This window comes from Cololabis saira, chromosome 6 (assembly GCF_033807715.1).
Source record: "Cololabis saira isolate AMF1-May2022 chromosome 6, fColSai1.1, whole genome shotgun sequence".
In the NCBI taxonomy this organism is placed as follows: Eukaryota; Metazoa; Chordata; class Actinopteri; order Beloniformes; family Belonidae; genus Cololabis; species Cololabis saira.
In genome coordinates, this window is record NC_084592.1 from 13,617,905 (window position 1) to 13,739,800 (window position 121,896).

At 40.0% G+C, this 121,896-nt stretch overlaps 6 protein-coding genes across 11 annotated transcripts; 5 read left to right on the forward strand and 1 right to left on the reverse strand.

Annotated features, from left to right (window-relative positions):
- The first annotated feature begins 15,354 nt into the window (after positions 1–15,354).
- hao2 (hydroxyacid oxidase 2 (long chain)) lies at positions 15,355–33,670 on the forward strand. Of its 3 annotated transcripts, none has more exons than XM_061723315.1 (9): positions 15,355–15,482; positions 19,122–19,187; positions 23,135–23,287; positions 27,774–27,925; positions 28,912–29,201; positions 30,052–30,273; positions 31,897–32,055; positions 33,053–33,122; positions 33,223–33,670. In XM_061723315.1, exons 2-9 carry the CDS (start codon positions 19,171–19,173, stop codon positions 33,276–33,278), a joined length of 1,119 nt encoding a protein of 372 aa, XP_061579299.1. In that variant the 5' UTR covers positions 15,355–15,482; positions 19,122–19,170; the 3' UTR covers positions 33,279–33,670. The 3 variants fall into 3 exon arrangements, with proteins under 3 accessions (XP_061579299.1, XP_061579300.1, XP_061579301.1); XM_061723316.1 differs by having other exon boundaries at positions 30,055–30,273; XM_061723317.1 differs by lacking the exons at positions 15,355–15,482; positions 19,122–19,187 and adding an exon at positions 22,660–22,798.
- Positions 33,650–50,537, forward strand: si:rp71-68n21.9 (kelch-like protein 9). The gene is made up of 12 exons (XM_061722882.1): positions 33,650–33,661; positions 34,243–34,313; positions 35,666–35,719; positions 36,294–36,406; positions 37,553–37,731; positions 38,993–39,125; positions 39,549–39,745; positions 39,908–39,983; positions 40,752–41,309; positions 42,376–42,555; positions 43,201–43,314; positions 49,699–50,537. Exons 1-12 carry the CDS (start codon positions 33,650–33,652, stop codon positions 50,193–50,195), a joined length of 2,184 nt encoding a protein of 727 aa, XP_061578866.1. The 3' UTR covers positions 50,196–50,537.
- Positions 50,538–52,865: 2,328 nt separating this feature from the next.
- hsd3b1 (hydroxy-delta-5-steroid dehydrogenase, 3 beta- and steroid delta-isomerase 1) lies at positions 52,866–57,744 on the forward strand. Of its 2 annotated transcripts, XM_061724409.1 has the most exons (4): positions 52,866–52,917; positions 53,271–53,444; positions 54,272–54,436; positions 56,272–57,744. In XM_061724409.1, the coding sequence occupies exons 2-4, from the start codon at positions 53,294–53,296 to the stop codon at positions 57,078–57,080; spliced, it is 1,125 nt and encodes a 374-aa protein (XP_061580393.1). In that variant the 5' UTR covers positions 52,866–52,917; positions 53,271–53,293; the 3' UTR covers positions 57,081–57,744. The 2 variants fall into 2 exon arrangements, with proteins under 2 accessions (XP_061580393.1, XP_061580392.1); XM_061724408.1 differs by having other exon boundaries at positions 52,867–53,444.
- Positions 57,745–61,056: 3,312 nt separating this feature from the next.
- pla1a (phospholipase A1 member A) lies at positions 61,057–82,563 on the forward strand. Of its 2 annotated transcripts, none has more exons than XM_061723318.1 (11): positions 61,057–61,485; positions 64,252–64,468; positions 67,129–67,306; positions 68,878–68,986; positions 69,894–69,995; positions 70,628–70,720; positions 70,826–71,008; positions 73,759–73,848; positions 74,990–75,095; positions 79,694–79,849; positions 82,151–82,563. In XM_061723318.1, exons 1-11 carry the CDS (start codon positions 61,419–61,421, stop codon positions 82,239–82,241), a joined length of 1,392 nt encoding a protein of 463 aa, XP_061579302.1. In that variant the 5' UTR covers positions 61,057–61,418; the 3' UTR covers positions 82,242–82,563. The 2 variants fall into 2 exon arrangements, with proteins under 2 accessions (XP_061579302.1, XP_061579303.1); XM_061723319.1 differs by having other exon boundaries at positions 70,844–71,008.
- Positions 82,564–85,712: 3,149 nt separating this feature from the next.
- popdc2 (popeye domain containing 2) lies at positions 85,713–99,866 on the reverse strand. 2 transcript variants are annotated; one of them, XM_061723325.1, is made up of 4 exons: positions 99,038–99,866; positions 97,438–97,546; positions 94,437–94,872; positions 85,713–87,139 (listed from the first exon to the last, which is right to left on the reverse strand). In XM_061723325.1, exons 1-4 carry the CDS (start codon positions 99,529–99,531, stop codon positions 87,060–87,062), a joined length of 1,119 nt encoding a protein of 372 aa, XP_061579309.1. In that variant the 5' UTR covers positions 99,532–99,866; the 3' UTR covers positions 85,713–87,059. The 2 variants fall into 2 exon arrangements, with proteins under 2 accessions (XP_061579309.1, XP_061579308.1); XM_061723324.1 differs by having other exon boundaries at positions 94,296–94,872; positions 99,038–99,865.
- Positions 99,867–107,457: 7,591 nt separating this feature from the next.
- On the forward strand, positions 107,458–120,847 carry hcn5 (hyperpolarization activated cyclic nucleotide-gated potassium channel 5). Its single transcript, XM_061723320.1, has 10 exons — positions 107,458–107,808; positions 108,778–108,964; positions 109,888–109,992; positions 110,097–110,234; positions 113,890–114,051; positions 114,138–114,231; positions 114,825–114,952; positions 115,166–115,312; positions 116,566–116,803; positions 118,472–120,847. The coding sequence occupies exons 1-10, from the start codon at positions 107,624–107,626 to the stop codon at positions 118,639–118,641; spliced, it is 1,554 nt and encodes a 517-aa protein (XP_061579304.1). The 5' UTR covers positions 107,458–107,623; the 3' UTR covers positions 118,642–120,847.
- Positions 120,848–121,896: the final 1,049 nt, after the last annotated feature.

Consider the following 121,896-nt stretch of genomic DNA (forward strand, 5'->3'; position numbering starts at 1 on the left):
AGAATAAAATGCAGTTGATAACCAAAACCCAGATTCAGAGGGAATAAAGCAGATTATTTCCTCATCATGGAACGCTGGACCGGATCTGTTCTGTCACTACAGTCCTAGAGTGGGAATTGGAGTTTATCCAAACATCCCAGATGTCTTTGTGGACTTGTAAAACACTTTTAATCGTGTCCCTTAAGGAACCCTCTGGAGGGAGCTTCAGGAGTATGAGGTACCGCATCTGTTGTTGAGCAGTCTATAAATGAAGCTAGAGTTTAGTCTGAATGGCCAGTAGGAAGTTCATGTTCAGAATTGTCATGGGTATATATTCTTGCTGCACCCAAGGGCAGGGAGGTCCAGTTTGGTGACCTCAATATTACATCTCTACCTTTTTAGAGGATGTGGTCCCACTGGGTTCTCTAAGTCACGAGCTTGCAGTGACGTGGTTAACAGCTGAGTGTGAAGTGACAGGGATGAGAATCAGCACACACAAATCTTAGGTCATGATTCACAGTCGAAACAAGGGTGCAAAGTCCTCTTTAAATTTGGGAGGAGGTGTTGCCTCAAGTGGAGGAATATGAACTGTGGGTAGTTACAGAAAGAATGAGATCAAGAGTTGTGTCCCCTGGGTAGTTGGACTCTTCCTTAGATAGAATGAAAAGTTCCACCATTCAGGAGAAGCTTGGAGTTAAGGCTGAGTTATGGTTCTGCGTCAAAACGACGCCGTGCCTACGGCGTAGGGTACGCGTTGACACGTACCCTACGCCGTGACCCAAAGTCGGGACCCAAAGCAAATCTCGCGGGAGCGGGCGGTTTGAACTTTGCTGCGGGTGGGAACGGGCGGTAAAAAAACCCACTGTGTGTTCCTGATGTAGTCTAGCAACAAGATGGAAATCAATGACGTTGAAAAGAACAAGGTCTTTACAAAACAAAGACAAAGCAAGGCAAGTCAGATATTTGCAGAAACTGCGTTTAGTGTCTGTGGAACATCTTGGAAGAGAGACGGGGGATTGGGACCTCAGTCGGTCAGCAGCATTCTCTTCCTCCACAGCAATGCAATGGCCAAGCAATTCATTTGTTAAATTAATTCGTTAACTTTGTTTATTTTATGTTATTTATTAGTGTTATTTGAGCCACTCACAGCCTAGTCTCGTTATAACCTCAATCACATAATTGATGCGTGCACGAAAGGTGAAATAGCTTGTGCGATGATGACAATGATGGATTTGCATCTAACTTTAGGTCAGGTGACCTATGAACTGTCAATTATCCATCAAGCTCCACAATTATCATGTTAACATTAAATCAGATAGATTTGTCTGGGACATTTCTCTTGCGGGACGGCAGAAGACACTAAAACAATGTATCTCTATAATTGTGCGGCATGAATTCTCAGAGTTTTGCGGATGTGGGCAAGAGCGGGTTGAAGAAAACAGTCCCGCGCAGGGCTCTACTTGGAGTAGCATCACTCAGAGGCGATTCTAGGGTCTGTTGGGGCCCTAGGCAAAAATTTCTAGGGGGGCCCCCTCAAACCAGCATTCATCACCGTTATGTTATAATAAACTGACACCAACGAAAACTTTATGAAATTTTGTTTTTTATTCCAAATGTTTTTCTTTACCTTCGGCTGAGCTGAATCGGCTCCATTTAAAACTTCCAGAATGAACGTTAAATTCTGTGCACACGACACTGTGTATAGTTTTTTATTTTTGACACTGTGTACAGGTGGAGGATCCGTGATCATGGGAATGACGACATGGGGCCCTTGAGGGAGGTTTCTTACTGGCTACTGAGATGTCATTGATAAATGCCTTATGTTTGTTTAAGGAGGAGGATGTGGTCATTGCGGTTACCACATTTTGAGATCTGTGGAGTAAAAACAGCCTTCAAAATACTTTTTTAGTCCTCAATACCCCTGACAGGAAACACCTTTGTTTATAGTAATAATTAAAAAAAAAAAAAAATTTTTTTTTTTTTTTTTGGGGCCTCATGGGCCCCCCAACAACTCGGGGCCCCAAGCAGTTGCCTGCCTTGCCTGTTCACAAGCTGCGCCCCTGGCATCACTGCTCCTCCACAACAAGAGGATCACCAGAGGTGGTTAAGGAATCTGATTAGGATGCCCCCTAAACATCTCCTCAGAGAACTGTTTTCAGGCATGGTCAACTGGTGGAGATCCTGGGGCAGACACAGGGCACGCAGCAGGGACTACATCACTCAGCTGGTTTGGGAGTATCTTGGTATTTCCCAGGAAGGGTTAGAGGAGGTGGCAGGGGAGAGGGAGGTCTGGGCCTCTACTTAGGAGTCTAGCCGCCGACCTAAACATCCACCCATCCATCCATCTGCATGGATGAGTGGATGGATAAAATAATACAACTTTTAGTGCTAGTGCAATCTAAACATAATGAAACAAGCTACAATGTCCTCTTTTCATCTATCCCTCCTTTACCTTACTGTACATGCAGGGGTGGGGCTTCAGGGCGGTACTCCCCCGGCCCGGGGCCCAATGGGGCCCCTGAGGCAGCAGGACCCGCCCGCCAGATTTAAAAAAAATTTTGTTGGCCACACTTGGTTCATATTAGGTATAAAGCATTGTATAATATGTTGTGCTGAGATTTTAAAACAAAAATAGCAAGTGAATCTCCAAATGTTTTTTGGGTAAAATCGTTCGTCATCGTGATTCTGTGCATGGATATTGACCAGGCAACAATAAACTGTCCCCTGATCAGGTATGTACATACGAATTGTGCATATTTGAATAATGCAGTTTGCTGCAAATTCAAATATGTTGTCTCCTGCAGTATAATTCTGTTTTCTCTCAGCAGCCCGAGCTCTGACCAGCGTCCAGCATACCTGGCTGCAAGTGTTAAACAGCCTATTGCAAGATTGTTCCAGGGGATCCTCGGAGCCAGGCTGACACAGATAAATTGCTTTCAACACGTCCGTGCTCATTTTCTAGGCCACGGCAAGTAACGCTGACATTTTTTCTTTTTATTTTATCTTTTTGGGGGGGGGGAGGAAAAAGAGAAGTGGACTGAGGAGAGGTGGAGGGCAGCGTTCCCTCTTTCCATTAGCGATGTGGAGACGAGAACTCTGCCAGCAGCAGAGCTTTGAAAGTGAAACGTAAGAGTGGCAGATCACAGAGGCCAAAGAAAAATGATATTCTCCTCGTTACAACTCCCTCAGCCAGGGCCTTTGTTGTGGGGGCTTCTGCTTTTAAGTGGAAACAGGTTCTGTGTTTCTTTGGTGTCTCACACACGCACACACACACACACACACGCACAGTGTAGATATGCTTGGGTGTACAGTATGCTCAAGCACACTCACACATTCAAAGGCTCAATCATTTCTCCATTTCCTGAAGCATAGTGACAGCTTGTTAAACCTGATGCTATGTGCAAAGCCTTGCTCTCTGCAGGACGGTTGTCCTCAGCTGCAAGCGAAGACACCAGGTGGCCAGGTGGAGCTGTCTTACTGTAGCTGGCAGGTGGAATCCACGGACCATCCTGCACATGTACAATGCAGCGCTGAAGGAGAGGAGCCTACAACATCCCTCCTGAGCATATAAATCTGTCATCACAGCCCTGTTCTCAGTTTCTTTCTCCTACCGAAAACTATTTCACAACCTGAGATCTGAGAGCATCTGAAGTGGTCGCTGTGCTGGTTATTTCTGAATTATCTCATCAGGTATTTTTGGTTAAAATCAAAGGGAGCAGAAGTCAAATCTCAGCTCAGTTATTTACTATTAAACCCCCCACCACGAGATGAAAGTTATGATAAGAGATGTCATTATACTACTGGCACAGGACCATTCTTTAACTTTAGTCCACTAAAAGCAGGTACAGAAACTTTATTTTTCTTAAAAAAAACATTTGCAGAGAGCTGTTTTGCATTGATTGCAGTTTTCTGCTTCTTAAAAATGGATGCATTTTGATTTTCTACTTAAGCACAGAAGAAAGAATAAACACCTCACTTCGTGTTTCAAAGACTACCAAAACATACAATCTTAAAACACTTATGGTTTCCATTTGCTATCTGATATGCCGCACATTTGTGGATTTAGTGTTTTGTTGAATCAAACTGAAAAAGTGTAATGTTAATGTGGCGCCACTTTCCATTTGGTAAATATGCCTTTTTGTGCCTGTAATCTTGGTTCCATATTTTGGGTGAAGAGGAAACCAGCAGGCTTCAGAGATTGTGCCAAAGCCTGTGGGCAAAGGGGGGGGTAGTTTTAGCATGGGAGTGCTCATCTTTTTGGAATTATAAAAGAAGTTGATTGACAAGTTTTAGTAATGGCTGGAGGGGAAATTTGGAGACCTTATTTTGTCTGGTTCACATACACACATGCATGGGTACACACAAAAACATATGCATGCACATGCCTATGCTTTTAAAGACAGCTGGTCCTCAGAAAAGCCTACAATTTGTCTAGTTTTCATCAGAGTAGGAAACTGAAAGTTTAGCATTAAGGCTGTAATGCATGACAAATCTGCAGCTCCTCCTGCTTAACCATGCAATGAAAAGTCCAGATCTGACCAAAACAACTATAAATTTTTGTCATAAAACCAAGTTATTTGGGGATGAATGATTTGGAGTCCGTTCATACAAGATCCTCATGTGCAACCTTTAGCCTTCTTAATTCCAACTTGAAAGTCATATTGGCATTGACACAGTCAGTCAGTCAGTCAGTAAAGCGGTTCTCATGCCTCTCTCGCCTCTGCCTCATTCCACATCTGCTGCAATTCATTAAATGGAAAAATCCTGTAAAAATATTTACTCTCTGGCCAGTTCTTTGAGCTAAAAATACGTTTCTGGTTGTCAACAGATTGATTGGGCTCTTGGAAATGGTGATAGGAGTTTTTTTATGTGCAGCTGCCAAAAATCAGGTGCATGTTTCTTATCAGCTGGGTTCATCCTGCGGCACAATAGCAGAAGAGCAAGGCAAAAGCATGATGCGGAATTAAGGTCCTCTACCTGCAAAAACACACACAGTTCTGAGCATTTCATTTTAAGAAATAAAATAAGGAAAAGGTCAGAGCAGAGGTGTGCAGAAAAAAAACATGTTATACGTATCAGACAACAGCTTCTTAAGAAATGGCTGCAGAGAATGAACAAAGGAAGTTATATCACCAAACTGCTTTTCTTTTCTTTATTTAGAAAGGTCTGACATTTGGGCTCCATGACACACCGGGGTAGGTAACAAAAGCAAGCATGCTGCTAACATCATGATGTTATAAATAAGCCTCCTACAAAGGATTTACCCTCAGATACCTTGTAAGTGAAGTAATCAACCAGTCGTGCTTTCATTAAAAACATGCGTCTCCTCTGGCTCCCAAAAGTTGCACAGCTTCAGCTAGTTTTTAAATTGCAGAGCATTAATGAGAAAGGGAATTGGACCGTTTGTGAAGAGCAAAGCTGAAATGTAGGTGAGCTCCAGATAGGCTTAGAGAATAAGATTTATGTTAAACTGTAGGGTCAAACACTCATGCAGCAGTTGTTATACGACCATACGTGCACGAAACAGGAGTCACACAAAGTGTGGATTTATTTTGTGAAGAGTACACACCAGACCATAGAGGCTAAAGGTCTAAACTCCAGTTCAAGGATTAAGTCAACATTTTATAAAGTGATCTTGTGCAGTGCGACACAGTTTATTTATTTCATATCACTGCTAATTTGAACGTTATTCCACACATCCAACCATTTGCTGTTGTTCTTATTACAATCCCTGTTTCTGCACCATCATAATCCACACTCAGATTACTTTTCTTCACTGAGATGTTGAAAAGGATTCAGATGAGTTTTTATTGCCCCCCAGGGGCATCTGCGGTTATAACAGTAGTCTGCACAACTGCATGATGACATCACATAATCAGTAACAAGGAAATAAAGCCTATACATTTAGCACATATGTTTCCCTGTTTCCCTGGGTGTACTCAGCATAAAGGGTTCACAAAGTAGCTTTATGTTTATTATTTCATATGTAAGGGATTATGGTCATGATATTAACGGCCGCAGTATTTATTTTGCTTTTGCTTTTATATCAACAGATACTTAACAGCATTCAAACACTGTAGTTTAGGTTTAGAACAGATGTGCGCTGAGCTGGAACTCATAATCCCAGTTGAATGCAACTGAGAGTGAAAGTGTAGAAGAAATTACAAAAGCACAACAAAGTACAAATAACCACAATCCATTACAATTCAAACCAAGCACTATCTGAACTTTACAAAACATGCTACTGAAATTCAGATCAACGGGTTTCCGTAAGTATCATTTTCTGTGCGGGTTTGATTTTTATTTCAGTGCTTCAGGAAAGGTAAGTGTCCCGTCAAGGTTTATCAGAATTTTCTTTTTTTTTCTTCCCTTTTCCTTTCCTTTTTAATTTCGACATTTCGACTTTTTTCTCGAAATTGTACTTCAACATTAATCTCGACATTTCGACTTTTTTCTTGACATTTCGACTTTTTACTCGAAATTTTTACTATTTCCTCGATATTTCAACTTTTTTCTCGAAATTTTGACTTTTTTCTCGACATTTCGACTTTTTTCTCGACATTTCGCCTTTCACCATTTGCCTTCATTCTAAGGCTTATACAAGACTTTTCATTTTTTGCGGCTCCAGACATAATTGTTTTTTGTGTTTTGGTCCAATATGGCTCTTTCAACATTTTGGGTTGCCGACCCCTGCTCTAACACCTTCTGTCGGGGTATTCCCACCTCTGAGTTGGAGCATTATTTGAAGTTTGGTGGAGTTAGAGCGGTGGGGATGGATAATTCCACTCAGATCTGGGTCTGTGGTGCCACTGTACTTACAAATCTGTGCAGTTCACTCATTAACATATTCTCAGATATCAAGGGCCCCGTGCAGCGTGACATGGCTCCGTTATGTCTGGGTTGTTGAGTTACGGAGTCACCTGAGACACCAAACTACATGCTCTCCAGCACAGAAAAGTGTGTCTTTTTTAATATGTCCCTTTAATACACCCCAAGTATAGCGGGGTACACACATAAGGATTTGTTTACATGTGAAGGGATTTTTTTCTCCTGAGAGACCCCACATGTGAAGATAGAAAAATCTGGCATTTATCGCACTGTGTGGTGTGTTCTGATAATCTCATCACAGCACACCACACACACAACGATACCGCCCCGCAGCCGGTCAAGAATCTCATCCTCCGAGCCAGAAAACTGGCGTGATCAAAGAAAAATGAAAAAGAAGAAGAAACAAAGAATCAGCCATTGGTACACTTGATACACTTGAAACACAACACGATGGAAGACGACATACAAGACGAAGAAATGATGGTGGTCTTGGGATGGTTGTAAAAGACTATGGAGAAAATCCTGGAAACGGCGAGAACACGGACTTTATAGTCTACTGATGGAGCTTGAGGTGAGTTGTTGTCAAATTCGCTAATGGCAGGTGCCGTTAGCCTGAAACAAAAGAGGCAACGTCAAGACAAACACGTTCAGTTGTGGGTCGTTCCCAGTACTCGAGTTGTAAAAAAAAAATCAGGGGGGGATGGTGGATTTTATCATATGGGGACAGATGATTTGTGCTGATTACAAATAATATAATATATTACAAATAATAGCAGTGACCAAAACACCTGCAGAAATACTGCAGGAATGACATAGCAGCAGTTAAATGCAGCCTTCTGTAAGCTTTAAATATCCACTGGGCTTACATCAAATACATCAAAACACAACAATAAAAAACACTTTTCTGAACTTATCAATATGACTCTGTCCTTCACAGGATAAGCAAAATGGATCACTGAAAAAACTCAAAATCTTAACAAGAATATTGGTCTTATTTCTAGTTAAAATGTCTCATTTTAGTAAAAAAAATCTCATTACACTTAAAACAAGACTCATCACTGGAAAAAACAACAATTTTCACCTGTTTCAAGTAGATTTTCACTTGAAATAAGTAGAAAAATCTGCCAGTGGAACAAGATTTTTTTGCTTGTAAAGAGAAGATAAATCTTGTCCCACTGGCAGATTTTCCTACTTATTTCAAGTGAAAATGTACTTGAAACAGGTGAACATTGTCAAATAAGTAATTTTTCTGGTGATGACTCTAAATGTTGCTATAGCAGTAAAATCACATTCATTGATGAAATGACATAAGGGATTGAAAGGAGGGATGGCAGTTTTACAGGGGGGATGATTTGGACCGTTTTTATTTCAGGGGGGATGCCATCCCCCCTTATCCCCCCTCAACTACAGTACTGGTCGTTCCCCAGCCAGCTCACTTGATCGGCTCCATTCGGTCCCACGTCTCAATCACTGTAGACTGTTCCCACATACATATTTATTGTAAATATTAAGTTAAATACTTGCGATTGTCAGCCCCGACCCACTTCAGAGCTGATTATCAGGACAAATTAATTCTTTACACACCTCAGACCGCAGGATAATCTGACAGGATGATCTTATAAAACTTAATCAGGAGTAGGTCAGGAAGCAGCCTGACAATCTTTATGTGTACCCCGCTTAAGCAGGTGTAAACATGAAAAATAACTTGAATACTGGTAAGGTAGTTTATTTTTTATATCCTTTATATATATATTTTTATTCTATTGTATTGTTTTAAACAAGCTATATCCAGACATTATACAGCAAACCTTCCCAGTCCTGCCACCTGCCCAATAACTCTGAGCATTCATTTTTACAAACATGATACCAGTTTACTCTTTTTTTGGGGTGTTTTATAACAATATTGACATAAGTTATTAGTCACAAAATTCAGAAACATAATATACACATGAGTGTAGTTTATTAACCAAAAGGGTCACAGGTGGACAACACACACTCTTCCAGGGCCTTTCCCTGAGCTTTTCAGCATGTAGGCACAGCATGTCTTTTTTCATGTGTTTTAAGGGATAACCATCTGGAACAAGACCAAGAATAAAGATTTCTGGAAACACTGGAATGGCTCGAGAAGTCTTAGATATGGTTACACATTAAGATATAGTTAAAAAACCACTCACCGGCCACTTTATTAGGTATACCAGTTGTACCAAATAAAGTAGCTGGTGGGTCTAAGGTTCCTTTCTCTGTTTAATTAGTGTTGTTGTGCTACATCATTTAGTTTAATAAAGCATGCATTCTGTGACCTCTTCCTACACTCAAATAAAAAAAAGCTGCAGGAATGAGTAAAATTGATGCGAACTGGATTGATTAGAGTACTGTGATTTGCATAAGTTGTAAAAGAAATGGTTGGAAAGTCCCTGAGAGAGCTGATTAGAGATGCCACAGTGAATTTACATTTCAGCAACAACTGATGGGGCATGAAGCTTTCCAAATGAGCCTCAAGGTCATACGAAATGTATTCAGATGATGAGCAGGAAGGAAAGGAAAAAAAGATGGGGCCAAGATGGAGAGTAGCATCCCCATCTTTATTTCATAGAGGCAGTACATTGAAGCCTTTTCTTTTTAATGGTCAGAAATAATTACTGAAAAAATATTATAACTCAAATGGATAACAGTTGTATGTGCTCTCTATAATTTATTTATCTATGATAGGGCTCCATGGTGTTATGTGTTAGTAAAACATTCCAATGAGTAGAGTTCAGACAGCGAGGCATGAGGGAAAATGCTTCCACAAGGTTATGAGACAAGTTCAACTTTTGCTCCTCAAACTTTTCCTTTCTCTTTTATTGTGGAGCAATATTTCCTCTGGTGTCGAGTGTCCACTTTCTTGCTGTCCGGCTGAAAGAAACAATAACAGCACACGCTAATCGTCACTGAAGCTATACACTGCAAACAACACAAGACTCAGTTATAGCTCTTACACCATTTTTGTAGTTATCTGGCATTTATGTGCACTTCTAAATGAAGGCAGGACACATGTGAGGTCACTAGGAAAGGTAAACGGATCACAAAAACCTAAACTTGACTCAGTTTTACACAGATTATTAAAGCAATTGCATCAACCCGGATTAAAAGGTAAACATATTGAGTAGAGATGTGTATCTGTCCCTTATTAGAAACATTCATATGTGCTTATATACGGGTAAGATGTGACAGAATAGTTCAGCTGTGTTCACTGTGCATTTATTTAAATTAAAAATTTGAATTGTGAACAAATGTGTATTTGTTAAGGATCACAGACTTGCTAAATCCAACTTGAAATATTCCAAATCTCAAATACATTTACTGTATATTACAGAAGATTTCATGTGATAGTTCTTGTTTGACTGTAAAGTCTGGCACAAATGTATCAGTAAAATGGCTGTGATTCACGTATCAGCCACCAACACTGTCAGATGTGGCATCGACTAACTTTGAGTGGTTTTAAATCAGATTTCTGGTTTGGATTTTTGGATTTTGACATAATAAATCTCCTCTATGCAATTTTATTGTTTAAGCAGCAAGAACAAAATTAAATATACCATTAACTTGTGTTTTGAACATTACATTTTTTTATGCGCTTTAAAGGGTTTACTTGTTTTGTTCCATTAAGTGTATTAAGTTGTAACTTATTTCTTGTTTTAAGAATATGCACTCATTTTCTCAAAACAATATTTAGTAAGGAAGGGAGGTGAAACACAACCTCTTCACGTGAAAGCTGCAGAAAAATTCACTTGTGAGGCAGAGAATAATGTTTCCAAAATCCTCACTGAGGAGGCGGATTACTAGGACTAGCTGTAGCTGTGAAGCATCTCTGGAGCCTCATGTACACACATCCCTCAGGTCACTGCTGTATGTCCAACATCACCTTTCAGAGTAGCTACACATAACAAAAGCCGGATTGATCCTCAACAAGAGATGTTGGTAACCTCTTACAACCCAGGATCAGCTTCAAAAACAAAAAGACCTGTTAACGTTTCAATCCCCTTGGGTAATTAGCCATGTGATCATGAAATGGCTGGTACCTATTTGTACAGGACTTCCATTTCACTCAGAGGAGCCATTTACTCTACAGTATGTTTGTATAATCACACTCACAGATCATTAATTCACTAATATATACCGGTTTAGCTTTAGATGCAGTATACTGTACATCACTTCCTTAATGTTAATGTGGCACTACAACTTTTACAATGTACATTCTGTTAAACCAAAAAACTATTAAGTTGTCCTTTCTGCACAGCTAATCACTGCCAACAATTTGTTTGTCCATCATGTGGAACAATACAACAATAAAAGTAAATCATCTCCAGCTCCAGTTGTTTTTGTCTATTAAGTTAGGACATAAGACCACAAAAGTAGCATTTCATTGGTAGCATTGCTGTCTTCATGATAAACTTGAAATCACATTGCCTGATAAATATATATATATGTGTGCATGGGGAATTTATATTTTAACACGCCCCGACGGCACCTTGTGGAAAGGACTTTGCTCACCACTGAAGCAGCTCAAGTTTAGCCACATGAACGCAAAGCACCCGGTCGCGAGCGAAGCAAACACTTAACATTAGCAGCAACGATGTTGCCACAGCAACGATGTTACCACAGCAACGATGTTACCACAGCAACGCTCTTCCCCCAACTGCATCTGTTCAAGTCTTTTTACGTCTAATTAAATAACTTTATATAGCCAAATTTTTTGTTGCTTTATAAAGTTATTGTTGCCACAATAATGTAATGAATTTAAAGAAAAACACCTAAAGTTGAGGGCTTTTCTCAGCAATTTTTAGGTGATATTAAAAATGTATTTGATTAATTCATTACAGATCTTAATTAATTAATTTCAATTTTTTTATTACATGACATTGCTTGACAGCATATATACACACACACACATATATACAGTATATATATATATATATATATATATATATATATATATATATATATATATATATATATATATATATATATATATATATATATATATATATATATACAGTATATGACATGACAGAAGCAGCAATAGTAGAGTGTCCCGTGTTTGATTGCATGAACATGACCCTTCAAGAACGAATCATGTTCAAAGAAGAATAAATGAGGAAAATAATTAAAGTTCCCCAGCCCAGCCCTGAAATCATGTTCAATAAAATATAGGCAGTGTGTTTCTTAGTCCAAGATTGTATAACTGGTGAAATATGTTTCTACGATGAATCCATTGAGTTTACCTTTCACTTGCAAAGAAAAAAAAAACTACTTTTGGACGCCATTTACACACAAAGATTGAAACAGAACCAAATATCTGACTGCTACCACAGAGTGACTTCACAAAAAAGTTACAAAAAAGCCAGCCAGCAATCAGGAATGTCATTTTACTGAGATCTGAGATCTTTCTTTACATGAACAAACAAAATTACTCTAATTACAAGTGGAACAATAAGTATCATGAATAAAACATGTTTGTTTATGACACCGGCCAACTATTTTGTTTTTTCAGTTTGAAGAAAAGTCCCATTATAGACACAAACCCAGCTCACGTCCGTGATGAGTTTTGAGTTGAGGCTATCGCATGACAGTAGTGTTGTCAAGACATATAAGTGAAATAAAACTGGAGTAAGAGGTCTCCGCTCATGACAATGCTCTCAGTATTTGTTTTCATCAAGCTATTTTACTTGCTTTTTTATGTCAAGGCCAACTAACCTTTTGTTGGGAACTACTGATTTGTGCTTTACTTGTGTATGAATCAGGCATTTGTGTTCTGGATTACATTTTTGTGGGGGATTATTTCCAAATAAAGAGAGCAATCTGGCATTTGCAGCAACAGGGTCAAAGTTAAATACATGGCAAAACACAAATATATATGGGGACATTGCAAGTAAAGCCGAAGTGAAAGTTAAAGTTTAGGGACCCGCAGAGGAGTTGACAGCAGTCCCATTCAAGCTGTCTTAGCTCGGAGCAGAATTCAGAGAAAAAAGTGAGTCCTTCACAGAAAAGCCCTAACATTTACCACCCTCATTTAGGACGAAAACCGAGCACGAAAACACAGCCCGTTCACGCAACGCCACGACCCCTCTGGAGATGTGAGCGATTCGTCCACTGGCCGTGAGTATGGATTGAATCATACGAGTCTGAAATGGCGTGACTGCCGACTGTGAGTTATGCTCAGATCTCTTCCAGACATCAAATGCTCAGGACATACATCACTCATTCACTACATGACATTTACAGGCTCTGATGTGTTCACTGCTTTGCCTTTTGCTTTGGCACTCAGTGTTTGCACTGACACATTGAAATACTCACAGAAAAAAAGGGATTTTTTAAAAAGTTACAAAAATATTTAGCATCTAAATGAGTCTTTACAACTCTGTCTGATATAAAAGAAAATACAAAACTCGTGTTCACGTTCAAAGCAATTTAAAAGTTAATTCTTGTTGAACACTGGATTTTATGTGAGTAAAAATGTAATTATTATAAACTGAGAACTGATATTTAATTACAATTGACAATAGTTCCAACAGAATTATTCAAAAAAGATCATTAAACTCTTACAAATTTTTCAGTTACTTTTGTAGTTTATGATTTAAATAGTGTGTTATTTCTTCTCTTTAAAGATTTTTGTTCCTTTTTGTTCACACGGAGTAAGTAGCCTAATTATAAGATTTGTGGCTCATTGTATTTGGGGAAAAACATCAAATGAAAATGAAATGAGGCGTAGAAACGTAAAAAAGCTTAAATTTATGAAAGCGTGCAAGTACAACGTAGAACCTCACACCCACCAGAAATCTGTTCCACTTTTTTCAAAAGGTTTAAAGTCTTACTTACTTGGGATTTAAAGCTGTAAAGTTGAGCCATTTTAAGCAGTCATAATATTTATCTTAGAAAGCCATATTGCTACTACAATATTTCATCAACTGATTTTACTCATTTAGCTTATTGAATTATATACTGTACATAACATACTTCATTAATTCCCTAACCTTGGCTCTTTTTTTTTAAATTACTCCTTCATCATACTTCTGCAAAAATTGCTTTTAATAAATATTGACCACAAAAGATATATTTTCTTATATATTTTCTTTTAGCATGACTTTTCATAGGTGGTTTAAAAAAAAAAAAGAAAGAGAAAACGTTTGTCCGCCAGTCCGTTAAAGGTGAAAGCCTTGCTGCCGAGTCAAATGCAAAGCTTTGTGGATTCTATTGTATTTAGTCTGATAATAACCGCGGGAGAGACAGAGGTGGAGAAGCACAGAGCCTCACCAGGGTATGATAACACCTTGACAATTCAACACACATGTGGCGCGATGTGCTGGCCTGCAGCCTCGGGGCAGCGCCTCAGCCAGCATGTGGAACAGGTTTTCCACTCAGCTGAATGTCCAGTACCCCCAATGTGATGGCCCTGGAGCCACATCTGACTTTATGCTATTAAGCGTCACGGCCAGCTGTGGATTAACACAATTTGCACCTTCTCTCTGCGCAGGTAACACTCACGCCCCACTATGGAGGTCCAAGTCGTCAGGTTGGACCGCGGTGCACACAGATTAAACAAAAACCCGGAGACGTACTGTACAAAGAAGGACAACATCTCTCAGGAAACCAGGTTTTGTTACCAACGATATTACATTTACAATGAGTAAATTAAATTCAAATGCCATAATGTAATAAGAATGAGAGAATCTAATTTAAATCCACTGCTCTCCATTGCTGTTTTAAAATGCTTGAACAACTTCTTGAGGCATTTTGTTTCCCCCTGAGTGAACTGAGACAGTGTGGCATTCATAGCATATTCTCTCACATCCTGCCATCGATCCATCGCGTACGGATGGAGACCCTGTAACAACAAGCTCATGATATCAAAGCTCGGGACATCTGTGTTTTATATGTCAAGATGCCCAAAATGCCTGTCAAAGTCTTCACCACAACTGGCACATCCAGGGCGGGTGCTGGCATCCCCAAAAAAGGGTTATCTCATGAAAAGCTTCTGTTTCTTTTATTTAAAAAAAAAGGCTGTTGCTCACCCAGATTTGTTAATAAAGTGATCTGTGAGGGCGTGTGCACCAAAAAAATGTACAAAAGAGTTTAAGAGTCATTAACGCAAAGGCCGGGTCCGAGGCAGCTGTTTTCCATCGCTTCTGCGATGAATTATGCAATTCATTTACCCGTGGTAAGATCATTTCTTAAACTAACAAAATAAAAAAAATGACACAATTAGATTATTATTAAAAGGATGGGGGAGAGGAAATGAGAGGTATAAAAGAGAAGGGAAAGGGGAAAGAGGATAGAGAAAAGGAGGGGAGAGTAGTTCAAGTCAGGGACCAAAAGAAATGGTGCTCGTGGGAAAGCATAGAATTAAAGAAAGGAGAAAGGATGGGAAAAAGAGCGGAGTTAGGAAATAATGAATAAAGTATAGTACAAGAAGGTTAAAAGGTGCTGCAAAATATTTGACCCAACTAAGCTTTTGGTGTTTTTGTGGCACAAAGAGAGACCTGAGCCGAGAGTGCTGACGAGCGGCTTCACAGTGGGCGGAGCAACGCCCTGTAAGGGCCGGGGGGTTGACGGGGCTGGACTGACCTCTGACATGACCCTGCCACAGGAGAAGTGAGCCAACACGTACTGTAGGCCCGCTATCCGCTCAACTTAAGGTAAGGCACAGATTTTCTCCACTTCATTGCCTGTCATTGCTTAGACTGTAAACATTTTTCCTACATTCTCCTTCTACATTTGTACTTTTACCTCGAATCTAGACGAGTCGTGATTTTCCCACCAGCTAAAGAAATGATCTACAAATCATATCAGGATTAGTTTGAATTTGAGGGGATGAGCAGCTCAATGAAGTGCGAGGCATATCTAAGCCCGTGTTGTGGACACAAGTCTGGGTTTATTGGCGTACACCAAATACCAAACACGGGCTTTTCTAGAAGTTCACCTGAACAATGTGCTCTCCGCAGCCATTCAGCTGCTATAAATGACTGACACCTTTCACACAGGACACAAGCTCCCCATAATCATTCACCTTCACTGAAAACAGAATATAAAACTACATTTAAAAGATAAGACTCCTCTAAAGGAAGTTAAAATTCAGCAGTGCTGTATGGAGGGAAATAAATGACTGAAAAAGAAAAATGACCAACTCCACTTGTAACCTTTTTTCACAAACATCAAATGGAGCTTATAAAACAGACTTTTACTCAGGTTTATACTGCCCTCAAGTGTTTCTAGATAGACGCTACTTCCAGAGGATTTGAGCTTGAATACAGTGTACTTTACGCAATCATTTCCAGTCACCAAAAAATAAACGATAAACTTTTCTTAATTTTGTTATAAATTAATAAAGATATTTTATATTTGATTCACAGAATACAAGACTGTCTTTAAGGCTAGGGGAAAATGTCAAACAGTTGCTTCTCTGAAATATTGGTCATTGCTTGAATTATTATTATTGTTGTTTGCAACTTCATCATTTGTTGTTAATATAGTTATTACTTTTATTATTTTTTTTGTAATTAATATTTGTTGACAGTGATTAATGAAAACCTTGAAAGGCAAAAATTTGGTCAAAATGAGAAAACTGAGTAACATGTGAAATGATTTCTGGAAAGTTTAGAATAAAAGATGAAACATTATTTAATTTCCACACTTTCAGTAAAATAAGTATCTTAATTTTGTTTTGCACAATTTCATGTTTAGACTGAGATTTGTTGTCAAATATCACCAGACTGTAATTAGCTGACGAGGCCGATGGCTCATCGTTCTTTGAAAAGACCAAGTGATGCAACTTTCAGAGCTTTAGAAACGCTGAAACCCGCCAGGCTTTGTCCAAACCGCCTGGACACCTGCACAAGCAGCTGGCTGACTCCATGAAACAATAGAAAGAAATGAAGTTGATGCCCTCAAAGCAGAAAAGGACGATAAGAAGAAATAATAGCTGATTGTTCAGTTCGTAATGTAATTAGAGGATCTTGAATTCTCGCTTTCTGAATATGGAGTTGAATACTATATTTCTGTCGAAGACCAAGGTGTCTCTGAGGCAAAACCAATATTTCCTTTAGAGCTGATACTCTGACTTATCAGATGTCCCCAGCAGGAAGTAGAAAATGTTATTCTGGAGATTTAGCGTATCATCAAAGACATTTCCAAAATATCGTTTTCAATAAAATCTTTGAATCTTCAATCTTTGAATCTTTGAAAAACATGGGTTGGAGAGCCAGTTTTCTTTTTCTGATGGGTCATCCTTGGGGCCCGGTGGGCAGGTTTGCTGTTGTGGGGGGTTGTAGCAGGCGTGCTTGGGTGGCTCTTGCTGACGTGATACCTGGCGTCCCGGGGGATCCAGATGTGGTGACCCCTACAGCTGGGGGCTGGTGTGGGAGATTCTGGACTCTGCCCTGTGGGTCCAGCTCCTGGTCCTGGGGGGTACAGGCAGTGCCCCTCATGGGCCAGCAGGCAGGGGTTGGGACTGGTGGCCCTCCCTCCCCACCCATGGCTGGTGTGTGTGTGTCTATTGCGAACACGAGTTGTTGCTGAACTGTTGTTGGAGATCAACATCACAGCTTTATGTATCCCATTCAGCTACAAAACATCATACACTTATTTACACACATCACACCACACTATACACACACCAATGCATTATTAATAACACACAACATCCACCACTCATGTCTTTGTCTGTCTTTCAGTACATCACTATCTGTGATTTTAGTCCTCTTTAACAGAATCTGTCTCAGGTCCTAATAAAGTCTGTTAGATTAGACTGGTAGGACGGCTGGTGGAGCTTCACTCTCCTTTGCCAACCTCAGCACTGACCCGCCATATACTGTATGCAGACATTTGGGGGGAAAAGGTTATAAAGGCTCATTAAAGCCCTGTTTAAATGCCTTCAGGAGGGTTCAACAGTCAGTTGTACGATGCACAACATAGCCTGATGTTGGAAAAAAACACACAAATGCTAAAGATGAACAAGGAACAGCTTCTACAACAGGATAACAATCCTACACATGGCTTCAAAAATTAAAAATGGACCACCACAAGAGGTACGAGCTGAAGGTTTTGGTGTGGTCCCTCCACGCTGGAATCTGTGGACAGACCTCAAAAGATCATAAAAGTAATTCTTAATTTTACACCATTTTATTATTCTGTTTTTTACTCACTTACTGTTCAAAGTAACAGAATATTTTTAGCAAATCTTTGCATGCCACTATACATGAATTGTGAAAGATGAAAGAAAGAGATTAAAGGAATAAAGGCAGCAGTAGAGTTAATTGTAGCAGAGCTGAATATTTTTGTGTTAAGAACCGGGCCTCATTTATAAAATAGTGCGTAAGATTATTACTAAAAGTGTGCGTGTGCTCAAAAGCCGAAAATGGCGTGCACAAGAAACAATCCTGATTTAGAAAACTGTGTGCACGCACACCTGCACACAATGTTCACTTTATAAATCACAGTCCAGCTGGAAGGTTGCGCACGTGAATTCGCCTCATACCCCGCCGAGGTGTCCTACCTCGGCAGAAAATACTACCATACGATCCTCGTTTCTTTTATCTCAGTTTCTTTTTTTTCAAAGGCTTTTTCATGCAAATAGACTATTTAACAGCAGGAAGTCAGAATGTGCTTTGGAGGAAGAAAAAAAAAGTAAAATCACGCTTCCACATAGATATTGGCAGGTAGGATGATTTGACAGATGAAAATACCCCGTCAGATCACGCTTCCACATAGACATCAACATGTATCTATGTGGAAGCGTGAAGTATATCATTTCATCCTACGGGTAGGACGATTCGCAGAGGTAGGACAACTCGGCAGAACACCTGACTGGGTGTACATGGATCTATAAGTCTGATATGTGATGACATTAAAAGTATGACATGAATCTGGCTTCATTTCACCACCTCACCGCCTGCGTCGCCAGTTCCCCAAATCTTCAAAATGTTCCTACGGGAGGGTCAGGGTTGGCGTAAAGATACACACATTTTTCCGTTAGTTTTTTTTTTTAAACCCAACCTTTGCGTAGAAGGTGGCGTGCGCATCTTTCAAGCCCTGTTTTGTGCGCACGCAAGCTTTATAAATGCGGCCCCAGAAGCGTAGTCGAGCTTAGATATCAGAGCCATCATCTGTAGTTGTGGTACCCATAGCATTAATGCAAATGTCTAATGTTGGCATGTTAATGTGGGGGTTGTTATGGAAGTAGCACCAACATACAGCATCATTAGCTCTGTTAATAACAACACTCCTGGTCATCAGAAGCTGATAGATCTGATTGTGCTTTCTGTTTCTGCTGTTGGCAGTTTACAGGTACTGATTCTGGCAACAGTGAAGACGTTCTGCTGAGAGACAATGGGGAGCTGTAACCGGTGAGTACACTGTAAAAGCTGAGCAGACATCATCTGCTCGCTCTCTGACTGTCTGTATGCTCAGAGAAAAGACTTTATGAAGTCTTGGCAGGGCAAGAAATTGAGTTTACAGACATGTAGAACAAGAGAAAGCTAATAGGTTTTAGGTATCAACACATAAATAATATGTACCTTACAGTGTCTTAAATCTATATGCAACATTTGGTGAACAATACTATAAATATTAGAGCATGTCATTATTTCTCAAGTAAAACTAAACAAAATTGTAGACGCAGTGCCTGACCTAAGGACACCGTTTCTGCTTTCTGTGTGCACACATAAAATTTGACAAGTAATCTCTGTCACAGCGCTATTCAGGGGACGGGCTATTTGTACCGGAATATTTATATAAAGTATATATCGGCTCAAATTCATTTAACAGCACAACTGAGCATTAAAATGATGACAGCAGTGATGGCTAAGATTAGTCTGGCCAGTCATACTTATTATTTTCTCTTGAATTATGAGAATGTCACACAAAATGATGTGTATAGGTGAAGAAGCAACATTTACATTCATGGGATATTGTCTCTTCCTTGACAAGAAAGAAAATAAAACAAGTGGTGGTAGAAGTAGTAGCAGTAGCAGTAGTAATAGTAGTAATAGTAGTAATAGTAGTAGTAAAAAACATGTGCACCTGCGCAAAAATCAATAAACAGAGAAATTGGAGGCAAGTAGAAGTGACTCGTATGACGCAAGCTTTGCGGAAAAGTTGCGGAGAGCTAGTTACAACGGAGCCACATAAACGGCATCACAAAATGTTTCCACTCAAACTTCAAAAATGATTGTTTACAGACAAAATAAGCTATGGTAGCTTATTTTGTTGTTCTTTATAATGTGTGCAAGCAGATGTTGAACAGAAGAGGTCCCAGGATGGAACCTCCTCAACATCTCCAGGTTGAGGAGGTTGTGCCTCACTGCCTCCTCAACCTGGGCCTTGACCTCCCAGGATAACGCTGCACCACACGAGGGAGGAAGGGTGACCTGGGGAGGAGGAGTGTCTGCGAACTAATGGGACAGGGAGTCGTTTTTTTGATTCTTAGAACCGGGTCTGTAAGACAAAGTAAATCTAAATCCGTTAAAGAAATGATACCATCGAGCTTTTGTCGGGGATGGAGCTGCTTTGCCAACTGCAGATAGGCGAGATTGTGATGATCGGTCCAGATCAGCAAGGGCACCCCGGTCCATTCCAACCAATGTCACCAGTGCTCCAAAGCCAACTTGACCACCAATACGTCACGGTCTCCCACACGGCCATTTAGTTCGCTGGAGTCAGACGCCGAGAATAGAATGCATCCTTGTGGATGTAGGTGTTGGGTTTCAGTGCCTTGCTGGGACAATACTGCCCCTACTCCTGTGTCAGAGGCTTCAACCTCAACCATGAATTAACGAGCGGGATCAAGATGTAGAGGGACTGGAGCGTTGTGGACAGGTCTTTCAGATGTGTGAAGGCTGCGACTGCTTCCGGTGACCAACAAAGGGGACAGACGGGGAGGTTAGACTGGTCTAAGGAGAAGCAATGCGGCTATTTCCAGGAACTAACCGACAGTAGAGGTTCATTAATCCCAGGGAGCGTTGGAGCTGTTTTAATAGTTGTGGGTACAGGCCACTCCGACAGCTTTGACTTTGTTAGGGTCTCCATCAACCTGACCACTCGAATATGTATCAGAGGAAGATGGAACTCTTGTGGAAATCACATTTTTCAGCTCTCTCTCTCTCTATACAGGACTGTCTCAGAAAATTAGAATATTGTGATAAAGTTCTTTATTTTCTGTAATGCAATTAAAAAAACAAAAATGTCATACATTCTGGATTCATTACAAATCAACTGAAATATTGCAAGCCTTTTATTATTTTAATATTGCTGATTATGGCTTACAGTTTAAGATTAAGATTCCCAGAATATTCTAATTTTTTTAGATAGTATATTTGAGTTTTCTTAAGCTGGAAACCATGATCAGCAATATTAAAATAATAAAAGGCTTGCAATATTTCAGTTGATTTGTAATGAATCCAGAATGTATGACAGTTTTGTTTTTGTGTTTTGTATGCATTACAGAAAATCACAATATTCTAATTTTCTGAGACAGTCCTGTATATATAAAAAGCTGGAAACTATATTTGATTACTCGATTGACCGGCTATATTCAGTGCTAACAAACATTTCGAAATTTACAAAAAGCATTTTCATTACACTTTTATGAATAACCGGGTTATCAAATCGCCCGAGAAAACAGATAGATAGATAGATAGATAGACAGACAGACAGACAGACAGACAGACAGATAGATGAGTTTATGCTCTGGCTAGCCTCACGTTGAACGTGACAATAACGCGTCCTGTGATTGGATATCGATACTTACTGCTTTGAGCGACGGCAGTGGGCGGGTCGGGGAGACAGCCGTTTTGGTGAGCGCAAACATTTGAATGATTTTATAGTATTTCGTTCGTATCAAATCCAAAATAACGAACTAAAATAACAAATATTCTGAAAATGGAACTGAAAACTCTTGCCCTTGTGCAGTGTATGTAAATAATCTGCGCATTTGTCGCAGCTGTGGTTGTTGTACTCAAACAACAGGTCGCAGAGAGCCGTGACGTCACGTTTTGACAAAAAAAGTTTTTCACAAGAGACTTGTTTATTTTGTCGCTGTCGCCAAAGTATGGCCGTCTTGTTAGTGTCTTTCTAATATTACACTGCGATTTTGCAATTTACTGTACACTGTATATTCTTTGTGGACTCATTTAATAAAACCTTTTGGAAAGTTAACTAACTAACTAACCCAAGTGGCTCTTAAAAGGAAAGAAGATCCGCAAAAGAATGTAGATGTATACCGAGCCCTGAAGTTCAAAATAGGTCCTTGTAAGAAATTGTGATCTTACTTAATTTTCAAAAGTCTTTGGATTTTTAATGCAATGCAAGTATGATATTTTTAGGGTTTTTTCTGCTGTCTATTATTGTTGTGAATACATCCTGCAGCTCTATATAGTCCTAAAATGACCTTGTTATTTATCCAATAACCAGTACAACACAAACATAATTTTAAACCAAAAATGAATATTAAAATAATTTGAAAATGAATATTCCCATGGAAGCAGTCTCGGTATGCCAACCAGTATAATCGTATGTACTCATGTAAATATATTACATGTGGACCACAGAGCACTGTTCCAGGCGCCTCTTGTCCTCATTATAGTCGGAGTCGCCATCAGCACATTTTCAGCTTATGTAAAAACAACAAAAGCATGGGGTCAACCTCAGGACACATATACTGTCAGTGGCTAGTGGTCTGAAGTTTGATTCTGATTAAGTCGAAAGCACCACAGTGGACATGAGGAATGACGTTGGCACATTGACAACACTGGGAAGCTAAAAGTAAATCAGTTGGCTTTTCTGCTCACATGCCAAGTGTGGAAGCCTGGCTGGTGAGTTACTTATTGATTGACCTCCATTTGCTGGTAGAAGGTAAAGTCTCCACTGTGTTGAGCCTTCAGAGCAGCCTCAGACCTCCATAGGTGTCGTGCCTTTGAGTGGCAGAGATTGTTTTTAATAGAAACTTCAGTCATTTGTGGTAAGTCATAGAACTTTTCTTGATTGTGTACTCCTTTTACTCCAAGAGGGAAGCGGCAAAATGTTTTACCTGATTAAGCGAGCTCAGGCTGGTTTTGGCAAGGAAGGGGAACAAACAGTGTCATCATACGATTTGAATAAACATAAATTTAGCAATTAAGATTCCGTTTAAAATCTTATTGGCCAGGATACATGGTGAAATGCTCTAATTTTCTGTTACGTTTATCTAACCGGAAATGCAAGTAAAGAAAGATGGTTATCAACTTGTTTCTCTGGTGTTTTATTGTTTCTGTGAATATCATAACACTGAAACCAGTTACATTCTTCTCCAATACAGGGAGAAAGTTCAGTGTGCAGAGATGGCTATGGTATGCCTCACAGACTATGAGGAGTATGCGAAGGCTAATCTCTCAAAGGCCACATGGGATTATTATGCAGCCGGCGCAGATGAGTGCTGCACCAGGGATGACAATCTACTGGCTTACAAAAGGTACGACGGGAAAAATAAAGTGCACCCAATCATTCATGGAAATTGTATATATCCACATGTGAAGTGTTTCATTGTGCTGTACCACTTATGACAGATTTAAGGATAAACTTTAAACAAATATTCCATCCACAGACATTGCAACAGTAGTGCTAAAATGTAAAAGGAAAAGAAAAGGACAACATTTGTAGCCCAGCAATCTAGACGTACTGCTGGCACATTTAAAGGGGACCTATTTTGAAAACAGGTTTTCTCATGCCTTAACATATATAAATTGGTCTCCCCTCAGCCTTCCAACTCAGAGAAGGAGGAATGCAGCCAAATTCTGCAGTGTCTGTACAGCCGCCCGGATGAGCCGTCCAGTGTGATGTGACTTCTACAAGCCGTTCAGATTCGGTGCATTTTCGTTACGATACCAAAATGCAAACCACGCCCACAACTATAAAACCGTGTAACTGCATGCGAGCGTCCGTCTATCGCGTAGCACTGCGTGACATCGGACGCTCTCTGTCCATCTCCCTCCAGCAGCTGCTACTTTATTGAGGTTTTTGTAGTGAATGAGGAGGAATCATAGAGATAACTTCTCATTTCAACTAACTGGATCAGCCGTTCCTCATCCATGACTGTTTCCTACAGCGCTTTCAACCGGCTTTCAACACGAGCGACAGGAAGAAAATAGAAGCAGGGCGTCCGACAAATGTTCTGCTGCGTCACTGCATCGCTGCGTCGCTGTGTCGCTGTGGCCAGTTAGGACAGTCCAATAGAAAATAAAGCAATGGAATCGCCCATAATTCAGGCTTAACTCCGCCGGCCGGAGCTTCCGCCATTTTTTCGTAGCGGTGTATCGCATCATTCAGGCAGCCAATCAGCACAGAGCCTCATTATCATAGCCCCGCCCACTCAGAATCCTGCATAGAGAAGGAGGTTAGAGACTGGGAAGATAAAGACTTGGTTTAGAGGCTGAATTTCTAATTTATTTAGCAAAATCAATCAAAAGCTTGTTTTTAAGACATTCAAGGCCTGTTTAAAATAGGGATTAGATGCCATAATAGGTCCCCTTTAAATTTGTTTTGCAGGTTCATCCAGTTTCTATCTACTGGACTTCATTAAATATGCCCAAAGGTCACGGTGAGCCAATCAATTTGTAGAGAGAGTATCTTTACACAGGGACGATAAAGTGGGGACGTAATCTGAATGTAAACAGTGTAGATGGCTGCAGCAGGGGATCAATGGCCTTTTGAATCCAACACCAACAGTTAAAGATTCAGACCTTCTCCTCTGAAACTGAACAAAAGACAGCACTCAAATCCTTCCTTAGCAAGGGAGATGTATTTTCTATTTGCTGACAGGCTTCTACAAAAGTTTAGTTTACTCCTCTACACAACAATCTCCCGTTGACTCATTTCCATCGCTCTGAATCGTAGACTGTTTACAACAAAGGATGAAGCATTAGATCACGAGATCCATCGGTTCCTGAAGACCAGTTTTGAAGGCTCTTTTTCTTTGTGCAGGGCTCAGCCATGTTGCTGGAGAACCCGATGGGGATACACAGTATGTCAATCAAAGTTAGATTTGCTCCCAGCTCCTTCAGCCCAACCCCGCCGAAAACATCTGCAGAGCTGCCGTCAGAAATTAGCAATATATAAGCAAAAATGAAGTTGCATTTAGACAATGCTGGGTGCTTCGCTAAATGCCGTAGGAAGTGATAACGACTAGCCATTGGCTGAGCTGACTGTCAATCAATCATAGAAATAAATTTTATGCTTTATATAAATTCTCCTGCCGTGGTACAAATTCACCCCCCTCAGAGTTGTCATGGATGTGAAATCAAACGATTGGGACCAAAACAGTTTTTTGAAGCAGGCTGTAAATATGTTTATTTCTTCACTAAAGTTGGATATTTTAACTCAAGAGTCAATGGAGACCAACACTCTTTTGCAGCCAGCCTCTATCGGTCAGTCGAGGAACTGCAACCAATCTTAGTTCTGCATGAGCGTCAATTCGGACGTAAGATGGTTGGTGCTTGCTCTGAATATGTCACCTTGTTTATTGCTGTTGTTGGTCGCAGCATTAACCAACAGCGTCCAAAGGCAGTTTGATAAACAACCGTTGGTAACTCTCCCTGGATGGGTAGGCCCGACGGATCGTTTTCAGACCCTACATCTTTCTATAACATCAGGCTACAACATTTCATAAAAATAGCAATACAATATCAACATAATTAGCACAAAGAAAGCAAACAATATTCACAAAAAGCAATCACTAAAGCATTTCAATCTGTCAAACGGTTTTTGCCCATTTTTTTTCTTTTGTAATGTCCTGTTTTCTGAACTATTCTGTTTGAAATGTTGTATGACCTGTTTTGCAGCTGTTTCCTTGCTATTGTTGTGTTTCATTGTTGGCGCTGTGAGATCATGGTGAGTCTTGGTCCACAAGAACAAAATGAAAAGACGGTAATTTAGTTGGCACTGTGCTGACAAACATGCATTACCATTGTTTTTTAGAGTTTCACATTGGTTTTTAAGTTCAACTATGAAATCAGGATTGACAGAATATGGTTTTAATGCTCTTTGTGTCCTTATTTGATCTGCGGAGCTGCATGTCAAATGAGGACAGAGCCTTTGTGGACTTTGCAGGGCTGTAAATGATCGTTGTTGTTGTTTTGTGTGCAGTCACGTGTGTCATTGTGATGGCCTAAATCACTAACAGGCGGCTAAATTTTATCCAGCATCTGTGCCCTACGGTTCCTCTACCCCTCCATCATAACAAGGAAACTTCTTTTGAAAGTTGCATCACTGCTGGGATAAAGGGTCATGAATGTCTGTCTCTATTAGCAGTTTTTCTCCTTTCTCCGGTCATGCATTCTAGCTGGGAGGGAATTCATGAAAATCGTGCACTTGGTGACAAGTTTTTGATATTTGGCATGGTGTTAGGTATGGACATAAGGCTTTCAAAAACCACTGCAAACAAATCGGGACGCCCCCCTAGTGGCCGGTTTGCAGAAAATTAAAAATGAATCAATAAGCGAGGCGATAGAGGCGGCCTTGTAGGTTTTAGTGAGTTTTAAATATGCACAGCTGATGTTTTTTGTGTGTTATTTGAATAGAATCCTATTCTTTCACTGTGACTTAGTTTATGTTCATCTTAAGCCTGAATGAAGGCCACTGTTCTCACCAAATGAGATTGACACTACAGCGATAGTGACCTGTCCAATAAACATAAAATTGCATTCCTTGGGGGGGAAAATAGGGGTCTAGAGCCCTATACAATATTTCTATGCGACTTAATTCATAGAGATAGAGTTTTTTGGGCAAGAAATGACCTTGAAAATTAAATTTGACCTTCAACATGACCTTGAAATAGGACATTTATCTCAGAATTGAATTCCTAGCACCAAAAAAGTTGTGAAAGTGACAATATACAACAATCTAGGACTAAGAGAAGCTGAAATACGACCTTTGGTCTTTTCGGCGGGTGACATTTAGAATATTTCTGCAAACCGGCCACTAGGGGGACGTCCCAATTTGTTTGCGGTGGTTTTTGAAAACCTTATGTCCATAGTACAGTACATAAGGTTACTACTAAGGTTAGTACATTACTAGGTACTATTAGTACCTAACACCATGCCATTGCCAAATATCAAAAACTTGTCACCAAGTGCACGATTTTCATGATTGTTGACATATTCCCTCCCAGCTATTCCTCTCAGCTTTTCTGATGTCTCCATAAAGACGGATGGCTTGCTGTATCTCATACTCTTGGTCACTCACTGCGTATGCTTTTAACTATGATTTTTTTTTTTTTTTTTTTGATGTGATTGTGTTAGGTAAAACAATTGTCAAGTCCTGGAAAGCAACCACTGTTTTCTCTACTTGCCAGTGGCTGATTTTATTCTATAATGGGAAACATTTTACAAGATTTAGCTGCTGTTGTGTTTTGTAATTTTTGCTTGGGATTTACAAATTACAGAGGCTGAAATGAAATGTTGTAGGAGTTCAATAAATAAATAAATAGAAAAGAGAAAGTTCAGTGACATAATGTTGCTTGTGGATCTAAAAAAAAAAACCTCTTAAATACGTAAAATAAAAGTTGAAGTGATAAAATTAAAAAAAAAAAGGAAAGGCTGTGTTTTATCTGGACATAAACTACTCGTCATAATACGATGGGCATCGCCTCGGCATCTTTTGGTGTATGTTTTAACGAGAACCTTTTTTATATTTGATTTCTAGATCATTATGAGAACATAGTCATGTCAAGCATTTCATTTGTGACATTTTATTTGCACGTTATCAGTTGATTTACAAGTAATTATGCACATACTGACATACTTTAAGAAAAATGCATACTTGGTGCTAGAACGCCTGCACAAATAAATTGCTTTTTTTCTTTCAGCCCTAATTCAAATTTTCATAAAATGACTTCATTAAATCTATTTTCTGACCCCCATTGCATCTTTTTCCTGTTACTCTTTACATCCCTACTTCCCTAGGATCCGTCTGCGGCCTCGTATCCTTCGGGACGTGTCAATGAGTGACACCCGCACCACAGTTCTGGGGACAGAAATCAGCTCTCCTGTTGGGATCGCTCCCACGGCCTTTCACTGCCTGGCCTGGCATGAAGGAGAGGTGGCCACAGCTCGGGGTGAGGACTGTCTGCACATCTGGGTGAACATCTGTTAAGGCAGATGTGAATCAGAGGGAGATGTCCGCTGCAGTTTCCTATCATTCTGTTTTCTTTTCCTATCTCTGGGTTTCTTTCTTAGTAACTAAATGTATGCTTGAATTTAATGTATTTTTTTAGACTATATTAAGATAATAATGTAGGCAACACATACGTCATTTCATTTAAAGTAAAATACGTGTGTAAAAGCATTGGTGGTAGTACTCATAGTAGCCGCTAGATGGGAGTGTAGAGCTTTACAATACTTTACATTCTTTTACAGGGGTCGTCAGTTGTTATCCTTATACAGGACTGTCTCAGAAAATTAGAATATTGTGATAAAGTTCTTTATTTTCTTAATGCCATTTAAAAAAACAAAAATGTCATACATTCTGGATTCATTACAAATCAACTGAAATATTGCAAGCCTTTTATTATTTTAATATTGCTGATTATGGTTTACAGTTTAAGATTAAGATTCCCAGAATATTCAAATTTTTTGAGATAGGATATTTGAGTTTTCAATATTAAAATAATAAAAGGCTTGCAATATTACAGTTGATTTGTAATGAATCCAGAATGTATGACATTTTTGTTTTTTTAATTGCATTACAGAAAATCACAATATTCAAATTTTCTGAGACAGTCCTGTAAATGATGCCTCAAATCTAAATTAATCCTTACCTAATTAGCTTATTATTTAAAGTGTAGTCCAATTAGCTACGGAGATAAAGGCACCAGACCCTTGTTTACACTCTGATTCCTGTCAATTTATTTGATGTTGACTGTCTGGAGAATGCAAAAAAAAAAATAATAATAATAATAATAATAATAATAATAATAATAATAATAATAATAATAATAATAATAATAATAACCACAGCTGGATGAAATAGGTATTGAAGCATGCAAAAAAGGGGGGGGAAAAATCTACATTTAGTGTTGACAGTAATAACTTTGCCACACAGCCGCCGAGTCCCTCAACACCTGCTACATCACCAGCACGTACTCCACCTGCTCTGTGGAGGAGATCGCTGCAGCAGCGCCCAACGGTTACCGCTGGTTCCAGCTCTACGTGTACCGGGACAGGAAGCTGTCGGAGCAGATCGTGCAGCGAGTGGAGGCGCTGGGCTACAAGGCCCTGGTCCTCACCGTCGACGTGCCCTACACGGGGAAGCGCCGCAATGACATCCGCAACCAGTTCAAGCTGCCGCCGCACCTCAAGGTCAAGAACTTTGATGGCGTATTCCTGGTAACGGTAAGAGCATATTTTCCTAAATATATAACGGTAGAAAAGGAGAAAAAAATTCAAAAATGAGACTTAACAAATTAAAAATAAGGAGCAGATTGCTTTTCTAATTTGGTGAAACTTTAGAGAGAAAAATTTATACGAAGTAGCTACATTATTTTCGCCAGAAATTATGTTTGAGTGGTGAAACAGTCACTTATATAGTCTAAAAAATCTATTTGAACTACCGTATTTTCCGCACTATAAGGCGCACCTAAAAGCCTTTAATTTTCTCAAAAACCGGCAGTGCGCCTTATAATGCAGTGCGCCTTATATATGATCATTACGGTAATTTCTGTTACTGTAGTCAGGGGGATTGTGGGTAATGTAGTTGGTGTCGCCGAAGTAATGGTGCTAAAAACGTCAGGAATCGTCACAGACGTTCAAGACAACTGCAGCGACGCTGACTCGCATAATGGCGACTGTGACGAGACGGAGCAAAGCTGGTTTTTATTTTGTTAATAAAGTTTGACATACGGTACTTTTCTTGCTTTTTTTTTTTTGCATTTGCTGTAGGATTTTGTAGCATTTCCTGCAGCGCAGCTCCATCAGGTAGATACATAACTCAACCCCTGCCACTATAGTACGGTATTTTACCATATATTTAGTGCGCCTTATAATGCGGTGCGCCTTTTATATATGGAAAAAAGTTTTTAAATACGTCATTCATTGAAGGTGCACCTTATAATGCAGTGCGCCTTATAGTGCGGAAAATATGATAACCCTCAGAGCTGCCCCATTACAGTAATGATTATCCAAATGTCAGACGGACGACATGTCGTAGCTAATAGGAGCTGCACTTGCACCACATGCACCCAAGCAGGAGACCAGCGACCCGGAGCAGTACGGGATACCGGCCAACACCTTGGACCCGTCTATCAGCTGGAAGGACATCTACTGGCTGCAGTCCATCACACGCCTCCCCATTATCATCAAGGGCATCCTGACCAAGGAGGATGCGGAGCTGGCCGTGGAGCACGGCGTGCAGGGCATCGTCGTGTCCAACCATGGGGGCAGACAGCTCGACGGGGGCCCGGCCTCGGTAATGGAAGCCTTCATGGTTCATTACTTTACACCTGACTGACAGCAGTGACAAGGTCAGGTTTTAATATAAATAAAATAGGTTCTGAAGCGGGTGGTTGTAGAATAGTGTCTGGATTTCATACAGTGATGAGCTGCCAAAGCAGCTGTAGCAGAATTACAGTGATTTAACATGGGGTTTGGAGAGTACACCTACTAAAACTACCATTATTGTAGTTACTAAAGCAGCAGAATTACACAGGCTGAAATGAAATGTTGCAGGAGTTCAATAAATAAATCAATACAAAAAGAAAGTTCAGTGACATAATGTTGCTTGTGGATCTAAAACAAAACCTCTTAAATACGTAAGATAAAAGTAGAAAACAGAAACAAAGCACACCCAAAGAAACAAAGAACAATAAAAATAATGTAGTGCATCTTATATATTTTGAAGTGATAAAATAAAAACAATTAGGAGAGGCTGTGTTTTATCTGGACATAAACTACTCGTCATAATACGATGGGCATCGCCTCGGCATCTTTTGGGGGATGTTTTAAATCAACGAGAACATTTTTATATTTGATTTCTGGATCATTATGAGAACATAGTCAAGTCAAGCATTTCATTTGTGACATTTTATTTGCACGTTATCAGTTGATTTACAAGATATTATGCACATTCTGACATACTGTAAGAAAAATGTATACTTGGTGCTAGAACGCCTGCACCTAATTGCTTTTTTTCTTTCAGCCCTAATTCAAATTTTCATGAAATGACTTCATTAAATCAGAAAACAGAAACAAAGCACAGCCAAAGAAAAAAAGAACAATAAAAATAATGTAGTGCATCTTATATATTTTGAAGTGATAAAATAAAAACAATTATCTGGACATAAGCTAGTCGTCATAATACGATGGGCATTGTCTTGGCATCTTTTTAAATAAAATAGGTTCTGAAGCTGGTGGTTGTAGAATAGTGTCTGGATTTCATACAGTGATGAGCTGCCAAAGCAGCTGTAGCAGAATTAGAGTGATTTAGCTTGGGGTTTTGAGAGTTCACCTACTAAAACTACCATTATTGTAGTTACTAAAGCAGCAGAATTAGTACCAGGGACAGTAATGTGAAGCGAAACATGATCATACTATCTAAAATGAAATGGGTCTTCTTAGGTGTTACTTTTCACATCCTCTTTACAGCACTTTTTCTTCAAAACAAGAAAAGTTAAACTTCAGGGCTCCTAGATGCTTAACAACTTAATGAGGTCATTTTGCCTTGTATTAAAAGCTATGGTAAAAAAGTAACAGTGAAGGATGTTGGTCAGGATAAATCCCTCCTCTCCTCTCTGTGAGTTAAAACTTCATGTTTTGCACACTGATATGAGAGTCCAGTCTACTTATAAAAACTACTGTTTAAACTTGTATAACTAAAAGCAGCTTCTGCCTTTAACCTTAAGAGTTGCATTAGTGTTCTCTTCTTGTTAGGAAGGAACACTGACCTCATTATTTCTTCAGTCTCACCAGCATTGACAGTAGCACTCCGGGGGACATGAAAGGTTTTTTTTTAGGCTGTAATTTCTTTAAACAGATACGAGACGGACCAGTCTGGCACTGTAAGTTATGTGATCTTTACATTGATGGCTAACAGATTGACGCCCTGGCGGAGATCGTGGACACGGTGCGGGGCAGAATCGAGGTGTATGTGGATGGAGGCATCAGAACAGGAAGTGATGTGCTGAAGGCTCTGGCCCTGGGAGCCAAGTCCGTGTTCATTGGCCGCCCAGTCGTGTGGGGCCTTGCACACAAGGTATGACAACAAAGCTGATCCCTGAGTGGTGCTTTAAGTGTGAGTGCTTGCAATGAAAATATAAATATAACATATTTAAATCTGTGATATTAACAATTAAAAATGAAGTTTGTTGCTTTACATGAATACATCTAGTTTTGAACTTAATCTGCATTTGTTCAAAAAACAAGACATTGTGCATTTTTTCCTTACCAAGCAGTATTTCTGTAATCCCAGGCAATCTTTTCATTTACACACAAACAACAAGCAATGATCTTGTTCTATTTACTTTTCCTTTAACAATTTTAATCTATTGGGCAGATTGACCAGCGTTTAGATGAAACATGCTTTATTTGTTTTATGTACAACACAACAATAAAAAATATCTTGCTTGATCTACTTCTACTAAATTATGCAACTTTTTCGCATGAGATTTTTATGTAGATCAAGAAAGACTAGTCTTTGTATAAACTACTTAATTTTTAGTATGTACAAAATTCATTTTGCAAGTAAAGTCAACTAATTTTGATAAATAAAGTAAACTTAACACAATTAAGTTGACTGTACTTGCAAAATGTATTATTTAAATACATAAAATAAAGTAGTTTATACAAAGACTAGTCTTTCTTGATCTACATAATAATCTCATGCAAAAAGTTGACTTATTTTTTTTAAGTAGATCAAGCACAATATTTGTATCAGTGTGAGACGGATTGTAACATGTTTAAAGTTTCCCTTAATGAATGATTAATAATAATTTAGATGCCGTTGCTGAAAGCTGTCTAGGGATCTCAACAGTTTCCTCTTCATCGGTCCTCTGCAGCTTGCTGAAGCAATAATCTTGGTGTTAACATTGTAAACTGTCCTTGAATCAACTGTAACGAAAGCTTGATGGCCCATGTGTGAGATCTAGAGTGAGATTAATCAGTTTATGTGTAGCTGGAGTATCCTTGTGATTATTTAATAGTGAGATTACAGCGTTACATATACAGAAGTTATATTCTGTGTGATCTCTCAGGGAGAGGAAGGAGTGAGGGACGTGCTCCAGATCTTAAACGATGAGTTCCGTCTGTCCATGACTTTATCAGGTGAGTCCTGGACGTGAGAGAGTCTGTGAAAGCTCCTAAAACCTAAAACTGTTCAATGTGACCATATTTTTTGGACATTGTGTTTTATTTATCTGACCAGGTTGCAGGAATATAGCTGAAATCAACAGGAACCTCATTCAGTTCTCCAAACTGTGACGTGCCAGCAGAGGGCAGCGCTGAGGACGACGACGGCACCAATTTAACTGGACTTGCTACCAAACTCAAACTGCTGGTGTTAAACTTGATCCTGAGATTTTACTATGGTGAAAGAATCAGTGTTTACTTCAGGGGCAGGAAATCACGGGATGTGCCAGCCACTTTCACACTGTACGAGGGACAGGATGATGTAAGAAAGCTGAGGGCTGGCTGCAGATTTAGGAAGTAATGAGTAAAGTGTTGATTTTTTTCTTGTCATTTAAGGAAAATGGATCAAAACATCTAATCATGATTCCTTTCAGTTTTTTAATAATAAATACAACTGGTTATGCTAATCTGCACTATGTTTTAAAGCGGTGCTTGTTGAATAAATGCCTGTTCAGGTGACAGAATTTGGGGAATTTATTCTCTTTTCAGTTTAAAACAGATGTAAATGTCTTTTTTATTATAATTTTGTTGTTTTTATGCTTGAGTACAATTCAGGTGCAGTATTCATCAGTACTCAAGAGTCTTTACATTTCAAAAGGTTTTATGAAACAAAGGCTAGTCCGTTTCAGCCGCAGTTGTGAAACCCACCAGTAACAGCCAAAGTATAAAATCCATCTTAAAAACTTTAGTTTTATCTGTTTCTTCTTTGCTGTAACAATTAAATCATATTAATGATAAAGTAGGTGATAAATGTAGGCGGTTTATTCCTCCGTTTGAGGTATTGTGTTTGCGAGCTTTCAAAGGCGTTTTAGAGTTTAGAGTTCTTTACTTAAAAACAATTTGTGAAGTTAGTGCAAATGTGACACGGCTTTGTAGAGAACATCAAGATGCGGAAAAGATGCAGACTGAGAAAGAGAAGTAGCACAGGAAGTGAGTGAGGTCTCGGTTAAGTTAAAGTGGTGGTGACAGCGCGCTCAGGCACTTGTCAACCAGCTGGTGCAGCAGCAGACATCTTCTGCTCAGTTTTCCCCTCTAGGTACGGGTTGGTTCCACTGACAGGCTGGAGGGAGGCCTGGGCTCCGGACTGCTGAGGAGACTTTCTTCCAGGTATGCACCCACATTCACTTGTACTTGTCTCAGATCAGGCTCAGCGTGAAGCACCTGCAAGCACAACCCATAAAAAATGACCTTTATTACATATGTGCAACATGACGGTGTTCTGCTTCAAGTCAAAGTTAGGCTTCATATTGAAGTTCACCTCAGTGCAGTCATTTCTACTATCTACCACGTGAGACTGAACTGGTGTGTCAGCTAAACTTGGTCACAATGTTTTATACACGATAGCATAAAAGATAGATTAAAAATAGTGTCTTACAAGCTCAAGTCACCTTGTGATTGTAAAACATGTATGCAAACATTTAAAATATTGATCAGCTGTAGGAGATGAACGCAGACGGCGTGAAAATGACAGTCAAAGGGAGTCAAATGTTTTTCTTCAGCATTACTAGTATAAATTATAACATCAATTGCAACTGTGCAACAATACACCCTGTCCTCTTTAATTAAAAATAAACTATTTTATTTATAACTTAACTACTTTATCTCTGGCTTGAAGCACATGACAGATTACAATCACATCTCTGTCAGTACTGTAAATTAGATCTTTGAACGCAACAGCAAACTTCATGCATGGTTTTGCAAAAGTAATTTAAAATAACTTGCTCTAAATGCCAAATGTGTAATTCTTTGTGTCAAAGAGGGTGTTTGTCTCAGGTTGGCATCTGTGTTGTAATTCTGACGTGACTAATGGCTTTATGTATAATCTCAGTTTTCTTCACACTTCACACCTACATTTAAAACATCAGCAAAAACTTAAATCGTTGTTTGTAGTCAAAGTTTCAAACTCTAATTTATGGATAGGATTGAGTAAATATGGACAAAAAAATGGATAAATAAACGGGCCAGTGTGGAACAGATAAACGCAGATATTAAATACAAAACAACAAGTAAACACACAAAACTCACTAATGCAGAATACTTGGGTGAAATACCTTTCACAGTTTTTCAAAGGAAAGATAGGAAACAACGTTGTGTAACGTACAAAACAAAATAAAATCCAAAGAAAAGCGCAACCAAAACCACAGCGCAAGACAAAAAAGGAACAGAATACTTGTACTTCTGCAGCTTCTGATTGTACTTTTGACGTTTAGTATCTTTGCTGTTGCTGTTTATAGAATTTCAAGTAAATTACACAGAATGACTTACATTCTCTATATGAGGAGGTTTCATACCAACACACACTTGTGTTTGTATTACATGTGTACAATGGATAAATAGATGGATAGAGCTATTGATAAAGTTAAATGTCTGGTAGACTTTTCACACAGCACACTTTTATCTTGTCAAAATTTCCTGTCAAGAAATATATTTGCGTCCACTGAAGTTCTATTTTAATACAGGAAATCTCACCAGCGCAACAACAGCCCTCAACCCCCAGGTGCCAATGAAATGGGGTAAGACACTATTTATGTTTCAACACTCAACTATAACAACTATATAGTATGGTATCAAACAAAACTATACATACTCTATATACAGTAATATATTGGATTCCTACTAATATATATATTTGCATCCAAGCAGTTTATAGTTGCTAAATAGATTTGTGTTAAATTTGAAATCTTCGTTTTTCTTCCTTGTGTCCTGATATCTTACAGCAATAGATGATTTCAAAAGAAGAACTGATGCACTTAGAATTGCTCCACGGATATCTCATTTTTGGCTTCATGGTGTGCAAACTGTGCCACAATGCAACAAAACAGATGAAAGGAGTTGCTTTAAGCTGCATTGTGGGAGTTGCAGGGTCCACTGATCAAATTGTTCAGATATGAGATCCAAAAGTTGGCATTATAGAGACATTTGCTCACAATAGAAGGAGCTGAGAGACAAAAGAACTAGAATAAACGTGCAGTATTTAACTCTCCAAATAAGTCCACTGGTGTAGTTAAATGTAGTTATTGGGAAAGGATTGTCATAGTAATCCATAAGCAGACATGGTAAAGCCTCCCCTGCTCTTCTCCTCTGCAGGGGGAATGGAGATGAGGGCGGCTCCAGCAGGCTGAGCCGTAGGCTGTCTCGCCTGAGCGGCAGGCATCAGAACCGGGATCCTCCAAGACCTCCTGCTGCCCCTGTCCAGCAAGGTGAGGCCTCGAAATGCTCTGTGAACAGATATGTGTGAACAAATGCAGCAGCTAGTTTGTATCCAGTACCCGTCATGACTGGGACCAGTCTGCAGTTACTTTCAGGTTCAGATTTCACATGAAAATTGTGCCATCTTTTATTTACACAAGCTTTAAACTGATACTTTTGTGTAGAATAACTTGTGATTAAATTGTCTATTCTTTAGGTGAGCAATCATCATTATTGTTTAGACATAAACTATTAGTCCGTGGGCTAGACCAGATATCAGTACCACTCAAGGTGACCAAACTTGCTTATAATTTTTGAAAATATCCATGTCTGTAGATGATATTTTGGTATGATAACCTTCCTGAGTGGCAGCTGGATCATAGTTATCCGCTCATGAAGTTACCCAGCCCCTTCAGCAAATTACATTTTAGATGCTTGTTTATAAAACTAAGCTGGTTCCTCATCTCATTGTGGTTCCTTTATTTCCTGTATTTGATGATAAAGACCAGTTTGTGACATTAGCCCAGTGGCTGTTATAGTTTCATAGGAGCCTAATGATGCTCTTCTAGTTTAAGGCTCACAATGACCTGAAACAACAATATAGTAGGAGTATATTATACATTTCCTGAATCCTTATGGTCCTGTGAGTATTCCAGTTTTTGTATTTTGTGACTCTGTTGTTCCTAGTTGACACAGGGATAAAAGATAGTATATCATTTAGGCGAAAATTGTGTAAAAATGTGTGTTGTTTATAGTTTAAAGAGCTGCAGTGACCTCTATGTTGGTGAGAAAGATTCACATCTTAGCTTGAATGAATGCTTAATATGTCTCCTTTAAAATGATACCAAAGACAATATTATGTAACATTGACAGATTTCCTGTACATGAGTCTAAACCAGGATATGCAGCAGCATCTAAAATGTAATTTTCTGAAGGGGGTGGGTAACTTCATGAGCTGATAACTATGATCCAGCTGCCACTCAGGAAGGGTTATTTTACCAAAATATCATCTATAGACATGGATCTTTTCAAAATGTATAAGTAAGATTGGTCACCTTGAGTGGTACTGACAAGTGAAATGTTGGGCTGTGGCCCATGGACTATATGGTTTTCTTTATCTCAAAGTATTCACCCTTCAAGTTCTATGTGGATTACAGATGACAGGCCCCCACCGGCTCAGCCCGCAGCTCTACCTGTCCCTCCAGCCCCGGCTCCTCTACCCCCTCCCATGGAAATGCCACCTAAACGCCCCGACAAAGCCACGAAGCCCAAGCTTCCTCCTCGCCCGCTGTCCAGGGTGTTCAGCAGCGGAGACCACGGAGCAGCTGTGCTGCAGGTAAACTGCTGACTGAACGCTGTGAGCAGTTCACTCACATTCAGAGTATGCATGCATACAGTATGTGATACACGTGTGAATTTGAAGTACATTTCATTTACTTTCAAGTCATTTGTTTCATTATGAACATCACTTATCAAACATCTAATAGCTTGCAAGTGCAAAAAAAACAACAAAATCAAATCAAATCTATACATAATGATAGAAAACAGCAGGGTTAGAAAAGGAAATGGCTATAAACACATTTAAAAAAGCAACGCCGAAAAAGCAGAGTCAGTATTTTGTACAAAAGAGGAGCATTGAAAAAATAAAAGTTCCTCTCATTCTAGTCCTAGAAATACGTGGGACCAACGAGTAATTCTGTGCTCAAAAAGCAAAGACGCCTGACGTCTCGATGGAAAACAGTGAGCACTTTCAGATGGGGAGGGGCTCTGCTGTTTACACCATGTTTCATTCTGTTTTTTAAATACGGTTGTACATTTTAGGGTGAGAGAATGCAGAGTATTACAGGAGAAATTTGAACTCTCTTTTCTGCCACAGTTTTGTGATTCAACAGAAAGGATTTCTGGAAAATGTAGTTTGAACACCCAGTTAAAATATCTGGACAGTCGTTCAGCTTTGATGGGTGACATGCATGGATTCTCAGTGTCACTTTGAGATATAATCCTTCTGATTTTGGTAATTTAACATAGATTGAAGAAGGCCATTCAAGGGAGAAAAATCAAAAATAACTGATCAAAAATAACTCCAAGGTTCCTGACAGGTTTAAAACTGGATGTTGTCAGTATCAAAATGGACGTACGTCATGTTTCTTGAATATCTTGCCCAAACCAAACATATGTGGAGTGAACAGAATTGGTCCCAGTCAAGGACCATGTGAAACACCATAACTCACTCTTCATGTTTATGAACAAGGTGGAATCTATCAGAACAGCGTTCTTGTGCTTCGCTGTTGCACCAATGCAATTTCTCCACTTTGGGACAAATAGATGTAATAAATAGTTTTCTCCTCCTCCTTCCTCTTCCCCTTCTCCTTCTTTTTCTTTACCTTCTTCTCCTTCTTCGTCTCCTCCTTCTTCTTCTACTACTTCTTCTTCTTCTGTAAATCACACCAGATAAACCAACCTTATCCCCACCGTAAAGAGGCCGAGGAAGCGTCAAAGCCCCTCCGCATTGTCCCAGTATTGGTTTCATATCAATCAGTTTCTGTTCAAATGCTCCATATCTAGCTGTTTACAGGACTTTTTTCACTTCTCCGAAGGGCTTTGACACTTTCCGGGCAGACGACACTCTCTGTGACGTCGTCTTGGTTCCTGGAGACAGCAAGGAAACGTTCCCAGTCCACAGGGTCATCATGGCTTCGTGCAGTGACTATTTCAAGGCCATGTTCACAGGTTTGTTACGTCCTCTTAGAGTGAAAGGCAAATAAGTTAAGGAATCTAAGTCTGACAGCTTGAGAACTGATTGATCATTCTCACTTTGACCCTCTTGTTCAGTTCATATTTGATAATATTAAGAAAGGTAGAGACTACGTTTAGTAACTCAAAAGTGTAGTTGTAACAGCAAAGAGGAAGTGGGTTGGCCTTCTGATTTACTTCCACATTCCCCTTGTAGTCATAACTTCAGAGGAGACCTTTGTATGAGAACACATAAAGAATGGCTGTCCCATAATCCTCACATTGCATATCTGAGCAGCCATCCTCTACAGCGCCAGCCGTGTCTTTGTATCTTGCTGATTGTGCACACTTGCTCAACATAAATCCTCTCATTCAATGCTAATTCATGCATTCACCTTGTTTCGCCCCTTTCCTGTTCAGGAGGCATGAGGGAACAGGAGATGAGAGAGATCAAGCTGCATGGCATCACTAGGTTGGGCTTAAAGAACATTATAGACTTCATTTACACATCCAAAGTCACCCTGGACATGGGCAACCTCCAGGACACGCTGGAAGCTGCAAACTTCTTGCAGGTCATGCCTGTTCTGAGCTTCTGCAATCAGCTCCTGAGCAGCGAGGTGAGTGCTGTTTGCTTTTAGGTCATGTCAGTCTCCCTGCCTCTGCACAATTCAGTTTCAGTGGAGGCCTCATATTAAACTAGCTCATGTCTGAAAGGATTCTCTTATCTCAACACAGTACTGGTTCAATTGAACTATTTTGCATGTTTTTGTTTGATTCAGATTACTATTGATAACTGCGTGGAAGTTGAACGCATTGCCATAGACTTGCTCCTGGAGGATGTTCAGCTGAATATTGGTGAGTGATGTGTGAGGCACAATCTTGGGTGTCAGATTTCTCTTCCCTTCATCATCAGCACTCAGTCTATACCAGGGGTCTGCAACCCAAAATTTTGAAAGAGCCATATTGGACCAAAAACACAAAAAACAAATATGTCTGGAGCCGCAAAAAATGAAAAGTCTTGTATCAGCCTTAGAATGAAGGCAACACATGCTGCATGTATCTATATTAGTTATAACTGGGGGAAGATTTTTTTTTTCATTATGCACTTCGAGAAAAAAGTCAAAATGTCGAGAAAAAAGTTGAAATGTCGAATAAAAAAGTCAAAATGTCAAGATTAATGTTCAAGTACAATCTTGAGAAAAAAGTCGAAATGTTGAGAAAAAAGTCGAAAATTCAAGAAAAAAGTCGAAATGTCAAGATTAATGTTGATGTACAATCTTGAGAAAAAAATCGAAATGTCAAAAAAACGTGGAAATGTCGAGAAAAAAGTTGAAATGTTGAGGAAATAGTCAGAAAGGAAAAGGGAAGGAAAAAAGGCGAGAAAAAAAGAAGAGGAAAAAAATAGAAAAAAAGGGAAAAAAGGGGAAAAAAAGAAAAAAACATTTTCTAAAATGCTCCAGGAGCCACTAGGGCGGCGCTAAAGAGCCGCATGCGGCTCTAGAGCCGTGGGTTGCCGACCCTTGGTCTATAGCAACTTATGCTGTATCTGCAGACATTAGTTCACTGTGTATTTAGTTGTAAACATGGGTGATTTATGTGGACTTTGTTTATCGTTAAACCTAGGTACGTTTGTGAGTGAGAACCTCTCAGAACTGGTGCAGTGCGGCCGCTACCTGCAGCTCTCTGAGACCACCATGGCCAACACGCTGGCCAGCAACTCCCTGAAAGGTTTCTCCGAGCTGGAGCTCTACCACATCGCCAAGGGCTGGCTGGACCACGACCCTCCCCAACGCCACCCCTCTGTTCACGCCGTCATGCGCCACATCCGCTTCCCCCTGATGAGCCCCAGTGAGCTGATCCAGATCTCCCAGGACGACGAAGAGGAAGACGACTCCATGATGCGCTCCGTGACGGCCTGCGTGAACCTGCTGCTGGAGGCCAGCAACTACCAGATGATGCCTTACATGCAGCCCGCCCTGCAGACCGAGAGGACGCAGATACGATCAGACGCCACTCACATCCTGGCCCTGGGGGGTGTGATGCGCCAGCAGCTGGTGGTAAGCCGGGAGCTCCGGCTGTACGACGAGCAGACTGGCCATTGGAGGGCTCTGAAGCCCATGGAGGCTCCACGCTATCAGCACGGGGTGGCTCTTCTGGGGGGCTTCCTCTTCATTGTTGGAGGTCAGAGCATCCACAGCTCACATGCACTCACTGCGCTAAATTCACATAAAGCTACCAGTTCAGACCATGTAAAAACAAAATCACTTCCCACTGATAGAGATACTAATGGCGCTTTTACACTAGTACCTACTCGCCTTGCTCTCGTTTATTTTCAATACCCAGATCAGAAGTGGGAGGTTGGAGTGAAGCTGCTGTGACGTATTTGATTGTGTGATCTAAACGAGGAAGACAGCAACACTAAAGATGTAGAACATGGAGGAGATGATATATGTGCTGCTGTGGCTTGTGTTCCATATCAAGTTAAAAAATGAGAGAGAGAGAAGCTTCAAGTGGCGACACTTTTAAATTTTTTGTTAGTTTGTCTCGCCGCTGCTGAAAAGTCAGCTGGAGCCGTGAGCAGCTATGAAGAGACAGAGCTCCTGGTGGATCTGGTCGTTCCTTATCTCCGTCTAGATCCCTTTTTAATTCTCTCCTCAGCCACCAGGTTTATGAACATCTGCACCTCAGAGTTGGATCATGAAACAGACTTTTGCTGCCATTGCCTGTTGAATTAAATGAACAAGAAGCCGCGAGTCTCTTTCACTGATGTCACATCCTGACTCAGACGTCTGACTCCAACCCCCCGACCAATCGGTGGCCTGTAGTGTGGTGATGTCAGATGCAGCCGACTCAGCCGCTTAGAACCTCGGCAGAATAAATACAGAAAAAGTATCTATTCAGCACGGCTAGACCCCTAGTGGGAAAGCGCAAAGGTGAGGCGAGTCGAGCTGAGTAGGTACTCGTGGAAAAGCGCCATAATATACTCAGCCTTTGTCCAAGCAGACCACACGCTTTACTGTTTCATGTTCCCCAAGCTTGAAATTGTTTGATAAAAACAACATCTTCAGTCAGTACTTATTTAATAGCAGCAGATATTTCATGCTTTGTTTACTAACCTAACCCCAGAATGATTTTCCATCAACCTAAGAGGTTAAAACGGGTCAAAACTGTAACTAAAGACCTGAAAAGATCGAGGAGGAAAGTAGTAAATGACTGCTCACAGGTCTTGTTCTCTTGGACTCTCCAGGTCAGAGCACCTATGATACCAAGGGTAAGACGGCCATCGACAGCGCCTACCGCTACGACCCCCGCTTTGACAAGTGGGTTCAGATCGCCTCCCTTAACGAGAAAAGGACCTTCTTCCACCTCAGCGCCCTGAAGGGGAAGCTGTTTGCAGTGGGAGGAAGGAATGCCGCTGGGGAGATTGGTGAGCTGCTATTAACTTGCAAACATTACACGACAACCTTAAACTAGCAAACTCAATAAAAGCATACAAGATATTATTCAAAGCAAAGGTAATGGACACATATATAGGAGCACAATATAGCAAACAAAGAAGAATGCACACATGCATGAGACAAAATGACAACTTGAATTGGTTTTGTGGGTTTCCTTAGCATCTTTTCACTTTCTGTTTTCAGAGCTATCATTATTATTATTATCATTATTATTGCTATTACTATTACTATTATTATTATTATTATCATCATCGTCATTATTGTTATTATTATTAATATTACTATTATTATTATTTGGTGTAGACTTGTGATACTTCATTTGTTCTTTTTGTATATTCTATTCTGTTAAAAGTTGGGCAAGATAAGCTTTATGCTTCAAGCCCAGACCTTTTCGGTCAAAATAATCACAATGTTGACCAGGGAAAAACCTGTGTTATCTTGTTTGTTGATTTTTATGTTTGTGATTGACCGAAATAAATATTAATTAACTAACTAACTAACTATAAACTAAACTGAAGCTCAACTTGTTCAAAAGAAATCAGCAAATGATCATGCTTCCGTGACAAATGGACCTGCAATAAGATCTCCAATAATCTCTGTGTGATTCTGACCAGACTCAGTGGAGTGCTATAACCTGAAGAAAAACGAGTGGAGCTTAGTGAACGGCATGATGGAGCCTCACTACGGACACGCCGGGACGGTTCACGGAGGCCTCATGTACATCTCAGGTGGGACAACAGACTCACACCTTTGTTTTACAACATACACAGATTTAATGCACCCTTCTGCTTCAAATCACAGTCATGACAATGGGATTCCTAAAAGATAACAATCTTTCAAAGTTAAACGCTGGTTTGGAGCAGAACAATAATACAGGTTTCATACTTGTTGAAAAAGTCCCCAAACAACAATGTGAAGTCCTTCAGCCGAAACCACAAAATAACACTTCCTGTTGTAACTGATCCGTCTGGCTGTTCTCAGAATGACTCATTCTAAGAGCTGAAAGAGAACCGCACTAGATTTTCGTTTACCTTGTAAATATGTCTCATCATAAAGGTCTCCTCAGCATAAGTAAATGCTCACGATTTCCACCCATCTACATTCACACCTTCTATGCATGACTTTGTGGCTCAGTTGAACCAAAACTGCATGACAATGGGGAGATTCTTGTTGTCGCTGAGGTTGGGGGAGGCTCATCTTCATGGTAAACAGAAACAAGCGCTGGTGATTTGCAGGAAAGAGGTTGCAAATTAAAAAAAAATGTAACAGCAAATTACTCCATAAACTGTCTGATCTCACTACCTCAAGTTTTCATTTACAATCTTCCAGAGGTGTCAAGTAACAAAGTACAAATACTTCGTTACCTTACTTAAGTAGAAATTTTGGTTATCTATACTTCACTGGAGTAATTATTTTTCACACGACTTTTTACTTTTTACTCCTTACATTTTAAAAACAGCCTCGTTACTCTATTTCATTTCGGCCTTTAAAAAAAAACTATCCAGTTAAATTGCTCCATCCGGATAGAGTGAATTTTGTTGTGGTTGTTTCAGATGTTCTTGTCCAGTTTTGTTCTTACATCCGTTCCCTCAGATTCCTGCAACTAAACTTGGATGTACATTCCAATAAAGGTTAGGATAAATGATAACATGCCTCTGAAGTTTGACTTTTTGCACCATTACAATACTTATAGGCAACTAGTCATCATATCTCCTGCTCTCTGGAACACGTTAATGCTCAATAGTGCACATATATGGTTCTTTAATATATTTGCATTATACTAAGATGCATTCATTTTTCTTTTTTCCCCCTTACATTACTTTTACTTTTATACTTTAAGTAGTTTTGAAACCAGTACTTTTATACTTTTACTTGAGTAAAAAACTTGAGTTGATACTTCAACTTCTACAGGAGTATTTTTAAACTCTAGTATCTATACTTCTACCTGAGTAATGAATGTGAATACTGAAGACACCTCTGCAATCTTCTTTGTTTGACCACGTTTATCCATCACATGCATCTGACCTCTGACGGATACTTTTCATACTGGAAAACTTGAAAAGTGTAATGGGTGCCGACAGGTGATGAAGGTGTTCCTGTAAAGTCTCTGGCTGGTATGACTGTATTCACTCATGATGCCAGCGAACGTAACTGCTGCATCTGAATTCCTCTCATATGTATGTCAAACTGTTTTGGCAGCTTTTAAAAAGGCTTGTCTGCAGGCGCAGCAGTTTCACCTTGACAAGATAACTTACAGACTAAACTCTATTGGCCGACCTACTTCAAACCACTTCCTGGTAACCCTGAACTCGGTTACTTAGCAACCTTGGACAGGAAAACCGCTATTTGCATTGAGAGTCAAAATGCAGTAAATGGCAAGCCACATGTGTGGTTATGACACCGGGGAGCTCAAAGAGCTCAGAGAGCCTCCGAGCTTCAGTTACTGATTCTCACAGACGACAATACAGTCATCTGATTAATGCAGCTCACTGGGGAAGCTTCTCCATTTGCACTGTAGTTGCATCACATATTTCCTTTAGACTTTAAGGCTCAGTAACTATACACAACATAGCATGAGCTGTGCAAAACGGTGAAAGCGCTGGATCAAATCTTCAAAACTACAGCTGACGTGACTAACTTGGTAAAAGTTTCTGATTTCTGCAGCAATATGTCAGTGTTAATGAGGATAAATCAGTTTATTATGCTTGAGGCATAACATTTTTCTATTTTGGGCCTCGGTTTGAAAACACGTCATCTCGTGAGCCACTCAGTTTATTATGTAGCCTCCCCATCTTTGTCTCTACTCAACTTGAGTGTCAAATCACGCTGTTTCTTGAAAGTGTGAGGATGAAACAGATTTGTTCTTGCTCTTTGCTTTGCTGTTAACAGAATATTCTTACAAATAATTACATTATGCACTTAAATTTAAGAGGAAATTACCTAATAATCCTCTGTCAATATGTGGTTTTATATCCCTATAAGGAAATCTACATTTTTCTTAGTCAGACAAATTTAAATTCTGTTTGTGTTCTCAAACATCTGTGAAAATGCATCCCCCTCAAAGCAAACAGTTGTTAAATATATCCTCTCAAGATTTCAACACAATGATGACAGTCCCCACAGAGCGGAGATGTGGAGCTGCAGAAGCCGCACAACAGATGGATGGAGCACCTGTTATTCCCTGAAAAGTGTTAATGTAGTCAAAAAACTCTCTCTTTTTTTCCTTTAAGTAGAGCGAGGACGTGCAGCACCCATCAACTGCTCAATCTTCTCTATTGCTTGTCTATAACAAACCCTTCCTGGAGTTATTAGTTCAGTCATTTAGTCTGTGTTGCATTTGTATTTTGTAAGAAATGTTTCAACAGTCCAAGATAAAAGAAGATATAGTTAATAAGAGGGAAAAGCAGCATATAATAACAGTTCAGGTGTTGCAGCAACACTGAGTTTCACTGGCAGCTGAGGTGGCAACTTTCTGATCTAACTTCATATCTAATGTAATGTGGATTGCAGGCTGTGTAAATAATGTTATCAATTATTTAGAAAAAATAATAGATCCTATATTTGTATTTAATACATACAGGACTGTCTCATAAAATTAGAATATTGTGATGAAGTCCTTTATTTTCTGTAATGCAAAAATGTCATACATTCTGGATTCATTACAAATCAACTGAAATATTGCAAGCCTTTTATTATTTTAATATTGCTAATCCTGGCTTACAGTTTAAAAAAACTCAAATATCCTATTTCAAAAAATTTGAATATTCTGGGAATCTTAATCTTAAACTGTAAACCATAATCAGCAATATTAAAATAATAAAAGGCTTGCAATATTTCAGTTGATTTGTAATGAATCCAGAATGTATGACATTTTTGTTTTTTTAATTGCATTACAGAAAATAGAGAACTTTATCGCAATATTCTAATTTTCTGAGACAGTCCTGTATAAGTAACAGACTGAATTGGTAAATTACACCTCGTATAGTGCATTTTAGCTGCTTTACAGTTGTAGACATATACTCTCTGAGCAGTTCAAAATACCGGGCAACACATGCCGATTCCTGGTCTTGTATGAAGGGACTTGAGCATCTGGAGGGCCGACTGCTCACTGGAGCCACAGCTGCCTTGTGTGCTTTCAATTTTTGAATTCAATGTCTTCTCAGTTTCTGAATTTTAAGTTCGACCGTGACGCATAATCGACTGAATAAAGAAGCCTCTAAGAAGCCTCTTGCGGTTTTGAAAGCCCTTTTGAACGGCTGCTTTTTCTTAGAAGCAATCTATTTCCTTTATACTCGTGCTGTAGATGACGAACTTGTCAATCTATCAGCACAATGAGCTGATTACTTTAGAGCCTCACTAATCTCCCACCGAGTTAAATACAATTAGAACAAGTGGGTGTTGCAAAGTATGCATGATGTTTTAGCTGCATTTCTGTGGCTATGTTTCCCAGGCCTACTTACTGCCAAGCCAGAAATCCCCCGTTTGGCCCCCGTCTGTAGACAGACCGGTGTTTACTGGTTCACCTACCTAGCTCGGGGTGGGGGTACGAGGGCAGGACAGATTGGCAGAAAACGGATCAACGGATCAGAAACACCTGCTGGGAAGAAGGGACACAGGTTCATGACAACAATAGCGTCTTTAGTAGAGTCATCCCACATGGAAGAAGGTTTTAAACATTCATTGATTAGAATACATTCAGTAGAAATTTGAGATTCTTGTAATTAAAATAGTTTAAAAAAAAAACTTATAGGCACTTTCTACTGCACCAGTTCCGCATCCATCCATTTTCTGTACCCGCTTTATCCTTACAGGGTCACGGGGGTCTGCTGGAGTCTATCCCAGCTCATTACAGGTGAAAGGCAGGGGTTCACCCTTTACAGGTCACCAGTCCATCACAGGGCCACATATACAGACAACCATCAGAGGTGTCTTCAGTATTCACATTCATTATTCAGGTAGAAGTATAGATACTAGAGTTTAAAAATACTCCTGTAGAAGTTGAAGTATCAACTCAAGTTTTTTACTCAAGTAAAAGTATAAAAGTACTGGTTTCAAAACTACTTAAAGTATAAAAGTAAAAGTAATGTAAGGGGAAAAAAAGCCATTAAGGACAAAAGCCATTGAAAATGAAGGTATCTTAGTATAATGCAAATATATTAAAGATCCATATATGTGTTCTATTGAGCATTGTGGCAGAGTGGAGGAGGTGCAGCCACTCAGGCTGATGGGACACAGGTGTGGCCCGTCAGGCTCTCCACCCTGCCAGCCTTATAAGAGGAGAAGCTGCTGCTGAGACTGGTTGGTCAGACTGAAGCTGAAGCTGCTGAGTGAAGCTGTGCTTGTGCACGTGTGTCCTGGGTGTTTGGCAATAAAGGGTTCTGCACAAAACTCCGGGTCCTCTCTATCCTGTCGGTCGGGCCCCATGTTAATGCTACAAGCATTAACATGTGTTTCAGAGAGCAGGAGATATGATGACTAGTTGCCTATAAGTATTGTAATGGTGCAAAAAGTCAAACTTCAGAGGCATGTTATCATTTATCCTAACCTTTATTGGAATGTACATCCAAGTTTAGTTGCAGGAATCTGAGGGAACGGATGTAAGAACAAAACTGGACAAGAACATCTGTGCCACAACCACAACCTAATTCACTCTATCCGGATGGAGCAATTTAACTGGATAGTTTTTTTTAAAGGCCGAAATGAAATAGAGTAACGAGGCTGTTTTTAAAATGTAAGGAGTAAAAAGTACAGATAATTGCATGAAAATGTAAGGAGTAAAAGTAAAAAGACGTCTGAAAAATAATTACTCCAGTGAAGTATAGATAACCAAAATTTCTACTTAAGTAAGGTTACGAAGTATTTGTACTTCGTTACTTGACACCTCTGACAACCATGCACACTCACACCTACGGGCAATTTTGAATAACCAATTAACCTAGTACGCATGTTTTTGGACTGTGGGAGGAAGCCGGAGTACCTGGAGGAAACCCACGCAAGCACGGGGAGAACATGCAAACTCCACACAGAGAGACCCTGCTGGGTCAGGGAGTTGAACAGGGGACCTTCTCGCTGTGAGGCAACAGTGCTAACCACTAAGCCACCGTGCTGCCCCACCATTTCCACATTCTCCATTAAATTAATGCCCCAGTTCGAGTAAATATCCTCCTCTTCCAACCTAGACTTCACTGAGGTGTTGCCAGGCCTGTCCAGAGATCTCAAGGTCTCGTCCCAACAGGACACGTCCTCAACACCCTGACCACATTCCCAAAACGCCCCAACTGGCTCCATGTCGTTCTCACAAAGAAGCAGACACTTACAAGTGTTATTGATTGCACGCCCACCGATAGGGGGGGACAAACTGTCCCGGGCCCAGGGTAGGGGGGGGGGGCCCAGAACTGAAAAAAAAAATATATATATATATATATATTATTTTTTATTTTTTTAATTCTCATTAAATTATGGAATAATTTTTCAAAATGTTTCAAAATATGCCTATTTGTGGAAAAAATATGTAGTATTTGAGTTACATAAAAGCTTGTTATTTGTTTTCTTCCTAATTGTCCTTGTGGTCAAGAACCCCCAACACAAAAATGGTTTGGCCGCTGATCAAAATTTGATGTTATCATTTAATTCAACCATTAGAATGGTCAAAATGTCCGGTCAGCACAAGTCCGGTGCTCAGAAAAGAAGAGAAAAGAGAAGAAAAGAAGAAGAAAATAGAGGCCTCAGAGATTCTCTACACAAATATTTTAAAAAGAGTGGTGACGGTGAAGCTGTAATTAATAAAGTCAGTGTAGAGCAAGGTAAGAAACAGCCAACGTTTACCAACCTTGTAACTTAACCTAACTGGCTAGCTCTAATGTTAACGTCCATTAGCTTGTATAAAAACCTGAAGAGCAGAGGGAGAGGAGAGGAAGAGGGAGAAGGAGAGATCCGGGCGCAGGGGGGCCCATCTTAGATAATTTTGTCCCGTGCCCAGTCAAGACTGTCAGCTGGCCTGATTGATTGTGTTCGTAGTCCTACTTTTACATTGAGTGATTTGAAAACTCTGGTTTACTTCAGTACTTTCTGTTGACGTCTTATCTTCCCTGGCTTCATCTCTTTTCACAAAGGTGGAATTACACGCGACACCTTCCAGAAGGAGCTCTGGTGTTACGACCCCGTGGCCGACGCGTGGAGTCGGCGGGCCGACATGATGGACCTGCGCGGCCTGCACTGCATGTGCACCGTGGGAGACAGACTGTACGTGATGGGGGGGAACCACTTCCGCGGGACCAGCGACTACGACGACGTGCTGGGCTGCGAGTACTACAGCCCGGACTCGGACCAGTGGACGGTGGTGGCGCCGATGCCCCGGGGCCAGAGCGACGTGGGCGTGACGGTGTTCCACGGACAGATCTACGTGGTGGGGGGGTACTCGTGGAACAGCAGGTGCATGGTGGACATCGTGCAGCGGTACGACCCCGAGCACGACGTCTGGGAGAGGGTGTTCAACGTGCTGGAGCCTCTGGGGGGGATCCGCGCCTGCACCATGACTGTTCACCTCCCGGAGGGGTCGGTAGACGAGGCTCAGCTGCCGGAGTGCCCTCTGCCTCCAGCTAAGAGCTGAAGCCACACGCAGGGGGTTTCCTGTTCACAGGAGCTGTACAAAAGGGCAAAACAGGAAGTAGGCCTATGCAAGTTGCAAATATAAGAAGTATGTGCAAAACTGTCAGGTAGGGTTGCCACCCGTCCCGTAAAATACGGAATTGTCCTTTATTTGAGAAAAAAATGTTGCGTCCCGTATTGAACTAATACGGGATGCGATTTGTCCTGTATTTTCATTAACGCCCCATACACACGTCTGTCACACACACACATCAACACTAAATTTAACAATACTGAACAAAATAAAACACAGGAAATATTAAGGCCAGCAAAATCTTTGAGGCGGGACAACAGGACCTGCTGCGCTCTGTATATTATAGTTGAATTATTGAAATAAGTTAACTTTTACACCATATTCTAGTTGAATTATTGAAAAAAAAAATAACCTTTACACTATTTTCTAGTTGAATTATTGAAATAAATTAACTTTTACACCATATTCTAGTTGAATTATTGAAATAAATTAACTTTTATTAACTTTTTTATGGTTGGCTGTCTGTACAGTCATGCAAGTTCAATGCTATTAAAGCACTTTAAACTTTAAATCAAAGCATTTTGTTTTTTCATATAAAATAAACACTTTTATGCAGTTTAGAAGTTTTGGGGCTTTATTTTCGGCTTCTGCGCTGCTGAAATCGGGTGTCCCTTATTTCTATTTCTGAAAGGTGGCAACCCTACTGTCAGGCTAGCTAATATATTAATATTGTGTAATTTGAAAATTTCACACACTCCATGTCCTGTCCTGCCGTGTGCTGTTGGCAACGTCTCACCCCTCCAGCTCTGCTGCTCGTGCTCTTTCAGTCTAAAGTTCAATTCGTGCAGCCAAAATAAAAGTTCTCCGGTTCAGACGCTGAAGCATTAGATAGTCATGGTCAGTTCTTTACAGGTGAAAGTTTAGCCGGGAAATAGGCTTCTGCATGTCCAGTGTATAAGCTGTCGTCATAAGCTGTGCGGTCTCTTGCAGTATGTGAATCGGTTCAGGTTGAATCTCTGAGCTTTAGCTGCGAGGAGTCATAACGAAGGATGAAGGCGCGAGTGCGCACCAAGCCACAGTACGGGTGATTATGTAAGAGGAGATTTGACGGCGCTGTCATGGGATGCCAGCTACATCACTGCTGCAAAGTCATTTTCATGACATGAAGTTCCTGCCCTTCTCTTACTCAAGCCTGAAAGCTAAAGTCCCAGTTTCACAATGCTTTTTTTATGCAAAATTTGCAACCATCTGTAATGTGCAAACTGTCAAAGTCAGGGCATCACATCAAGCTTTCTCTATCATAATGCTGTACTTAAAAGCCACAGTGTTGTTTGATTTCACCAAAAGTAAATAAAGACTTGAGCTTTTGAACCATGTCGCAAGTCCAGCTATTTATTGTTGTTGAATGGATATTTATACTCGAATGTAGTGTTTTAAGGTGAATAAAAATGTCATACTTAACAGGCACATTCAATGTCCATAAGCTCACAAGCTGCAGTGTACTTGGCTTGTACTTTCCCAGTTTCAAGTGTATTGACACAAACGCAGGGTCTTGGCTGTCTGATGTCCGCAAATGACGATAAAACTACCCTTGAAACTTTATCCTTCACCTCCAGATAACACGGCAGACAGCTGTGACTGCAGCTGCCACGCTGAGGGTTGACATATTTTGCATCATATCAGTGTGTTAAAAATAAAGTATTTTAATTTCATCATAGAATCGTGCCCAACGATACTTTAAATATGCACCCACAGCTTTTCAAACCACCTTTTTTAACCTTTTAACCTGTTTCAGAAGAAGTTTCTAACACACAGCCACCTCACTCCCAAGAAATAGGGCCTGCTCCAATTAATCACACGAGAACACATATCCGGCCATCTATCAGTCGGATGCTACCTTGAGATGCCAGCTCTTGTTTTATTTGGTTGATCTAGCCTTGTAGTTTCCACTAGAGTGGGAGGAATTTAAGAGCTTCACTAATACAGAGGAATGCAGATTTGATCCGTTCATCTTTCCCCCTCAAGGATCCCTGTAAAACGTCTCCTGTGGACTTGAAAACAAAGCAGTACAAATTAGTGGAGCTATCCGAACGAGCAGACAAGCATCCCCGTTATTCAAATCAAATACATGCATTCGTTTCCAAATCAAAGCCGCTTTATAGAATATACAAAGAGCGTCTTTACAACTTTAATCAGTGTTGTGGCGTAGAAAAGAAACCCTCCAGAGTTTTCAGGCCGAGGAGACCCTTCTTTCAGCTTTGAAAGAAAAGCGTCAACAGCAGCCAATCTGAAAGAGCTTTTTTGGAGGAGAGAAAGACTTGGCACGACACATGAAAAGAGAAAATAAAATGCAAAATTAAACTGCCAACATTGAATAGTGGCGTTACAGAAGAAAATGCTCATCTAAAATGTAAAACCAAAATATATAAGGAGGTAAACATACCGTAATTTCAAAAGCTTGAAGATGATGAAGGTTTCACTGCTTAATACACATTTGAACAGTTTAATCTACAAAAATGAATTAGTCCTTAGTCCTCTCTGGAAGGTTGATCTGAAGGGAAGAACGGTATTTGTTTCCTCTATGAAGTATGGATCTAATAACTGGAAATATGTAACAAGTGAAGAGAAAAAGTGGACTAAATCCAGTGTCAATTGATTTATTCAAGCTCGGTACGTCACTATGAAGTTATTCTTCAGTGAAAGTCATAAGGTAAGTTTATAAAGTTATATTCTTAGAGGATTTTTGTCTTGTTTTGGTCTCGTTTTGTGTCGCACCAGAAAGCATCACATTCCACCCTGAAGTAGTGGAGGCCATCCCCTTTTTTTCTACCACTGCCTTGGAGCAAATAATACGCCCCCCCTCTATACTTTTCTAAGCTTACAAAAAGTGGAGCAGCAGAGGCTGTGAAGGCAGAAGGTGTTGCTGTTCTGCCACCAACAGACCGCAAAACACCCAACAACACCAAATCTGGCCTTTTTTTCCTCTTTCTTTTTGCTTCATTTTTTGAGACACTTCCTCAGTGGAGGAAGGAAGAAGTTAGCAGTTATTGTCATTTTTTTCAGTAGGAAAGCTTTATTTATCGGTGATGTCTCTGTGCGGGGATGTGTGTGTGGTGACGGGAGCCTGTGGATTCCTGGGAAAGAGGCTGGTGAAGCTGTTGCTGCAGGAGGAGAAAACGGCCGAGATCCGATTCCTGGACAAACACGTACCCCCACAGGTTTTACAGAGTCTGGAGGGTAACGTTTATTTCATTGTTTTCCTCAGGTTTAACTCTCAGAAATGATATAAAATACATTGGAAGTGCAGTAACAGGTGTGTATCATGTGCATTTCTCAAAAGTACCATCCCATTCAGTCAGACTGAGGAATTTAACAGTTAAGAAATAACTGTAAAAGGCTGTGATGGATTTGTAGCTCAATGTTGCACAGCTGCTGTACATGATGTTTTACTTTATTCACTTTTATAAATAAAATGCAACAACAGGAGACATCTGTGCATAAAACAACTTATGAAACAAGTTTTCCTAAAGCTGAAAAGAATTGCCTATTACATAAAATTAATAACCCGTTCAGAACCTCAGGCATAAATCTGCAGAGTCTCAATCAATTGGGAAATTTAATTTTGGAAATAATGGACATCGAATCCTCCCGGCTAAAAAGGAGAGGGATGATCAGGCAGAAGATGTGTTTCAAAATGATTGAATGTTTATTTCAGCAAAACAATGCCAAACCAATGACTTCATTAATTACATCAGCATGGCCCTGTGGCGAACAGTCACAGCGTTTCTTTCAAGAAATATTGGGTGTGGTTTGACGGCAAAATTATCTAAAAAGAACTCCTTTCACGGCATGGAGTCAAATAGCCATCAAACAAGGAGGAGAAAAATGACTGAATTCACTTGTATTCAGTCATGTCATTTGAATCTTCGGAGGGAAGTTACATAGATATACAATTTCAGAATAAATCAATATTTTTGATTTTAATGTTAGGCTTGTTTATGAAAAGTCTCTGGGTTTTATGTGGTTATTTAGTAACAGTTTCTTCGTGATTCTCTGTGTGTTAGACTGCAGAGGAGAGACAAAACTGAGCGTGTTTGAAGGCGACATAAGAGACGGTGAGTTCCTGAGAAAAGCCTGTCGGGGGGCATCAACGGTCTTCCACATCGCATCCATCATTGATGTTATTGACTCGGTGGAGTACAGCGAGATCTACGGGGTCAATGTCAAAGGTAAAGCTTTTACTTTAATATACGAAAAACTCATTTCAGGATTTAACACCACTAAATTGTTAAAAAATGAATGTTCAATAATTAACCAACTCTTCTTCTGACTACCTGGTTTAAATGTTTTTTCACGCTTATTACATTTTTTTATCTTTTTGTACTCAACACCTTTAGCTGCCATTTCGACTTGAATGGAAATGTTACTTTGCTATAACTTGAACTCACTAAGCTCCTTCTAATGCATTTTAACAGCATAATAAATGTTGGTTCAGACAGTGCTTCTATCGGTTCCATTTGAACTTTAACTTGATTTAATCAGTCCCCTTCACTGCCTCAGCTACAATCACTCTGCCGCACAAACTCTTATTGGGAAAAAAAACAACTTGTTCAGTAGTTGAAGGAACACAGTTGGCTGTCTAAAGGGACAACCAAATACTCGGCTTTAACACAACCTGTAGTTTTGCACAGAAACTAAAAACCTGTCACTCAGTGAGCTGTTCATTTGCAGGATTCTGTTACATGACAAACCCAGATAAGAGCAGTATTACCTATAGCCTGCCATCCTCCTCCACCCACGTTGACATCATGCAGCATTCGCAGCTCCTCACACGTGGACTTCAAAAGATCTCTGGGCAAAGCCGGGGGCGGAGTCAACTGATTAATTCCACCCCATAAAACCTGCTGTGATTAAGAGATTTGTAAGAATTTGCTGAAATAGGAGCTGTGATACTGTATCTCTATAAAACCCAGATCAAAGCATGTGACGGACATTTCAGAATTTAAAGGGGACCTATTATGGCATTTAATGTCTATTTTAAACAGGCCTTGAATGTCTTAAAAACAAGCTTTTGATTGTTTTTTCTATATAAATTAGAAATTCAGCCTCTGGGCCATGTCTTTATCTTTACCGTTTCTAACGTCATTCTCTGTGCAGGATTCTGAGTGGGCGGGGCTATGATAATGAGGCTCTGTGCTGATTGGCTGCCTGAATGACGCGATACACCGCTACGAAAAAATGGCGGAAGCTCCGGCCAGCGGAGTTAAGCCTGAATTATGGTTCTGCGTTGGTGTAACACGGAACCATAAATCAGCCTTTACACCGTGTCATGCATGCGATGCGACGGAGCGTCAGCGACAAAATCAATTCCATTGCTTTATTTTCTATTGGACTGTCCTAACTGTCTGCAGCGACGCAGCGACGCATCGACACAGCGCGACGTTTTGAGCTGAACATTTGTCGGACGCCCTGGTTCTATTTTCTTCCTGTCGCTCGCGTTGAAAGCCGGTTGAAAGTTATCTCCATGATTCCTCCTCATTCACTACAAAAACCTCAATAAAGTGGCAGCTGCTGGAGGGAGATGGACAGAGAGTGTCTGATGTCACGCAGTGCTACGATAGTCGGACACTCATGCAGTTACACGGTTTTATAGTTGTGGGTGTGTTTGCATTTTGGTTATTTGGGCATTTTGGTTAACGAAAATGCGCCGAATCTGAACGGCTCGTAGAAGTCACATCAGACTGGACGGCTCATTCGGGCGGCTGTACAGACACTGCAGAATTTGGTTGCTTTCCTCCTTCTCTGAGTTGGCAGGCTGAGGGGAGACCACTTTATATATGTTAAAGCAAGAGAAAACCTGTTTTTCATGATAGGTCCCCTTTAAAAACAGTTTTACGGCAGCTATTCTACTACATGTACTCATTTCTAATGTCCATGTTTTCATACCATAACTGGGATTTTTTTTTTTTATCTTCTCCAAGATTAAATAATATAATAATTTATAAGAAATAATAATAACATTCATATTTACTTCCTTGAGCTTCTGAGTTCTGTTGTTTTGCAGGAACGCAGCTTCTTCTGGAAGCATGCATCCAGGAAAACATTGCCTCCTTCATCTACACCAGCACAGTGGAGGTGATGGGCCCCAACCCCAGGGGAGACCCCATCATCAACGGCAGCGAGGACACCGTGTATGAAAGCAGTCTCAAGTTCAACTACAGCAAGACCAAAAAGGAGGCTGAGGAGAGAACCCTGCGCGCTAACGGCGAGGCGCTCCAGAACGGAGGCCGGCTGGCCACGTGTGCCCTCAGACCCATGTACATCTACGGAGAGGGCTGCCGCTTCCTCCTGGGCCACATGGGGGACGGAGTACGAAACCAGAATGTCCTGTACCGCATGTCTGTGCGGGAAGCCCTTGTCAACCCTGTGTACGTGGGTAACGTGGCCACCGCTCATCTCCAAGCGGCCCGGAGCCTCAAAGATCCTCAAAGAAGACAGACAGTTGGCGGGAAGTTCTTCTTCATCTCTGATGACACGCCACCTGTGAGCTACTCAGACTTTAACCACGTTGTGTTGGCTCCTCTGGGCTTCAGCATCCAGGAAAACTTCATGGTGCCTCTCCGATTCTTCTACGTGGTGTGTTTCTTTATGGAGACAGTGTGCTTGATGCTGCGGCCTTTCATACGCATCGTTCCACCGGTCAACCGGCAGCTCCTCACCATGTTGAACACAACGTTCACCTTCTCCTACCAGAAAGCTAAGCAGGAGCTGGGATATATGCCTCAGTACAGTTGGGCAGAAGCACGCAGACACACCAGGGAGTGGCTGGCCTCAGAGCTGCCACTGGAGAGAGAGAGGATATGGTCCAAATAATGATTAGAATCACTGCTAACGCTCTGAAACAGGAAAAAAGATATATTCACCACACAGTTATTCCAACAGCCCATCTTACAAACGAGCCAACAGCAGACTACGCTGCTGTGCGTTGAGCGCTCATACAGCTCAGAGCAGCCGTCTCCACCTACCAACCTATCTGCTAATCAGGAAATTGAATGTTTTTTAACAAAAAAGATTCCAGCACAAACGTCACCAAATTACTGACATGCATTCAGACGGGATTCAAATTAACTCGAGACTTGTGTTTGGTGAAATAGGTAATTTTTGCGGTGAAAATCTTACTTTATAAATCACAGACATGGCGCATTTGGACGGGATTAAATGAATCCCGTGCGAAAGGGGCATATGCATTTAGATTTTCTTTCATTCAGTTTTGGTTTTATAGGTATTTTCCTAAACCTAATTTCTGGCCTGTATGTTACTGTGTATATTAATAAAAAAACTTATTGTAAAAAATATTTCTCACTGTGCCTTTACATTTTTACATTGTTTATATAACAATAGTTATTTTACTGTACAATTTAACATTTTTAAAAAGTCCAACTCATTTCTACTTTTGAAAAGTTTGAATAAAAAAGTCCTTTTTAATCCATTAATTTCTTCCAGATATCCCTGTTTTTGGCTTGGGAAGTTGGGAAGATCGAGAGTTTTACCCAGTATTTTTGCTGCACCTTAGACCAAATCCTGGATTGAGATTACTGACATTGTTCCCAGGATATTTCATTCCACTCTCCCACCGTCAAGGTCTTACACTGCAAAAACTCAAAACCTTAACAAGAATATTTGTCTTATTTCTAGTTAAAATGTCTAATTTTTAGTAAAAAAAAATCTCATTACACTTAAAACAAGACTCATCACTGGAAAAAACCACAAGTTTCACCTGTTTCAAGTAGATTTTCACTTAAAGGAGCTTGAGGCAGGATTGAGGCAGGTTTTATGAAAAAAATGCGTATACGTTCTAAGTTTTCTAGTAATAATGTCAGATGAAGCGTTCCAAACCAAAAAGAATGAGCCCTCTATTGTATCTCTCCATTGCCTAACAGGCTGTGTGCTGCAAAATGTGCTGCAATTCTGGACCGGAATTTCCCGCGCTGTCCTGTGGATGTGACGTCACATGACGCTGCATGCACGTTCTCCCCGTTCTCCCGTGCCGGCTTCGCTGTTGGCTGCAGTACCCCCAACGGCCGTCGTGGTGCTAATGAGTCTCATTTCTTATTCTTGCCTCATGCTCCTTTAAAATAAGTAGAAAAATCTGCCAGAGGAACAAGATTTTTTTGCTTGTAATGAGAAGATAAATCTTGTCCCACTGGCAAGATTTTTCTACAAATTTCAAGTGAAAATTTACTTGAAACAGGTGAAAATGGTCAAATAACAAGTTATTTTTCTGGTAATAACTCTTGTTTTAAGTGTAATGAGATTTTTTGACTAAAAATTAGACATTTTAACTAGAAATAAGACAAATATTCCTGGTAAGATTTTGAGTTTTTGCAGTGTAGTTCCAAGTGCACCAACCACTGGCATCACTGTTGCCTTTACCTTTTACACCTCTCTTTTTCCTTCAACCATTGAGTATTCACCAGCTTCTCTTGTTCCATCTTCTTGATGTTACTCTCGCTTGGGATTGCTCTTCTGGAGTTTGTCAGCAGTCATGGTGTCGAGTTTATGAGCCATTTTTCATTTTTATTTTGCAACTTCCACCCCATACTGACGACAGATTCTCCTCTACATTATTCCAGCAACATGGTTGTGGCCTTCTATGTTACCTTTACCTGCCCTAACATGTCCCTGGATGTCTCTGGGGCTTCTTTGCTTCTCAGCAGCTGCGGTCTTGTCCATTGTGGTAGATGCTGACCTCTATCCGTCATGGTTTTGGTGTTTAGTTCCTGTTTTATTTTGAAACCTGTGTCTTGGTGTTTCAGTTCTGTTTTGACTTGCCTGGTTCCCATCTGCCCTGATTGTCTGCACCTATGTCTCATCAACCCTTCTGTGTATATCTTACCTTGTCTTTCCCTCGCTCCCTGCTGGTCCGTACTGTTTCTACCCTCCTTGTTTCCTGTCAAGTTTTATTCTCATGATTAGCTGTTGTGTTTTTTGTAGATCCTGCTTTGCATCACTTTTGGTTTTTGTTTACTTAATAAATCACCTTTTTGCAACTCCTGCCTCTGCGTATCTCCTGCTTTTGGGTCCTATTACCACCACTCTGTTGTGCTACAGACCTGGGGCCTCATTTATAAAAGAGTGCGTAGGATTCATACTAAAAGTGTACGTGCGCTCAAAAGCCAAAAATGGCGTGCGCACAAAAAAATCCTGATTTATAAAACCGTGTGCACACACATCTGCACGCAATGTTCTCTTTATAAATCACAGTCCAGCTGGAAGGTTGCGCATGTGAATTCGCCTCATATCCCGCCCTCTACATGCCCACTTCATACCTTGAATGGTCAATGCAAATTACTTGATGACTGTATTTGCATATAAATGAGCCTGCTGAGCATGTGCAGCGCCACCTGCAGTCTGTTTCTGCTGTGCGTCAGGATGAATGAGTCATGTGTCGAGCCACTGTGCCACTAAATGACCGAGATCGAGATATTGTGGATGAGGTTGAGGACAGGACAACCACATTATTTGGTGGTCACAGTAGTGGCATCACTAACAAAAAGAAAGCTAGTGAGTGGTAGCACGCCGTCGCTGCGCTATAAACGCTGTGAGTGCCACAGACAGATCTGTGGCAGAAATAAAAAAGAAGTGGTGCGATCTGAAGGTGGAGGCCAAGAGGAGAGTGGCCCGGCACTTATTGTTCTGTCCTCAGTCACTCTACGGTTGGAAGCGGTGGGTGACGAGGAGGTTCCCGGCGTGTCCTGCACCGCGACTGCAGCACCAGAGTCCTGACTGACGCTGAGCTTCAAACACAAAGGGACACGATCAGCGCTATTATATTATAAGTCTGATATGTGATGACATTAAAAGTATGACATGAATCTGGCTTCATTTCACCACCTCACCGCCTGCGTCGCCAGTTCCCCATATCTTCAAAATGTTTGTGCGCTAGGATCAAAGTTTGCGTAAAGATACACACATTTTTCCGTTAGTATGTCAAATCCCAACATTTGCGTAGAAGGTGGCGTGCGCATCTTTCAAGCCCTACTTCCAATATCCCATAAACTACTGTCAATAGACACAAAAAGATGACAGTTTATGATCTTTGCTGATAAGTACTCATAATATTTATGTAAAAACATGTAAATGTTTAAAGCAAAAGTCCCTTTTTGGTACCTAACAAAAGTTAGATGTAACAGAGTCAGACTTGTTTTAATTCTCTATAAACTCTTTTTGATAAAAAAAAGAATTTAAGGGAAAAAGCAACAACCCAAATGTCCATTTTAGCAGTTTTCTTTCCATGAAGTGAACATAAATGTGTCCTCCAGAACATTGGACTTCAATAACAGTGTATGAAGAAAGATGACGATACCACTCAGGGTGCATTTTTATTTTTCTTACGCAAGGGCTATATATATAATCTAGCTCAAACCATATAACCACAACCGGATTTTCGGCTGCCATTAATACTCTTGACCTCTTTACAGAGGATTACATTTTTGTGTGGCCACACCAGGATTACTCATGCTGGGAAGTCATACACTAGCACATTGTAAGGATCTTCATGATGTTAAATTTAAAAAGAAGACTCCTTCAGTCTCCTGGAGATGTTTTTTTTAGATGTTAATGACAGACACTGATTACATAAAAGGGCCATCTCAGAGCAGTTAAGCTCATTATTGGGTTTCTGCGCTTGCAGTTTGACTCGACTCACTTTCTCTCTTTTTTTTGACTCACTTGCTCTCTATTTTTCTCCAAAACACCCCAACACAGACACACAAAGCGTTTAAGCCCACACACACCCATAAACCAGCGGGCAGCCAGGCCAGAGTCCAGCTAAAAACAAACAGCCATTCAACACAAATGAGGTCATGGATTCACCACCAGGCAAAGATCTCCAACAACTTGTCGGCTCAGAATGAACCCGGTCTGCAGGGGGGAAGAGAAAACCCCCCCAACCCCTGAATGTGATGGCTGTGAATGCTAGGAAGAGACAAACAGAGTCTGGTGTGGACACATTCAGGGAGCTTTGAAAGAAGCAGAGCCAACCCAACCCCATTTGAGAGCTGAAGTTTTGTTACATGGTTTCAGCACCGCACAGAGCTGGGATTTACTCCACCCACCAATCTGGGGGCTAAAGCAAGCCGCTGAGAACCATTAAGCAGTGACTAAAACTCCCTGGCAGCTACTAACCCCTTTCACTTCTCAGTTACAGAAATGCCTTGGAAGCCCAATGCCGTCCTCTTCACCGTTTTCATGCTCTACAGCTCGTCCCAGGTGGTAGGTAAGTGGTTTGCTCATGACAAGAATGTTTTCAGCATGAAAACTGTATATTTTGTTTATGCATCTGATCCAGTTGTTTGAGTGAAGCATCTTCAGTCAAACAGGCAAACAGGAACTGAGGTCCTGTCAGAATTGTGACACAATGATTACTTAACAATCCATGGCCACTTACAGTAAAAGGGTCTTGTGAAACAGCTCACGTGTCAGTCTATTTACTTTTATTTTTTTATTTTTTTTTACCAGGCATAGGTATGACTTGTGATTTCAGATAGATATCTTGTATAGAGGTGAGAGGAGTTGCTGCAAGAGCTCAACATGATTGTGCTCACATTGCGTCTCCTAACTTCAGTTTCTTATTTATTTAATCAGATTGAATACATAGAAATAGTTTTCCTTCAGTCCAAAAATGTTCTCTAGTGACAAGCGCATGCAGCTTGTTCTCACTTCTACAGCCATTCCAGCACAGATCAAAGGCGTGGACAACCTTTAAAGTTACTTTTTTTAAGTCATAGACATAATGACAATATATTTTTGAACATAACTGTCTGATACACTGGTTAGATCATTTGGAGCATTGCATTTTAAACCTGAATGTCATTTTAGTTGCTTCCAAGTACTTTTAAAGCCTAAACCTTACAGGATCTAAAGTCTAAAGTCTAAAGCCCCAACCAAGTAGTCGTGATGCCCAAACCTCATGGTGTAGCTTTCACTTTGTCCCACTGTGTGTTCCTACTTGCTGTGTAAAAGAAAAAGTAAGCAGCGAGTGAATGAAAACAAGGAAGTGAAAACGTTCCTGTAAAGAGGTGGTCTCAGTGGAGATATTATCATTTCCTGTAACTCTCCTCCAACTTCCTTTCAGCCATCGTTTGGACATTTTAGCACCTAAATTTATAATATGTATTTGCATATTTTCTATCAGGGACTAAAACTGCCATGACCATTATGTCTTTGCTTAGAGTTGCAGCAGCTGATGGCTTGAACACATTAGTAGATTTGCTAATTACATCTTCTTTTTTCATTTGTAGCATTTTCTCTGTATACCAGTTTTCACAGAAACCTATTGTAGTGTAAATAGTTTTCCAAAAAAATGTGATATTCCAAATACAACCAAAAAAGGTGCATTAACAAAACATAGTACATCCAAAACTTACCCCTATTGCCAATGAACATCTTAACCAACCTGATCTCACAAAAATGTGAAATGCCCACGACCTCTCACCACTATTTTCCGTGGCACCAGCACGGAAATGGTAATAATTACGCGTGAGCACCACGGATATTGTACTATGTGAAGTCAATTGGGATCCCTTGTCGTGATATATACACGGATTATTACAATCTTATTATTTATATATTATTCTTTATTATAGTGGCTAAGTTATGAGTTTTTGACGCGCAAGTTACTGTTTGTTACTGTCAGTTTGTAAAAGCAGGTTTTTAACGCTGTTTTAACAGTGTTTTATTGATGTGATGGTGTTTTGTTTGAAACAAACATATTTACAATTCCTTAACATAGATCATCTCTATAAAATGTAGTTACTCAATCAGATGCACTACATAATAGATGTATTCAATTGATATATGTTTTTTAAAACGTTTTTATACGTTAGGGTTAGGTTTAACCCAAACTAATGTGACTACAAATATGGCGCTGATTAGCATAAAGTTGTAAAGCATGACTCTAGGGAAATGTAGTTCTTAGCATTTTTTTTTTCATAGAAATGGAGGTTGTTACTACTAAAAAAGGGTTGCACATAGTAGTTTAAGTGCATGATACACACATTTGTGTAAATATATAATTGTTAAATGCCATCCTCTACCAACCCCGGGAGGGCCCTGCACTGAGCTCAGGTCTCCTCCTTAACCTGAGGAGTGAGCGGGCCGCATCTTTTCACCAGACAGGGTGGGGTTTCTCCGGCCGAACGTAACGCGTGGAAGGATCACGTTATTCCAGCCGGATCCTCCCCACCCCATCTGGCGCCCCGGTTGGCCAGAGGGGGCATGTGTAGCCCAGGTCTGTGTGCATGTTTTTGTGAGGGTAGCTCACATTAGCTACCCAGGGGAACACGGGGAGAACATACAAACTCCACACAGAAAGATCCTTTCGCCAACCCCACCCATGGTGTGGGCACTGAAGTCATGGAGGAACTAACACGCACTTCAGCACCCACAGCGTCCCCCGGCGGGAATCGAACCCAAGACCTTCTTGCTGTGAGACCGCTGCACTACCAGCTGCGCCACCGTGCCCCCCGTATTCTCATTTCATGGCAGAATGTCAGTACCTGGGGCATCGGTCAGCAGTGACTCCTCAGTGACCAGCAGCTGATGTGATCACTAACTATGACTGAGGTTGTGGGCACGCAGATGAAGGTGACATGCTCAGGCTATCGGCCTGGTGCATACTTCAGAGTTAGAATACCCTGAGGAAGAACCCGAGCATTGGGAAGCTGATTTTCTTGTAAACTGAGTGTTTACTGTATATGCTGCCAGCTGATAAACTTGACTGACTGCTGCAGGCAATCGTTGCACCCAGTACTGATGTGTTCCTCAGGTGATCTACTTCCAGCAGCCAAGCAATACGAGCAGATTTTTGTCAGATGGGGTTATTGGAGGTTACAGACCCTCTTATCAAACTCTAGGGTTGACAGGATTAGTTATAATTAGTGATAATGTACAAAAATGTTTTTGGAGGTTACTTATTAAAACCTTTGTTTTAGAATAATCACAGTGATGCCACTATGGCGTTACGTTCTTGTGCATCCATCAGGTTTAGGAGAAAAGCAGGATGATGATGAGTGTGCTGACCTCAACAACACCACACTGCGGGAGTATCGACAGCGGAGTGTCAAACTGCAGGTCCAGTACCTGCTGATGACCAGGAAGAACATGGACTGTCCACAAAGGTTCGACCAGGCGGCTCTCACCGCGCCCACGTGTCTGTTCAACATCTCCCGCTCAACAAAGGTCATAATCCACGGGTACAGGTGAGGCTCTTGAAGATGATGTGTGATGGGATACATACTCTACATATATATGTATGTATATAAGCTGAAGGCTCTGGGTTAGAGAACATAACTGAAACGCCTGGAAGTCAGGACTCCCACCTGGAAAACTGCAGACGCTCACAGAGCTACATGGGTATTTTGGCAGAGGTAACTGAGACGCTTAATAAAGTAATGACTGAGGAGAAAAATGAAAGAGTAACCAAGCAAGAAACAAAACAAGAGTGAACCTTGGACAGTATCATAAAAGCAACTTACTGTACCCTCCGTACCTCCCGAGCTAAGAATTTCAAAAGGCTCCTTTTTGCTGCTTTAATACAAATGAAAATGTGTGTGATATGTTTCGGTGATTTAACATCAAAGAGTTTTGTATTTTTCATATATTTGTTCTTTTTTAAGTAGTTTGAAGGCAAACCCCACATATAGCACATAATGCAGTTAGTCACAGGGGGAAGGGGTGACATCCGGCTTGCTTGTCCATCATCAACAGATTAAGTAAAACTTTAGTCAGTCAATCTCTACAGACTCCAACTTCACAGAAGACGTTAACATATTAACTGCATGGAATTCATAGAAAGCCAGAAAAGGGGCATAGTTTCTTAAGTGCATTGCATCGTAGTTTATTGCATCACAGGGCTTGTTATCACTTTAGGTACTTGGCGAACCTGACTTCGGAGTTGAGAATTGAGGCCTAACATAAGTCTTCTTATTTAAGAGATAATATGGCTGATTGAGATGTACTGAGGGACCACTGCAGTCAGCTCTAGACTGGACAGACTGACTGACTGGTTTGGTCAAGCGGTCAGAGGCAGCTCCGTTTGCCCGAAGGCTGAAGCTCACACAGCTTCCAGCACTATGAGCAGCCAGGTCGTCTTTGCCTTCAGATCATCCCAGGATCCCTCCAGGTTGACGACCAGGGGCCAGATTCACCAATATGTTCTTAAGAACGATCTTAAGAAATGTCTTAAGATCTAAAATTAAGAAGTTCATAAGAAAGTTCTTAAGTGAAATTCCTCAATATTTTCTTAAGAACTGTCATTTCTTACGAATTTCTTATTTTTCCTACTTAAGAACTTCTTAAAATATGTCATTGCATTGCACGCGCCAACAAACAACATTTATACAGGTAGTTTGGTCTTAACCGTCAGTCACTCACTAAACATGGAGAAGGAGAAAAAGAGATGCAGGAACTTTTCAAGGTTATGGTGGATGAGATTAATGTGCGAAAAAAAAATACTATTGGGGAAAATTAATAATAATTAACTACCACGCTAACTAACATGCTAACAAACAGTTAACAGGCTCTTTGTGTAATTAATTACAAAGTATATCCCCAAACGATGACCTACTAGTCTAAACTTGTCTAAAATGTGTTGAAAAAGGTGATATTAGAGTCTTACCTTTTCACAGAAGAAATTTTAAGACAGGTCAAGGTTGTCTTAAAGTTAAGAAAAATGTCAAGAACAAATTTGAGAACTTTTATTTCAAGAATAAAAGTTTAATAAGTTTTTTCTAAAGAAAAAAGTTGAGAAAATACTTAAGAACTTTTTTGGAGAATATGACTTCTTCTCTTTTTTCTTCTTAAGACTGAACTTAAGAAAAAAATGACACTTAAGAAGATTTTTATTCTTAAGAATGTTTTTGAATCCGGCCCCTGATTTCTAGCCAACTGAGCTCTGATGGGTCCAGACTCCTGGTCTGAGACGGAGCTCCCCCATAACAGCTGAGCAACCGTGTGTCCCAGCAGAGCTAAAGACCCCAGTCTTTGTGTCAGCTCTGGCAGCGCTTGCTTTGGAGCCTCATTTGGGTAAAAATAATCAAAATGAGGACTTTTAATGATGGCATTAACTGGGGTTGGGCAGGCTCAGCCCCTGTGCATATGACGTTCTTCAGAGCCCAGAAAATAGGGCTTCAAACTGACTCTCATGAGCCCCTTACACACAGAGATTCCGCAATATTGGTGTAAAGAAGTCCTGCCAATACGCCGCCTTTGTTGGTTCACACAGAACCATACAACGCCGGCATAACGCCGCTCCCGTCTGTAAATTCACACAGCATGCCGGCATTCCGCAATCAGAGGCGTGACGACAGCGTCAGCGTCTAGTGGCATGCCGGCATGCCGGCTGTGTCATTCACACAGACCCCGTTTCGTCTCTGTGACGGCTCTGTGACTACCTCCGCTGCCGGCTTATTGGTGGGGCCACTTGGCCCCCCCATTCCGCCTCCGTGACTTTCACACAGAACAGCGAGGCGGCTTAAAGGCGCAACGTTCCCGCCTCGAACTGGCTGTGTGAAAGGGGCTTGTGACTACCTCCGCTGCCGGCTTATTGGTGGGGCCACTTGGCCCCCCCATTCCGCCTCCGTGACTTTCACACAGAACAGCGAGGCGGCTTAAAGGCGCAACGTTCCCGCCTCGAACTGGCTGTGTGAAAGGGGCTATGGTCACATTAAAAAAAACGTGACAGGTTTAAATATGACTGTAAGCAAAGCAAAGAATAAAACACTAATAACAAAAATAAAACTTGAACGATTGTTTCTGAGAGATATTTGAAATGAATAGGTCCGCATGTAGAAAAAAGATAACAATGTGAACTAGTCCGACTCGTCCAGTTGATCTGTTGCTGATCTTCTCCCGCCCACAGGGCCCTGGGAAGTAAACCGTCCTGGGTGAAGGATCTGGCCCAGGCCCTGCTCCGGGCTCAGGATGTCAACGTGCTGGTGGTGGACTGGGTTTACGGCGCCTCCTTTGCCTACAACCTGGTCGTGGAAAGTTACAAGGAAGTGGCCCTGCAGATCTCAGTCCTGATCAACCAGCTGCAGGTACGAGGAGCCAGAACGGGATTGTTGATAATCAGAATTGATCTGCTTTAAGAAACTCTGCAACTATGTTGTTATGAGCAACACTTGAGATTCTGGGAGAATGTAGTTTTAGGTGAAATACGGTTTTAGTTTAAACTAACAAAATCAACACACATGAACACATTTCTAAAAAGTAAAGGTAATAAATGATGAAGTGTAGTAAAGTGTTGTTTTGTATTTAGGTTGGACGATGGAATATTACAATATTTTTCTTCTTTGCAGCTTTATTGATGAGAATGAAATATATTTCTGAGATTTTTTCCATCCATTATCTAGAGGTTGGACTGAATATCATTCATGAGTCTAATTGGAAATTCAAAAAAAGCCACTACCCTCCAGATAATTTAAGCCTTAATAATCAAAGGAGTCGATTACAATACGGAAAGTGAACTGAATCTATAGAACGATGCTGTAAACACCTGCAGAATTATCTACAAAATGCTCAGTTTTCTCCTCCAAGAGCTGGTATAAATGTTGTCAGCAGTTGGATACCAAAGGGGAAATATTAATTGGCATCTCTAGTTTGTCGAAGACCGCATGAAACTGTAACAGTTGTGGGACAATCTGAAGGCAGATGTGAGGAAAAATGAATATTTTGGCCCCATCCACCATTCTCTGCTGACATTCAGAACCAAAGGCAGTGCTTCAGTAGGGATACCAATGTTTCCTACTTTACTGTAGTTGGACTTAACACTGGTCTTAATCAGTGTTAAGGCTTAACACTAACTTGTTGCCGCACTTAACTTGGATAGTCGCCCAAAACGCCTATCCAAGTTATACCCAAAGTAAATTGAAAGCTGTTCTTGAACCGTTTGAAGTAGATGGATGCTTCTGGTCTCTTTTGAAAGATAACACTCTGAAGTGCTTACCCCAAATGTCAGAATCACTGTAACTGCTACTATAATTCAGTAATCTCAGTTTGATTACACTGAAATAGAAGGGTTTTTGTTTCAGCCGGAAATTTGTTTTGTAATCAGATGTCTGCAGATGAGAGAATCTGTGACTTATTAGCTGAAATACACAATTAGACCACAGCCTGAAGCCTTATCTAGTGCAAGTTCAAATTTGATAACAATACCACAAAATATGAGTATTTTACACATGTTTTTGTAAGACTATGTCTTACAGACATAGTCTTACAAACGTGTAAAGTTTAAACAAATAATAACATGTGCTTTTCCGGCGACAGTCGAGATGAAGAGCGGCTGTTTGTGGATATTTAGTGGTATAGTAATGTATTTCGGACTAAATACTTTACTGGATAGGATTTAATAGACCTTTGGTTTGTACAATATTTGTAAATGACCTAGTTTTGTAAATTTTGGAGTGAGTGTGCACTGAATATGGGCTGGAGGGGGCGAGGGCGGGCCTCCGTGCGATACTGGTTAAGTGTTAAGTCTTGCACTAAAGTTTAAACTCAGTTTAAGTCTTGCACTAAACTGAGGTTTAGTGCAAGACTTGGGTTCAAAGCATTGAACAGCAGAGATGTCTAGTGAATATGGAAAAGATTACTCGTGTTTTCTTTCCAACAGAAACATGGGTGCGATCTAGAGACTTTCCATTTCATCGGGGTCAGTCTTGGAGCACACGTTGCCGGTTTCGTGGGGACTTTATTTGAAGGAAACATCGGAAGAATCACAGGTGAGTTCAGACCATGAAGTCAGCACGTCTGCACTTGAAACGATCGATGCACCAATATCAGTCCAGATAAACCTGTTCCTCACCTCAGTTCAAAGAAAGCACCTTCTTTACCAGATGTATGATAGAACTATCTCAGAGTTCCTTCACAACATTTTTAATTAGTGGAAAAATACAATTGTCAGATAATGGTATTCCTCTGCTACAAGTTCAATAACAGGGATGGGGGGGGGGGCATATCCAGACAATGAAGAATTGCACAAGTCTCTCACAGAGCCTCAGTGTGACATTGGAAGATTAAGAGGGCTCTTCAAAGCACAACAGTGCTCTGATAAGAGACACTGCAGCCCTGTGGAGAGGCTCGGCCTCCTCCTTCAACAACAAGCCACTCAACACAATACACGACTGTGTCCTGGATCATACAAGACCTTGTGTCTGTGCAGGCAGCCTTGACAAGGTAGTTCAAATGTGTCTTTGACGGGCTGTTCTAACACATCCTGCAATGAAGTCAAGAAAAGAAAAGAAAATATTGGAAAAAATTGCCAAAACTAAGTTATCTGTTTTCAGAACAAACTGCCGAGAACTGAAACATTGTTTGGTGTATTTCTGTTTGCTTTCCTCTGACAGAGTCCCACCAAGTTTAGAGGAAGTTACATAAAAGTGACTTCAAAAACAATAAATGAAATAAATAAAAAAAAATAGTTAGGAAAACAGTGGTGCAATGTGCCTAAATATAGCTACAGGACGAAGATGAAGATGAAGATGAAGGAAGATGAAGTAACAATGACATTTTTTTTGCTTTTTGGATCCATCATGAGAGTGTGAAAGGACAACGTGCTTCAGACAGTCATTTTTTCCAGTCTCAAAGGTTTTACCTTTTAAACTGTCTTTCTGTTGTCTCGTCCCGCAGGTCTGGATCCTGCTGGTCCAATGTTTAAAGGAGCTGACACTTACGACCGCCTGGACCCCTCTGACGCTCAGTTTGTGGATGTCATCCACACAGACTCTGACTGTGAGAAAAAGTCCTACCGCAATTAAAATATAAATCCCTCAGAAGTGTGTGAGGTCAGCAGATCAACAGCATATAGTCTCACAGGGAAAATGACGAAGCAGAACTGGGGGAAGAAAATGCTTATGTTGAGTTTGAGGAGAATTAATGAGACATTTGCTGTTCAGGTCAGATAAAATGCAAAAGCATAACTTTTTTTCAACGGTTTCTTCGTTAAAAAATATTTTTGCTGTACTGAACATTTCTGGGGCTTGAGATGGCTTTTGCTGTGTACAGGTGCTAAATATACTCAAGTGAATTCATTTTAAAATTGAATGCTAAGCATAAATTCTTATTCTAGCTTCTTTATCTCATTCTGAAACAACATTGATTTGTTCACATTTTTATGCGATGCAGTTCCTTGCACCTCTTAATGTAAATCTAGGTGCATGCATGTCATTAGTGTGAAGAACAATGTTTTATCCCTTAAAAACAACCTTTAAAAATGTTACATTTCTATAACAGAGTAAGTGTATCCAAATTAATGGTATAGAGTCCGCTAAATTAATTCATGCATTTTTTTAATTGCTGTTTTAGAGTAGTAACTGCTTTTTATTAAAATGTCTAAACTTGACAGTGAGCTCTTCTTCTGTCAGATTTTGGCATCTCCATCCCAGTCGGCCATGTGGACTTCTTCCTGAACGGAGGGAAGGACCAGGCTGGATGTGCCCGCTCTAGATTTGCTTCAAGTAAGTTAAGCAAGACAACTTGTTTTTGAAACGTCCTTCCGTTGACATTCAGGTGAGGACCGCTCCCAGGCGTTTGGCCCCCTCAGTGCTCCTGTGTGTTGTCAGTTCTTGTCTACTTCCCAGTGTACGGTTATGTGATTTGCGACCACATGAGGGCGGTGCACGTCTACATGAGCGCGCTGAATGGTTCCTGCCAGTTAACTGGGATCCCCTGCTCCTCCTATGAAGACTTCCTGAGGGGAAACTGCCTGGACTGTGACGTCTTCAAGGGCAAATGTCCAGTTTTGGGTAATGACACCTTGACATCTGCAGTATGACTGCTGCTGGTCTTGCAGCTCTGCAAGAGCTTCACAAGTTCCACCAACATCAACGTAAACACCTTGTCAAATGGGGAGCAATGTCTTATTAGAGCATGATGTAGAATATTAAAATTATCCCAGAGACTACAAATGCTAGGTATGGATCTTTCTTCCATTCTTATAATATTAATGCTTATTTATAACATGTGACAACGAAATGTAGAATATATTTGACAGCAAGTGTAGTGATCCACAGTTCACATCTCAGATACTTACAGGAAACAAGATGCACAACTGTGCAAGATGTTTCAGTACTGAAAGTGCACGTCTTCTCACATTAGTTACGTTATTTCTCAAGAGTATTTTGTTATTACGATGTTCCACATTTGCATCCTTTTTGATGTACAACAGTCTCAGTGCTGAACCCTGCAGCTTACAAATCAAAGTTCTAACGTTGCAAAACAACATGTTCAAGGGTACATGTTTTACATACTGTAGTAACATTTTCTTTAAAAAATAATCTTCATTTGTATGTGTGGTGCATTACATGAAACTGTTAAAAAAAACGAACCTTTCACACTCGTAACATCTACAGAAACATCTCTAAGGACAGTGACAGGGCATTATGACTGACATTAATGTGCTAATAGATGTGGCTTTTGGCCCCAGCATTTGGATGATTATACTTCTCCTACTATCACGTTAGGCTGGATTAGGATAATGAAAATACAGTTAGGGTGTTGTGGAAGTTGGGCAGTGTTGTATTATTCATAATGTTTCCCCTTGGCAAGAAATGTCCCTGTTGGAATGATTGATGAGTCTAAGTTGACAGGCCCATAAAAAAAGTGACTGTGGTCTGATATAAAAAATAAAATAAAATAATAGCACATTTAGATTTAAAACTGTATAATTATGTTGTTATTTTTTAGAATGTGTTGATGTAGTTTTAAAATCAAAACCTTCCTTCTTGATGGTCATGTGATGAGAGACATGATGCATTCAGATCAGATTTAAAATAAGAAGGACTTCTTTTTCTTTTTTCTTTTGGTCGGGTAAAATGAAAAAAAAAAAAATTAAATTACAGTTTAATGGGGAAGTTGAAAGCCTTTGAGTTGCGGCCATGCATAACTCTGCTACACTTCAAGAAGGAAACTGGCGACACTTGGGATTGTAAAGTTCAAACTGAATAACTGAATGACAAATTTGGGACTTTAAAAAGTTGCAAAACAAAAAAAAATACATTTAGATATGAAAAATTTAAAAAGAAATTACTTTGGTATCACAAAACTGGTGAGTGCTTTACAGCGAAGTACTTAAATACACTTATCTAAGTATCTACAGATATAGACAGGTCATTATACACATTTGACATGTCATTTTATTATAAAACGGGCCTGACCTTGTAGTTGGGGCGCCCCCTAGTGGCTACATGAGCCCTACACGTCTACAGTCTGCATACAACAAAGAGAGGGCTTATATTTTGGTGATTTTAAATTGCCCATACGGGTGAGCATGAGCATGTGTTGCCCTCTGCGACGGATGGATGGATATGGATGGATGGATGGATGGATGGATGGATGGATGGATGGATGGATGGATGGATGGATGGATGGATGGATGGATGGATGGATGGATGGATGGATGGATGGATGGATGGATGGATGGATGGATGGATGGATGGATGGATGGATGGATGGATGGATAATAATAATATAACGTAGATGTGGTGCTTTTATAATCCAGAAATCAGAACTCCGTACCCCGGTCAGGTCACCAGTCCAATGCATGGCTACCAGATGTAATTAATAAAACTCAGTTCCCTTTTTCAAACTTCCCAGCAGGTACATTTTTCCTTTTAAAACATTCCCTTTTGCTTGAGGCAAGGACTGTCTCAGAAAATTAGAATATTGTGATAAAGTTCTTTATTTTCTGTAATGCAAAAATGTCATACATTCTGGATTCCTTACAAATCAACTGAAATATTGCAAGCCTTTTATTATTTTAATATTGCTGATCATGGTTTACAGCTTAAGAAAACTCAAATATCCTATCTCAAAAAATTAGAATATTCTGGGAATCTTAATCTTAAACTGTAAACCATAATCAGCAATATTAAAATAATAAGAGGCTTGCAATATTTCAGTTGATTTGTAATGAATCCAGAATGTATGACATTTTTGTTTTTTTAATTGCATTACAGAAAATAAAGAACTTTATCACAATATTCTAATTTTCTGAGACAGTCCTGTATGAGACTAAGCATTTCGGACTCTGTTTTTAACTTTGGCTGAGGGTAGTTCTTCTACACTTCCCACCTCTTTGGTTGTGTCTGATGTGTGAATAATTAAACATCCTGTGTGTCCCAAACTATCACACAGTGTTGTATATTTACTGAATATTAAACTTGTTTCTGTCTCCTACAAAATGCAAAGAAGAAAAGCCTGAATAATTTGGCAGCACTAAAATCAGCAGTTATTAAAGTTGCAGTACTTAATGGTGCCGTGGATGTCGAGGGACCAATTATTAATCATCAAACACGTGAAAGAATAAAAATACAGCTTGGACACTTGTGTCATTCTCTGCTGAGTCTCAGTCACACCAGTACTCAGCCAGCAGGTCTGGTTGTCATTTAGTTCTTATCGGTTCAGTCCTGATAAACGGGACCCCCTTTTGTTTTTGTGACACTTGTATGGGACCCTACAGTGCAACTCACAGTGTGTTTATGTGTGTGTGTTTCAGGTTTATCAGAGAACAGTGGGATAACCATATCACCCCTTCCAAAAGAGCAGAAAGTATTCCTCCGCACAACTTCTTCAGCACCTTTTTGTGGTGAGTGTTGCGACATGTGTGCCAAGTGACAAGGTCGTGGCACAATTTAAAACAAAAACATTGTTCTCTCAGTCAGTACTCGAGTTGTAAAAACAAATCAGGGGGGATGGTGGATTTTATCATATGGGGACAGATAATTTGTGCTGATAATACAAATAATATAATATATTACAAATAATAGCACTGACCAAAACACCTGCAGAAATACTGCAGGAATGACATAGCAGCAGTTAAATGCAGCCTTCTGTAAGCTTGAAATATCCGCTGGGTTTACATCAAATACTGTACATCAAAACACTTAAAAAACAGTTTTCTGAACTTACTGTATCAATATGATTCTCTCCTTCACAGGATAAGTAAAATGGATCACTGCAAAAACTCAAAATAAGAATATTTGTCTTATTTCTAGTTAAAATGTCTCATTTTAGTAAAAAAAATCTTATTACACTTAAAACAAGACTCATCACTGGAAAAAACAACAATTTTCACCTGTTTCAAGTAGATTTTCACTTGAAATAAGTAGAAAAATCTGCCAGTGGAACAAGATTTTATTGCTTGTGATGAGAAGATAAATCTTGTCCCACTGGCAGATTTTTCTACTTATTTCAAGTGAAAATTTACTTGAAACAGGTGAAAATTGTCAAAGTTATTTTTCTGGTGTTATTTTTCTGGTGATGACTCTAAATGTTGAAATAGCAGTAATACCACATTCATTGATGAAATGACATAAGGGATGGAAAGGGGGGATGGCAGTTTTACAGAGGGGATGATTTTGACCGTTTTTATTTCAGGAGGGGATGCCATCCCCCCCTCATCCCCCCTCATCCCCCCTCATCCCCCCTCATCCCCCCTCATCCCCCCTCAACTCCAGTACTGCTCTCAGTCAATAAACCAATGATTTCCAACTGAGGCCGAACTGCCCTAAAGGGACCTTAAGTCTGCCTACATGTATGGAGTGAAAAAACATTTTAACTTTGGAAATGATTATGATAAAACTTTCCATTTTTTGCATTATTGCTAAATTCTTAGAAGATGGAGAAGGTTTTCCACGATGGCTTTGAATCCTCAGACTGGAGTCACCGTCCTTGAGGAGCTGCAGGATCTTGTGTTCCATATTAAAGTTTTCACATCTACTCCACAGCTCATCACATCCTGCTGCAGCTGGAAGTTTCGTCCCTGGATAAGAGCGCTGAGCTGGAAGTGACGCTGATGACTGAGAACCTGGGAACGGAGCAGCGACTCAGGCTGTAGGTGCCACATAACTTATGGCTTTTTAAGTATCCTGCAGTTCAGAGCACCATAAAGAATTCGCTCATCTCACTTTTTAATGTATCTGTGGGCAAGGCCCTTCAGACAGCGTCCCTCAACCTTAGTCATACTTTATTCTTGCCCTCTGATCATTTTTTAATAAGTATTTTTTTTCATTAACTTCTGTTAATCTGAACCTTATTCATACTACTGATGCTGTGATAAGGGGTTTAATGGTATGTTCATTCCATGTTCTCAGCAAAGTCAAAGACCATCATAAAAGTCTCCGGACCGTTTAAAAACCAAAGAGTGAACATGTAAAAAGTAAAAAGACAGTGATTGTGTGAGGGAAATACCAACTTACCAACAGTTGCAGGGTAAAAGTCTGTGTTTGAGCTTTAACATCCATCTCTGGTTGAGAAAGGAAGTCATTTGTGAAGCCTTTGCTCTCTGAAACAAATAATTAGTTACTTTTTAAGCAAAGAAAAAAGGTGTTAAATGCAACAAAATGTCAATTAAAAAAGCACATTGTGTTTCTTTATAATTTGTGATATCTGATGAACAGCAGAAAAAAAACATGCATTTTTTTTTAAACTAAATTATCTCATTTGCTAGATCAGACATGAGAAATTGTCCTTTGCACGTACCTTTTGTCAAATCTAACCCTTCTAATTAAGCTATCAAATAGGCCTGCTGTTGCAAAGTAGTCCAACAAACCAGGCTGGTCGTAAGTTTTCAAAAATTGCAAGTTGTTTTTGATGGAGAACACATTTGAAATAACAGCATCTACCCAACTATGCATATTGTATTACTCAGATTCAGTCCTGCAGACAGTTTTAGAGTGACATAATATCTAAGTTTTGAGGCTTTTGGAGGACACGAATAGTAGAAAGGGTGATGGAGGGGCTTTGGAGACCAACATGAACTCTTTTAAGCTGCTTTTACTCTACACAATTTTAAGCCAGATTTGCCAGTAGCCAAGTTTCCCGATTGGCTGCAGGCTAGTTGGTGCAGGGCTGGCAGCCAGTAGACAGTAGGTAGTCAGTCGCATCACGAAAACTTGCCAGCAATGTCTCCGAACCTTTGCCAACAGACATCTAGCCTGCTAAATATGGGTCTGTGGGCAACTCTCCATTCATGCTTTGGCCAATGAGAGCACAAGAAACGTATGATGTAACATCTGTAGCTAAATCCTGAGGGAGCAACAAAATCCTGAGAACAGAAAAAATGTATTTTTGCAAGTACACACATTGAGCATGAGCATACAAAATCTGTTGTGCAGAGAAAAACACTTGCTTAATATGACATGGCATTACAAGCCTGCCAAAAATATCAAAATAAATTGCTTGTAGAGTCATCATGACTTTCCAGACGTACTCTCAAACTAATCACACAGCTACATCTGACATTGTCTTCAGAACAAATAATTTTCGCACCATTTAAGAAATAAAATCCTATTTTGTCACACTTCTCACGGGTGTTTTGCTAGTCAAACTTGGACTGGAAATGGGTTGCTCTAGTTGCTGTCATATGGTGTAACCCCTCTACATCGCAGAGCAATCCCGCAGTGTGAACACAAGAACATATTTAAGACTCCCGATTACAAGACAGCATGCCGTGTAGTTTGAACGGTGCAGAAATATCCTCATGCTAAAGATTCTGTGAAAAGGCAGCCTTAGATGATCATAAATAAGTTTGAAGTTACTTTTACTTGGTGACATGATGAATTAGCACACTGCATATAGTCTGTAGTAGATTGTGACTGTAAATCAATGCACACAGTCAGTAGCAATGGCTGCAGTACAGTGACTGACAGAGATATTCCCCACACTACTATTATCACAAACAACTGAACTGTTGCAAAAGGCATTCATGGTAACCTCCATGGTATTGATTTATGCAACCATACCATAGCTAACCATTTTTAACAATCCAGTTATGACGTCCCTGATCCCTCTGCAACCTCAGGCTCTTCACTGCAAAAACTCAAAATCTTAACAAGAATATTTGTCTTATTTCTAGTTAAAATGTCTAATTTTTAGTCAAAAAATCTCATTTCACTTAAAACAAGACTCATCACTGGAAAAAACAACAATTTTCGGCTGTTTCAAGTAGATTTTCACTTAAAATAAGTAGAAAAATCTGCCAGTGGAACAAGATTTTTTTGCTTGTAATGAGAACATAAATCCTGTCCCACTGGCAGATTTTTCTACTTATTTCAAGTGAAAATTTACTTGAAACAGGTGAAAATTGTAAATAACAAGTAATTTTTCTGGTAATGACTGTAATGAGATTTTTTGACTAAAAATGACACATTTTAACTAGAAATAAGACAAATATTCCTGGTAAGATTTTGAGTTTTTGCAGTGTTGGTTCATGTTAATCTGATGCGACCCCCTGCTGTTGCAGTCCATCATCTTCAGGCATAGGTGTGTTCCTTCCTCTGAACTACAAATATTCAACTCCAAGGGCAACTATGGGGAAATTCACACCGCCACCGGCTTCAGGAACACTCTGATATGAACAATCGTGTCAGTGGGTCACACCTTTTGCTTTTTTTAGACTTTGATGTGAACATGAGGTGCAGCGCCTGACCCAGATCTGAAGAATTGCATGCTTGGCACAGCTGAATATGCAACACTGAACAAGCAGGTGCAAAGCTGTTCCCAATAAAGAAAACATACAGTTTTAAAAAGTAAAGACGCGACAAAAATGAGGATAAAGAAGGAAAATGCTCCTCAATCTAATTCCCTTATTTATGTATTTTTTGTGGGAGTTAAGTGGAGCACAGAAAAGAGCAGATACAGCAGGTTCCATGTGTACAGCTCAGGTTGATGGACGGCGATGCACCGCCCTCACCATTAATAGGCTTGTAAGGAAATTCCTCACATGCAGTCTTGCTTTTCCTCTGAACAGCTGAATGTGTATTTTGAGAATAAAGAAGCTCAAGCCAGGTGCAAGAAACTGTGGCAGAAATGTTGAGGAAGCAATCTATCCCTCTGCACAGGATCCTTCTGTTCAGAGGAAGATTCATTTTGGGTTGCTTACTTTGCTGGAGGAATATCAACGTGACATACGCCACATCGTATCCACACCTAACACAACAATAAGAAAACTTACACAGATACACAGACAAATGTATTTTAAAACATAACAAGCCAACTGTTCTGCAAATAACTGACTTAGGTTTAATTATACACGATATTGCTTGAATTTAAATGCTACTGTGGTGGATTAAGTTGATCCACAGTTTAACAGTCTTTAGATCAGAAGTATGAAACTTTTTTTGAGTATTACCCTTTTGAATAAATTCAGCCTAGATTAAATCTTTTATATATATATATATATAAAAATCCAATAAAAACATGTCATTATTTCACTGTAATAAATAAAAGAACATCTTTTGGATATTGTCATGATTAAATTATTGCAAAGTGACTTGATTTCATCTTAACTATTCAATCAAGCACTAAGTCATGCTTTTGCTTGAGTTATTATTGACTTGCACTGAAATTTTAAGCTACACAGACTGACGAGATAGAAAAGAGTGTCTGCAGTGAGCTACGAAAATCTGTGTCACAATGCTGGAATTTATCAAAGAGACCAAGACTCATAAGCAGAAATAACTGGGGTAATAAACATGAGGCTGAAATTAACATCACCAGTGTGTGTGTGTGTGTGTGTGTGTGTGTGTGTGTGTGTGTGTGTGTGTGTGTGTGTGTGTGTGTGTGTGTGTGTGTGTGTGTGTGTGTGTGTGTGTGTGTGTGTGTGTGTGTGTGTTTCTGCACTGTGTAATGATGCTGGTGAATAATAAATGCACCATAAATATGTATACATCTATTGTTCTTTAATGTAGAGGCAACACCCTGCGTGGATCTAAATGAGGATGCTTCTTAACAAAAATAATGTTAAGGGTGACTTACATTTTTCCTTGTGGCAACGAAATGACTTAGGGTTAAAAACCTTACTGTTTACTCAAGCGTACTCCTAAATTAAATACTTACCTGCTGTATTTTACTGCCCTTATTTTTAACAGCTTGTGCTTTTTATTTTTTTACTTCTTTTCAGAATCAGAAGATTCAGAAAGCTTTATTGCCAAGTCAGACATAAATCAGACGAGAGAACTCGACTCGGGTTCACACCGGAGTCAAGTTTCTTATCATCTTATTCTTAATTTTTTCAATCTTATTTGTTATTTACTGTCTAATTATGTCTTTCCGCTTTTAATGTCAATGTAAAGCACTTTGAATTACCTTGTGTTGAATTGTGCTATATAAATAAATTTGCCTTGCCTTGCCTAAATCCATATAAAAATGATCTGTATCTGGTTCGAATTGAATTTTTGAGGATAGAAGATAGTTGACCTCAAACTAACCTTTAGATGCATGTTAAACCGTAAGGGGGTCATGTGACCTTCTGACATCACGTACAGATTTAACACCATGTTAAACTCTAAGCCTCCAGATCCTGAAATCCAGTGACAGTGCAATATGCACAATGTTGTATTTCTGAAAGCTGCTGGAATTTGACACACAAACGGTTGTATATATATATGAAAGTGACAGTTTTGCTAACACACACATTGTCTGTCTTACAGTCAGACCGACACAACGGTGTACAGGACAGTGTTCGCTCATCGCTCCCCTCTCTGCAAAATTGATTCCATCAGAATTAAAAACACTGGAGCTCGCTTCTACAGACAGGGAGAAGTCCACATCAAGTCTGTTTGTGTTTCAGACATTCCCTCCGTCAGGTAGGTGTAGACACTAGACACCCATAGCAGTTAGTTCAATGATTTTCATTTGTATTTGTATTTATTTATTTGGTCAAGGCAGCTTATATTTTTGTTGCCACTGTGTGCAGCTTTACCACTTCTGTCCAGATGGGGGGCAGCATATCATGAACACGTTCATGTTTCATCATGAAACATGCCTTAACCATGGACTGTTAAAAAACGATGGATGAGGAATTAGGTCATGTGACCCACTGGTTCATGAAAAGCGGATTTAAAGCCCATTTTTGTTTGAACATGTTCTTGGCAGTGAAATCATCAATTATTTTCAGGTTTAGGCAACGCTGGGTTTGTGCAAACAGCTGGTTGGCACAATAGTGGGACGATTATGGATGAGTGATAGTCACTACCCATTGGCTGAGCCGACTGTCAATCAGTCATATCAAAAATAAATGTAATGCTTTACATAAATTTTTCTGGCGTGCTTCAAAGAAAAATAAATCAACCTCCTTGGACTTGACAGGAGTATGAAACGATTGAGACCAAAAATGTTTTTTGAACCAGGCTGTAAATATGCTTATTTTAGCTTTAAAGTTGTTTAAAAACATTTTAACATGACTCAGTGGACGTTTTTTGGATCTCAATATCACTGGATCATGAACTTGACACGCGTTGGGTAATATAAACACAGGGCGTGTTATTAGTCACCTCATGCCTGAAGGCGAGTTGAGGGGAGGGGAGGCAATTCGGGAGGCGTCAACCGTGAAACATAATGTAACCTGTTTGGACGTGTAGAATAATGTATTATCCCCACATCAGCAAGTTTCATCGCAGGCAGACAGGTGTTTTCAAAAGGAGGGTGTTGCTTCTTGCAAAGCCCTGGTTTGTCTTTTTGTGTCCAGTTGTCCAAACAATGAACCATCCTTTGTGGTTCTGGACATAAACCGGTTGGCTGAGTAGCTCGTGGATCTCATGGTCTCCCCAGTTATTCATCTTACAATTATAGGCCCTACCTGTGACCTCCTGATGCTGCTGTTACTCTCATCAGCCGTTTCCTTATATTGTAAAATAATAATAGATAAATAAAAACTCTCCTGGTGGGTTGTACTCAGGTTGATCAACAAAGCACTCCCACGACCCGCCACCCCGGTTAGTTCTGTTTACATTAGACCTGACCCGTGGTTAAGACCACCTTTGGAGGGGTTATTCGCGTGGGCCGCCCTGCATCGGTCAATGTAAAAGGGACACAGGACACACTAGATCCATGCGTTAAACGCAGGTATTCACCAATGTAAAAGGGACTAATGGAGATTAAGTCGTTTTTGGAGCCAGCCTCTATTGGTCAGTCGAGGAACTGCAACAAGTCTTATTTCTGCATTCAAAATTCAATTAAATTCACAATACTTGTACTTGTACGGATTGATTTAGACCAGGGGTTTTCAATTCCGGTCCTCAGGCCCCCCTGTCCTGCTTGTTTTAGATGCTACCCTGCTTTCAGCACACCATGATACGAGGAGCTGTGTCAACAACAGAGTTGTACAGACCTCGATGACAAACTAATGAGGACCATTAATTAGAATCAGGTGTGTTGATGCAAGGCAACGTCTAAAACATGCAGGGCAGGGAGGCCCGAGGACCGGAATTGAAAACCCCTGATTTAGACTGATTTTAAAAGTGTTTTTTGACAGCACCCACTGAATTGATAAAACCACAGTTGGGAAGAGAAAAATCACTTATAAATAAATATAACTGCCGTGTTCATGACGTTGAGTGTTAGAATAAATGTTTTGATTAGACTGCGGTGAAAACTCACAGTGGTACTGTGTAACAAACCAAAGTTGGGAATTGAACATGACCGCCAGAGTTGAGTTATTGGAGTTATTCCTTTGTCTTTCTTCAAAGGACTTGATTCACTATAAGTGACAAAACTTAAAATGAGAAACTCCTCGACTCTAGACTTGAATATTCCCACGGCGATGTGTTGACAGTGGGTTTGATACGATCGCTCTTCTTTTACAACTGCAAACATGCAACCCTCTATTACAAGTCATACGGTGACTGAAACCAGCATTCATCACATTTATTTGTTGCAGGAATTATTGTTGCATCATATCAACCTTTTGCATCTTCTTTCTTTCCAGCCTGTTTCAACTTGTCATAGATTATTTTAAAATGTATCATTTTTAAACCAAGACTAAATTGAAGTGAAACTCTTGATTCTGACGCTGTTTTATTTGAGTTTCTGTCAGCCAATACTCTTTAGTTTGTTGTCCATGTAAAGCATTTAGTATTTTAGTTTAATTTAGGTGTTTTATCTTGCAGGTATGAGGAGCCGTTGTGTGTGAACAACATCAACGTCCGACGAGGAGCTCCGTGGTCACATGACTTTGTGCAAGTGTGCATGAACCTTTGACTGGAATGATCTCAAAAGACATTAAAAATAAAATAAAGCATTTACAGCCCACAAAGACACTCTCCTGGAGGAATTTTCACCTAATGTTAAATACAGAAGATAAAAGTTATGTTATAGCTGACAGAAATTATTTTTTATTATTATCATTATTCTTTAAAGCAGGGGTTTTCAATTCCGGTCCTCGGGCCTCCCTGCCCTGCATGTTTTAGATGTTTCCCTGCTTCAGCACACCGTGATACAAATGGCTGTGTCATCAACAGAATTGTGCAGGCCTTGATGACAAGCTAATTAGGACCATTAATTAGTATCAGGTGTGATGATGAAGGGAAACATCTAAAGCATGCAGGGCAGGGAGGCCCGAGGACCGGAATTGAAAACCCCTGCTTTAAAGGATACTATTATACATGTTATTCTTTAAATACTGACAAAATGCAGCTAATAGATGCTGTAACAACTCATAATGTAATAACGGCTCATAACGTAATAACAGCTCATAATGTAATAACTTAAATATAATAAAAGTTCATAATGTAATAATCGGCTCATAATGTAATAAAATCATGAATGCATAATGTAATAATGTAATAACTTAGTCCATTATGAGCCTTACTGGCGCCGCTCATAATGTAATAACAGCTCATAATGTAATTATGGCTCATATTGTGAGAAAGGTGTTGCATTATCATCATTTTACCTCTTGTCATGGTCAGTCCTCCGCTCAGACCAGCCTTCAGTGGTTTCCCACTCCCCTCTCTCCTGCTCACCTCATCTGCCGGCCACGCCCACCTCGTCAGCCACGCCCACCTGTCACTCACCTCATCTGCCAGCCACGCCCACCTGTCACTCAACCCATCTGCCGACCACGCCCACCTCGTTAACCAAGCCCACCTGCCACTCACTCCACTCACCTGCTCTCCCAGCTGCAGCTCCTCAACAATCAAGACAGTATAAAAGCTGCACTCTCCTCTTTGCCCACTGCCAGATTGTCTCTTTGCCGTGCAAGACTCTCCAGCGTTCTCTGCCCTGACCTCCCGTTGCCGACCCTGCCTGTTCCTGGACTCTGCCTTGTCTCCTGCTCTCCGGTGCCTGACCTTGTCTTCCGAACCTGACACTGATTCCTGCCTGATCCTGGTCCTGCATTCCTGCCTGCTCTTCGCCCCTGTTGGGAAATAAAGTGAACCAGACAAACTACCACTTTGTGCTCTGTGTGCTGCATTTGGGTTCTCTGCCGGCCGTAACACCTCTGCCATTCCTGCAGGGGTGGAAGGAAATGCTTTCACCTCTGTGTGTGTCTGTCTGTCTGTCAGCAGGATCACACAATTTCTGCGACACGTGGTGGTGCATTGGCCAACTTAGATGGCATATAACTCCGCCAATACGGGCCACATTAGCAGGAAGAGAAGCCTAATTGTTTAACGCATCATCCCCTATAGGTCAAGTCCATGGTATAAAGGTCCCACTATAGCACACACTGACAACAAGAATGGACTTATGGGCAGAAGTCTGTGTTTGTGTTTGACTATGATTTGTACATAGGTGTTGCTACGGTAACCCACTCAAAAGCTGGCAGGGCAAGAGGGTGGATTAGGGAAGAAGGAGGGGGGCGTTAGTTCATGTAGTTTAAAAGAGCATTTTCTTTGTTTACTATTGCTACAATAAATGCAGGACACAATAACTTCTACAATAAAAACACATTTAAGATTGGTCTTTTCAAATAAGTAAGTGAACACTATTTCCTTCCATACAATCTGATGAGGTCCTTCCAGGCATTGTTGGTCTTACTGCCAATTTAAAGTTAGGGTCTACGATATTCAGGTTTTTTTTTTTTTTAAAAAGGCACCTTCTCCCCACACACATCCCCTCTCCCCTGTCCTTTGGCTCACATGATGCTCCCACCTCACCTCACACCCCCTCCAGTACGGGAGCCAGCCGTACTGTCAAATTCAGACATGGGAGGCGGGAAGTAGTGAGGACTGTCCAATCACTGACATTCAGGCAGATTGACCAATAGGCGCCATTTGGGCCGAACGGCGCATATTGGACCCTATTGGACCCTTGTTCTTTCTTTTACAGGAATGTGACATTCTCCTCTCAGTGCTTTAACAATGACATCATATGTGTCATCATCCATCACTCGATTTCCATGGCCTTGAACGTTACTAACCCAAAGGGCCAGTGTGAACAGGACCAAAATTGTTATGCCCAGTCTCATTGTTCCTTTTCTGTGAATGAAACAAAATTCATTGATTCCTTTTTTTTAATTTTCAGAATCACTAGATTAATGTAAATATTGATTTATTTTCAACAAATAGGATATCTGCTTATATTTTAGCGTGTTATGCACCTATACAGTATGATACAGGTCCTTGATGAACCTCTACCTGTTGTTGATAGAGCCACAGATGACCAATTAAACACTTAGAGCAGAGGAAACTTGCTTGATGATAAGGTTTGCTCAGTGGAAAACACTATAAAGAATTAAATCAACATTCATTTTTTGTGTGGTTTACTGGGGACTGTGGTAGATTAGCTACTTCTCTTTTTTTCCCCACAGGGCTTGTACATGAGACTTCAGCTGCAGCTAAAACATACATTATCCTAGCAAACATCTTAATACACCGAATATTTAAAGAGATAAGGTGGATGGCTTGGTTTAACAAAGATATTAATTGAACTTTGGAGTTCACAAATAGCACTGCTTACCTGCAACAATCAGACAGTGGAAGTTAGCATGGCATTCGCAAAGGCCCAAAATATCTAACATGGGTCCCACCTAGTGGCTCAAATTTATACATCTTACATAATAAAATGTGAGAATGCAATTACTATTAAATAATACTTGGTTTCACTAATTTGGTTTATTAATGCGCTGAAACCCATGCTGTTTGCTTTATTTGCACCTTTAAGAGGTAAAAAATTATGATAATGCAGCTTTTCTCACAATATGAGCCATTATTACATTATTAGCGCGCCAGTAAGGCTCATAATGTAATAAGTTATTACATTATTACGTTATGCGCTCATGATTTTATTACATTATTAGCCGACTATTACATTATTAACTTTTATTACATTTAAGTTATTACATTATGAGCCGTTATTACATTATGAGTTGCTACAGATGCTAAGATGATTATTAAACCCTCTGATTTTCCAACATTATGGCTGAATCTTCAGAAGTGTTTATCAAATAAAATGTATTACTATTGAGTTTTACATCCTCAAGTCTGACTTATGAAATCTGCTTTGGGTCATTGGTTTCTTTTGTATTCTCCTTACATTTTGTTTAAGAAATAAACTGAGCGAAACATTTTTTTTAAAAAGTGGTTAATTTTCTCTTTCAGTGTATAAAGGTTGAACAAGTTCAGCACAGGTAGTTTAGCTGATTTACTCAGGAGCTACTGAACATAAATGAATACAAAAAGAATACAACATGTGATATGACAGCAGGCAGTCAAAGACCACAGGAAGGACTTCCACATATAAAATTTTATTTAAAAAGAAAAAAAAATTTAATTATGATAAGTATCTTGAGATTTTCAACCTGGATGAAGTAACGTGTGCTGTATGATTTGTACATAATCATTTACAATATAATATCAGTGATGTGGTGTTTTGTGACAAATCTGACAGGAAATAGAAAAGCAAAAAAATAATATAATATCTGTGTTCATCAAACCACATCCTCAGAACGCATGCTTGGCGTGCTTTAGACGTTTTTCTGTTCCAGCACACCTGGCTCAGATAAACACACCATTGACTTGTACAGACCTTGATAGCAAATTAATGAAGATCCAGATGCTGGCACAGACTCAAAACATTGTTAGAACTACATCACTGCACACTACAAGCTTTATGGAGAAATCTTGGCCCCATAATAAAGATATTTTAAAAACATGTATTATTCCTTTTATTATATCAGTGATTTCTTTATCATAAACAGAAAAACATACCATGATTCACAGTACTCATTTATATATTAATATGACATATTCTAATATTGTAATAAAATAAAAACATAATCTGCTGCCATCCAAAATACCTGCAGACAGAGAAATGTGGCTTCATGCGCTGAACTCACAGCCAGAGTCTCCCCTCTTAGCACAGATCAAGTTATTGTGTTTTAATGTAGATAAACTACACAAGTAAAAAGAAAAATGAAACCCAAAAGCAGGATCTGCTCGGCTGAGGGTTGCTCCTTAAATGTTTCTGCCATGAGTATCTGGAGAGTTGATGCTAAATCAACTTTAGAATAACACTGAATAACATTAAAAAAAAAATCGGAAGCAAACAATATACGTTGTTTGAGTAACATGAAATAGCATTTAATGTGCTGGTGAAGTAATACCACAAAGGTTGGCTTTTTTCTTTTCCCATACCTCCAGTGTTATGATTCAAACTGCAGTCTACAAGTTAACATCTCTGTCAAACGAGACGGATACGTCCCTTTAACAGCAAACAAAGCTTTATAATGATCATTTTTACATGAAATACCGGCCTTTTTTAAATGAAAAAAATATATATATATTTTAGTTTGACTGATTTATAGGTTTGTTTAAAAATATATAAGAATTATTTGGTTTTTGAAAAATCCATAAATCATATTGGTATTGGTATTAAGAAAAGGTTGATTGGCAGCTGAATGATAACAAAACTGGCAGTTTTAGTCAAACTGTAATTTGAATAAACAGGACGGAGAATTCATGTAGCCCTGAATAATATTGATAATGTTTAAGCATAAAGTGTAACAAGAGATACATTTATACTTTTCCTCCTGCTGTACTGTGGACATGAAAGTGTTTCCAGGAGAGAGTCCTCTCACAGTCTGGGGGTGTCGGTGGGAGCCAGCGGCGCTCTGCCTCTCTTGAATCGCGGTGGTAAAGTCTCAGTATCATCTCCTGCAGAAGTGACATCAAAGCCTCAGTCAGGACAAAAGTGATCTCACAGGGAAGTTCACGTGATCAAGCCTGATAGCACAAGCTGCATTACGTGCTGCTGCAATTAAAAAGTGAAGATAAACCTGTTTGCACAGCGTCGGGTTAATTACTGAGTAATTTATTCAAAAAGCTTAACGAAAACAAGGGAGAAGAAAGGTTTTTTTGCTAATTCCCAGTAAAGTATTTACATTTCAAAGGATCAAAATACAGTTAATTTTCAGTCAGCGCCCTCTCTTATAAAACATAACATTTTCTACGCTTACTAATTGTTGTTTGTCAAAATTTGTGTTTGCACAAGCGCAAAGCGGTATTTCAGATGACAGGATCTACACATCACACAGAAGAGAGGGATGAACTCGAGGCAAGTGGCTGATCCCTGAAGCAGAGATGCATGCACATGACTGAAAACTGACCTGTGGTGTTAAAATCCTGTGGCATTGTGGCAAAGGTTTGTTTTTCAAGATTTTCAAAAATAGGGAATAATATGTGTCCTCTAAACCAAAGTATTACTTTCAATGCAATAGAAACTTCTCTGCAAAAGAAGAGTGATGAAAAATGGTGATTGTAGAGGGTGTTGAAGAGTGGTGGGAAATAAGCTACAACCATGGAAAATAAAATCTATCTTTTTCACCATTATTTATTTGCAATTGTTTCTATGACATAAATGAAGCCAAACAGAGAGAAAAAATAATACTGTGACCAATAGTATGTACCCCCGCTGTTCAAGAACTTGTAGATCCATCGTTTGCTGTTGTTTTATAGTTGTGTCCTGTGTAAGACTGGTTTTTTTTCATCATTACATTTTTGCCTGGTGAACTTTAATCCCAGTAGTTTTGAAAACTCCTGAACTAAATTAACTTTTCTTTAGAGAAAATGCTGGACATTTCAGCTTAAATTTCTAAATGTTATATTAGTTCAATGAAGTTCATATTATCTATATTTACTATAGCTTGTTTGGTTTCTCTGTTATCGGACACGGTTTGTCATGAAATACCTGAAAAATGCCGGGTGCTTCATGGCAAGCTGTGTGTCTGGTGACAGAATAAGTTATTTATTTCTTAGTTATTTGACAATAATTATTGTGAAATTATTATTTCAATTGTTATTTTACAGTCATATAATCCAGGCAACACTAACCCAAATCAATATCGAATTGAATCGGATCGAATCAAATGGTGATAATCGATTCTGAATCTTAAGAATCGGAATCGAATCGATTCTTGACATTTGAATCGATCCCCAGCTCTAACTGTCAGGTTCCCATATCGTTGTGGAGGGACGTTCTTCTTTACAAAATTGCTTCAGTTCATTGAGGTTTTTGGGTATTTGCTTTTGTACAGCTCTCTTAAGGTTCCTCCACATCTGGTCAAGCTGATATCTAGACTTTGACCATGCCATTCCAAAACCTTGATTACCAATCACTTTTGTGGCAATTGTCTGAAATAAATTCATTCATTCATTCATTCATTTCATAGAGGTCTCTAGTATGCAGAAGTTGCTGTGAAATCACCCCCCTTCCACCACTGCTTGAGAATGACATATTTCTGCTGAAATTCTGTGCATGGTGTTCTCCATATGTGGTGCTGGGCATTAAGGCCAAAACAACTCTACATTCTTCTCATCTGTCCAGGATATTGTGCCAAAAGTCTGTTTTTTCTGATGCAGCTTTGTTAACCTCAGTTATAACTCCATGCTCTTTTTTTGACTGAAGAGGCCTTCCTTCCAAAGATGACTGGGAAATGTCTTAAATACTTTCTACTTCTATTTTTCTCATTGTTTAAACTCCATATTGTTTGGAAAAGGTTTCTTAATCCTTTCCAGATTGTTTTGCAGCAGAGGTAGCTTTTTTGAAACTGTTACTTTTGTCTTTCCCTTTTGTCATAACACAAACTGCCAATGATATCTGCCTGTATAGATGTCTGAAAACCTGCTGATGATCAGGTCATCAAGGGCTGATGACTTGCTGCACCACTTGCCCTGCTAAATCCTACAGAAGAAGTGAAGAGTACTCAGTATTGCCCATGTGTTGTTTTTTGTTCTTTATTCATTTCTGATCAGTAGATAATCAAACTATGAAAAATAAATGCTGTTCATTTGAGCTTAAATTATATTTATATATATTTATATATATAACATGGGCTTTATCTTAAAAAGCTTTCTATGCATGCTCATTGCATGCTCACTGCTCCTAGCAAGGCTGCTGAAAGCAAACATATATTGCATCAGGTCACGGTAGGTTAAACAGCTGAGCGGTGATGCTACCACAACAGTGCATGATTGTAGAGTTAAAAAATTATATCCATTGAATGTTTCAGCCAGTGGGAACACTAGACATGAAAGACCACTACCAAAACCAGACAACTGCTTCCTCACTTCAGAGTCATGACATTTGAATAATTGGCATTTGTGCCAGTTATCTACTCCAACAGACCAAGAGATGGAGGGATAATAATAATAATTACGCGTGTAGGAGCGTACTTCCACTCTCACATACAAGATTTAAATGGAATATCAGATTTATGCACATCTACGATGGATTCCCATCTTGCTTTGAGTCACCGGAGCTGAAGCTGTGAGAGACGGATCGGACCCGCTGCTTCACAGCTGTCCTGCAACCCAAACCCAACAGTGACCCCAATACAGTGCTGTGAAACGTGATGCCCCAACTATGATTGGACGACAGCTGCTGCTGCTGCCGGGATGTGCGGACGGCAGGCAGGATTGGGCTGATCGGGAGGGGCCGCAGATAAGCAGAGCGAAGGCTGAATGGTGGGCCTGTTGGATTAATAGCATGGCACTAAACTTTTTTGAACATCCCCCTAAATTTACAAGCTGTAATCCTTGTCAGATAAGAACACAGCTGCTGCCCGGTTGACGTCACCGCCGCTCTGCAACCAGTGTCTTTCTTTGAGAGAAAAGAGCTGCCCACTATGTTGTCACTGACTGATTTATCCCCTGAAACCAATTTTGCCCTGCTGCTGTACCAAACGTGTAAGCTTGTTTGTGGCAAAACAACTACTGATGCAGACCAGCTGACATGAACGGTGCTTTAGTTTTAAGGTAGGAAATGAAAAAAGATAAAAGTGAGAGAGAGATGATAATCCTTGCAGATAGCTTAACCCTAAAGCTCAGGAAGCCATCGGTGAAGAATTTCAACCATCATCTAATGTTAATCTCCGCGCTCCAAATCGTCTCTAAATCTATTTGAACTTAAGTCTGAACTATTTTACAAATCAAAGTGTTTTTTGGTGTTTTTTTTAATGTAAAGTTTTAAAATAACAAGACAAGTTCCATATAGGACAAATAAAACGGAGGGGAAAAGGGATTAGATTAAATAACTTTATCTGGTTTAGAAAAGTACTGCAGGAGTAGGTCTTGATATAACAGCAAATCTTTGCTGCTGTACTCCGATCAAACGCCTCTGAAAAAGCTCTGGCACGAAGATTTGAGGAGGAACGCTGTCAGTGATTTCAGAGAGCAGCTGAACTTGTATTTCAAAGGTAAGTCACAATGCAGTGCAACACAGTCTGGACTGGGTTCTGAGAGCTCCAGTGAGGGTAACTGAATTTTTGATATTTCTTTCTTACTTAATAATTGATATTTGAACTTTCTAAGAAGGTACAATTTCTGCAGTCAAAAATGAACTTTATTCACCTGTGATTGACTCAGTTTTGGTACAGAATAACTCTTTCCTTTCATGGATTTTTTGATATAAGTGAAAATCCTTTATTATGAAAACCTATTTAAGGATTACACAGATCTTGAATTTTAAATCATGGCTTTAATTGATTTGAATTGAATACTTGATTTATACCTTAGGGAGAAATCATATTGTTGCAGTGTACATTTAAACACTCATGAGGTAAGAAACCGTGGTTCATCATGAACGTATTAGTGTTCTGTTTGTCATGCGGCGATGACATAACATGCAGAACTCTCTCAGTAACAGCATAGATGGACCGCAGCCAACAGTTCAACATCTGGGATGCAAAGGTGCTCCTTCAGAGTCATGCCCAGGATTACACCATCTGTTCTTAACGATCCCTGCAAACACCCCCACCCCACTTATGTTGGTCTCTATGATGTTTTTTTTGTCCACTTGTGTCATACGAAATCTACGTGGAGAGATGCTTGAGTCCAGAATATGCTCCTGCAGCCGTGTGTCAAAACACACGATGCTCCCGCTGTCTCCCATCAGAGCTACAAACTCATCCATCCTGCCTCCTAAGGATCTCACACTCCACATGATAAACGGGGGAAATTAATTGTCAAAACATGTTCATTTTTACATTCCACTTTTCTCCCCTAACCTACTTCAGCTCTCCTCCTCAGTGCATTTGCATTTGGGGGCGGGGAGGGGGTCTACTAATTAGCTGCTCTTTGGAAAGCTCAAACTTCCACAAGTAAAACGGCTTGTTGTGGATACTCAACATTAGAGAGTAGAGTACCAGAAATACTAGCATGAAAAAATGTGTCTAAAATTATAGTTTAAATGGAAAGAAGCTCATAGATAAGAAAAAAAAAACATTATTATTTCATAGGGTTGCCATTCAAACTGTGTCAGAGAGGCACAATTCTTTGTCAATTTATTCATAGTTATTTATTTATATATTTAACAACCCGTTCCTGTGGCAGTTCTTTCACTTCCTGGATTTCATTTAATCACGCTTATAACAGTATTTCACTTAAGCTGCCTGTTACAGTTGCTCTTTGGTTAGGATGAAGCGTCACAGCCAGACACCAGGTTTGGCAACTGAATTACTTAACTACGCCAAGCAAAAGTTCATTTTCAGTTCATTATAAGTGTTAATATATGATGCTGTAGAGGAACAACAATACACCACCACATATTTCCAGTGGGTCATAAGACTGGATAGATTTTTTTCTTCTAGTAATATTCTTGCCTTTGCCTTTTTTTATTCTATACATAAACAGGAAGATTAAAGGAGTTCCATTTCCAGAAGAATAGGGTGATATTCACAGTTATGTTAGTTATAGTGCAGCATCGCATTACATTAAGAGTTGTCATGTTTTCATTGCCTTAAAACAAGCAGGTTGGTTCCAAAGTACCTTTCAAAGCCGTTGGTCGTGTTACGCCATTGTGTTATGACAGTCCCCAAGAAGAGCCAGACTACAGAGAGCTCCAGCATGGAATCTTCGTGTTTTTTGCCACCGTAGTTTTACCCGAGATGGGACGGACTGAATTGTTTGCAATTTTCAGTTTGTGCTGCTTGATGCCTTTCAGACAGGATTTCTGCTTCTCACTTGTCGAACTCTTATTTTGTTCTACTTTTTGTTCCTGCTTACATCTAAGCAACAGCAGCAGTTTAATGTTTTAGATAAATAGAGCTTGATTTCAGTTTTCACCCAGTCTACATGTAACAATACAACTTTGGGCCTCATGGAACACCGCCTCTCTCCTCTCCACCCGCGCTCTCCTTTTTTTTCGCCTACGACCTCAGATCAGACGAGAAAACCAGCTGAATTTTAAGCATATTACTAAGCGGAGGAAAAGAAACTAACAAGGATTCCCTCAGTAGCGGCGAGCGAAGAGGTAAGAGCTCAGCGCCGAATCCCCGTCCGAGCGGCGGGCGTGGGAAATGTGGCGTACGGAAGACCGCTTGCCCGGTGTCGGTCGGGGGCCTGAGTCCTTCTGATCGAGGCTCAGCCCGTGGACGGTGTGCAAGACAAAATCACATACCATTGATCCACTGTCTTTCTGTGTGCGTCCTTTGGGAGGAGGAGCGGGGCAATGATTGACAGGAAAGGGGAGAAAGGACGCGTTTTTCACAGGCAAAAAACACCGTCATAAAAAAAGCCAGGCATGGAGTACTGGAGTGAAGTTTTTCTTGTTACACTCTTTTAGACACATTTGAGGGATATTGGCCAAGACTTTTAATAGTGTTAAAAGCATTTTAAAAATTGTGTCACAATACCTTTAAATGCTTGATAAGGTTTGTGCACGTCATTTTTAACAACTATCAGCATGCCTCTGGAAGCCACACCCTTGCATAATGAGCATGTGGGATTTTTCAGCCTAACATAACACCATATTGCCGATATGATGACTTGGAATGTGGCTGCCTCATTCTGAAAAGCCGTCATTAAATCGACCATTCAGATTGATGGGGTTCTGAGACATCACAGACTGAGATCAGAGAATATTTCCACTTCTCCATCTTTAAGTTCATCCGGTTCCCTTGTTGCTAGATTTTCTTGCTAGATTTGTTGTACCTAGGACTTCCCTAACCCTATCTCTAGGCTAAAAAGTGTCCAGCATAAAGGTCCGACTTTTATTTCACTCGACAACTCACGCAACAATGCTTCTCAAAAAAGGAAGGTGCAAGACAGTATTGCATAACTTCCTGTGTTGGTCTTTAAGGCTAAATAAAGAATTGTATAATAAATTGCGTGGTACTGGATGCTGACTCAACATAAATACTCACCTCTCTCTACCATGTCGCCTTAGTCCCTCAAAGAGGAAGGGTCGCCACAGTGGACCGGCACAGTCCGCACCTTGATCTGGCACAGGTTTTATGCCAGATCCCCTTCTTGACACAACCCCGCAAGCATGGAGAGGGAATTGGACACCAGACAGTAGAAGTCCAATTCTCTACCAACTGAGCCACTCGGGCTCTCTAACATAAGTACTCCCTTATTTTCAGCAGTATCAGCAAGGATTTACAATCGTATCAGTATGAGAACAACTGTACTTGTTATGTCACTTCATCCCATTAGAAATGTGCTTCATAGTGTTTGACAATGGGAAGATGACACTGCCCCATGCGATCAGAAGTGGTGTTACTACATAGAGTGGCTTTAATTACCTTATCTTTATAACTAAGTAACAAAAACAAAACATCTCATGAAATAAATATTGTGAATTGCAGAAATAATTTGAAAAATAATTACTAAAGTTGGAGTAAAACAGAAAACAATTTGTGCTTAAGTATACAAACCCCCTTGTGATACATTTTTGTGATGTAGTCATATCAGATGCATTGCCCAGCCTCATACAGCCCTACAAAGACAAGTTAGTAAGAACTGTGCACTGCAAGCTCACCATGCAAACAGACCACCCCACTTGCAACCCTTCATGCTCAGGTGAGGTACTTACATGTATCTTAAATGGTGACCCAGTGTGTTAGCTCCGGTACCGTGCCCATCTACCTCAAATAATCCCTCTCACTGCCATAATCCATTAAGGAGCCAGGCACATCAGCAAAGTCCTCCAGGACCAGGCTGGTGGAGTCCTCACCAGAGGGCAATTCCGTGTCTGACGCCCATGGCAGCTCATAGCCGTCATGGTCGGGGGGCCGGGGCACGTCTGGGTCTGTCGTCCGTGGTCCCTGCCGGTGGGGCTGATATTGGGTTGGATCGGATATCTGGGAGGAAGGTGCTGGGTCTTGGCTGTGTTGCTCCCCCGGGTGCTCCCTAGCAATGCCAGCGTCGCTGTCGCTGCTGCCTCGCGAGGAAGGAAGCAGGACATGGTAGAGGCTCGGTAGGCGGATGTCCAACAGCACGCCGCTCTTTATGTAGAGCTTGTTGTTGAGGTTGTAGAGCTTTTCAGCAATGTCATATCCCAGCATGACGGAGAAAATACGGGCAATGTATCGTTCCTTTGATAACAGCATGTAGAGGCGTCGACGACGCCATGAAATGTAGCGCGAGTCTTCCTCCGCCATCAGCGTCACCTGAAAGAGATGACACAAACTCTTTACAATCTCTTTACCTGGGATATCTAATAGATCTTAGACCAATAGATGTTAAATAGCTAATTTTAAGTTGTATTTTTTGGCAAGCATGATGGTAGTACAGCAAAAAACAATACTACAAATCTACAGTTTTCTGAAGATCACAAGAAGCTAGAAGGCAGCTGGATATTTTGTGGTGCAGACAAATGGGATCAGTGTGTTTTCGGTTGACCCTTGCGCTAATGGTTAGGCAAACCCTCTGAGGGAACCGAGGGCCTCGCTCTGGCTTGGGTAATTTTGAGCCAGCCTTAGCTCCTTCACATCAAGTCCCCCCCCTCCCTGGACCCCTTCCAGTTTGCATTTCGGTCCATACAGTCAAGCCATTTCCACTGCCCTCCACTCAGCTCTCTCACACCTGGACTGTAAGGAGTCATATGTTGTACATACTGTAGACTTTAGTTCAGCATTTGAAGTGAGAAAAAATAAGTTTTGTGTCCTGAAGATGCCCTAGATTCTCAAAACACGGCCTTAGTTTTTAGTTAGCCGCGCACCTGCTGTTTATCATAGCAAATGCCTGTTTTTCTGTGAGGAAGGGCCTGGTTCGCACGGGATTTTGGGTCCCGTGGGAGCCGAAACTTGTTTTGAGAGCTTGCGGACGGGGGGGCGAATAGGCCTTTTCCCCCCCTCCGCAAGGTGCTGAGGGAAAGGTATAAAAGACAGGGAAACCGGAAGTATAGCCAGAGTCGGCCGTGGGTACTGGCAAAACGCCCGGCGTTGGGTTTTTCCTTGGCTTATTCTTAACCGGACTGCCTTGGCTCTCCAGTTCCGTGTCGAGGTAAGAAGGCCTGTTTAACCCTTTCACCTGTGTGTGATGATTGCAACTGTGTTGATTGCCACTGTTTTGCGGGGGATAGCTTGTAGCGTAATCCTAGCAAACGAGTGATATTGTGTGTACTGCCGAGTTGTGGGAGGGGTAATTCGACACTTACCCTAACAAACGGGTAGTTTTGTGGATGTCTTCTATGTAATGCTTGCTTTTTTGCTAATAAATGTATTCATATCTTATAGCAAAGGCGAGTGTGTGTGTGATTCATTTTGGGTACAGCCGACCACTCTAGAACCTATTTGAGATTTCTCCCGAAACAGCATTCAACACAATCATCCCCCAACTAAAAACTGGACCGGCTGGGACTCAACACCTCGCTGTGCAACTGGCTCCTGGACTTCCTGACCAGGAGACCACAAGCGGTACGGGTCACCAGAAACATATCCAGTACCATCACTATGAACACTGGGACCCCCAAGAATGTGTTTTGACCCCCTTCCTCTTCACCCTGCTGACTCTTGACTGCACAGCGAGATACAACTCCAACCTCCTAATCAAGTTTGCAGATGACACGACTGTAGTGGGTCTCATCAGCAACGGGGATGAGACGGACTACAGGAGAGAGGTTATCCACCTGGCCATGTGGTGCACACACAACAATCTCTATGAATGTGGACAAAACAAAAGAAATTGTTGTGCATTTAAGGAGAGCGCACTCCCAGCATGCTACTCTTTCCATCAATGGTGGAGAGGGTGAGCAGCACCAAGTCCCTTGATGTGCACGTCTAAGAGGACCTCTCCTGAAACACCAACACTGGCCAAGAAGGCTCAACAGCACCTCTACTTCCTCCGCAAAGTGAGGAAAGCCATGCTGCTCCCCCCAACTCAGAACAACTAAGAACTAACTCATCAACAAACCGGTCACACTGTGTGTGTGTGTATATGATATAATATAAATATAAATGTAAATATAAAATAATATAGATATTCATTAATTTCACCCATTTCTGTCTTATACTGTACTGTACATAGAGAACATATTTCTTTTAAAGTTAGTCTTTTCTTTCTATTTATATTTTCATCCTTTAAGATTTGCACATTGTGTCTTTTTTTTGTTTAGCTGCTGCAGCGTAAAGGCCTTTGAGGATGACAATTTAAATCCTGTATTGTGTTGCACATGTCAGAATTGACAATAAAGTTGACTTGATTTGACTTGAATTGTATTCCTTTGTATGGCATGGTGGTGGCAGTATCATGGTGTGCAACAGTTAATTTTCAATTAATAATACAAATTCAAAAGTAAAATTCAAGAATATCTGTCTGTGAAGTGACTCTTCTACCATCAAACCAGATAAGTAAGTATAGAGAAGAAGATTTGAATAAAAAAATACTACAAAAATGACTTTTCGTATAATATTTTAACGACAATCTGATCAAGTTTGTGACGTGTTTATGCACAGACCTAGTATAAAGAATAGTGGGATAGAGAACATTTTCTGAGGCCTTGTCCCTACTTTAATTTGACCAATCAGCAGGTGGATACATGAAAGACAAGATGGCAGCTACTTTCCCTGTTCAGCTTATCAAGCCGTCAGACTGAAGGGAACAACAACAACAGACGAGTCAAGCCCCTCAGTGTCAGCAGTTTAATGTTATCATCACATCCATTTCCTGAATGTTATTAGTTCAAACAAAAACAAGCGTGTCTCCTTGAGCGAAATGCAAATTTAGTCCCATACCTGGAACTTTCCTTCTTCATTTGGTCTGAGAGATTCCCACTCAGGAGAGTCGAGGAACTGGTGGCGGTGGATGTAGTGCAGGAACTGACCCTCCAAGGACACGCTGATCCTGGAAGTCAGAATGAGAGGGTGAAGGTGAAGAACTGGGACTGGGATAAAGATGTTGAGACCAGAGGAAGGTGGAGGTCACTATAGTTTAAGGTTGTAGGACACAGGCCCTGAAAAGTGTTTTGACAAGCAATAAAGAGTTTCCAATTCTTTTTATTTTCTTACTCAACAAGTATGATGCCATGTTTTCTTTATTTTAATACTTCCTGCTCAAAAATGACACATCTAATTGAAAATGAGCACATCTCAGCAACTGCAAGGATTATTTGATTAATCATAGTATTAACATAAAGGTACCATGTGAGATTACAGCAGAAATATAAAATCACATACATGCAAGATTAAATGCAGACGTAACACAGTAAATTAAATACAGATCAATGATCTATAAAGACCGATTTTAGAAATGTTTTGGAAGAGGAAGGTTTACATGGATTTTCCAAATTGGCACTTTGTATATACAGTATATGAAGTTAATTTATGTATTTATCCGACTGGCTCCTGTCTTGCATTCAGATCCTCTTTGACCACAAGTCGTGACATTTGTGGCTGGAGGGAAACAAATCCCTGAAGCCATGCATTTAATCTGTTCTGAAGTTTTCCCAGAAGAGCTGAGACTATTACAGCACCAGATTACTGCACATTGTTGCTCGGTACAAATGTCCAAAACAGATGTACGTTTGGATGCCACCCAACAGGTTTTGTGCACTATCTATTATTGAGTGCACAAGTCATGCATATATCACAGTCAGCAAATCTGAGGAATCACCGACAAGGCTCTCCTAGGCGAGGAAATGAAACTTTCTGTGCATTTGTTTGCAGTTTCCAAATGTGGCCTGTTCAGTCAGACCTGTCCGCAGCATGGCAAACATTTAATTTAAGCTAAGAGGAACCATTGCTGTCCACTCTCCTGTAGTGGACACAAAGATATTAACTTAACCAGCTGGCAAAGTGCAGAGGGACACTGGTGAGTCACGGACGAAAATACTCTGTTTACAACATTTCTCTGCAAGATTCCAGGACCAAGAGATCTAATGCAGCTCTGCTTTGAGGATGTTTGGACGAAGAGAACAGATTTCCTGTGATGGTTATACTGCCAACAGCCTCAAAGAGTCAGACGTTCGGGGGCCAGGTTGATGAAAGTTAGTGTTAGTAACAGATTTGGTATAAAGGAGGAATTTACCGGTAAGCTATAAATGTGTATATAGGTGTAAACAGTCTTATCCAATGGGAGCCTATGATTCAATTGCATAGTTAAATGTAGGTGGTCATTTTTTAAGCTTGACAAATATAAAACTTTTTATACTATGTATCTCCCATACCAAATATGTATGTTTTATTTAGATGTATACCTGTACCTTCGAAACGGTCAGATTTTTCTGTTTCGACCTTAATGTACTGATTGTGTCCTCTGAAGACCGACAGAGAAGTTGTTTCTATCATATTGTACAGGTGTGTGGGTGTTAGATGAAATCATTTAAACATTTCCCACCTCCCAGACAGCAAAAGAGAAAGCTGGTCAATGGGTGTCTTGCCCTCCACGGCGTACGTATCTCCGGCCTTCAGCTCCACCACCTTGTTCTCAAAGGCCCTGGTGATCTCCTTGAACACGTGGACGGGCACGGCCAGCGGCAGGTACACGGCCTGGTAGAGGGAGGACAGCTCCTGGCTGCGGATGGCCTCCTGGTGCAGCCGGTACAGAAGGTGGCAGATCTGCAGCAGGCACGCCAGCAGCAGAATCACGTTCCAGATGAAGACGTCCAGGCCGCAGACCGTCATCCACCCCCACAGCGTGAGGCACAGGAAGGCGGGGGAGAGGAAGCCGAAGATGAAGAGACAGCCGTAGGCCCCGCTGCCTCCCATGTAGCCCAGGAACAGGAGCGTGTTGCCCAAATGGTAGATGGCTCCTTCTGTGCTGTGGCTCCAGCCATCGCAGAGAGGCCGGAAGAGCAGGCTGTCCAACAGGGTCGAGTTGTCTGCCGCCATGATTCAAACTTGTGATATAAAAAAAAAACCTTCTTATCCACTACAATATGCTGCGTCTTGAAGCTGTATCACAGTCAGTAAATCGGAGGAATTACAGCCGGTTAAAACTAAATAAACATGTCAGAAGTATATGCTTGTTCCCTTGTTGTGTCGAGGAAAAGTCTTCAATGTGAAGAAGTTCTCACAAGTGTCTTTGTTGCAGAAACACCGCTGGAATGGGGTCTCCTCCTTTGCCCTTATCCGTCCTTTGGCTTCTCTCTCTTCCCGTCGCCTTTTTCGCTTTGCTTTTGTGTTTCTCTGACCCGGAGACCGTCACTGAAGACCCAACAGCTGGAGGACGAGGCATAAGGGAGGGAGGGGGCGTCAATCTAGCCCTACAAGGATAACCATGTTTGGAATTGAAACCCAAGGAGGAAAGAGTGGCAGATTGAAAGCAGGCCTACTACTTAACATAACTGAAAGAGAGGGACAGGAAGCAGGAGGAAAGAGAGGCGCTATATAACAAGACTTCGAGAAAAATATATATATCACTCATTTAAAGATGTTTCAAAGAAGTTTCACCCAAACCTTATGGCTCCAGTCCACTCCCAGGAGTGTGGCTCCTGGGGAGACACAGAAATAAATAGGTTTGCAGTCCAGGTCGGATTTCAGGTGTAACCACCCAGTAACGGCGCCACTACCGCTCAGATCTAATTCACAACTTGAAAACTCTCCACCCGCCGGGATCCCCCCGTCAGAATTTTGTAGCTGGCTTATTTTTTTTACTGTTTTTATTAATGAAAACAATGATTAACTCAATATATTACGAAATATAGCCTACTCTTTAAATTTTAAATCAGCACTACATTTAATTACCGCCTTGACTAGATCTGGAAAAGAAAAGGTTTTTGTTGCTTATTTAACTTTCCAGGTTCCAGATGGAATGAAGTGATGTGGGACAAATGAATAATAAAGATGTTTTTTCTTTTGTTTTTATATTAATACAGTGACTCAGCAGCGATCAAAATAAATATTTTGAGCCTGAAATGATGGAAGAAAAGCAACAGAGTTGACATCTATTTTGTGGTTTAAATATGTACACCATTAAGGATCTGGTGTGTTCTTAAGTGTACTGCACACCCATGCAAGATTACCATTTTCTTTATACATCATTGTACTACGCAACTGTAGTAGAAAGATTTGACAAATAGAAATGTAACTCATCTAATGCTGATGTGTACACGGATATTGTATCATTTTAAATTGCAGGGGCCACATATAACTTTAGTTTACAGTACCTAATTAATGCAAACCACACGGTTACAAAATACAAATTCTTTTGAGTTCTTTCAAATAAAAAAACTGCACCATATACTCAAAAGTTATGCATCTTTAGAAATTTGAGTTCTACGATGAACTGATGAACTTTGCACTTCCCAAAACATCCAGAGAACGCTTGCAAAGGACATCAAATTTGCATTTTCAGGATTTGAAGCAAACTTACCTTTGCAAAACTAGAACTGGTAAAAAGTTTTGCTTAAACCTAATGTGCCCTTTAATAAAAACAGCTCTTCCCCAAAGATATAATCTTTGATAACTCCCAATTTACTACACTAATCACTGCATATATCCATCTTACGATAGTTTTCATGTAAGAGTTGTCCAATTTGCAGGGATTTAAAATCTACGCAAGCAGTCGGACTAATTACTGCAACTTCTGTCATCCACTTGTTCCAGAATACCAGTCTCAGTCCAGTTTATGCAACTGCAGCATTTCTATAACACCCTATTAAACATTTCTGTAATTTGTAGGGAATTGTCTCTTAAAGCCGAGTGATTCTGCCCGCGTCACAATTACTATTTACAATCGCATCTGAAAATCTTGCTTGTGTTGTGTTGGCATCTTTGCATTTCAAACTGAGAGAGAACGATGTCCACAATCAGGCACACTTCGTGCCACACTGTACGGGGAATGTAGATATGCCAAGTATTGACTTTGCAGGGTCATGAGTTATTTTTAAGCATAAGTGCATACCAGGAACAGCAACTGTGGTCAGCTAGCATTCCCCCAAGTGCAGAAGACCCATACTAGAGAAGCCTAAGATGAAGACATGCCTAATGAGTGACGAGACCAGCAACTTTAGATTGCATAGAACTTTTATTGGTTTTAGAACCTTCACATTATTTAAACAAATTCTTTTCTGCAAACTTTAAAAAAAACAGTTTTCACTCATGTCCATCGGAGCTGAAGTGCTTCATCATAACATTTCCCTTCCAGTGGTGGAATAAATAAGGAGGGTGAAAAACGAAGGAAGATCCAGGCTTCTCGTCCGCTCACAGCAACACACTGTAGGAGAGTCAAGAACATAAAGATTAGATCTCAAAATGCTTCATGTTGTTGAGGGCTGGCATTTCAACAATACACTTGCAGCAAGGGAAAAAGCCCAAATTAAATCATTTCAGTCTCCTGAGGGGACAGCGCTCCTGAGCAAAAATGAACTTTAAGCAACTGCAAGCCAGGCCAGCTGAAACGTGCAGAGCCGAACAGCCTCGGGCTCCTTTAATGCAGCATGCAGTGAACGCCATTCATCCACGTTCCTTCCCTGCCCCTTTAAACATGGTGACCAAGTTTAATCCGGCTCTGTAGTTGGTGGATGAATTGAGCAATAGGCAAGAGACAACAGAGCCAGGAGGGAAACTCAAGCTGGCAATCAGAAATACTTTTTAAAAAGCCAGTATCTTGGACTTTAATTAAAGTTGGGCATTTACATGAAAAGCACAGATACTCACTTAAACCAGACTGACTTAACAGAAACAGGATTTAACATTAAGCATGTTGGCAAGATGAAGACTGCCAGAAGAGTTGGACCATAGACCTGGATGCATGTTTTGAGAGTACACACAGTGAGCTAACTAAAAAGCTCCTGTCTCCAGGCAAAACACATACATACACACACACACATATTTACCCTCTAAATCATAAACTGATGCATTAGAAAATAAAAATCTAGAAAGAGCATGGCTGGATACATCAAGTGGCATTTTAAAAGCAATATGTATGGCAGGATCATTATTTAAGAAAACGATAAAATTGCTGAAACATTATGTGCGTTTCCATGAGCAGAGTTTCCAGGTTTTTAAAAAATTAAATAAATAGATAAAAATCTCCAAACGGAACCTTCCAACAGGACCGACCCTCTCCATCACACTGTAACGACTGAACAAACACTGCTAACCATGTGAAGTGACGGGTTGATGCGCCTTTCCTGCTAATCGCAAACGGCCTAAAGCATTAAAGGGGACTAAAAAAAGAATACAGCAAACGAACGAGTAAACATGGAAGGGACAGATGTTTATTGAGCGCACACGGTAATGATTCACAATAAAAGGGAACCCCTGCCTGACCTGTACACTGGCACAATACACTAACAAGGCCCGAACCCCCTCAATGGTCTGATTGTTTTTTTTCCCCCTCTAATCTCCATGTTAAAATGTACTCATAAAATGTTTTCTGACCTAGTTACACATTTTTGTTCACGTAAGAGTGCTGAATGTAATTTAGAGTACCCGATCAGCAGAGCCCCCTCCCCCCAGGTAGTTCCTCTCCGACTACAGGAAAGTTTTCCCCCCAGCAAGGGTTCCTGAAGGCCACTTTTTTCTCCCAGTTCACTTCGGTAATGGAAACACGCAGCAATGATCTGGCCCCTGAAAAACAACATGGAACCCCCACTTATGGAAACGCACCTATTAGCAGTTAAGCCATGGCACCTTGGTGTAAATCGTTTTCCCACGTTTCATCTAAACTGAAAGGCAAACAAGTTTAATGGAAATATGGCAAGGTTTTCTAAATTGTAATTTACAGTTCTGGTATAATTGTAGCTCCAACACATATTTGAGGTTGTCTGTTAGAAACAGTACGTTTACGATGGGAGTGTTTTAACACTTACCACACAACTGCACAGTACTGGTTAAACCTTGAATCCAAGTGCCCTCATGCATTCCTTGTGTGCCTCGATTAGGTCTTGGCAGTTTTCCTCTCCCTTTTCAATGATGCTGATGGAAAAAAAAAAAAAAAAACAAGACATGGATATTTTCCTCAACTTTCAACGTGGTAATAATCTTTTTGACCAGGTACTTACCAAGCATCTCTGGGCTTCTTCGTCTCTGGACAAGCACAGCACGGTTTTAAGGGCTTCTTCTCCTCCGTGCCCCCAGTCACAGCAGCAGCAACAGGCTCCACACCGGCAGCAGACAGGGATGCCATCTTTAAACTGAAATAGGAAACATCATCTGATCAACACATTTTCAATCACTGTTCGTCCCCCCCCTGCACATCAATAGATAGTTTCCACATGCATGGATGTTTCCACATCTGACTCTAATGAACGGCTCATCACCACACTGACGTAGACCCTGGTGACAAACCGATGGTGATTGATTCGTTTGAAGCAGAGCTACATCTAAAACATGCAAGGCAACAGCCCTCGAGGACTGGAATCAAGAAAACGTTTTAAAGCCGTGCTCTAATTTGAACCAGGTGTGCTGGGCAGAAACAGTTAAAAAATGCAAGTCCTGGGGAGCAGGGCTGAGAAACGCTGGCCTAAAAAAGTGGTTCATTATTAATGTTGCGTAAGTGTGCCTCTGCAGAGCACAAGCTGTCTAGTAACACAGGCACTGAAAAGTCAAATGTTGAAGAGTTAAAAATGTTGTCCTGTAATTTAATAAAATATCAAACCTCAATTGGTTCATACTTATCTAATACTGATAAAAGATGTCTTAAATCATATTGACAATATGATTTGATCAAAGTTTTGATCAAAAGTTTGACATTAAAGCCACTAGATCGCCTGCACAGTCCAACAGCAAAATAATACAAAAACAATATTCACTAAAGTATAATCCTGCAAACATGTTACATCCTTCACTCAAGGACAAAAGTGGGAGGAGGCAAATCAGCATGGCACTTAAAGTTTCAATTTCAGGTCTGTCAAACTCAGCAAAATTGCTTAAAACGTAAAACTTTAAAACTAATCAGGAAAGTAAAAGCCTCGACTTAATTTTACGGTCAGATCTAACGTAGCTAGTACCAGGGAGGTTACATGTTACATCCAGCTGACATGTGGCTCAGATGTGAGTGATGTAACTGCAGGACAGATTAGATAATCTCTTTCTGCAGACCATGCTGCACACGCAGCAGCACAGCAGCAACAAACAACACCAAAGCTCCTGTAAAAGTAGCCAGACAGCCTTCCCCTATTGCTTTGTCATGATATCGTTTTCCGTCGTTAGATAATTTTTGTAAAATGTTGCAAAAACGACCACATATGTTAGCTAACATCAGCTAGCGATAGTGATAAACTTAAAATTATTTTCAAAATAACGCTCCATAAATACGACATAGCAAATAAGTACTCTACTTAAATTAGCAAAGTATTTAGCGCTGCAGTCAGAAAATGTGCTCATTGATAAACGAGCGAAGGTACAGAGTGTAACTCTCACTTACATGTGTGCAGACGGGAGCAGTCACGCCAGCAGATGCTTCACCTTCACACAGAAACACACCAAGAGCCGAGTCACGTGTTCACTTTTGTAATCACATGACGAAGTGTCTGCTGGGAAATGTAGTATTTAGATTTAAAGGGCGGACCGTGGAAGGAGAGCGGAAGTAAGCGTGAGAAACTGATAAGGTTGTGTGGCGCTTCCATGGATCTATTATAAAACGGGCGCTTCTCAAGGAGGTGTGTAAGGAAGGACAAGATAAAAAGGTTTAATAAAAAAAAACATGAATATGAAAAAATAATTAAATTATATATATATATATATATATATGAAAAATAATAAAATGTATATCTATTGTATAAATAAATAAAAATAATTATATAATTATATAATTAGATAATAAACACACACACATACGTGTTTTTTTGTATCTAAAACTAAGAATACTAGTCTTAGGCCAAAATTACTGATAACTGATTTTTCAGTTAATCATCTTTTTTTCCAATATCATTGTCATTTTCTTGTCTTTTTCTGTATTTTCCTGCTGAAGCATACTGAAAAAATATTAATGACCATTTAAGCTTAAGCATAGAAGAAAAAAGACATTCTTAGGGTGAAAAATGTTGTAAACTGTTTGAGTCATTAGATTTGTAAATCCAAACCAGCAGTTTCTTTTGTTGATACTGTTATGTAAGACATATTGCTGCTAGTAGGCACAAACAGTAAGTGGCAAGGGACCTTTGGAATTTAAAAAATGTTCATTTTCTGTCCGACAGTACTGAAGGTAGGTGTGCACATCCAGATGTCCATGGGGTGTACAGTTGCGTCAGCACGACAAAAAAGTACGTAAGCAGAACCACTGAGTCACTTTAGTTTTAGGGGCAGATGTGTGCTACATAAATGAGCAAGTAAGTATGCAATTTGTCCATTTGCTCATTGCTGTGTGATAGATATGCACCTCTAATTGAAACACGCACTGCTGCACTGTATGCTCGTCTTAGAAATGTATCTAAATATAAGTGGCATTGAAATTTCCATTATCCTCTGCTCAGTTTTATTTAAAGTCTGTTTTTATTTTTGTCTTCCCTGTAGAGATCTGCCTCCTGAAAGAGATGTAGAGCAAGTCCTGACCATCTGCCACCTTGTTCTCCTGACTGCAGAAAGCTCTCTGGAAAAGCAGAGATGTAAGGTGTTGTTAATCGGTTTATCTCTGGTCAGTATTTTTTATGCAGCAAACAAATATTCTCAAAAATAATGTAAGATTTAAGAAACTTGAACATAATTCAAACAGTTTATTTATTGATTGATTTTGCTTGATTGTGTTTTTAAGGAAGTAAAACATTCTATGTTAGATTTTTTTTTAATGTTTTCCAACTTATTTAAGACTTTGTGGGTCATCTGGTACAAAGTCCACCCATACTATCCTCTTTCACTCACTTATATCTGCTTGCTAAAACAAGATTATTGTACTATTCTGAAAATGTAGAATGAATTTAATCCTTAACATTTACAAGCTGCCTAGATGAAAACTGCCACAAGCATTACGTCCAACAACATTTTTAAGCCACTTTATTCTTCCATTATGGTCACAAAGTACATCCTATTTTAGGACACACTGAAGTGGAGACAATGTGCACCTGGACAGGTTGGCAGTCTCTCACAGGCATAAGAGTAAAACATGTTGTGTTTTCACCAAAAACCTCCAAACAACAAGCCATGGTATCCATCCACACAGGCAAAAAGTAAGTATTTTTCTTGTGTGAAAGGATTGTTAGTGTTTGCAGCACCTTTCTACTGCTGCAGGAAAAGTTGTCCAAACATTTAAAAGAGAACAAGACCAGAATATGTAATATCGAGCTTTAACCTATCAAATGTGCCACATTTCAATCGTCTCATCCATCCGTGAAGATTTAAAGAGATTCAAATTATTCAAATCTGAACACCGTCACTCTGTTATCCTCAGAAATGTGTCATCCTCTCTTCTGCTGATGTGAAAATGTGTAAACAAACAGCCGGGGAGGTGGCTCAGCTCTGCCAGCATGCTGTATGTACAGCATCAGGTAACACGGTACTGGGTTTAATTACATCCGTGGCAGAGATGGCCCGGACTGAACTTGCACACAAGGATGTCTTGCGTGACAATAATTGCGATCCTCTCTCGACATATCAAGAGCACCACCGCCATCCTTAGTATTAATGTGAGCTGGACGTTGCCCCCTTGACATGGCTTGATTCATGTGGGTATGAGATACAGATACTGAATAGTTGATGAGCTGGGAGAAAAAGAAAAGAAGTGCAGGGATGGGGTAGGGGCAGAAATAGAGAGAGGCAGCCAGAGAGGGAGGGATGGAGAGAGAGGGGGGGATGGAAAGGGAGAGGGAGGGAGGGAGCACAGAGACGAGTAGTCACTTGCCTCCGCTCCACGCAGCTTCAGTAAAGCCCTGAGGTGGAGAGGCTGGATGTAAAAATTTACGTGGTGGCCGAGAGGGGAAGGTCAGACTGCTGGAGTCCAAGTTCATTTTTACAGAGAAGAAGAAGAAGGAGCAGCCGAAGCAGCGGGAGGGAGGGGAGGATGTCCTGGTCATTCAGCTGATGAGAGGGGACGAGGCTTGCCATGGAGAAACTAAAAGGTCCCAACGCAGGATGCAGCAAAGGCACCTGTGGATGGAGATCACTGCTTCTCCCACAGCTCAACAGACAATCGCTGTATGTGTACGGCAGCGAGATCGCCGTGGAGAAGGAGTGCATCCGCCAGCTGCAGAGCGGAGTCTTTGTCATTCACCCTTTCAGCGTCATGAGGTATTTCATTTGTCTGATAGATTCAGGCCAGCCCTGTACATCATTGCCACACTTTCCTCGGACTATTTCTGGTTGTTTTTGGAGTTGATTAATAACAGTGTTTTAATCAGAAAGGAATGTGGACAAGAAAAAATAAATAAATTACTTGCATTACCTTGTGCATTGAGGTGAGGTACACTATTAGTTTAGTTTAATCTGATTAATTAGCTGCACTATTCTATACCTCACATTTAATATTTCTTGATATGTTCTTACTTTTGTCATTTTAATCATTTGTGTTTTGCACTAGGAGATGGTTTTTTCCTCAGCATCCCCTTCTAATGTTTGTCCTATTAATGGCTCATTAAAGGCTCCTTTCAGATCTTGTTTTTTAAATGATCCGTGGGACCTGTGATGAGCTGACAGCTGTTAAACATTACTCAACTCATCAGAATCTATTCTGGAAATGCAAAGATACACATAAAAGGATAAGTATAAAACCCAAAGCACCAGCACATTGAGCCGTGACGGACAGCAGATGAGTGCTGAAAATGATTTCTCAGTCGTTAAACTCTTGTTCTGTGCTCTAAAAGGTTTAAAAAACGGATGGCTCAGATGACTTCTTTAGGGATCGTGCCGTCAAGGATGACTGGTCTTTGCATCATCAGTCCAGCATTGTTATTAGTTGGTAAGGTGATCATATGTGGTGAAAACAGAGAGGGGATTAAACAATCGGGATCAGAGAGCAAAGCTATTTGAGCCTGGCAATTGAACCTCGGCTGAGAAGATGCGCAGTTACATTATCAGAGTATTTAGTGTGCATAAATCAGCTTGCCTTACAGGACTGTCTAATTAGCTCTCTCTCTCTGACTGATGAACCCAGACTTTCCACCACAAACCCGTGTAAGAAATCCAGATCTCAGGGGGGGCTGAGAGGTCACTCACGCTGACATGCTTCTTCTTTTTATTTCCGTGCTCCTTCTCCTGTAGGAGTTACTACATCATGGGCATGATGGCCATCACATTTTTGAACCTCATTGGGATTCCCATGGAGATAGCGTTTCTGGACGGCAACAGCGGACTGGCTTGGGAGAGTTTCAACGTGTTCTCGGACACACTGTTCCTCATAGATGTGGTTCTTAACTTCAGAATGGGTATCATAACGGAGGATGCAGAGGTGAGAGCAGCAGTGTCCTATTTTCAGACACAATCTGGAAGACGATAATCCCTGTGCGGACAGGCTCATGCAATCCATCTCTGCCCCATCTGTAATCTACTCAGTGCACGAGAGGCCAGATTTAACCTCCCGCTGAGCTCCATCCGGGACGCACACAACATTGGCACCTGCTGTTTGATTTTGTAACAGAGATTATGATGTTTTGGTTAAAGGAGTATATACCATTTCCAATTAAGTGTTATTCCGGCTGTATGCTGTTTGTTTTCATCAGCTCATGAGATTCTTGCCAATCAGAAATGGCCCATCTGTGGCCCCTTACACGCAAACATCTGGTTTTTACTCTCAGTCCAGTTCAAATTGTACATGCATGTGTTTAGTGATGCAGTCAAATGAAAGTAATAGGTGTCTTTGAGCACATTACCAGTCCAATCTGATATCTGTGGGCCCTTTCATTTTGAATTAGCTCCCAAAACTTGGTTTAGATCAAGTATTATACTGCTGCTTTGTTCTCTTTTATCTTGTGCTGAATGATTTTATTATCTTGTGTAATCTCCTTGAAATTATTTTTTGTTTGTGTTCATTTGGTTTGTTATTTAGTCCTTTATTTTTTGTTTGTTTCTTAATTATCAAATTGTACTCTTTATCGTTATTCATATATCCGATCATTTTTCTTTTGTGTAAATTCTTTGTAATTTTCATTTAATTTCTATCATCTATAGATTTCTAACTGCTCATTTGTATATTTTGTTCTTATAAGTATGATATTAAATTTTATGTTAACTATAGGTGGAGGCACCTGATAAGCTCTTTGAGTTTTCGCCTCTCCCTGCACTTTAATTTGTAAAGTTGTTACTTTTATTTGTGTAATGTTTAATTGTGCAAATAAATAAATTTAAATCTAAATCTAAATCTAAATCTATCAGGAAGCCATTCTGGATCTCAAGCTGATCCGAGCCAACTACCTGAGGACATGGTTCATACCAGACGTTATAGCAGCTTTTCCCATCGGATACATTCTGCTGTTTGCGGTAATGAATGAACAGACCATTAAAAAGTCAATAAAAACACTAATAAACAAGCAAAATCCCCCAAGAATAACTCAAAAATGTGTTTTTTCTCTTTGCACCCCCAGGACTTACATTACCACAGCGATGACAACCCATCCAAGACCAACAGGATGATGAGGATTCTGATGTTTGTGCGGATTCTCAGCTTGATCCGGCTGGCTCGAGTGTCCCGACTGGTCAGGTTCTTCAACGAAGTGGAGAAAGTACGTTTAAACAGTCTGCAAATCTCACTGAAATTCAATCAGGCTTTTCCCTCCCTGCTGATACGTCACCACGTCACTGACAAGTCTGGCTTTGAACACATATATAATTTATTTAAAGAGCTAATTGATGTGTGATTTGGTTATTTATTTATTTTTTGCCTGTACTTCTCTCAATCCAACAACGTTATCCATTAAACAGCGAGACCAAACATGACACAGTTGGAGAAAATAGACTTCACATCAATCTTAATCTCATTGTGATTCATGTAACAGTATACTGGAGACTGGCTTCTCTGACCTCGATATTTCAGGAACATCTCTGTTCTCTTGGATGTGCATGACTCTAAAAAACCTTGGTCTATAAAAGTTTCACGGCAGGGTGCTTGCTTGATGATCCTGCACTCCCTGCAAAACCTGGGAACGTTTTCACTCTTCTAGTCATTTCTGTTCAGGGATCACATCAAGTTATAGGTTAGTGAGCATGAAAATACTGAACATGTCATCGTTTGAAGCCACAACAGATCGCCATGTTTTTTGTGGAAAAAAGATAATAAGAAGAATATAGATTATACAGATATAGATTCCTTCTTTTGTTTTTGAAAACCAAACAAATTAATGAACACACACACACACACACACACACACACACACACACACACACACACACACACACACACACACACACACACACACACACACACACACATTACATTCAATAAAAAGAAAAAGAAAGGGGAATGAGAAAAGGGGAAAAAAGGGGAAAAGGAGGAAAAGAGAGAAGGAAGAAAGGAGAGAGAGATAAAAAAAAAGATTTTCTGTAATGCAATTACAAAAACAAAAATGTCATACATTCTGGATTCATTACAAATCAACTGAAATATTGCAAGCCTTTTATTATTTTAATATTGCTGATCATGGCTTACAGTTTAAGAAAACTCAAATATCCTATCTCAAAAAATTAGAATATTCTGGGAATCTTAATCTTAAACTGTAAACCATAATCAGCAATATTAAAATAATAAAAGGCTTGCAATATTTCAGTTGATTTGTAATGAATCCAGAATGTATGACATTTTGTTTTTTTAAGTGCATTACAGAAAATAAAGAACTTTATCACAATATTCTAATTTTCTGAGACAGTTCCGTAGATGAGATGAGTTTATCAGCGTATTTTGTGGAGTTTTGGTTGGACTGATGTTCTTCCTTGTTTGCAGCAGCTTCACTGCAGGAACCTTCCTCTCCCTGAACACTTGTATTTTATTGACAGGACCAATGTCTGATTTAAAATTGCCTTGTTCTGGATATAAAACTTTGAAATGTACTGGTACTTTTGGGGTGGAGCTTGCAGCTCTGAATATTTTTTTAAGATTTTGCAGCTCTAGTGGACTTTATTCAAAGTGTAGACAGGAAGGGGATAGAGAGAGAGAATGGGGATGACATGCAGCAAAGGGCCACAGGCTGGGACCCAGCAGCTCTGAATATTTCTGAACAGAACGGTATTCCTGTTGTCTTTTTTCAGGTTTCTGTCAACCTCAGCTATAACTATGAACGTCACACTATTTTTTTTTTTCTTAAGCACTATTTAGAGACAGTCGCTCAAATCACAGAGTTCCCATCTGAATGAGGAGAGAGCGGTGAGAGCGAAGCAGTGAATGAGGTTAGGTTCCAACATATATCTAAAAACAGTTTTTTCAGGCTTTGAGTGACTGCAGCTGAAATAGACGTTGATTTTTCACTCCACTGTATCTTTGCACAGAAGTGGCCTCTGCACCCCCGACACATCAACGGGGAGAGATGCTGCTCCTTCATGCGTTAGCAGACTCATTTGCCAAATTGTAGTAGGACTTTAGAGCTCGGTTGACGTGGAGAGGACCGGGCTCTAAAAGGCTGTTAGTTCACTGGAGAAAGTCCCTTCTACTTGAAGGGCTGGGGACTTTTAGTGATGAACAGAGGTGTCAAGTAACGAAGTACAAATACTTCGTTACCTTACTTAAGTAGAAATGTTGGTTATCTATACTTCACTGGAGTAATTATTTTTCAGACGACTTTTTACTTTTACTCCTTACATTTTCAAGCAATTATCTGTACTTTTTACTCCTTACATTTTAAAAACAGCCTTGTTACTCTATTTCATTTTGGCCTTTAAAAAAAAACTATCCAGTTAAATTGCTCCATCCGGATAGAGTGAATTTGGTTGTGGTTGTTTCAGATGTTCTTGTCCAGTTTTGTTCTTACATCCGTTCCCTCAGATTCCTGCAACTAAACTTGGATGTACATTCCAATAAAGGTTAGGATAAATGATAACATGCCTCTGAAGTTTGACTTTTTGCACCATTACAATACTTATAGGCAACTAGTCATCATATCTGCTGCTCTCTGAAACACATGTTAATGCTCAATAGTACACATATATGGTTCTTTAATATATTTGCATTATAAGATTTTGTAATGCAAATGCATACATTCATTTTCAATGGCTTTTGTCCTTAATGGCTTACATTACTTTTACTTTTATACTTTAAGTAGTTTTGAAACCAGTACTTTTATACTTTTACTTGAGTAAAAAACTTGAGTTGATACTTCAACTTCTACAGGAGTATTTTTAAACTCTAGTATCTATACTTCTACCTGAGTAATGAATGTGAATACTTTTGACACCTCTGGTCATGAAGGGGCTTAAGCCAAACTATCCTGTCTCCTCTTTTATTTCACGAGTTATTGTTTTCCTTTCTTCAGACTGCTTAAAATAAAAGATCAAACATTCAGATTTTGTTAAAGTTTTATGTTTTTCAGATGCAGCTAGTTTTTCTAGACACCAGTGGTCCTCAGGATTTGTTTCTTCAAGTTTCTTGTCTCCAGGTTACGTGTCATCTCATGTGCTGCTTTTCTCCATGTAAAGCACATCTGCTTAGTGCTTTCACTTTTTATCTACTACTACTTTACTAATTATCCTCAGTCTCTGAACTTGTTTTTCCCACAGTTCTTTGCTCTTGGGTCCATTTCCGTTTTGCGTCCTTAGTATCAGAGTGGGGGCTGGAGTTTCTGTGCCATTTTCACGGACCGTAGCAGAGCTGCTTTCATATTACCAGCGTTTTCTGTCTTGTTTATTCCCTTTTTTTCCCTTCCAAGTCTGTCTCCTGCATGGATAACTTAGTATGGCTGATACAGAATGGTTATATAATCTGAAATCAAACAGATATTATCTGGGAAAAGAACCAGACTTACCTCAGGCCTATCATAAATATCCAAAGTTTGCAGATTGATGTCCAGTTCCTGCTCTGGGGAAGATAGTGGTGTGTGCCCAGTTTTCTTCTCAGATGGCATTATTCAATTATTCAAGGTGCAAATTAAGTGGTTTGGATAACCTAACTAAACTGTTGTGTTGCTTACAGCCTGTCTGAGCACCAGACTGCTCATGTTTCTTGCCTTGTCTGACAAACCCTTCTGCTTTTTCTTCAGTTTCACTATAAAAGTAGATGTCAAGTCCTTGCAATAATCAAATGTGAAGTCAAAATTCTGCTTCACTTAAAACTTTCTTTGAGGAGCAAAATGACTAGAAATATTGCACACATCTTATCTAAGACGAACTGACAGGAACGATTTGTTGTGAGTATAATTTCCTGCACTCATGTTTCACATCTCTCTCATGTGACAGGTTTCAAATGCAAACCTGGAGGTGGTCCGCCTCTTCTTCCGCGTCTTGTCTCTTTTTATGATGATTTTCCTGCTGTGTCACTGGAACGGCTGCATCCAGTACTTTGTACCAATGCTGGAGGAGTTCCCCTCTGACTGCTGGGTTCGGAAAGAAAACCTGATGGTAAAACTCCCCTAACCTCTCTCTAAATGAACTGCACTTCAGAAAAACGTCCTACACAGAATCAATAACCAACATTTTTCTTCCAGAATGCCACAGTCATTGTAAAATACTCTTGGGGGGTGTTTCGAGCTCTCTCCCAGATGATTGCTCTCTCTTACGGCTCCATGGACGCGCCAACAAGTACGAATCATTTATTTTCATCTTCCACTTCAGATCTGTAAACTACAGAAGAGTATAAGGACCATGCAGGAGAAAAAATATTTGAGAGGAGAAGATTTTTTTTTATTGTGCACTTTGAGAAAAAAGTCAAAATGTCAAGATTAATGTTGAAATACAATTTCGAGAAAAAAGTCGAAATGTTGAGAAAAAAGTCGAAATGTCGAGATTAATGTTGAAGCACAATTTCGAGAAAAAAGTCGAAATGTTGAGGAGAAAAAAGTCGAAATGTCGAGAATAATGTTGAAGTACAAATTCGAGAAAAAAGTCGAAATGTTGAGAAAAAATTCTAAATTTCGTGAATAAAGTTGAAATGTTGAGAAAAAAGGCGAAATTTTGACTTTATTGTGGAAATTGTATTTCAACATTATTCTTGACATTTCGACTTTTTTTCTCGACATTTCGACTTTTTTCTCGACATTTCGACTTTTTTCTCGAAGTGCACAATAAAAAAAATCTTCCCCTCTCAAATATTTTTCTCCTGCATGGCCCTAATACTCTTCCGTAGTAAACTGCAAACTCACATTAAACTTATTTCGTGTTGTTTTTCTCTCCAGATTATGTTGAGCTGTGGATCGTCATGGTCAGCATGGTGTCCGGCTGTCTCATGTACACTGTCCTTGTGGCCAACGCTACGGCCATGATCGCCAACGTAGACCCGGCGGCCAAGGAATACAAGAGCAAGGTCATCATGGATGACACTAACTATCCCATAGCAAATACATCTGTTCAATTACACGTCAGGCTGTATTTCCAGAGGGGAAGCATGTACCCTGCCAGTACTAAAGTATACGCACTTTTGTAGAGTGGAGCTCTAAATTTAAGATAAATGTTTCAACATGAAGCATGGATGGATCTTCATTAGGATTTTTGTGCCTGAAAGTGTCTCTCTCAACAGATGAGTCGTTTGGAGCACTACATTGCCTTCATGAAGCTGCCGCCGGAGCTGCACCTCCGCATTAACAACTACTACCAGGCTCGTTACGGAGGGAAGTGGTTTGATGAGAAGGACGTCATGGACACGATGTCCTCAGCACTAAAAGAGGTGCAGTTAGAAATTAGTCGCATATGTCCGATATATCTTTTAACATATTAGATGTTGTTACTTTTATGAAGTGTCTGTTGTGCAGAATTAGCATTAAGACTCATTCTAGTCTGTTGTAATGCTTCTTTTTATACAGGACTGTCTCAGAAAATTAGAATATTGTGATAAAGTTCTTTATTTTCTGTAATGCAATTAAAAAAACAAAAATGGCATACATTCTGGATTCAGAATGTATGACATTATGGCTTACAGTTTAAGATTAAGATTCCCAGAATATTCTAATTTTTTGAGATAGGATATTTGAGTTTTCTTAAGCTGCAAGCCATGATCAGCAATATTAAAATAATAAAAGGCTTGAAATATTTCAGTTGATTTGTAAAGAATCCAGAATGTATGACATTTTTGTTTTTGTAATTGCATTACAGAAAATCACAATATTCTAATTTTCTGAGACAGTCCTGTATGGTGAACTTATTATCATATGCTGGGTTGCATTTTGGGATGTGAGCGCCATCTAAAGATATTGCTACGTGTGTAACTATAGTTTTAACTTTTTTTGGCCGACATTGTTTATCATAATTTTCAAATTTAGTGGAAAAGGGAAGTGATGGAGACAAGAAAAGATAAAAGGTGGACCTTACAAACAGGAAACGATCATCAGTGTTTGGGCTGACGCACCACCTCCCCTCAGATGCCGGGGTTTTTCTATTTAAGGATGCACTGATCTTAAAAGTTACCAGTTTGTGGAAGCTCGCAAACATTTTGCAGTGACTTTGTGTGATATCCACCAATCCAGCACTCACTCTGTGGATTTGTTATCGGTGAGTGTTGAAAGATGTTAAACTGTTAAAGGTCTGCTATAGATCTTACCTTTTGCTTGCAGTGGACAGATAAGTTCATCATTTTGTTGGACACAGTTGAGTGATTATTTTAGAGACTGTTACGGTATGTACACAAAAACGTGTTAGTGAATGTTGGATTGGAGGGTGTACACATGCAAAATACAGTATCTGGGCTTCCAAAATCTTTATAATATGGCAAAAATAACTTTGGTATTTGTTCAGTTTACATAATAAGAACAGATTTTTGAAGGGACAGCAAGAATGAATTTAAGAAGTAGTATGTATAACCCATGTAGAGCGATTAATCATGTGTTTAACCTCTTGACCTGTGTTTTATTAATATTATATTCACATTTATGTGGATATTTTGCTCTTGCAGGGCTCTTGAACACTTTTTATCTATTTTTTCAGCAAATCCTGATGGTGATGTGCAGCCGACTGCTAAGAAAAGTGCCAATGTTCAAGGACCGAGATGAAAACTTGATCAATACTATCCTGCCCAAACTGGAGTATGAAGTGTTCCAGGAAGGAGACGTCATCGTTCGTCAGTACGTCCCCGGTGACCGCATGTTCTTCATCGACCACGGCGAGGTTCTCATGGAGACAGATTCCTACGAGAGAGAGCTGTGTGATGGAGACTACTTTGGAGGTGGGTTAGATTCACTCCGTTGAACTTCAGGTTACACTGAAGAAAGTTGTAATTTACAGCTTATATTAGAATGCATTCAGGTATGGAAACACATTATAGTATTACAAGCAAGCAATGAAAGAAATGCACCATATGGGGTTTTTTTTAAGGATTGTTTTTGGTAACAACCAAGTTCATAAGATGCCTCAAACTGTTTCTGTGATTACATTTTGTCCTAAATAACAAAAATCAGGTGCGTTGCCAAAGGCATATTCGTGGGCCAGTGAACAGCAAATGAGACATGCAGTTGGGAACAACATTCTGTTACAACAATATTTGTTATTTCTTTCCTAACTTAAGTAAACAGCATCATTTAGATAAGATTTCTGTGCTAATACAAAATAAAAATCAAACACAAACAGACTTAAAATTCCTCCTCCAAAAGTACAACCAACAAAGCCTGATTTAAAGTTGAAGCTGGAGGAAGACAAAGATGGGAAGGTTCAATAATTAATCTCCAAACTGGCTCATGGAAGTAACTTTCCCCTAAAAATCAGAACATTCACTGAACTACATATCTTTAAACCCGTACTTTCATAAACTCATTCACAGACTGTTTTGGTTGGGACTTTGGGAGATGTGATTTTGTATTACCAAGTGTCTCAAAGGCCTTGCAGCTACTTGTCAGAGCTCATACAGCTTCAGACTTCAGTCAGGGCACTGAGGTCCCCGAATCCCACTCTTCTGGGATCTAAACTGGGAACAGAGGCGAGGCATCTTTGATTGTGGCACTGAAACTGTGGAACAAACCTCCCCAGACCATTGAACCCTTTAAATTATAGATGAAAACCTTTCTTTTCCTGCTTGCTTTTATCTATCATACAGTTTATATTGTTTTGTTTTTAATTACAGGACTGTCTCAGAAAATTAGAATATTGTGATTTTCTGTAATGCAATTACAAAAACAAAAATGTCATAAATTCTGGATTCATTACAAATCAGCTGAACTATTGCAAGCCTTTTATTATTTTAATATTGCTGATTATGGTTTACAGCTTAAGAAAACTCAAATATCCTATCTAAAAAAATTAGAATATTCTGGGAATCTTAATCTTAAACTGTAAACCATAATCAGCAATATTAAAATAATAAAAGGCTTGCAATATTTCAGTTGATTTGTAATGAATCCAGAATGTATGACATTTTTTTTTTTTAATTGCATTACAGAAAATAAAGAACTTTATCGCAATATTCTAATTTTCTGAGACAGTCCTGTACATCTGTTTTATGGTCAACTCACTCTTTTATGAGGTAGCTTATGTTTATAGTTAATTTCAGGGATTTTAAAAAATTATTTAGTGTGTGTGTGTGTTTGTGAGAGAGAGAGCGAGAGAGAGAGAGAAAGAGAGAGACCTGAGATGGTCAAACATGTCCTGTCAAGCAGATACAGTTTTATTTATTCTTTCACATATTTTTTTAATTAATGTGTCCTCTTTAATTCTTTGATTTAAGGAGGGAAAATATTGTTTATCTATTTGGCATTACACCTATACGATTAATCAGGCTTCAGGTCTTAACTCTACGAGCTAGGTTTATTTCATTTGGGATTAATTGTCAGAGCTCATCCTTGTCATTGGGGCTTTACTGGCTCATTAACCGACGGTTTTATGGTTCCTTCTGTGTCTTCAGAGACATGTGTCCTGACCAAAGGCAAACATCTGGCCACAGTGAAGGCGGTGATTGACTGCCAGTGCTTCTCTCTGTCGTATAAGGATTTACAGGATGTGCTTGAGGGCTTTCCAGAAGTGAAGAAAGACCTAGAAAACTTGGTACAGCTCGACCCTGATGAACTTCTTTAGGATCAGACACAGCGCCTGAACTTTTGACGTCACGAGGAGGACAGAAGCCATGCAATTCCAGGACATTTTATGCACTTGAGTGACGGTGATGCTCTCATGTGGAGTCCGATTAGGGATTATTCACTGATGAAATGGACAATTAAGAGCATCTTTTTAATCTGGGAGTGGTTCTCTTTTCTGATGCATCATAAGCAATAAAAAAAGACTTCAACAGAAAAGACAGTAGGACATTTGGTCTGAGCCTCCTTTGTTGATGAGGTTGCAACTTAGCAACTGTTGTTTTGACAGTTGAAAGATTGTGCAGGCAAAAAAATTGTGCAAAAATGGTTCTGGCTGCTCCTGTCATTTCTGGTTCAAGGGAAAGCACTCTTTCTTGTTTTCCTCATGCCAGACACATTTGTCTCGGGTGGTGAAACGTCTTAAATTCAAGGACTGCACCTGCAAAATCATCACCTAGGAGCAAGGCTGGCGTCAGAGAATAAAGCTCTGTGACATTTCCAGGAATCAATATCAATGACAAATATGTGTAATCTTAACATTTGTGAGTCAACTACTCAGTGTTGCAAAGGTTTTATTTTGTGCTAAACAATGTCCTTTTGGAAAGCTTTGTTTCTAACTAGATGTTTTTCTCGCTTGACCTAATAAAGCCATAGGTTTATTTAAACCATGAGTAAGCAATAGAAACAAAAACAATAATAATAATGAATAAATTGTTTCAAACATGACTTACATGAAATTGTAACTGGAACTTGGAAAAGGAAAGTTACCCTAGCAAAAGTCCAGATGGGCCCCTGTTTGGTGCTTAATGACGGTTGTGCAGGACAAAACAAGTAATGAGTGTCAGTGTTATGAGATGAAAATTCAGATTTTAGTCGGATTGCTGGCAGGTTTTGGGGCAAATTCTTTTTTGGTGTATGCTTTATGTGTGACCGGACCTCTCCTGCAGGGCCACCAAGGCTCTGCAGGACCTGAAGCTGCACTTTACTGGTCAGCAGAGGCTATGAAGCTCCGTATAACACTTAAGGAACTCTCCTGGCATTACGTCAAAATAATATCCCACTATATAACATCTCTCTGTTTTTATTAGTATAGAATTTGGTCAAAATAAAAGTTACATTTTCATTACCTTAGAATGAGCTTTTCCCCCCCCAAGGACAACACTGTTGTGTTGATCTTTTGATGGTTTATGTCTGCCTGTGAGAGAGACCTGAGTAAGCAAGTTTCTTTTGGTGAGGGACCAAATAGAAGAGGGCAAAGTGAAGGCTTAAAATAGCTTTTAAATTAAAATATGTTTGAAAACACACTTTTACCCCCGGGGAGTACCAGATGGGGTGATTAAAACATAAGACTGCCATTAAAAAGGTTGAATACACAGAAATCCTGAAACAGATTGAAATTTCACTTGTGAGACTACCATGCAATATGTTTGGTATTATGAAACAGAAGAGAAGAAGATTAAGACTTATTTAGAGGTTAGAAGAAGTCAAAATGAAGGACTGTTCAGTAGATTGTGATTATTCACAAGGGAATAGGCAAGGAGATGATATATCAATAACTTACAACAGTAAAGGTGGGAAATGTTCATCAGTCAATATGTATACTGTTTCATGGTATGTCCTGATTATCTGCAGCCAGCCGCCGACTGATTCATTACTCATTATTTATAATCATGTCTACAGCAAGGCCAGAGTCGATGCAGATGGATTTCAGAGCGGTTTTGTAAGCAGGATTTTAAAACTAGCAGGGCTAATGTCAAAAAATCTGATGAGGAAGTGAGAAATGTGAGAAACTTTGTTGATTGTTTCTGTTTTTTATTTACCAGTAAAGTGCCCTCATGGCTTTTCTTGTAAAGTGGTGCAACTTATATCAACTGAATTCCACTTGATGCAGCTTACTTAAAAAAATTAAAAAGAGCATTAATCTTGGTCACATTTACTCTGGTCAGCACGTTTATGACTATTTCATGACTATACGGGGAACTCTGACCTCTTTTTGTCTCCTCAGGTGAAGCACCATCAGCCAAAACGGCCGTTTACAGCTTTAATAGGCGGTTATGAATGCACAAACTTAACATGACCCAATCTAATGCATCATTATCTCCCGTACAGTATTACAACAGACCTAAAACTGATCAAGCTGCAAGCTTGTTTTGTTTTTTGTTTGTTTGTTCGACAATTTCATTCCTTTTGTGAAAGTTTATGCAATTTCCTGAGTTCTTAATGATATTGCATGTTTGTGACATGTTTTAGTCGAAAGACGACAGAGATGCAGCACAAAAACTCCCCTTTTCAATCACATCTTTTCAATCATATCTCAACTCACATTGGGTGAGGATGAAGTTGTAGAGGCTGAATAATTCTGCTCTCATCTGGGTCTGCGGTGTGACGATGAACGGCTGTGACACATTTCCACACTCAGGTGGCCTCAAACAAGGTGGCGAGGTTATGTGGTGTCAGAGTTGTGGAGGCGTCAGTCTCTTCAGATAAATTCTCAAATATACACACAAATCCCAACATGTTCCTCTTAATAGGGATTTCAACAAAATCAAGTGTACTTTTCCAGCGCATCTCCAACTCCACCTTCTTATCAAAATAGTGACTTTAAGCTCCAGAAAGACGAGTATGACGACGTGGCAGAACAGCAGTCGACTCAGGACACAACAGAAACTTCACCCATCGTTTGTTTGGAGTCCATTTACACCTATGTCAAGCTGAAAAAACTTTTACAAATACAGACAAATTATTACTCTCACCTTACGGTATGAAGACATTCAGTCTGACACCAGCGCCGGTCACAGAGAAGGGCATCATTATTGATAAATTGCGTGAGAATAAAGCGTAAAAACTTAAACGTAAAAAAACAAAACTTGATCTAAATGTAAATGTAAATGTACTTTATTCATATAGCCCTTTACAGTCACCACTAGGTGAGCCAAAGTGCTTTACAGAATAAAACATACAGAAATACAACATTTGTCATAAGACAGAGCAAAAAAAAAAAGAATAAAAAAAGAATAAAAACATGCTCATTTTATTCCCAAAACAAACATAAAGAAAGAGAAAAATAAGACCAAAAAAAGTTGTCTTACTTGGGATCCACCCTGCAACAAGTTGTGTGCCATAAAACCAATGTTTTCCAGAAACATGGCTACCAACTCTCACACTTTCCTAATTTGGACATGTTCCAATTCATTTGTATGGGGAAGTGTGTCCACAGGTTTGAGTGGTGGTGAATATCAGATGAAGAAAAAGAAGG

Coding starts and splice junctions, on each gene's coding strand:
- si:rp71-68n21.9 (XM_061722882.1), top strand. Junction 36,407..37,552: donor TGCTGCCCCTGTCCAGCAAG/GTGAGGCCTCGA, acceptor TGTGGATTACAG/ATGACAGGCCCCCACCGGCT. Junction 37,732..38,992: donor ACGGAGCAGCTGTGCTGCAG/GTAAACTGCTGA, acceptor ACTTCTCCGAAG/GGCTTTGACACTTTCCGGGC.
- hcn5 (XM_061723320.1), top strand. CDS start 107,624: ATGGAGAAACTAAAAGGTCCCAACGCAGGATGCAGCAAAGGCACCTGT. Junction 114,052..114,137: donor TTCGGAAAGAAAACCTGATG/GTAAAACTCCCC, acceptor TTTTTCTTCCAG/AATGCCACAGTCATTGTAAA. Junction 116,804..118,471: donor TGATGGAGACTACTTTGGAG/GTGGGTTAGATT, acceptor CTGTGTCTTCAG/AGACATGTGTCCTGACCAAA.
- hsd3b1 (XM_061724409.1), top strand. CDS start 53,294: ATGTCTCTGTGCGGGGATGTGTGTGTGGTGACGGGAGCCTGTGGATTC. Junction 53,445..54,271: donor GGTTTTACAGAGTCTGGAGG/GTAACGTTTATT, acceptor TCTGTGTGTTAG/ACTGCAGAGGAGAGACAAAA. Junction 54,437..56,271: donor CTACGGGGTCAATGTCAAAG/GTAAAGCTTTTA, acceptor GTTGTTTTGCAG/GAACGCAGCTTCTTCTGGAA.
- hao2 (XM_061723315.1), top strand. Junction 23,288..27,773: donor AATCTACTGGCTTACAAAAG/GTACGACGGGAA, acceptor CTACTTCCCTAG/GATCCGTCTGCGGCCTCGTA. Junction 30,274..31,896: donor TCGACGGGGGCCCGGCCTCG/GTAATGGAAGCC, acceptor GATGGCTAACAG/ATTGACGCCCTGGCGGAGAT.
- popdc2 (XM_061723324.1), bottom strand. CDS start 99,531: ATGGCGGCAGACAACTCGACCCTGTTGGACAGCCTGCTCTTCCGGCCT. Junction 97,547..99,037: donor TCTCTTTTGCTGTCTGGGAG/GTGGGAAATGTT, acceptor TCTGACTTCCAG/GATCAGCGTGTCCTTGGAGG. Junction 94,873..97,437: donor ATGAAGAAGGAAAGTTCCAG/GTATGGGACTAA, acceptor CATCTCTTTCAG/GTGACGCTGATGGCGGAGGA.
- pla1a (XM_061723318.1), top strand. CDS start 61,419: ATGCCTTGGAAGCCCAATGCCGTCCTCTTCACCGTTTTCATGCTCTAC. Junction 68,987..69,893: donor AAACATCGGAAGAATCACAG/GTGAGTTCAGAC, acceptor CTCGTCCCGCAG/GTCTGGATCCTGCTGGTCCA. Junction 75,096..79,693: donor ACGGAGCAGCGACTCAGGCT/GTAGGTGCCACA, acceptor TCTGTCTTACAG/TCAGACCGACACAACGGTGT.